Source organism: Schistocerca americana, chromosome 7, assembly GCF_021461395.2.
Source record: "Schistocerca americana isolate TAMUIC-IGC-003095 chromosome 7, iqSchAmer2.1, whole genome shotgun sequence".
Classification (NCBI taxonomy): Eukaryota; Metazoa; Arthropoda; class Insecta; order Orthoptera; family Acrididae; genus Schistocerca; species Schistocerca americana.
In genome coordinates this window covers 270,816,082-270,960,260 of record NC_060125.1, presented here as the reverse complement: position 1 = coordinate 270,960,260, position 144,179 = coordinate 270,816,082, and the positions used below count along the sequence as shown (strand labels likewise).

At 41.3% G+C, this 144,179-nt stretch overlaps 1 protein-coding gene, 1 non-coding gene and 1 pseudogene across 2 annotated transcripts; 1 reads left to right on the top strand and 2 right to left on the bottom strand.

The window, feature by feature from the left end:
- Positions 1–27,943: 27,943 nt before the first annotated feature.
- On the bottom strand, positions 27,944–106,826 carry LOC124622476 (myrosinase 1-like). Its single transcript, XM_047148184.1, has 11 exons — positions 106,682–106,826; positions 105,963–106,093; positions 103,243–103,377; positions 94,256–94,378; positions 93,991–94,171; positions 86,345–86,439; positions 86,042–86,189; positions 66,139–66,254; positions 49,323–49,457; positions 49,128–49,234; positions 27,944–28,188 (listed from the first exon to the last, which is right to left on the bottom strand). The coding sequence occupies exons 1-11, from the start codon at positions 106,815–106,817 to the stop codon at positions 28,062–28,064; spliced, it is 1,434 nt and encodes a 477-aa protein (XP_047004140.1). The 5' UTR covers positions 106,818–106,826; the 3' UTR covers positions 27,944–28,061.
- On the bottom strand, positions 34,980–35,097 carry LOC124623309 (annotated as a pseudogene).
- Positions 106,827–120,313: 13,487 nt separating the features above from the next.
- Positions 120,314–120,397, top strand: Trnas-gga. The gene is given in 2 exon segments: positions 120,314–120,353; positions 120,363–120,397. It is a non-coding gene; the product is annotated as a tRNA-Ser (tRNA).
- Positions 120,398–144,179: the final 23,782 nt, after the last annotated feature.

The following is a 144,179-nucleotide window of genomic DNA, read 5'->3' as shown; positions in this document are numbered from 1 at the left end:
TGGGATGAACTTCAAATTTGGTGGACCTATTATAGTGTTTTGCTTTCTGACACATAGCGCAAGTCCTAACTGTTACCTGAATTTGGTGTTTCATTCGGGGAAAGTGGCAGTATCTCGCCATGATTTCTGCACACTTCCCGATCCCTGCATGGCCCCATGCTAAGTGCGTGTGCCATACTATGACTTTGACGGACTGGTTAGGTATGCATACTGCCCAGCAGTCTTCTTTCGTGCTAAGTTTATGATACTAAATATTGTCCACAATTTTAAAACCTTGCTCATCTCTATTGTTGACACCATTTTCAATATTGTTAATGATTTTTGCCCACATCGGATCTGACCTCTGTAGTTCAGACATATTTTGACATATATATAGAAAATCCTTCCTGTAAGCATTGTCTCGTAGTAAAAGCACTTTATACTCGGCGGATTGCTCTAGCATTTCTGCTAACTCCGGTAATCCTACCGGCAGTCGCGACAAAGCATCCGCTACTATGTTATCTTGTCCTTTTATGTACATAATCTTTATTCGGTATTCTTGTAATGTAAGCATCCATCTCCTCAGTCGGGTATGGAATAGCTTGCATGACATCAAAAAACTTAACGCCTAGTGGTCACTATACACTTTAATCTCCTTCCCATATAGATAGTAATTAAACTTTTTTACAGCCCAAACTACGGCGAGCGCTTCCAGTTCGGTTGCTGAGTAGGCTCTCTCGCAGCTAGTTAAGGTCCTACTGGCAAAGCCGATAATCTTTATTGTTGCCGGGTCGTTGCCTTCCTCCCACTGGAACAGGCACGCTCCCAAGCCATAGGAACATGAGTCCGTCGCAAGACAAAAATTTTTTGATAGGTCCGGGTGCTGCAAAATATTTGCATTCAGCAGGGCGGTTTTAATTGCTTCGAAAGCTTGCTGACATTTGTCAGTCCAAACCCACTGCACATTTTTTCGCAGTAGATTTAACAATGACGCGTCAATTACAACTGATTAGGTACGAACCTTCTAAAAAAAGGCGTAAGTCCAATGAACGCTTTCAATTGTCTCTTAGTTGGGGGCTCGGAAATTCTCGGATCGCCTCTAGTATTTTGTTGTCTGGGCTCATACCAAGCGGCGTGATAAGGTGTCCTAGGAATTTAATTTTATTGCGTCCGAATTTTGACTTTTCTAAATTTGCTGTCACACCAGCTTGCTTGAATGTCTCTAATACTCTATGTAGCAAGTCCATATGTTCGTCCCAAGTAGCAGTCGCGATTACAAGGTCATCAACATATACTGTGATTTTTTCTAACAAGTCAGGACCCAGTACCGTGTCTAGAGCAGTAATAAATACTCCAGCACTTACATTCAATCCGAAGGAAAGTACCTTGAATTGGTAACTTCGCCCTCCGAATATGAAGGCTGTGTACTTCCTTGATTCTGGTGTAAGTGGGATTTGCCAGTATGAACTTTTAAGATCGACCGAGGTCAAGTACTGCACCCCGTGGAATTTTTGTATCTGCTCATCTAAATTTTCTGGGCGAGTCCTGACGGGTATAATAATTTTATTGATATCCCGTGCATCTAACACTAGCCGAATTTTTCCGCTGGTTTTCGCCACTGCTACAAGAGGACTACTGTATGGGGAGAGAGAGGGCTCAATGATATCCCATTCTAACATCTTCCGAATCTCTTTAGCCACTACCTCCCTCCTCGACCAAGGGATGGAGTAAGATGCGCGACAGTATGTTTTATGGGGCATCACCTCTATGTGATAGTGGTACCCTTTGGCTATTCCTGGTCGGTCGGTAAATACCATGTTATATTCTGATAACAGCTGCGTCAACTGTTGCTTTTGTATGTTGCTTAAACTTTCAGATTCCTGTACTTTGGTTTGAAATTCATCAACATTTGGTTCAAAATTTCTATCTCCTATACTCGGATAATAGAGATCCGTCACAGGTGAATAATCCTCGAGGTGTAGTACCCAGGGGCTCCTACATTTGATGTTAATTCGATTGCAACATGGCGCAACTACCTCCTTCGATTTCATCATAGACAACTCAATCCTCCTACCTTTATTAACTATGCTTAGTTTTCCCGACGAGAGGTCGATCACTGCATCCCTCTCACGGAGAAAATCTACTCCCAGAATGCAGGCCACCTTTAACCCTTTAACAATGAGGAACGAGCTCACTATGGCTTCGCCCTCCTTACAAATCTCCACCTGCACCTGGTACTTAACTAACTGGCTCTGTGCACTTATAGCTCCAGACACCTTGCAATTATTAACCGGGAAAGTCGGTATGCTACGTCCCTTCCCTAGCACTTTAAACAACTCTGAGGCACCTGTGTCAATGATTATATTCACTGCAACATCATTGATTTTCGCTTCTATTATGTCCTGCACATTTTCGTTGCTATCTATCTTACATTCATGCGGTTCGGTCAGTAGTTCTTTATCCATACTGATACCGTCGTTGTATCGCAGCATATGTATTCCAGGGATACATTGTCATTCGTGTTGCTCTCACTCCACCCCTCGGCCAGCGATGGAGAGCATATCGAGGCCGATTCTAGTTTGTTGGATGGCTTGCTTGCGAGGTACTTGGACGGCTATTATCCGCGACCTCTACTATGTTTACGCTTTGGTTTGTGGGCCGCCACGACTGCGCAATAGGCGTGTTTTGCAGTGGTGGTCTGTTGTTGTCGTACCGGTCATTACCCTGCCGCTCTGGGCTTGTTCGCTGATTCTGATTCCAATTACGATTACCGTCATTGTAATTGCTATGCCACTGACCTCGCGCATTTTTCCAGCGGTTGGTCCCTGGCAGTCCGGAATCGTACCAGTCGTCAAACCGACGCTTTTTATTATGAGACGGCTGACCATACCCGTTCTGATTTCTACCATTATTACAATTTTTGCGAATGCTCTTGCCGCTTGTTACCACTCCCACCATTTCCATGGTTGTGGTTCTGTGCACTATTATTTCTGTCATGTTTACACCCTGATCCATTATTCCGCGAGTGATCACACGCTGCTTTTGCGTCTTCCTGGATTAAGTCTATTGAATCTAGAACAGACAGGAAATATTCCATGTCGCTTTCTGGTACGTGTATTAATTTCTCTTTGATATGAAGGGGTAAATGTGATTTTAGAAGTCTTATTATGTCTCTTGGTGAGATATTCTCGTCCCAGTAACGCGTTTTGTTTATGTACTTCTCGAAATACCGTCTCAGATTCCCAAGACGGGGTGAGTACGGTTCGGGATTATATACTTCTTTTCTTAGCCGCTCATGTATACAAGACGACCAGTATTTCGACAAAAATGCCCTCTCAAACTGTTCGTATGTCATGCAGCTGTCTGCTACTTCCGTAGCCCACAATGCTGCATCACCCTGAATGTATGACATTACGTATTGAATTTTCTGTGCTTCATTCCACACACTAGGCAAGATATTTTTAAAGCTTTTTATGAATACTACTGGGTGTACTGACTTCCGTTCAGTAGTAAACGTTTGAAATTGCCTATTTTTTATCAAACTTTCTTCAACTAATATTTTTGGACTATACTGGTTTGCTCCTGGGACATAGGCTGTGTGCTCCGAACCGAAGCTACAGCTCTTCGCATTATCGCCTAAAGATTCACCATTGTTGCGTCGCATATAAGTTTGTGCGTAGCCAAAAACATTGGCTGTTGGCGACATAGTTTCATGTTTAAGATGTTTGATACTTTGTGCTAAACCCTTTTCCAAGTTGGATATCCGTTTGTTAATATTCACTTGCCACTGCGGAATATCCTCACTGAGTATTAGTTTGATGGTTTGCACGTCGTTCTGTACCTGACTATTTACTGCGGTACTGAACGATTCGGGATCTCTATCTGCTATGGCTGCTTGTACCTTAGAATTAATGTTTTTGTGGATCTCACTCTCCTATACTATGAGTTGAATTCGGTTTCAATTTTAGTTGCTTGTTCGTTCCACGTCTGCTCTACAAGCTGTGTGGAATCTATTTCTAGCTTTTCTAATCGGTTGGCTAAGACACTTATCTCGTCTACCCTGTTAGTGTTTGCTACTTGCAGGTTGTTGACCTGTACAGTCAACTCCTGCACGGCCTTAGGTATCGGCTCATAATTCTGTTTCATACAGGCAATCTCTTTTTTCATATGTTATAACGATTGCACAAGTTGCTGGTCCCGCTCAGCTTGCTGGCGATCTCGCTCAGCTTGCTGGGCAAGTAAATTTTCTGTTAATTGGCGATCTCGCTCAGCTTGCTGGGCAAGAAACTTTTCCTCTAACTGGCGATCTCGCTCAGCTTGCTGGGCAAGTAAATTTTCTGCTAACTGGCGATCTCGCTCAGCTTGCTGGCGATCTCGCTCGGCTTGCTGTTGCGCAAATTTTGCCTGGTAATCCAGCACGCGCTCTAATATCGCGTGAAGTGAATTCCCACCAGGCAGATTACCACTCTCTGGTTCCTGCTTTTCTGGAGGCGGTGTAATTTCTTTATCTACCTCTCCTTGAGCACTGGTGGGGGGTGGCATCACTTCCTGTGCCCCTGTGCCCCTGCCCCCACATTTTCGCATGGTATCTCCTCAAAGAGAGTACTTGTACTGCTTAATGCACCTGCTTCTACATTTCCTGCACTAACTAATGGCGGTTCCTCAGTATCCATATTGCTCGGACGTTGACTACGCAATTTAACCATATTCATAAATTACCTACTCGAACACAAGATCTGACAGTTTTTTCACTTGCACACAAAATATGTTAATTTATCTACAATACACGGCACACTAAAAATTACTATCTACAATCAACTTTGTCCTGTCATAAACACTAACATCAAACTACACACCACTAGCAATATGAGATCACTTCACTGGGGTTAAGCTTCTACAAACAGGACAACTACACTGTAGTCTTACCTTTAGTTTATCTGATCTCGGGGTTCGGCTGCCCCCGGATTATGTAGTCGTTACAGTTTCTCAGTACTATCAGGATCGTTTCCTCTGACTCGCTTGCGTTGGTGCGTTATTTCATGAAAGAATTTTTGTACATTCATTAATACATGCATTAATCATGATACACATACATACATTTATCACTAAATACATACATATATATAACAATAGACACTGAAAGAAATTACATAAACATTTATTTTCGTGGCCACTGCAAATTCCGGCCCCGCGTTTATGGGCGCCAATTTCGCGTCCGTTTCAATTTTCGTAAAAACTCATTTCTCTTATTTTGCTTTGTTTTATTATTATTATTTGCGTAACAACGCATATACGAAAAGAGCCGCGAAATACCTTTTATTAATGCTGTGCCATGAATTTCTTTATAATCATTAATTTTCAACAAAACAGAATATATTGGGTTCTTATTGTTCTGTAACTGGCTTTCTCTTAAAGGAACATTTTTCGTTACTGTAACTCACTATACAAGTCAACATATCTTCCCTACCTTATAGATATTGAAAATGAAAAATTCTTTTGTTATGAAATATTTATGTTACAGTTCGCAAAGATTGTTCATCATCAAAATAATTTTGCAGTGGATTTTTGTTAAGAGTAAAACACCAATAACTACCACGACTAGCACAAGAACATGAGACTATTGTCGGAGAAAAATACGTTTTCACTATAAGGTTTGCCAGACAAGAACTAAGCACAGCGAAATTCCTATTATGTTACGAAGGTAAATTATCTTTTTTGTACTGTTAGTAATATATTATCAGCAGCCCGCGTCAACCTGCGAAACACATCATAAAATCTGCTGCTCTGCTCTGCAAGTCCGGAAGCTGAAAGAGATGATTTTATTTCACTATTACCTTCCCGCTTCTTTGCGGTATGATCGATTTCTTTTTATGCAGTTTGAATGCGCCGCGGCACACCTTTTACAATGAGTACGTAATGGCGTACATCTATCGACCTTGACAAAAGAAGACTACGTTAGCATATACTACAGCGTCACAGGCTATCTTACTCGTACAACTCCAAAAAGAAGACAGAGAAATTAATGTTCGTTCTGTATTATTTATACTAGTGGTATATTCTTATCTTTGTATCATATTTATCGTCTGTGCGGTTTCAGTACTCGCCGACACAGATATTATCTAAAATAAATAATAATAAAAAAAAACATAATTCCATACAATAACAGAATATGATGCACAATGTTCTCTCTTTACTACAAAATATGTCCTTTGCTAATAGACGTTACAAATTGTATGTAAGATTCTCAAATAAATAGATTTTTACCCTTTAAATTTCGCGGTGAGGGCTTTCTTTTCTGTCTTCTTTCTTTGAGAATAGTATCTGTGCGTAGTGGTGCTTGTAATGTGCTGTTTCGTATATTCAGAGTTGCTAAATTACTCCTTAGCAACTGAGTGAGTTACATTGCCTTGCTGTGTATAGCTGACGAGGATTCAATATAGACTATATAACATAAAAACGCTAGGTATTACTTCTTCGTTAATCGTGCGCTCTCACGGCACAAGAGAAGAAAATTATAAATATTTAAATAGTTATTTTTCTATTTAGAGACACTATCTGAATTTTTAGTCAATAAGTATTAAACTACATGTGAGTGTTGCTTGACCATGTACAAAATATTTTATAAATAAAGAGAAGAGGAGTACCAATATTATTAACTGTGCTGTGCACGTTCAGAACTTTTAGTGAAGATGAATGAAATGTGAAACGGTAGTAGGTGGTGGTGCGAAGTAAACAGTCGCCTACTGGGAAAGGTAGTTGACAATGAAAGTGTGTTGTACTTGTTAGTGCTGGAATACTGCGGAGATGGACTGTGACTGAGGTCAGAAAAGGTATTCGCTTCTTCCTGTGGATAGCACCAAATGTTGCGAAATCGCTGATGACACACAAACTTGTCCGTAACTTTAAGAAAAGCAACACGAACTATGCATGTATCTGCAAGAATGGCAGCTAGGCGCAAGCTGAACTCTTATGCCGTCCAGTGCGATGGTTTAAATTCAGTTGTAGTAGGCATTCTGATGGAAACGTCAATATTCTTGACGTTAAGCGAACAAAAACAGAGAGTTTACAAACTAAGAAAACTTAACACAGTGACACTGCATGCTATGCCAGTGGCTGTTTACCTCTAGATTGACCATTCAGTAATGAAGACATTTTAAAACTGACTACATGTTTACGGTAATTTGGTTATGTTAATGCTGAAGCTGTCATGCTCATCAAGTGATATTCCTGCCTCACGTGAAACTCAGGAGAATTCTTTATGAATTTCGAAGCAAAGTGATGTTCATTAGCAACATTTACAGAAAACAAAGTAACTGTACCTTACAATGAAGTTTTCTTAATCAATCCGAATGTTTCTTGTGTTTGCAGTTTTTCCATTTCACTCCTATGTATTTTTCCATATGATTCGCCAAATGTGTGAAACATAACTTCCTGGAACCCTGTTCTGAGCAGGCTCTAGATACCCTCTCCACTGATCCAGAAAGCTTTACCAGGATTTTCATGGCTCCGGACGATGGGTCCTATGACGTCATGCAAGCGTGCCTACAGTCCTCCATTGTCGGCAATGCAGTCATCACCGTCAGTTCCAGTTGAAACTTCCATTTCAATTGACATAAATGACAGGCCTTATTTATCCAAAACCTTTTTTAAGGAAGAAAGTGTCATAAGGGCCATATAATTTATACCCTTTTGTCATGTAATAAGTGATCATAGAAACTGAACGGCTAACATAACTTTTAGTTGTGGTACCTATGTGACTGAGGCATGTACTGAAAATTTAAGATTTTTGGTGTAAGTTGGATGTTAAATATAGTAAAACTTTATTTTGTCTAAGTATATAGTTATAAAATTAGAGTTTAACAAATGATAAAGCAAAATTCTTAGTTTCAGGCCACAGTGAGTATTTGTATGAATCTAATAATGTCTGAACCTCCTGCTACAGTTTTTACCCTCGGTATTTTTATGCTGGCTTCAGCTGAATGGAGTACAATAATCAATTAAGCCTGTGAATGTAATATGTTGTTATGGACCCGTAGGTGGAGAAATTTAACATTGGTAACGATGAAAATTTTGTAATCCATCTATTCTGCTAAATATTTGTGATCCATGGATACTTTAATTTAGTGAAAGGTATCTACAGTTGATTTCACCAAGTAAATATAATCATTTTCGTGCCTTCGTGCCGCAATGAAAGGGGCTGTGAGGATAGAGTAAATTTTTTTGTGAATTATTTTACATGGACATTTTTAATGGTTTGGTCCATCATTAGGTTTTTTTATTATAAGACGGAGTCTCACATAATACATGAACTTGAAATACTAATCACTCTGAGTTGAAAACTATGAAAAGGAAATATCTCCGCCAAATATATTTTTTTGTCTTTCTTCCTTCTGGTGATAGTGCTTTACTTGTTTTCCTACTAGCCTCTATCTGTGCAGACGTATGCAGATGTGTAAGTCATTCATGGCAATAATAATTACCATCAAATAGAGACATTGAAGTGTACTTTTGACTTTTTCTAACGCTAATACCATCATTTGGAAGTGTCAGTGTACTTTGCTTTATGCTGGCTTGGGCGAGCTCCGTTTAGTCGTCATTAGGTTATATCGTTGAAACAACTACTAATTGTAGTAATCATACAGAGCCTGCTTGCTATATTACTTGTGAAGTCAGATTCGCCAATACACGCTTGACATATTTAAAACTCACGGTCACACAATAATTAACCAAGCCAGTTACTTCCAAATCGCATTATTTCGTGTTCCCAATATATGTACTGAATTACCACTGAATCGTGTGTCATAAAAAACGCGTTTGCATTACATAATTATCGGCGAGCCACCCAAAAAGCGTGTAAAGAACAGTGACAACGGTCTAAAATTGGTCTGCAAGGATTTGGCTTTTACAACTCAAACATGTAGGGACGTAACTGTCACTCATGTTCCTAGAGAATTTCTTGTCATTTGTTTCCCGCTATTCTCAAAGTGCTGTAGCTGAACTGGTTAGTTAAGTCAGGTGAGACTAAGGAAATGTATACGAACACCAAGAACATGTCACTTTTGCCAACTGATGACATGATTGAATGTCACCCATCTGATGTCAGGGAGCGACTATTACAACAGCTGGAAATTTATAAAGTTCGCGATTCCTGGTGGGCATTGAAAGAAATCATGAAATTTTGCTTTGACATTGACGTAAACAGAAAATTTCATGCAGGAGTAGACATAAAACTCCATAAAATAATTACAGATAAAAATGCAGTCATAAACAAGTCAAAGGACAATGGTCCACTGTAGCAGAATTATATCATGTAATTACCAAGGCCCAATTAGAGTCGAAATACCAATCAAATGTAAGGAAATTAAATTTTTCCTACAATTTCAACACCCAGTGAACTGAACCACGTGGTAATACTTGAGGAAAAAGATAGCTGTTGAGTGTAGCATACAGTAAACTGAGCAAGAGTGGATGGTTATAGGAGGAGCAGGAAAAAAAACAAGAAGAAAAAATGTCAGTTGGTTCAATTGCATGTGTCGAGACATTTTAACCATGAGAGGAATGTGAATTTCGTATTGCCGCCTGTTTAAAACTCACAAAATTACAATTTCTGCTACATTAAACACCTTTCGAGACTAGCACGAGGCAACATCATCGCTTGTCATAGCTCCTTGTAGTGGGTGAACACTGTTTGTGGTTCCTCCATTCTAAACAGAAGTTGGCAGCGTGTTTACTTGACTGCTCACTATTCAGAGCTGATGTATGATGCCAAAAGTAGACAAACGTGTCATTAAATTAGAGTGATATAACAAAAAATTCAAAATTACTGATTTTAACTATGCAGACATAGAATGCCTATCGCAGCCAGATGTTGATAACGCAATTCATGATCATAGACAGTATATTATAGCTTTCTAAGTGCACTGCAGTTACATAGTTGAATATTCAGAGTTTCACTTGTACTGAGATGCAGACAGGTTACCAGTCATCTGTATCAGATTGCTGAGCGAAAAAAAAATTACTTGTTGCAGAACAAGCCCATGATTATTAGCACCGAGGAGGAAGAAGCATTTCTAACGGCAGAAATTTGTGACAGGTGAAAAAAACACTTCACGAATACAGATGTGACACTGCCATTTTACAGGCATATTTGGTGGTGCCGCGTATTTTATAGATCTAAGTTTATAGTGACTGTTGTGTTTCACTATATAACAAATCAGAACGCACATTTCATAATCATGAACATCTGCAAACAACTAAAAGAAAAAGGTAAGATGAATTCAGGCCATTTTTCTATGATTGCAGAATGTATCGAAAAAAATCAAAACAATCGCTAAGTCTCTATGAGATAGAGCAGCGACATAAAACTTCACTTTATAGATTTCTTCAACTTCTAGGTCCCTTGGAATAATTCGTCTCAAATTTAATGCCCGAAGAGTTAAAGATAACAAGTGAACGTTTCCCCAACAGCGAGCAGTTCAACTGAATCAACAAGAAAGCTGTCTTTCCCTACGAGCACATAACTGCTTAAAACGTTTCGATGGAGAAACCGAATGAGACCTTCTAAAGCTTGCTGAGCAGTGAGCTATCGATGACTGCAACACCTGTGGAGAATACACACAGATACACTGATGAACCAAAACATAATGAACACTTGCTTAATAGATTCTTTGTCCGTCTTTCGAATGAAATACATCACTTATTCTGCATGCCAAGGATCGAAAAGTTCGTAGGTAAGTTTGTGGAAGTACGTCGCATTAGACGTCTACACATATACCATGTAATTCGCGCAAATAACGGGCCGCTGATTTGCGTACGCGATGATGAGGTAGACAGCGACCCAGGTAGGTTCCACAGGGTTTACATGAGACGAATTTGGTTCCCGAGTCATCAACGTGAGATCACTATACTGCACCTCAAACTACTGTACCAGCATGATTCTGGCTCCGAGACACGGACAATTGTACAGCTGAAAGATGACGTCGTCGTCGGTGAATACATCAAGCAGGAAGGGATGCAGGTAGTTCGCAGCTGTCAGCGTGTCTTCGGTTACTACCACAGGTACCACGCAAGCGCAGGAGAATGTATCCTGTAGCAAACATAATACTGCTCCCATCAGCCTGCGTCCGTGGCGGGCTGTACGTTTCGAGCGGCCGTTCGCCTCGATGATGGCGTTTGTGGAGACGGCCATCGGCTTAATGTCGCAAAAATGTGATTCACCCGAAGAGGCGACACGTTTGTATCGACCCTCGACCCATCGGTTCCGTGCCTTCTGGAATCATAATTGACTATCTCGTTGGGACAACATATGAACATGTAAGGGTGGTCTACTGCGGAGCTCTGTGTTCAAAAATGTACTGCGAACTGAGGCCCTCAGGAACACTTGCGGTGTACCAGCATTGTAGTGTTTCGGCAGAGATGCCAAAGATCAGCACTATCCTACATTACAGAACAGAAAAACCTCCGAACACCATGTGGTGTGAAGACTCGTGGACCTCTAAACTCTTAGCGTCTAGTGTTAGTTCCACTGCCCTACCTCTATCCGTAGATGCTCACCACAGTAGCACGTAAACATTCGACCATCTTCGCCTTTCTGGAGATACTCGTTCACAGGCACTGCATAAGAATAATCTGACCTTGGTCGATTATCTCAAAGGATTTCCCCATTTGCAGCCCATATCGTCTCTAGGATGATACCTAGTCCGTGTCTGCTCCGCTTAGGTAGTTCTGTTACTGCGTCACGTGCCCACAGCGCCATAATGTTGCATCCGCCGTCACGATGTGGAGTGGTCATAACGTTTTGTATCATCGGTATATATTTAAAAAGCGATATTTTGTCTGTAGCTGATGTGTATGAATACATCCGTACACATTATATTAACGAACTAGGTTTTGCCTACTATGTGACCTCATCTGACTGGGCGTGGGACCTGTTGCTGAAAACAACTAAAGAAAATCTGCAACTTATTATACATACTGAGCAACGGTAATACGTTGAGTGGGTCATCGGTGGTGATATTCTTATGCTCCCATAGACATGCAGTTGCGAACAATAGGTACATGGCTAACTATGAACAATATAAAGATGACTCATATATCTTGGTGATAACAGGCTGTGTACTGGGGCCATGATACACCACCTACCTTAATCTGAGTTTTCATAGATGTCTGTTAAGAGTTTTGATGAATGAACGTACTCAATTATTCAATAGCGGACTACATCCTAGAAGTTGATCTATAGTTCCCTGAAAATATACATGGTCTCCCCTATGATCAACCTTTATGTGTGAATAAATCTGTTCCACGTTGCAAACAGCACGTCAGGTATTCCAAAGAAATTCAATACCATCTTATACAATTAAAAAAGATTATGTGATTCAACATAGAAACTTAAAGCAGTACCTTAAGAAAAAAGTTCTTCTCCACTAAATTCACTGTGTATTGTCATTCCGTTAGTTAGACTGAGTGAAACAGTATATAGGTATTAACATCAACGCTGAAACGCATATGAGTGCAAAGATGTCATAAGAAAAAAGTACTTGATGAACAATGGCGTTTTTATCAAACCTGTTAAATATATGTGGAAAACGCAGGACTTGAAAATAGTAATGCGTTGGAAGGGAGACACTGAGTTCTTGCTCTCCTCGCAGACATAATATGTAGTGCAGCATCGTATTCAAAGAAAACGTAGTTGGTATTGAAATAAGCAAATTCAACATTGTTATCTACAAGCATCTAGCCATGGAAATGGCTAGTCTAGATATTTCGAAACCAATACTTGTAGATTTTTTTTATTACTATAAGCTGAAAAAATTTCATCCAAAAAATTGTAATATGGTTCACCCATACAGGTAGCCTAATATATCATGTAAGAGTATCAAATATTTATGATACAACTGTGTGCTCTAGTGATTATATATATCAGTATACCCTTAGAACAACATTTATGGCATCCCCCATGTAAACAAAAAAGAAAGTTGGTATAACGGATGGTGAATTATCAGGAGAGTAATTAATGACTTCATGAGACTGAGAGCAAAAATGTAGGCTGTAGAAGCTAATACATAACGCATAATGTAGAGAATAAGAGTTGTGAAACGTTCATAGGCAAAATGACTTATTGATTACATGATTGTTACTGCGTTTTTCATGAAATGACAATGAAAAATCGACTCTGCTGGGCACAATTTAATCCAAAAATCATCTTGTTTGTACTATTGGGGAACACAAACTTCCTTTTTCCGTACAAGACGATAATTGGTTGATACTTGCTGGCTTATCCAGTATAGTGACCGGGTAATTACCCTATGTGATATAATATTGATTATAAATAAAACAAAAACCTGTAGAAACATAAATGGATGTAAATCGTAATTTTATGTGAGTACACTTTTTTCTGATTGAAACATTTAGTCAACCACTGTAATTCAGTGTCATTGTAAATAATATAAATTTTAGATTGTCATTTGAGGTGGTTAATATCTTTTCTTGACTGCAAAATTTGGTGATCCATAGCAATTTGATTTTATTGTATTGAATGTAAACTGTAGATTGCAACTAGAGGTGTGTACCACCTTTTCCTGATGGAAAATTTAGTTATGTATCTCAACTAGATTTTATATTTAAAAAAGTAAAGACTTGTGAAATATATGTAATTACTTTAAAGAATGTAACACGAATATTTTAAATAACCTGTGAAAAAAGTTTTCTTTTCAAGAAAAAGTTGAGAGGTGTGATGCCATGACTAATAAATACATATACCTTTCTTCCTTTCCTGTACTGCTTTGTACTTCATAGATCTATTTCTGATCACATAGAATATTTTTCATTTGGTTATGAAGTGTAGAATATAAGTGCGTGTGATTATGTTTACTGTGCCATTTTCTATACAAGTTCCTTATGTAAGGACTTGGACTTCATTTATGATTACCTTTCAGATAGTTCTCTTAATTGTATTGTGTGAAATAGAATGCCTTAGGCAGAAGGATTGTCAGAACTGAGGAGCGAGGGAGGTTTGAATAGTTGTCGGGTCTATCAGTGATGCAGACAGTCGCGGATGGCGCATGAGCGTGGTGGTACGAAAGCAAGTACTGTGCGTTTAATGCGAAATTAATACTGGACATTCGTGTGTTAGCCCGGTTTGAAATTGGACTTTATGATAGATATTCTAAACGGAAATTGTATTATGCAAACGCTGTTGGTTTTTGCAGAATGATGCTTGTGGCAGTGACAATGCACTCGTGAACAGACAGTACTGTCGTTGGTTTAGAATTGAGCTGCGTTACATAAACCGTGAATTTAAAATTGCTCACTTTCCTGACGACAATGTATGACGTATGATGAAATACTAACAGCCAATGTGGAAACTGTGAACTGTGTTGCTGCGTAAGTGACTTTTTCCCGGGGTCAGTGTTATCGTGAACTATGAATATTAACTGTAGATGGAGTGTCTAACTTCGTATTGGCAAATTATAGCAAACGGAATGTTAATTTAAACACTTCACCTGGGCTGGGCCAAACTATCGTGTGTGAATGTTGCAGCTGAACTAATACGTCCTTCAGGTGCTGCATAGACAGTTATTTTGTTCCAGCCTATGACAAATAGATGCTACACATCTTATTACCACCGCCAGTGGAAACAGGATGTAAGAAAAAAAAAGAGGATATATTAATGCCAGGGACACGACTGAACAATCTTACAGGATTCATATTAGCAACTTCAAACTGCTTCCACCACCGTCGCCACATCACACCGACCAGAACAGGTAAGACTCAAAACCATTCCTCTCTTCAAGAAGCACTATTGTAACCAATTTAATTTCTTTCTGCTTTGTAATAGACTATCTCTTAATGTTTCTCTCTGTAGATAAAAGTAGTATATTGTAAAGACTGTCCACCTGTTGAGCCCACCACTAACAGTTGTTATTGCCATCATTTTCTTGTATTTGCTTCTCAGTGTATTTGTATTAGTCGTTTCCGGCGTTGTACGGGTCTTTTGGAAGGTGTGCTTTGATGTGTGTATACAGTATTTAGGCAGGAGAATTTATGTGCTGTACTGTGAAACATGGCTGACTGGCTGGCTCTGAGCACTATGGGACTTAACTGCTCAGGTCATCAGTCCCCTAGAACTGAGAACTCCTTAAACCTAACTAACCTATGGACATCACACACATCCATGCCCGAGGCAGGATACGAACCTGCGACCGTAGTGGTCGCGCGGTTCCAGGTAGCGCCTTAGAACCGCTCGGCCACTCCGGCCGGCTGAAACATGGCCAGATGTGTAAGATGAGGCATCCGCCATTGAAGTTATTTACACAGACCAGTTACAAAGAAGTAGCTTATTCGCAATTGGTTAAAGTTAGCGTATTAGAGGTAACTTTGAATCTGACAGCCGTCAAAGTAAGCGATCTTTGTTTGGATGACACTTAACGACGTATTTCCATTCATTCATGTTTAGATGCAAATTTATCTGGGTTTTACAGTTAATTGTAAGCAAAATTACAGTATATTGTGTCATTGCTTATCAAATTAGCTTCAGTGTATTTTACTGTTTTCCACTATCAAAGGATTTTATTACCAGAATTTTTACAGGATTGGTTCAAAATGGCTCTCAGGACTATGGGACTTAAGTTCTGAGGTCATGAGTCCCCTAGAACTTAGAACTACTTAAACCTAACTAACCAAAGGACATCACACAGTTCCATGCCCGAGGCAGGATTCGAACCTGCCACCGTAGCGGTCGCGCGGTTCCAGACTGTAGCACCTAGAACCGTTCGGCCACACTTGCTGGCAACAGGATTGGGAAACTTCTCATATAGAGGTTTGCTTTTGAAGTTTCCTAAAGTTAAATGGGTTCTTGAGGTGTACAATATTGATCTACTTCGTGCAGTTTTTCTTTAAACATTATCTCATTTCAAATTTATGGATCATAGTAAATCTCAAGGATCCTTTCTCTTCACAGAGATTCGATTTAATGACGATTTATAGTTGGAAAGATGGGTACAATCAGATGTGTGAGACGTCGGTGCAGCCTACATTAGTTTCCTACTTTTTATTTCACATCTGGCACTATTTTTAACTCTGATTGCTTGGGAATAGGAGGAGACGTTGTATACAGTACACAATTGGTCTGAACGTAAATATTGTAAATAGTCACCACTTTTCAGTTGGAAATAATGAATATTTTTGACTTTCAAGAAAATAAAGAGACTTTTAAGTTGAGGTTTACTATAAATCTGACACCATTTTTTAATACAACCCTCTCACAGATTGGAAAGAAAGAGGGAACGGAGGTTGTACAAAGCTCGCAATCAATCTGTTTCCATAAGAAAAAATTATGGTATTGTATTTCCGATTGACACTAATGGAGTACATCCGCCATCTTGGATCTTTTACTCTATGATTGGCTAGACGTAAGTAGTACTGCACTGTGACAGTTTGGAGATTGGTGGGGATGGGAAGGTTTTTTTTTTAATCTTTCCACTAATGTAATTGGATTTTCCCCCAACTTAGAATTTTGAATACTGCACTGTGATCTTCTAGCTTCCCACTGATAAGGATGATGATTTCAATGATTACATCTTGAATTCAAGGTAACTGATGATGTCACTGTTGATGTCACATATAAGGACAGTGACATCATTGAGAGGCATGATGACATCACAGATAAGGATGACGAAATTACTGATGATATCATAACATCCCCTAAGGCACGAGTCACATGGATTTGTCGCAGAATCTCTATAGTAAAGTTGCTTATACGTTTAATTACTCTGTGTGCTGCAACAGTACATTAGTCTCGTCTACTTGCTGAAATGCATTAAGGAGGTAGGCACTTGGCTTCCGTCAGTTGGATTCTCTGTGGAGGGCTGGGCAAGTTAAGTGGGCTTCCACTGGCTGCATTTTCAGATGAAAGACCCTGACAATCTCAGAAATCACCACCTTAAAGGATATAATATTGGCGTGATTGAGTTTCTACAAGCAGCAAAAACACCTAACGTTCGTTCCAGTAAGTTGCTAGCAATCGCAACGTAGCGAACGTATTTCAGAAAATCGCATCGCAGCGCCACATAGAGCGACTCATTAATAATTAAAATTAGCTTTCAGGAGAGAGAACTAGAAGCTAAAGATAGGGTCAACGCTGTCTGAGGGACCAACAAAGGAATTAAATGAAGACAGTGTTAAAAAGTAGTGGCGATGCCAGACAGAGTGGGAGATCTTAACCTGTGATTGGATGGCGTTTCTTAAGAATTGTTGACCTAGAGGAACGTCATACCTGCTGGAATTCTCTTTCACTTTCCTGGGTGGCTGATAAATTTCTCAGCTAGTGGAGACTTGGTGGATTTGACTTTTCACGTAGGCTTGGCGGACTGCATAACATGGAGTAGTATACCACTTTGGTGGCTGCTGTGTTGAAACTCGTGTGCCCAGCAGACTTCACGCTTATGTTTCATGTACAACTGTGAACTTAGTGGATAGAATTGCAATGAATCACTGTTAAAGCAACAGCGTATGAGACGTGCTGAGTTTTGCAATGATATGCTTATTCTTCTCTAAAAACATTGTTTATGTAGAATTAATAAATTACATGCATGTGATAACTCTTTTCGTTGGAATACAGTAATGTCCCCACACTTTTTTTACATTTGCTTCAGCCATTACAGGGAGAAACGGATCTACATTTTAGTATATACTTCTATTTTCATAAAAAAACCTGAAAAAATATGTGCAGGCTAAAATGTGTGTGGAGATTGGCCTATTAGTAACCATTCCTACGATTTGTATCATATAGTAATAAATGCACTGTAGATATCAAATACTACGCGTTCTGTAAAGAGAGAGAGAATAAGTGACCAGCACAAGTTCCTCTTAATCGAAATTAATAATGGAACACAGTTTGTAAACATTAAATATGACGGAATATTGTTATTTTAAATACATTGTATCGTGATTTTTTCTGTACTATATCAGTTATAGTGTTCAACAACTGATGTTAATGATTATAGCGATGATCATGATCTTGTAGATCGCATTTCGTAAGCTAGAGAAAATTGGAATGAATTTTTATAAAAATTGTGTATGTATAATTTCAGAATTATCGTGTATCAGCAAAGAATTAAATGTCGAAACGTTGTGGTGTTGATGCAGTAAAATGTATATCTAGAGTATTTTTGTTTGTTTGGTCGGTTTTTACCTTCCTCTCTGTGATATAGAAAGAAAAATTTTACTGCAGATTCCGCAGTTTGACAAAGTTTCGCTCTCGTTGCTGACTTCATTGTAATCAGCATGCATGTTCAGGTACCTGAAGGAGTGTATTGATGGGCACTCAGAACTTGTATGAGGAGCGTAGTTTCGGGAAAGAAATTCACGACTTTCGTCAGGCCGTTTTAGTTGATGTGATTCATATCCAAAGTCCTATAAAGTTTCAACCGCTTCTTAACAGTATTTTACATAGACTCCAAATATCCTTGTGTCATTGCTCTAAAGTCAAAACTGGAACTGGGATCGAAGAAACAGAAAAATATACAGAAGAAAAAGCACCTTCCTGAATTATTAATCACCTGTCTTAGGTAATGAATTTCAAGTCATTCACTTAACCAGCTAATGCGAAGATGTTACCTGTGCATCGTTATCTATTTTTAAAACCTCAGTTGACAGTAATTCAATAAAATTATATTTTTTAACGATTCGCTGAGTAAGGTTCTTCCAGATAGATTGATATGGTGCAAGATCTAAGTGAATACAACCACACGTAATGTAGAATATTTAATAAGAGACTGGTTGATGTCAAATATAATAGATTTATGTCTAAAGTGTGTACTAACATCAAGATTACAGATCTACAAAGGACTAAATTCATAACCAGCAATTTTGATAGAATTAGCAAACACCGTTTTCAAGGAATGTCTCACTGGAACTGATGTATTGAGACAAGCAAAATGCGAGCAGCACTGGAAACATAATCAAGAATGTACTTTCTGGAAAAATTCATATTGTAACCTGTAGCAAGAGCTTTCTTCAGCACAGAACTACGAGAAATTGAACACCCATCCACATAGAATGGGATCGGAAGCAAAGGAATACATGTGAAATTTCCCACAAAAATGAGATAAGTGCATCTAATGCATGTTAAGACGAGTAAAATAGTTCTGACAAAGGGATAAAAGTGATCTCGCACTCTGTACTGCTCTGTGGTGAACGAACAGAAAACCAGTTACCATAAGTCATGAGACAGTTACATTCTGGCAGGTTATATTGATTTTTTATGCTGTATATTACCTACATAGACTTCTTATGATGCATTGGAAGAGAGAAGTGGCACAGGTGGCTCAAAATATTTTCAATATTGGGGTATGTATTAACAGTATTCTTTGTCATTTAGTTGCACTATTGTAAGCCACAATAGCCTTGAGGTTCATGTAGCTCTAAATAGAAACTTTAAGATAAATTAATTGATAAAAACAGTAATAAAGCACTGTACTGAAAACATAAATCACATTCTTCTTGACTTACAGTATTCTGGAAGCAGTATGGTAGAAGTAATACAGACATTTACGAATTCTGATTTAAAACCGATCACTTACATTAAACTTTTAGTCCAATGTGCGAACACAAAACGATAAAAAGTATTTTTATGTCTAACATACACAAATATTTAGAGATTCCAATTTTGAATCTCAAGAGAATTCTGAAACTTTCTGAACCTTGACTTCAGTTTCCTCAAAACTAGAAGAATTCTTATACCCCTTTGCTTCTGATCCCCTCACATCCAACTGCAGTAATCGTGTGAAGAAAAGGAAAAAGGTCATTGTAAAATGACTATGTTTTCGTAAAACACAAAATTGCTAAATTATTTTGTAAAATGTTGCATGTGTAAGGTGTTGGCTGATATATGTATTACATTTCATGCACTAAGTAACATCAAAATAAAGTCTCAATAGTCAAAGGAGCACTACTACAGTTAAGGACATGCCTATTGTAATGGTACAGTGCTCGCCTGTCTAACTATTAACATACGTTACAGAAGTTAGGTAACTAGTTTCTGCGTTCTTTTTCCTAGCTGGGCCAGTACTGTATTTTACAGGTAAAACAAGCTCAAGATAAAGTGGGCGGTCACCATCCAGCATACAGCATTTGACAAAATGTGCATTTCTAAGAAGCTCACGCCGAGGTATCTACATCCACAGTTCAATAAGAAGAATACAAACAGTCAAATGGCAAGATGTAGGAGGAAATGTGAAATAGTTATAATGAAAAATGAGATAAAGTTTCTGTTTGTAAAAAACAAGTGATCAGTGATAGTTTATACAGATTACATTTTGAACTCGCTAGTGTACTTTCACCTGTAACTTTCGATTCAGTGCTACATGGTTTGAGGAACATAGTGGATATATAGTACAGCAAATACATCATAATAAAATTCTGAGTTTAGAAAATAGGGCAACAGCGAGTAATAACGAATATGTGTCAAATTTTAACTTCTTCCCAAGAGTGTTGAATTTAACGAACATTGTTTTAGATCAGAGTGAAACTGACATGCTTAGTAAGGGTATGAAGTATAACATAAATGAGAAAGTGGATCGTAAGGCTATAAAAGACACGCTAGTCCACGCTAAGTATGCGATTGACTTACTGAAATACCAAAACTTGATCAGAATAATATCTGTTTAGCAGTTAACAAGATTATTACTAATGAGGTTAATAAAGCTATCCTCATTCTATAATAGAGAAGAGAGTCGTTGAAAATATCAATTTCAAGGTTTCAGAAAATGACACCATAGTAACTAAGGCAGCTAAAGTGGGAACAATTGTGATCGTTGCTAAAGATGTCTATATTGCCAAAATTTTAAAAATTATTTAAAGGTAATAAGATTAAGAAACTCGATAAGATGTGTATTAGAGATTGCTAGATCAGAAGAAATTCCTAGATCATTTAAAAACTTGCTGTGAGATAATATCACCAAGGGAGGCATCGAGGCTAAAAGTTATGAACACTATAGCACCCATGCTTAGAGCTCAAATAAAGCTATACAAAGTTGTCCAATGCGCCCGGTGGTAGATGGTAGTAGTAGTCCTTTCTATAACGTAGCTGGCTCATTATAAATTCTATAAACAATTTACAAACAAAAACAGTTTCGAACTTACAGATAAAATTAGAAAAACACGAATAATACATGAAATGAAGTTTGTTTCTCTAGATATCGTCAACTTATGCACAAATATACCTATTGACAAAAACGTGCAAATCATTCAGCGTAATTTAATGAAACAAAACAAGCTTTCTGTGAGGGAAGAAGATGAATTCATTTGGCTACTTACCATAATTTTGAAGTTCGGCTACTTTAAATTTAATGGGAGCATTTATTCCCAACAAGATGGTCTTATTATGGGGAGCTCGATATCGGGAATGCTTGCGAACATCTTCATTAATTATCTAGAAAACAGATTCTTCAATGAAAATGCTTTGTTAGCGGACAAAATTGTGTACTGGTTTAGGTACGTCGATGACACACTGCTGCTAATACAGGGTAGCGATTATATCATCAACACCAGAGTAGCCAAATTTTATAATTTGCTTGAGACAATTAAATTTACTTGTGAGACTGAAATAAATAAATCTATTAATTTTCTAGGTCTATCAATTCGAAATGAAAATATCAGGTACACATTTGGTATATTTCGTAAACAGACTTGTACCAATGTCATTGTCGATTTTACTTCAGACCACCCAGTTCAATATAGAAAGGCGTTTTTCAATTTTGGTATCAATCAGATGGTTAAAATTCTGTAGTCAAAAGACGAACACGATGAGGAAATGGCAACAATAAGGCACATTGCAAAAGTAAATAACTATCCACGTGACTTTGTAGGTACTAAATATAAGAACATAGCTAATAAATACAAAAATAGGATGATGCTTTCCAATAATAATACGGCTTCTAAAGAACATATGAAGTTTGTCAGCTTACCTTACTACGGAAAAATGAGCACTAGGATTACAACTATCCTTATAAAGTACAATATGATAGTGTCTTTTGGTACCAAAAATAGCTTAGGATGTATTTTGCAACACTCTGTATACGTAAAAATATATTTCATGTTTCTGGAGTTTACAAAATTGATTGCCCAGACTGTAGTGCCTGTTACGGTGTCCAAACAGGAAGGAGGCTGGAAATCAGGTTTTTGGAACACGTCGCATTGGGAAGAAAAGATACCACAGAGAAATCGAATATGAGTGGCCATTTACCTACAACAAAACATAAGGTGCCGACTTTGCCATCCAATGTGAGGTTGCTGCATAAGATCGAAAAGGGCAGGTTCCTCGACCTCCTAGAAGAGCTTGAGATCTTCTGCCATCACAAAAATACCGAGAGCAACCTCATTATTGATCAGGTTGTTATGAAAAATGCACAGTTCTGGGAATTGTAAGAAGATTTGTTGCTAGGAAAAAGTGTAGGGTTTGACCCAGGGGGAAGGAGGAAACTTTCTGCCATCTTGCCAATATGTAGCAGCCATTTGAACAATACTGTATGAGTACAATGATTATAATTCTGAACTAAAAGTTCTACTTTCATGATACGTTAGGTCAGATGCATATATAGTATTAATAACAGCAATTCAATATATCGGTTGTTTTGCATTTACCCTCTATATCTATAACGGAATAGCCAAATTGCACCAACCATGAATCTGAATGAAATTTGACGCCATATATGAACTATTTAGTAAATATGGTGAACAATATACTTATTATGTTTTAATAAATGGAGATATAATATAAAGATAAATATATTTAAGTCATATCAACTAATAGGTGTATACAGCATGTGTCTTCTTGTGTGTTATAAATTTTTAAAGAATTTAAAAACTTTTACCCATCTGACGCAATTTAGATGTTTTAATAATAATAACGTGCTCACAAGGAGTGAACATGGAAATTCTATTACTTGCTTGCAAATATGAAACATGTCAGACTACAATGTAAAGAATTTTGCGACATGTGGAAGACTTCCCGGATCCTTATGTTTCCCAAGCCTGCTAAACCCCCTTCTGATACCTCCTCCTATCGCCTATTAGTCTCACATCGGTCTTCTACAAGGTCCTGGAGTCCATCCTTACCCGCTGCATTCACCACCACCTCCACCAGCACCACCTTCTTCCATTGACCCAATGTGGTTCCAACTGTCCTTCTCTGCCGATGATTACCTCCACCACCTGACACACCTCCTTTCCACTCACCACAATTCCCATCGGTCTGCCATCTTTGTGTCCCTTGACTTTGAATGCACCGATGACTGTGTATGGCATTCCAGCCTTCTGTTCGAACTCCAGACTTACGCCCTCCCCATCAACTATGTTCGCCTGGTAGCCTCCTTCCTCTCCCACCACCCCTCCTATGTTACCATCCACAACTCCAAGTCCTGCGCCTTCTATCCCTCTGCAGATGTACCCCAAGGCTCTGTCCTTACCCCTCTCCTCTACCTCTTATACACAGCAGACATGCCTTGGCCCCCACATCCTGTCCATCTCCTGCAATATGCTGATGACACCGCCTGCCTTGCTATTGCCCCCTCCCTCCAACGTTCCCAGCTTCTCCTCCAGTCCAACCTTGACCTGTTCACTGCCTGGTGCAAGCAATGGCTCCTTAAGATCAATCCCTCCAAGATCCAGACAATCATCGTAGTCCACAGCACCCCTTCCTTCCGCCTCCTAGATTTCTACCTTACCATCTATGGCTGCCCCATTGCCCTCACTCCCACCCTCAAGTACCTTGACATCACCCTCGACTGCCACCTTTCCTAGACCCCCACAGTCCAAGCCAAGGCACATAACTGTCTCCATCTCCTCAAACTCTTCTCCAGTCGAACATGAGGATTAGACTCTTCCACTATCCTACATACCTATTAGTCCCTCATCAGCCCCATGCTATGTTATGCCTACCCCGCTTGGATCTCCACCCTCCCCACATACTACAAATCCCTCTCAATCCTTGAGCGCCATGCACTCCGTCTTGCTTATCGCATCCATCTCCCAACCCCCACATGGATCCTTTATGATCTGACTCCCTTCCCCCATCTCCTCCTGTTCCTTGAACGGCTACGCATCCTATATGGCTCCTACAAACTGGACCCCCCCATCCTTTGGTTTCCCTCATCCTCTCCCACCCTAGCCCACTGCCACATGTGTACCACAGTGCCCCACCTGGTCTCCATTTCCACACACTCCATACCCTTGCCCGAGGTGGTTTCTGCCAACTCCCCCTCCTGGATGATGATGATGTCCTTATACCTTCCATCTACCCCCCCTACCAAATCTAGTCCCTCCTTTTTCGATCCCCCTTCCTCAGGGCTCCCTGTCTTCCTTCATCTCCCCCTTACCTTCTTCCTCCTTTTTCCCTGCCACATACTTTTTTTCTCCTTTTCACCCCCTGTCACAGAATTCCGGATCCTTTTCTTCTCCCCTCCACTGACCCCCTCCTACACCCTTCCTGGGTTCCCCCTACTGTCTTTCCCCCTTCCTTTTCTTCCCCTCTCCTCCCTTCACCTGGTGGTAGGCCCCCTTCGGTACAGTGATTTTTGATGTTTTTTGTTGTTGTGTCAGGGTTTCTTCAGTGTCGTGTGCAGTGCCACGTTCCACCAACACCAACAGTGTCTCCAGCATCTTTCATTTGTGTTCCCACTACAGGGTTTTCTTTGTTTTCGTGTCGACTCACAGTGTTTATTCTCCGCCTGTGTGTGTGTGTGTGTGTGGCTCTCGTCTAAGTTGTTTTTAAATCTACCATTTACACTCATCTATTTTTGTTCTTGTTTATTCATCACTTTATACCATTCTATGTTATGTGTTTTTTTCTTATTTGACTACGTTTTTTCTGTAACTCTCTTAGCTGAAGGACAGCGTATTGTGCTGCTGCCAGCCAGCCCCATTTGGGGAGTGAAACAACAATAAAGAAAAGTATAATAATTTTACTTATGTTTCATTTTATGTGATTCTCATGTAAATTTGAAGTGGTTGACTTCCCTTGAATTATATGTACACAGTTCATGTAGATGGCGCCATGTAATCAACCGATATGTTCTCCACACAGCCTGCCTCCCGCAAACAGTAGTATTCATTGAACTGTGGGTGAAGCCCAATCAACAGGGACTTAAATGCTTTGAGCGAAAATAATAGTAGTATTTAATATAAAAACCATATGAGTTAAGCCATTTCTATTAACTTGTTATGAAATCATGTGACTATGTACTGCTTGTATTCTTAGCATTGAGAATGGCTAGCTTCTAGCCGAAGTCTAGATCTGCAAAATAAAATTTAAAAAAGGAAGACTGATTGCTGCAATCTATAGTTTACAAGTCAATATAACAGTCGATGAGTGCAACCGCTTTTCGAATGGAAGGTAACCTGATAGTTATTGTTCTTTTTGCTGAGCTAGGCGATGACACCAGCTATCAACAGTGCCACATTCAGATCAAAGGTACCGTACATTCTTAGAAATGGTCGTTCTAAAAGCCATCATTTCGATGCAGGTAGGTTTCCGAGTGCAGCAAGGACACCTATCAATCCTTCCAGTAGTAAGCTTGCAGTCGCTACGTACCAAATACTGTCTCACAAAATCAGATGACAGACCTAATCAGGGTAGTTCACTAATAGTTAAAATTAACAGAAGAGAGAAATAGTAGCTGATTAGAGTCACGAGTCTGGCTCAGCAGAGAAACCAGAAGTTAATATAAGCATTTTTAAAAAGCAGTCTCAAAAGTTTCGAGACTGTGTTACTGCCCATGTGACTGATTGGCGCTCTTAACCTCCACCTAGCAGAATGTAGCATCTGTCCATGAATCTTTCTCACTTCTGTGATAGACGTGGTAAAGTTAACAGCTAGTTGAGACTTGGTGGCCTATGCTTTTCATGTAAGCGGGTTGAGATGTAGATGGCGAATTGGTACGCCTTCTTGGTAGTTGGTGTTCTGAAACCTGTTTCTGCCCAATAAACACAAGACACCCATATGTTCCTTTTAGAACTGTGAGATTTTTGTGGACAGAGGTATTACGCGTCAAGTGTCAAAATCAGCAGCGTATTAGATGTGCTAATATTTGTAACAATATAGTAAAATTTTCCTACAATAGTTGGTAATGTTAATGTAATAAACTTAGGTCTATTTAATCACATGTTTTAATGGAATGTGTTCTGGACATAAAACGAATTTTTCTGTAATCATCATATTTTCAGCCACTTACCTCTCGTTACCTGTCGGACATTTCCTACACGAGCCAATCCAAACAGAATAGAAATATATTTAAAAAAAAAAAAAACACATTACTATGGTCAATACGTTCTCGGAATGGATGAAAATAGGTACTGTATGATTTTCAAGGGTATTTTATACCATTCGTCCTGCAACATAGTGGCCAGATCAGGTAATGATGATGGAAGCGGATAATGATCACCCATCCTTCTCACGAAAGTAGACCTACAGATTCAATATTATTGAGAATTTGTGACTGTCGTACCTAGGGGAGATGCGACAATTCATTGTCTTTCTCACAAAGCCAATGGTGGATGATGAAAGCTGTGTGGAAAAGAGCCCTGTTGTCTCGGAACCATCAGCGATTGGGAACTAGCAGTGTACTGTGGAATTAACCGAATCAGTTAAAATGGTAACGTAATCCTTGTCACTGACGTAACCTTGGTAACTACGCACGGATCCCATGGAACACGATGATATGTCTGCTGAAATCCTCACGAACACATCCTATGTTTCACTTTTGGCACGTAATCTCGGTTAGAGTTTGGAAACAGTGTCAGACAAGACTCATCCGACCAAATGACTTTCTTCTATTTCTCCACAGTCCCCGTTTTATTTCTTCGGCACCACATTTTCCTCTTATGGGCACTTGTATAAGTGATGAATGGTTTTGGAATTCCAGCACGCCCTGGAATTCCTTGCTTATGGAGTGCCCTTCGTGTTGTTTTGGTGCTTTCTAGGTTCGCGTGTGCGACATTCAGTTGTGCCGTGTCTTACACAGCTGTCATCTCTGATTTTTCTTCACAATCCTCTTCACCAACTGCCTATCACGATCACTCAACATACATTTTCGATCGCGTTGTGATATAGCGGACGACGTTTTCCTGGGCCTCTTGTATGCGAAATAAATCTTCAGTCTACCTTGCTTACGGAAACACCTACCACACGAGCACAGATAGTTTGTCCACGTCCGGATTCAGTTTGCTGCAACATAATGCAGTCGCAGCACTATACAAAACACTGGTTGGACCCCGACAGACACATGCAACGTATCGAAGACGTTGCATAGCTGCCGTTCGTGGTCATATAGAACAGGAAAACCGGCAGGCCTGGCTAACATCTGCATTTATACTCAAGTATGCGTTCTTCGCCGTGTTCCCATATTTTTTTATAGATCACGATTTTTGTAAGAGTGTGAAAAAATAAGGGCAAATGAAACTGTGTGTACACATTTTCTGCATGTAACCACTCTGCGACTGGTTAAACATTTTTCTCTTTTCCCCAATTTTATACTTCAAGTGGGGTGCAGCTTTTGTCAGCTCTTGATGCTCCACGCCGCACCTAGCAAAGTGGAAGGAAGAAAGAGATCAAAGTACAGCTCAACGGAGAAATAACACAGCCAACAGGCTGCAAATAATTTTTAATGCATTAACGTAGGTTTCGTCACCTCGAACGATGTCTTCATCTGAATGAAATTTTAACAACTGTGAAGTTAGATTGCGAGTGGGCATGCATGCATGCTCCAGTCAAAAATTAAAAATTAAAAGTGTTCCAGCGTTTGGTATGTATACCTTCTAATGAAGAACTTCAGACGGTTGACTGTGTTATTTCTCCGTTAAAACGTAGATATGGTTGCTGAGAGACAGCCATGTCCGAAACTGCAAGGTACAACTGCTCATTTGGAGAAATTTATTTACATAGACAGTGCTTGGAAATATATATGTTCAATAGTTGCTGACATTTCATTTATTACTTCATATAACAGTACTGTATTTGACAAGAGATCATATTAAACAGTCCGTTGATATGATGGCTTATCAGTCTCGCTTTTCGAGCGCGGAAACTCCTACAGGTTGTACGGGTCGGGCAGCTGCTTGGTGCTAAAGACTTCTGCCATGAATAAGGCCGATGCCTTGGGCGTCCTTGTCCGGTTTGGACTGCTGAAATCCACCTCGTACAGCCCAGTCTTACGTCTGCATAGTAAACAAGAAAGTGTTCACCTAAACAAATGTCACGATCCATAGATGCATGCCTAATATATGCTATCACAAACATCGCATGAGAGTATGAGTACAATTACACAGACCAGAAGCTATCAAAACTAAGTATGTTTTACTGATTGAAACTATCTAGGAATAGTGTAGGGATCGTTATCAACCTCGGGTTAGTATTTCGTATTTCACATATTCAGACACTAGGCACATCCAAACACTAAACTAATAACGAGTGCTCAAACTTCAGTCTAGTAACAAGTAGAGTTTAAAATTTCTTACGGTACTAGTGCCAATATCTTGTTGAATAGTTTTACACGAGTGTATATAGTTTCACACTGAATCCCACTCTGTCATGCAGACTGCAAACAGAAATTTTTCTGAATGTAATATCTAGGTTGCGTGCATCAGAGTTTAAGTGGTAACATTTATTACTAGGTGTTTCGCAGTATGAATTTGTTATCGTGCCTAAATCCTTGAACAGTTAAATGTCATGTTCATTTTAGTAGGGATACTGCAGTATGCCAAGAGACAGAACCATCAGACAGGTAGTACATGCGTAAAGAATAAGTTAGAAGAACTGGTTGAGTTAAGAACCACATCTGAAACGACTAGTTAATTATAGATAGACAGCAAGATGAGACTGTACAAGAATGTGACAGGCACCCAGCTTGTACTTACTTCCAGCAGCACTGCAACAATAACTTTGATCATATTACACACACTGTGAAATGGCGAAATAAAATTATGCCCCATCCCTCCGATACTCCACGTGGTGTATGTCAGCCACAATGCTTCAGAGCTAGGGGAATATGCTGGAGACACGTCAGTAGTAATTAACAAGGTGAGTAAAAAACGTAGGAAGCAAGTTGAGATACAAAATTTACTCCTTGTTTAACACTAAACTCATTTTCCGTTAGCGTACATCAAGATGCCATGGTATTCACGGGAAATTTATTCAGATTTCGAGCTTTCCTTATTAACCAAAGGCAGGTAAAAGAAAGGGATAACTCACAAGAGAACGACAGGAGTGGGGGGAACTGCGTGAACCGTCGCAAGGCGCGTAGACCGCACGGCTACACCGCGTGGCACAAGAGAATGTTTTGTGGTATTGCATGCCTTATGTTTGGTTCAATTCCAAGACATAAATATCAATACGCCGAGACAGATGGTTCAAAATGGTTCAAATGGTTCTGAGCACTATGCGACTTAACTTCTGAGGTCATCAGTCGCCTAGAACTTAGAACTAATTAAACCTAACTAACCTAAGGACATCATACACATCCATGCCCGAGGCAGGATTCGAACCTGCGACTGTACCGGTCGCTCGGCTGCAGACTGTAGCGCCTAGAACCGCACGGCCACTCCGGCCGCCGAGACAGAACAGTTTATAAAATTGCATAGTTTTTACAGCTGAATAAAATACCGTTTCCTAGCTGCATATACAAGACTACTTGTTACCGGCTTTTGGTGCATTCTAAAACACAATAGGTAAAGTTATCAGTATAATTCTGTGTAAATTATGACTTATGACTTCCTTCAGGCGACCCATTCATTTACTCAATGTGCTATTTGAATTAATATTTTCCTTTTCTTCAGTAAATTAATACTTTCTCTTGGGAGTGAGTTGACTCGTTTTAATTTCTTTTTCCTGTCTAATAAGACGGAGTTATTGTCTTTGATAAGTTTGCTTGTATGGTAATGGGGCACTTCGGAAAAAATATAAATGGAGGAACGCTCGTTTGTTATCGCTGTAGCTCAGTTTTGGTTTATTCTTACGGTGACTTATTCTAATAAGATTTGCCATTTACTGTTATGGAGGTACAACTCAACTCGTGGACACACTATGCTTTTAGTGGCGTGACTGGTTTCGAAATGCTCTTCTTGTGGACCGTCTGCAGTTAACGTACTATCAGAACTTAACACAGTCAATCATTTCTCAAACAATGACCTGGTATAGGTGTACCGTCTTCACTTGTAACCTAATTACCCTTGATCTTGGATTAGAATCCAGGCAAAGTTTAATTTTGATTAAAACCGCCAGAAATGGCATCCAAAGACTCCTCATATAAGGATATACTCACATTCATTGTCAGACAAGGTAGAAGGGCGCACAGAGTTTCAGGGCAATCTCTTGTCCTCATGAGGAAGCAAAAGGCAATGCAAACCACTGCTTTAAAGACACTATTTTTATATCCACAAGACACGTGGCTTGTGTTTGAAAAACTATTGTGATCTTTCCATAAAATTTCTGGCGTGCAGCCGCATCAATTCAGCTTCTTCTTTCAATATTTCGGCTGAATACTGTCTAGCCTTATTCGGAATGAAGTTAGGTGACTAAAGCTCCAGAACTTGCTCTGTCCTTACAAACCCACAGACCGCACCACTGCGCATGCAGCCAAAGATACACAAGGCGCTAGAGACGTTGATAGGCGGCAACGAGGTGTAACATAAGCATGCGCAGTCGATCCACGCGGTGATATCGATGTGTCGCGGAGAGCTGCACCGTCGCGACGTCTTTGTGATTTAAATGCAGAAATTGCCGTGTTCCATGATTTGTCCAAGCTGAGGCCGCTATCTCTATTAATTAAATTAGTCGCCAACAGAATTTCAATTGCTTCTTTCACTACTGAGTCTCAGGAAGATGAAGTCGAGTCTAAAATTTCGATATTACCGTGCACCATAGAGTGCGCAGTGTCAATTCAGTGCTCCACCAGCGCAGAATTATTTGGTAGTATGAGACGAGTGTAGCTGCGGTGCCCTGTGCATCTCTCCTGGACTGTACGTGTCGTCTGTCCGATGTATGAACGGCCGCACTCACAGGGGATCTTATAAACCCCAGGCTTTCGAAACACCAAACCATCTTTAATGGAACCCAGCAGAGCTGCAGTCTTTGGTGGAGGGCGAAAAATCACTTTCACTTTGTGTTTCCTGAGCATCCGTCCTATATTTGAGGAAAGGCTTCCCACATATGGCAGAAAGGCCATGGATTTAAAACTTTCAGTGTCTTCTTCCGCTTTTCTTGTGCCCACTGTTGATTTCATTTGTACTTACTTGCTTATCTGCTGTGGTCAGTACCCGTTGCCTTCAAAAACTCTTCTTAGGTGTAGAAGCTCGCCCTCCAGACGGATCTCGGCAGCAATGACGTGTGCTCCGTGTACTGGGGTTCTGAGTGTACTCATCGTCTGCGGAAGACGGTGGCAGCTATTTGCACGTGAATATAAATCCGTATGGGTCCGTTTTCGGTACGCTGCATATCCTAAAGTGTCGTCATCCTTGCGCCGTACCAACACGTCCAAAAATGGAATGCATCCTCCTTTTTCGATTTCCATCGTAAACTGAATTTGTCTACGGATAGAATTCAGATGATTTATAAATTCTTTTAGCTTTTCTTCACCCTGGGGCCGCACTACAAACGTGTCATGAACATACCTCCCAAACACTGTGGGTTTCAAGATAGCAGATTCCAGCGCTTTCTTCTTGACGTGTTCCATAAAAACGTTGGCCACCAAGGGCGACAAAGGACTACCCATGGCGACAACGTCAGTCTGTTCATAAAATTTGTTATTGAATAACAAATATGTCGAGATCAAAACCTGTTTAAATAAAGCTGAAATATTTTTATCGAGAGTATTTCCACTGAGAGACAATGATTCCGGAAGAGGAACCTTTGTGAACAACGACACTACATCGAAATCGACTAACATATCAAATTTGATCAGTTTGAGTGATTTCAGTTTGTCAGTGAAGTCCACAGAGTTATTTACGTGTTGAGGGCATTTTCCCACCAGAGGCCTTAATAACGACGTTAAGTGTTTGGCACAGTCATAGGTTGAAGATCTGATGTTACTCACTATCGGACATAGAGGACCACCAGTCTTGTGGATCTTTGGAAATCCATAAAGCCTTGAGGAACGGCACCATTTGGTTGCAATCTTCGTACAACTTCTGGTGGAAAGGGAGAGGCGTGCAGAAGGAAAGCAGTCTTCCTTACCACCTGGTTGGAGTCTTTACTGATCTTCTGGTATGAAATGTCACTCAGCATAATTTTCATTTTTGGCCACATACGCAGTGGTTCGGTCCTCGAGATCAAAAGGACGGAACATGTGCTGGAGCGTTAGTCACCTCGGCTCACTCTGAAGATGGCTGGACGGTATTCAGCGGAAATATTAGAAGAAGAAGCTAAATTTACGCGACTTCACTCTCGAAATTTTATGGAACAGTCTTTACGCTGCGAAAACAATGAAGATGCACAATTATCGTGATGATATCTCCATTGGCGAAAGATTCCGTAGTCCTCCATTCGTATCTCCGGAAGACGACTGACCAGTGGGAGGTGTACCTGAGAAATGGATAAGTTTCTAAAGGCGGGACTTGGAAGTCTGAACGTGGTAGGGTATCTAGGACGTCTGGAAAGACAAATCCAAAGACCCTATTTAGATAAAGTGGGGATTAGTGAAGTGATGAGAGGATAAGCATTTCCGGTAGGACGAATACAGGGTAACATCAAAAGCAGCAGAGGCAATACTTTGAAATTTATATGACGTACTGAAGTCTATGGTTAATTAGTCATGTAAATAATTTAAGATTCTAAGTAAATGCAGTCAAATATATGGCCATATATGCCGCGTTGCTTTATACCCACAAAGTCACTTGCAAAACCTATCGATCTACATGTCAGTCCTGATGGTCTAGGAGTGAAGCGTGTGGCAGGAAAACGAGGGGTCGCGGGACCTGGTCGTGGTAGGACTACGAATTTTTCCATCTCAACGACGTGAGGAGTCACCACAAACAACACGTGGTTCAGATTCGATATTGCACTACAAGTCGCCTTACCTTAGCTAGATAACTGCGGTAGGTTAATAACATCCAAGTCGCCAAAGGGGAGCCCAATAGAAAGACTCGCACCAAGCAATTGAGCCACAAGAAGTTGTTATTATTATTACTCATAACTGAGTATGAAACCCTCAGACCATACGTCCTGTCCACAGTTCCGCAGTTTTTTGTTCTTAACCTTTAGTAGGCGAAAATAAAATCTAATAAGAAGCAATCCTAGCCCGCCAATATGATTGACTATAATTTTTTAGGCCAGAACATGATGCATTACCTTCTTCCCCCCTAAATTCATGCTTGGTGACGTGATGCATTATCTAAAATCTTAGAAAAAGTCAGGTGTTCATAGTCTGGTCTTTATAGCATGTGTAATATTGTCTCAAGTTGCTTACGATCGAAATGCCAATATTCACCACATCGTCAAAAGTGCAATATTTTTAAACGATGTGTTGTGCTGAAGTTCCGAAAAACGTGTTGTAGGTTTGTTGAATACCAGTGGAACATCAATGCATGTAGATTTAAAATTGTTCAAATGGCTCTGAGCACTATGGGACTCAACTGCTGAGGTCATTAGTCCCCTAGAACTTAGAACTAGTTAAACCTAACTAACCTAAGGACATCACAAAAATCCATTCCCGAGGCAGGATTCGAACCTGCGACCGTAGCGGTCTTGCGGTTCCAGACTGCAGCGCCTTGAACCGCACGGGCACTTCGGCCGGCATGTAGATTTAAGATCCATTTATATTTCTCTAGTGTAGAACATGACGCATTACCTTCTTACCTCTGAAATGGTGCATATTCAGGCACTCTCATTCAGGCCTGGGATGAAATGTTACCTAGTTACTTAGCTTGCTTGATGTGTACGGTTATAGAACAATTCAGACAGGAATTGGCATTGTGGAAATTAATATTAGATTACAAAATCATGCCATAAGTTATACATTAATTACATTCTACCAGGAGCTGACGGTAATCCGGAATGTCTTATCGTATGTCAGCTATAACTGTGCCCATCATTTAACCAACAAGCAGTTACAGGCCTTATAGCAATTTACGCATGGAAATACCATTGAGGCATTTAATATAAGAGTTCACAGTCATATTTCAAATATCAATCTTGACAGTTAAGTGTGTGTGGGGAAGTAGCATTGTGATATTTGGTAAGCGTAAGATGTTTCATTCAGTAGCTGAGATGTTGAAATATGTAATTTGAACGTCCATTGTGTCTTACTTCAATCGCGGTACGAACACTGGAGCGTAGATGTTAACAAGAGCTGCATGAGAAAGAGTCTTTTTTTTTTTTTTTGGGGGGGGGGGGGGGGGCTGAAGGGATTGATGTAGGAAGGGAGAGAAAGCGGGGAAGTTAGAGTTAAAGCTTATGTATTTCGGAAATACTACTATATAGGCAAATACCACGCACTGCGCTGCCCCTCCCGCCGGAGGTTCGAGTCGTCCATCGAGCATGAGTGTGTGTGTTGTTCTTAGCATATGTTAGTTTAAGTAGTGTATAAGTTTAGGGAGCGATGACCTCAGCAGTTTGGTTCCTTAGGAATTCACACACACATGAACATTTGAACAATACAACAAGTTTCTTTTTTTAAAATATGGTGTCATTTTTCACAACAGTTCAGGTATCTTGTTCTTTAAAAAAATCATACTATTTATTCAGACTGAACATGGCGGGTACATTGCGATTGGCTGTTTCATCCACATTTGTATTTCCCACCAACATAAAAGAAACTCCGTCATCAGGCCACAAGTGACCCATCGGGACCGTCTAACCGCCGTGTCATCCTCAGCTGAGGATGCGGATAGGTAGGGCGTGTGGTCAGCACACTGCTCTCCCGGTTGGTACGATGGTTTTCTTTGGCCGTAGCCGCTACTATTCGGTCGAGTAGCTCCTCAATCTGAATCACGAGGCTGAGTGCACCCCCCAAAAATGGCAACAGCGCTTGGCGGCCCGGGTGGTCACCCTTCCAAGTACTGGCCATGCCCATCAGCGCTTAACTGCGGTGATCTGACGGGAACTGGTGTATCCACTGCGGCTAGGCCGTTGCCCCCCTCCAACATAATATACAAAAAATGGTGTGGTTTATGACCCTGGTTATGTGGCACAGTTCAAAATAGCTTTTAAGTCATAGTGGCTAATGAATTGTGATGTCAGTGGTACTGCAAAGTTCAGTTCCATGTTTAAGTGTATTTTCATAGATAAATCGAAAATCCGAGTAACGTTTGCCGTTATTCTGATATATTTGGTATATCTTCTATTAATATTGGCTTTCAAGGTTTCAGTTATTTTGAAAGTATCTCTTAGATAGATGCCTGTGTTAACTACATCAGCAACGATTCCACGAATATTTATTCGAGACTGATTGTCCATTTACACAAATGTTAGTTGCAAATAACTTCAGGATGTGTGGTTCAAACTTATGGGTAAACATCGCCCCTTCATTTACAAGCTGCAGCTGAGGAAGGCTAGAGGTCCGTCAGGTTACCACTCTGTCGGACGACGGGGGTAGGTTGGAAGGTGGAAAGGAAATAGTTCTACAATTGGTGGGGAATATACGGAAGCAACTGAAATCTGTTGCTACAGCAAATTAATTCACTGGTGAAAGCTCGAAAATGACTGCCATCTATTTTGACGTTTGGAAAAATGAGCAGAAATAATTATTATGTCATTGAAGTAAGTCGTACAAGCAAATTTATAGGTAGATGATGGTACTCACAAACTCCTTTGAGGTATATCCAAATATTTGCTTCTTGACGGGTTTGTGATGGTTGTTAATGAGTAGTGGATTGCACTCCTTAAATTTCCACTGTTTCTACAGGTAGCTACGTAATTAGCAATGGCAGTCCTATCAAAACTAACAAACAGTGTATACAGTTTGCTCACATGAAGAACCGAAGTGTGAGTTACACAACGTCCCAAATTATCACATAGATGCAAACTCCAAATCATATAGTCAAGCGAGCACTTTTAATACAAGTCCAAATTAGGAGAGTTAAATGATCGTTTAACTGCCAATTCTCAACTAACAGGAGTAAATAATTATGTAGAATGCAAAGTCCAAATAAAGTAACTTAAATGACCACTCGGGAGGAAAGTCTAAACTATGAAAATTAAATGATCAGTTGGGCCCCAGTCCAACATAAATATTTCAGAGAGATTAAGATGTTCGGTAAATGGCTTCCTGGTGACCATAGCTTGGTGACTGTGCGGCGTCAGTAGCAGCCGTTCGGAAGGTTGGAGACCTCGCTCATTTACGGACACGTGACCTGCGTAGGAATATAGTGCATCGTCAAACATGGTGTTCTTTTCAGAATGAGATTTTCACTCTGTAGCGGAGTGTGCGCTGATATGAAACTTCCTGGCAGATTAAAACTGTGTGCCAGACCGAGACTCGAACTCGGGAGCTTTGCCTTTCGCTTGCAAGTGCTCTACCAACTTGCCCGCCAAAGGCAAATGTCCCGAGCTCGAATCTCCATCCGGCTCACAGTTTTAATTTGCCAGGAAGTTTCATGGTGTTCGTTTCCTACTATCGTCTGCCAGGCTAGGCAATAGTCAGCCCTGCCTATATTGCAATACGGCCTGAGCACTAGGATATAGTAATCGTAGTACTTTTGAGATAGACTGTTTAATGTTTTACTGACGCATGTTCTCCTGAAAATGTGATTTGATATCACGAATCTGGTCATACTCCAGTAAACATAAAACATCATATACAGCTGAAAGAGGTTTATCTCTGAACCATGGATTACTTCAGCTGCCGTAGAACTCAACAGACAACTATTTGCAACTTCAATGAGTTACTGCACCCTCTTCTTCCCATTTGACACTCTCAGTATTGTCAGTGGATGCACAATCGTGTTTAGTATTGTAGGGGTGTGTGCACCGTTGACGACGTTCATAATCTGTGTCTCCACTGTGTTGTTTAGTTTTCGATTATGTGAACAACCGGGTGACTAATCGAAACACAATTCGACGGTAAATTTCTATGATGCAGTTCGCATAAGAAAATGACACAAGATAACCTAATGTGACACAAATGCCGATAAATGAGTCATAGTACTGTTACAAACAAGTTATACCTAATGATTTAACATATTGAGTTCAAATAAGTTCTGTATTATTCTGTCGTCATTTAAACAAACCTAAGTTCAAACAGTCGTTTTGATGGATTGAGTAGTCATCTGGTGGTTTTCTTTACTTTTGTATACCCTGTTGATCCGGGTTGTAGACTCCATAGTAAAGGGCCATCATGAGAAACAGATATAGAGTTACGTGCTTTGTAGGAGAAGGTGGATCAGATGGGCGTGTCATGTGGTTGAGATGTTGTCAGGACTGGAAACAGACGAGAGAAGATTGGACAAGAAGCTAGATATCATCGGTTTGATAATATCTAATTAATGGGAACGTGACGCACGGAACTCTTCATCTCGTAAGAGTTGGCCGTCTCTAGCTTTTCAAGTGCCACAGTGTCAAGGGCAAACCGTGAACAGCTCGATAAGAGGAGGAAGCAGCGCCTCCAGAGTGGACTGTGTGTGGTAGGCAACGACGTGTTGATAGGATAGTTGTACGCCGACTACTGCAGACTGTAACAGACAACACGTGGAACATCTAGTCATCACATGCAGAACCACACCCTCAATATTGCGTGAAGCTGTTATCGCCCACACACGCGACAAGCCACAGAGATTTTCGGGAACGAATGAATCCTATGAAGAACGTTCGAAGAGTGGAAAATATCTCTTTTACGGATGCGTGTTATAGGGGCGTTACACAATACGCGTAAAGGGCCTAGCGAATAAGGTCGGAAGCTCCCAGAGGCTGATTGGCGACGTAGCTGCTGTCTGTAGATTCGTTGCAATACCAGAAAACTGTAGCGAAATGCAAAATGACTTCCGGAGCACTGACCATTGAAGCAACTACTCATAGTTCCCCTGAATTTGAATAAATTTAACGTACTGCGCACAAATAGGTATAGAGGTTCTTCACTATTAGATTATGCCACTGAAGATAAATTACTGAGCACAGCAAGAAAAGTGGAAGACAATGTAAAACTACTTGTAGGAAAACCAGAGGGCATGCTGGAATTAATTGGACGCATCATAGGGAAATGTGTTGCACCAGGAAAGAAGCCGCTTGCATAGCAGTTGTTCCATCGGTTGTAGAGTACTGCTCGTACGTCTGCGATCCTCAAGATGGATTAATAGAATATATATTGGAGATGCAACAAATAGCAACACTTTATGTCACGTGAACGTCTCACGTCTGTAAACCGTAGTATCAGACGCTTCAATAGAGGTGTAGTCTATCATGGAGGGCTACATTCTGAAAATCTAAGAGCGAACGATTCTAGAGGAATGGGACAAGGGTATTAATTCCTCCCAAGTGCATCGCGCGTAATGACCACGACGAGAAAATCATATAATTTATATCTCATATGGCAGTTTATCAACAACCGTTATTTGGACGTATCATTCATGAAGGGAACGTATACGATGCTGCACCGAGTGTGCAAAAGAACTTGCCCCTCTTCTAACAGCAGTGTACAGTAGGTCTTTGTAGGAACGGAGTGTTCCTGATGGTTGGAAGAAACCACAGGTCCAAGACGGGTCGTCGTACACACAAAACTACAAGCATGTAGTGTTCTCATGCTCACGTACTGTGACATTTCTAAACTTCGTCCGAATAGGCCTCGTAAGGCCCAAAAGTCGTCACCGATCGCCGTTTCACCCACAGCCGAAGACGTCACTGGATGCGGCTATGTAGCCAGCACACCGCTCTCCGAGTCGTTGTCTGCTTTTGTGACCGGAGCCGCTACTTCTCAGTCTAGTAGCTCTTCAATTGGCCTCATAAGGGATGAGTGCACCCCTCTTGCCTCCAGCGCTCGGCGGACGTGAACGGTCACCCATCCAAGTGCTACCCAAGCCTAACACTGCGTAACTTCTGTGACCTGACAGGAACCGGTGTTGATACTGCGGCAAGACCGTTGGCACTGTGACATTTCTGGAGGCCAGAAATCTCGTCTATAGGTACCATCATGGTTTCTGGAAACAACTTTCGCGTAAACCCCAGTTAACTCTGTCAGTTCACGAGACCCAGAAAGCTGTAGCTACAGCGCCCAGGTGGTAAACTTATTCCTTGACTCCAAGAATCCTTTGGATACGTTTCCATACCGCCACCTAGTGAGCAAAATACGGGCGTGCGGAATAGCGGACCAACTGTATGATTGGCTTGAAGTGTTTCCAGCAAAAAGAGCACAAAATGTTGTTCCGAACGGACAGAAGGCTTCAGACATAAAAGTAACTGCTAGGAAGCTCCAGGAAACTGATATAGGACCATTACCTTTCGCAATGTATGTAAATCACATCACAGATAACGTCGAAAATTGTATGAGACGCGCACGAATGATCACTAGAAGTTGGACGAGGGAATACTGTAAATAGGCAGTTTAGGTTCTTATGTTGGTAACGCCACGTAGTGCTCTGTATGAACATTACTGACTGTGCTGTGTGCAGTCTGTGGCTGTTTGGACTCATTGTTGGAATATTCGCTTGTGTAGTGTTGGGCAATTCGATGTGAACAGCGTGTAGCATTGTGCACTTGGAGGTGAACCACCAGCAGTGGTGGACGTGGAGAGAAGGATGCCAGAGGTTTGAGAGGTTGCTATAAGCGGACGATCTGGATGTGTGCCCGCCAGAAAAAGGAAATTTGTAAAGATGGATGTCATGAATTGATAGATATGTATATATGATGACTTTTGAACATTATTAAGGTAAATTCATTGTTTGTTCCTGATCAAAATTTTTCATTTGCTAACCATGCCTATCCGTATGTAGTGTCTTCAGTAGTTTGAACCTTTTATTTAGCTGGCAGTATTGGCGCTCGCTGTATTGCAGTAATTCGAGTAACGAAGATTTTTGTGTTGTAGGCCTAAGTGATTCATGAAAGGTATAGGTTATTGTTAGTCAGGGCCATTCTTTTGTAGGGATTTTTGAAAGTCAGATTGCGTTGCGCTCAAGATATTGTGTATCAGTTTAGTGATGATCAGAACGAGGAAAGAGAGAACTGTCTGAGTACGTTCACTTTTACTCAGCTGTCTTTGTATCAAATAACGTAGAAGTTTACTAGGACGGTCATTCTTAATTTTTCTAAGGGGACGTTTCATATTTCAAAATTCTTCTAAGGGCATGTTTCAATACAACCCACACGTAAACTAGGCGCCTTTCAGGTAGGTGGCGGAGGTCTTGTTATGTGAAAATATTTGAGCACAAAGAATTAAATATACCGCCCGACCGACCAGCTGTGCTGGAGAATAAGATAGGATTCTAATAGTTTAGTTAGTTCATGCACTCAGTATCATCAGATTTTTGAAGCATGTAAAGGAAATAAAAAGTGCGATCTTTCGTAACTAATCTCAAACACACATATCACAAACCTAGTAGTTTATACGGTATCAACTATAGTAGCAGAGTAGTCAGTAAATTTCTTATTCTGTGCAGAGTGCGGAATGTATATAAATTATGTAAATAAAATCACGATCACCAAGGAATTAAACAGTCTCTGATCACTCTGGAGGAGGGATATTTCACATAATGACCCATAAATAAAAATAAACGTGCTCAGTGACATAAAATGCAACAAGAAAGGGGTAATTTTGCACTATTTCGTAGCTTACCATAAAAAACAGTAACAATAAATAACAAAAATAAAATTCTTAGGAAAAAAATATTTTATAAAACTAAAGACGACGATGATGCCCGTAGTCTAGGGGTAGGTTCTTTGATTCATAATCAAAACGTTCTCAGTCCCGGTTCCCAAATCCGCCACCGCTTAATTTTTCCTTCATAATCAGCATCCACTGAAGGATAAAGTTCTACGAGTCGGCGTGTGGAATGTCAGAAACTTGAATTTGGTAGGGAAGCTAGAAAATCTGGAAGATAAATGAAAAGCCTCAGTCTAGTTATAGTAAAAGTCAGTGAAGCGAAATGGGAAGAAGACAAGGATCTGTGGTCAGATCAGTATACGGAGATAAAAACAGTAGCAAAAAAAGGTATAATGGGTCTAGGATTCGTCATGAATAGAAAGCTAGGGAAGAGAGTTTGTTACTGTGAAAAGTTCAGGGATAGGTTTGTTCTTGTTAGAATCGACAGCAACCCAACACCAACAACGATAGTTCAGGTATACATGCCGACGTCGCAAGATGAAGATGAAAAAATAGAGAACGAACATAAGGGTACTGAAAGGGTAATACAGTACTCAAAGAGAAATGAAATTGTAATAGTCATGGGGGACTGGAATGCAGTTGTAGGGAAAGGAGTAGAAGAAAAGCTGACAGGAGAATATGGGCTTGGGACAAGGAATTGGAGAGTACAAAGACTAATTGAGTTCTGTTATAATTTAGGGGATCGCCAGGCATCTTGTGCCACATACTAAGGCCTTGTCGAAGTCATACAACACAAAATCACTGCTCTGTTGTTTTCCAAAGTTGAAATAATTTGCTAGGAAGCAGGTGGTCGTAATGCTTTGACTCACCAGTGTATATATGAGACTGTTATGATTAGAGGATACGAGAAATGTTACAGAACATAACTAAGTAAATAGAGACATCCGAAGTATGTTTAAAAAAATGTATAAGCAATAAAGAAATGTTACAGGCCATCAGGTATAATACACAGGTTGATTCCTCGAAGATGTTACATACTTTCATGGAAGAGGGGTGAATGTACCAACGAGAGGTAACGCACTCCAGCCTGGAAAGACCGACTAGACAAGTACACTCCTGGAAATGGAAAAAAGAACACATTGACACCGGTGTGTCAGACCCACCATACTTGCTCTGGACACTGCGAGAGGGCTGTACAAGCAATGATCACACGCACGGCACAGCGGACACACCAGGAACCGCGGTGTTGGCCGTCGAATGGCGCTAGCTGCGCAGCATTTGTGCACCGCCGCCGTCAGTGTCAGCCAGTTTGCCGTGGCATACGGAGCTCCATCGCAGTCTTTAACACTGGTAGCATGCCGCGACAGCGTGGACGTGAACCGTATGTGCAGTTGACGGACTTTGAGCGAGGGCGTATAGAGGGCATGCGGGAGGCCGGGTGGACGTACCGCCGAATTGCTCAACACGTGGGGCGTGAGGTCTCCACAGTACATCGATGTTGTCGCCAGTGGTCGGCGGAAGGTGCACGTGCCCGTCGACCTGGGACCGGACCGCAGCAACGCACGGATGCACGCCAAGACCGTAGGATCCTACGCAGTGCCGTAGGGGACCGCACCGTCACTTCCCAGCAAATTAGGGACACTGTTGCTCCTGGGGTATCGGCGAGGACCATTCGCAACCGTCTCCATGAAGCTGGGCTACGGTCCCGCACACCGTTAGGCCGTCTTCCGCTCACGCCCCAACATCGTGCAGCCCGCCTCCAGTGGTGTCGCGACAGGCGTGAATGGAGTGGCGAATGGAGACGTGTCGTCTTCAGCGATGAGAGTCGCTTCTGCCTTGGTGCCAATGATGGTCGTATGCGTGTTTGGCGCCGTGCAGGTGAGCGCCACAATCAGGACTGCATACGACCGAGGCACACAGGGCCAACACCCGGCATCATGGTGTGGGGAGCGATCTCCTACCCTGGCCGTACACCACTGGTGATCGTCGAGGGGACACTGAATTGTGCACGGTACATCCAAACCGTCATCGAACCCATCGTTCTACCATTCCTAGACCGGCAAGGGAACTTGCTGTTCCAACAGGACAATGCACGTCTGCATGTATCCCGTGCCACCCAACGTGCTCTAGAAGGTGTAAGTCAACTACCCTGGCCAGCAAGATCTCCGGATCTGTCCCCCATTGAGCATGTTTGGGACTGGATGAAGCGTCGTCTCACGCGGTCTGCACATCCAGCACGAACGCTGGTCCAACTGAGGCGCCAGGTGGAAATGGCATGGCAAGCCGTTCCACAGGACTACATCCAGCATCTCTACGATCGTCTCCATGGGAGAATAGCAGCCTGCATTGCTGCGAAAGGTGGATATACACTGTACTAGTGCCGACATTGTGCATGCTCTGTTGCCTGTGTCTAAGTGCCTGTGGTTCTGTCAGTGTGATCATGTGATGTATCTGACCCCAGGAATGTGTCAATAAAGTTTCCCCTTCCTGGGACAATGAATTCACGGTGTTCTTATCTCAATCTCCAGGAGTGTATTTGCGAAAATCTACTCAGGTTCCCCCTTAAAGCTGCGTAGCGCACAAACTAAAGGCCTAGCTTTACGTTCCCTTGTCATGACATACAGAATATCTGAGCAGAAATCACCAGTACCCGCAGTTAACATTCCGTGTTGGACTAGTAACAGCATACGTCAATTTATGTCGGAGGTACTGAAAATCATTTACCTGTACAAGTTTCAAAAGCTGCTAGATTTATAAAAGGTGTTCCCGCAGCGTCAGTGTAATCATGGAAACGATGCGCAGGTTGTGTTGTACCACTTCTAATATCCCCTATGTAGTGTTAATAGCGTCAAAGGAAGCGAGAATTCTTGGTAGGAGATGCTTCTTAGTCACTATAGGCCTCTCGTACTCAAGACTTTCCACATTGATCCATAAGAATAAATCTATTTCATTGAGGTTAACGTGCTGGCCACGAAACAGGACCTCTTCTGCCTCTCCACTTTCCAGGGAATGTCGGACAAAGGTGTTCTTCAGTCCAAAGTGAAGTGGGGCTCTATCATATGGGGACCACATCCATTGAACAATAGCAAATAGGATATGTTCCTGCAATCTCGATGGTATGACACTGATAAACACTCTATTTACTGGAGCATTTCAGCGGGGAGGAAGGGGAAACGTTTCTATTATGTAATCATTGACAACGCCTGCACACACGTTGGATGATGATCCCTGTTAATGTAGGAGGAGGAGGAAGAGGACATTAGAAAAATGGTTCAAATGGTTCTGAGTACTATGGGACTTAACTTCTGAGGTCATCAGTCCCATAGAACTTAGAACTACTTAAACCTGACCAACCTAAGGACAGCACACACATTCATGCCAGAGGCAAAATTCGAACCTGCAACCGCAACGGTTGCGCGGTTACAGACTTTTGCGCCTAGAACCGCTCGGCCACCCCGGCCGGCAACGATTTAGGGAAATCATAGAAAACGTAAATCAGGATGGCCGGACGCGCATTTGAATCGTCGTGCTCCCGAATGCGAGTCTAGTGTCCTAACCACTGCGCTACCCCGCTCGGTCTCTGTTGGCTCTTCCCAACTCTAGCGCGGGGATCCTTATCGATTCAGATATGACTAATGCCTTTTGGATTCTATCTCCGATAAAATAGGCTTCATCAATGAAGAATACATACGCTGTAAAGCAGCGCGTGAGCTATCGGCTAAACACGACACGACGTCCGAAGCTGCAAGGAGTCAAAGTACGCACTTTCTGTGGATGCTGGGATATAGCTGCATTTCCGGTAATACTCACCTCACACTTCTCTTCAGTCATTTCACGTGCAACTAGCGAAATTACGTTGGAGGAGCCTCATCCACTCGAACAGGCACTGCATTTTCTAACTCCGTGTTGTTCGTCGTCTTTCGTGGTCGTTGGACAGTGGTGCCAACTGATGGGAACAGTACTACAAATATGGTACGAGCGGGATGTCTTCTAAGCGCTTGGTTGGTCCTGCACATTTCCGATTTCCTGATGCTTCCGTTTGATAGCCATATACAAATATAATTTTTCCAAAATTCGTCATTTTGTACAACTCCACATGGTTAGAGTTAATAGACATTAGTACAACTTTCATACACAGACTGCAGACACTGTATAGCTTACAGACAAGTATAGCAGAACTGCTCATGTCGGTACACAACACGCCATCTGCATTCGATTAGTCGAGTTATTATCCCAACATCTAAGTGCTCAAGGAGTTGCCTGCCTCACAGTTTTAGCAATAACAGTACCTGCATATATTTTCCACTGTCAGATATATCAAAACTATTTTTGCTTATTACTTTTGATTTGGTCCTTTACAGACCACAGGCCCTTACCTGAGACAGACACGTTTACGGTTCGCCAACATCCCTAAGAGTTTCGAACGTCATCTCGGAATCACCCTGCATGTCACAGCTAGTCCAAATATCGACTTTGTTTCTGCAATCAGGTACACTTACGCGTCTGGTGTCAGTTCGAATAAAACCCTTTTGGCTGTTCGGCCGACAAGTTTTCAAAAATTAGATCATTCATACAACGAAAGTCTCGGCCTTTTTGGTAGGAGCCCCCGTCCGGGAGAAAATCTTCTCCAACAGAGGATGATCTCTGTTCACATGGTCGAAATGTCGGTTTCATAGTCGTTTTATTGTGTTACTATAACCCGTCCTAACTCCCTAATGGCTTTCACATAATCCACGGAAGATATTTTATTCACATTGTAGTGGCTTAACGTTATGATATTGGATGCTAAATTAGTTAATACACCAACACATGCCAATACAATCAGTCATGTAGAGCACGTCACTCTTTTTCACTTCGTGTGATTCTGTTCCCAATCTTCTATCATCTCGCACTAACGAAGTGACCTTTTTAATAAGAAATGGTGGAATAATCGACTTTACACTGTGTTGTACTGAGCTCACAGGAAGCCCCAGTACTTTATTGATAAGTAAATATGCTTCAATTTTTCTGTTTTACTTTGTTTTGGATCATGACTTCTGACTGGTTCAATGTGGCCCGAAACGAATTCATCTCCTATGCACTTCAAACCTATGTCCTCAATTTGATGGATGTATTCCAATCTATATCATTCTCTACGGTTTTACTCCTCTACAGCCCCGCTACTACCACGGAAGTCATTCCCTGAGGACTTAACATATGTCCTATCATCCTGTCCCTTCTTCTTGTCCGTCGCCGGCCGGGGTCGCCGAGCGGTTCTAGGCGCTACAGTCTGGAACCGCTCGACCGCTACGATCCTGTCTCGCGCATGGATGTGTGTGATGTCCTTAGGTTTATGTAGTTCTAAGTTCTAGGGGACTGATGACCTCAGAAGTTAAGTCCCATAGTGCTCAGAGCCATTTGAACCATTTTTCTTTTTGTCCGTGTTTTCCACATGTTGCATATCTCTCCTATTCTGCGCAGAACCACCTTATTCCTTACCCTATCAGTACACTTAATCTTCAACATTCGTCAAGACCACCACATCTCAAATCCTTAGATTCTCTTCTGTTCCAATTTTCCCACAGACCATGTTTCGCTACCATACAATGCTGTGCTCCAGACATATCAAAATAAGGCCTATATTTGATACTAGTAGAATTATCTTGACCAGAAGGTCGTTTTTACCAATGCAAGTCTGTTTTTGATGTCCCTGCTCCGTCCACCACTGGCTATTTTGCTGGCTGGGTATCAGAAATCCTTTACTTCATCTACTTATTGACCAGCAATGCTGAAATTACGTTTCTTGCTGTTATCATTTCTGCTGCTTTTTATTACTTTCCTCAACTTATTCGCAATCCGTATTCTGTATTCACTAGACTGGTCTATCCATTCAGCAGATCATGTAATCTTTCTTCACTTGCACTCAGGATAGAAATGTCATAAGGGAATCGTATCACTGATATCCTTTCACCCTGCATTTTAATCCCACTCCTGCTTGTTTTTTTTTTATTTCCACAATTGCGTCTTTCATATACAGATTGAACAGCAGGTGTGAAAGACTACATCCTCGTCTTACACCATTTTAATCGAAGAAAATCGTTATTGATCGTCCACTCTTATTAATCCCTCTTGCCTCTTGCCTATATTGTATATTACCCGTATCTGCCTATAGCTTACCCCTAGTTTTCGTAGAATTTCGAACATTTGCACCATTTTTCATTGTTGAACGCATTTTACACGTCGAAAAAACCTATCACTGTACCTGGATTATTCTTTTGTCTTACATCCATTGTCAACCGCTGAACTGCTGCGTTTACCTTTCCTAAAGCCAAACTGATCGTCATCTAACACATCCTCGATTTTCTTTTCCATTCTTCTGTATATTATTCTTGTCATCAACTTTGATGCATGAATTGTGAAGCTGATTGTACGATAATTCTCGCTCTTGTCAGCTCTTGCATTCATCGGAATTGTGTGGATAATATTTTTTCAAAAGTCAGGTGGTATGTCGTCAGACTCATACATTATACAGACCAACTTGAATAGTCGTTTTGTTGCCACCTCCCCCAATGATTTTAGAAATTCTGATGGAATGTTATCTTCTCCTTCTGTGTCGTTTGATCTTAAGCCCTCCAAAGCTCTGTTAAATTCTTCTTCTATCACATCAGATAAAGGACCGTCCGGCTGGCCGCGCGGTCTAAAGCGCTGCTTGCCCGTGGAGAAGGTGTGCCGGTCTCCGGCATGAATCCGTCCAGCGGGTTAGTGTCGAGATCCGGTGTATCGGACAGCCTGTGGATGGTTTTTAAGTCGGTTTTCCATCTACCTCGGCGAATGCGGGCTGGTTCCCCTTATTCCACCTCAGCTACACTGTGTCAGCGATTGCTGCGCAAACACCGATTCCGCGTACGCATAAGGGGTGAAGAAGGGGGGGGGGGGGGGGGGGGCGCAGTCCACTGGGGCCAAACCGCACAATAACTCTGGATACGGTGTAGAGCGACGGTGGAGTAGGTGGACTGCTATGCCCTGTTGTGGGGTTGTGATCCATGGAGAGCTACGTCTTTTCTACGTCCCTGCTTTAATACAATACAATAAAATACATCTGACAATCCTCCCCCTCGTATAGGCCTTTAATGTACGCTTTCCGCATATCCGCACTCTCCTCTGCATTTAACAGTGTAATTCCCATTGCACTCTTAATGTTATCATCCTTGCTGTTTATAATTTAACCGAAGGTTGATTTGGCTTTCCTATATGCTGAGTACATGCTTCCCACTATCATTTTTTTCGATGTATTCCATTTTTCATGCAGCGATTTCGTCTTAGCTTCCCTGCACTTCCTATTTATTTCATTCCTCAGCGGCTTGTATTTCTGTATTCCTGAATTTCCGAGAACATTTTTTTTGTACTTCCTTCTTTCGTCGATCAACTGAAGTATTTATTCTGTTACCCAAGGTTTCTTTGCAGTTAACTTCTTTGTTCGTACGTTTTTCTTTCCAACTTCTGTGGCTGCCTATATTAGAGATGTTCACTCTTCTTCAACTGTAGAGCGTACTGAGCTATTTTCTCTACTCTCCTACCTACTCATATCGAATCCTACTCCCGTTATACCATTTTCTGTTACTGTTGATATTACCCCACAATCGTCTTACCATAAATCCTTGTCTTTCCATTTTACTTCATTGACCCCTACTGCATCGAGATGGAGCCTCTGCATTCCTCTTATCAGATTTTCTGTCAGCTATCGCACATTGAGATGCATCTGTAGATCTAGCCACGATTTCATTACACTTAGCAGGTGTCTCATCAATTCCGGGTGCAGTAAACTTTATTACAACAGCAATTAATATAAGATTAGAAAGTATTACCTTAGACCAAACACAGTTCCCTGTCACGTTAAAGCATCTGACATCCATTCCTGACTAGTAAAACATTAGCCTTCGTTGGTTTTTCGATCTTTTTGTCATGGTCACCTTTTCTTTGCCAGTGTCCTCCGAAAGATCCGAATGGGGAACTATTCCGGAATCTTTCGCCAATGGAGAGTTCGTCATGATACATTTTCAGTTACAGGCCACATGCCCTGTGGATTCACGTTATGTGTCTTTAATAAAGTGGTTTCCATTGCCCTCTGCATCCTCATGCCGTTGATCTTTGATGATTTTTCCGCTTTTAGGGGTAGTTTCCCACCCCAAGGACAAGAGCGTGCTCTGAACCTCTGTCCGCTCTTCCGCCCTCTTTGATAAGGCCGTGCGCCGAATGAGGATGGCTTCTTATGCCGGAAAGCTTCAGCCACCAACGCTGATCATTAATCAGTACTGAAGCATTGACGAATTTCGAACCAGGGCACGAAAACATTTTGATTACTTAACACAAACCTAACTCACAGACCACGTATAGTTTATGTTCTTTCTTTTAGCATATAAAAATATTGTAATTGCTCACGTGAATCCCATGTTAAATTCCAGGTTGTCCATGAGACCATAAGCTGTGTATCCGATAATCGGAACAACGTCAATGTGTATCGCCTCCAGTACAGCTCCAAGGTATGCCTAGAAATAATGCAGCACATTATAGGTAGAGAAATGAATCTCTGAAGACGAAAATGGCTGCTTTATTACTGTAGCAATTTCTACTTACATGAAAGTATGCGATGCGATCAGTGTCGTTCCTTCCCCCGTTATTGTAGAGCCCGTTCTCTGTTATCATGATTTGATATCCTGGGTATTCGTTGGCAATCCAGTTTAGTTGACTCCGAAATCCCCAAGGTAATCGCTGAAAGGAGAGAGACATTATTTCTGTCACCACCTGCTTCTTCAAAATGGACGCGCAGATATAATATTAAGCTTGTTGTAAGCTCCATCTCCTGATTAGTTACAACCTGACATTGGCTAGTTACTTACATACAATAATTCCTGTATTTTCTTTGAAAGTACAAGGTCCAGTCGCACTATTGTGACAACTGCATATGCTCGACATCAAAGTGCAATAACGATTCCTAGAAGACAAATGGCAGCACTAGGTTATATAAAGCGCGTCGGGAGAGGCGGAAAACAGTGCAATCGTTGCTGTAATGTGGAAAGTAAGCCATTATTATCCGAAGTCCGAGTGGGTGTGATAAATGACCTTCAAGGCAAGGTTGCAAGCGTTCCCAAAACGGCTAAGTCCATAAACTGTTCACATCCCACTGTGGTATAGGTACATCATGCATGGCAAAAGGACGCTGTCCAAAACCAGCACAGCGGCAAATGTGGTGCACCATGGACCATAGATGACATGGGTTAACTGTGGTGCGGAAATATGTGTGGGTGAATAGAGGTGCAACTGTTGAGCAACTGACCGCCCAGATGAACTATGGGGATACCAACAGTGTTGCCACGTATGTGCCTTTGTAACAGGCGCCCGGTTCACGCACCCACCCTGACTGACACACGTGATCGGTCCCTGCCCTGGTCGTCAGAATATAGTTTCTGTCTCTATAAACTGTCGCCAAATCCGAGAAACAACAGAACGATCCATATTAAGCCACTGGGCCAAATCAGTTGGCCGGCTGCTGTGGAAGAGCGGTTCTAGGGGCTTCAGTCCGGAACCGCTCTGCTGCTACGATCGCAGGTTCGAATTCTGCCGCGGGCATGGATGTTTGTGCTGTCCTTAGGTTAGTCAGGTTTAAGTAGTTCTAAGTGTAGGGGACTGATGACCGCAGATGCTAAGTCCCATGGTGCTTAGAGCCGATTGAACCAAATCAGTTTGCTATTGCTCTGCTTCCATTCTCCCTATGGCTCTCAACTGCAGAGAGTCTGGTAAGTATATTCTATGTGCCATACTGTATCGTCTGTGCCTGTGTACACAGAGATTATGGATGTGGAGCTACCCAGAAAAAACTACCTCGTTTCATAGGAGTCCTGACGTCATCGTTGTCATGGTTATCCGTTGACTTGAATGCCATCTTCCATGCAGAATGCGATTGTACAGACATCTGGTAGACAGTTTGTATGGTTATATCGTGATTTAGACACAGGACGGGGAAACAGGGGTTTTTGCTTTAATTCTGCATAACAGTCAGTTTTTGTATATTCCAATTTTTTCCATCCCCATTACTCCCCATTCTGATTGGAGCACATAACAAAATCTGTAAGATATTGGTTTTTGCAAATCTGAACGTAATTGTGGCTATCATTTTTGAGGAAACACATCTGTCCATCTCTTGTGCTCCACCAATAACATGAATGACTTCTTTTCTTTCCTCGTTAATTTTTTTTTAATTCTTATATCTGTAATCTTCACATTACTATGTAAGACATAAATATTCCTAGCCTTCATGCAAAAATTTTTGCTGAGTCTGTTATTATACATCTATCTTATGTACAAAGGCAACATTTAGAAATTTTATACAGTTCATTGGTTACATTTATTAGTGTCTTCATGTTACTTTTATATGATACTGGCTGTGTTATATCTCCTACATTAGTCTCTGTTTTCTCTGTGAAACTGTTCATCCTGGTACTTAAGGCACACTGCACACAATATTTGAAAGTTGTAGTTGTTAGTTTCACTGAGTACATAGCGTAATCTTTTGATGAAAAGTCATTTAAATTAATCCATAAATTGATGTTGTTGTTAAATGACATGTTACAATTATTACGAGAGTTAGGTAATTCTTTTATGTACTTTATTTTGTGCAATGGATATTACGATGTTGTGACGAATTTATGTTATATACTTGTTTGTTTCGAAGCTCGTAACTTAGAGTATAAAATTATTTCGTATTTACAAGGCAATAAAAGCCAACAAAAATAATTAATATTCAAGGGCAAATACTGAAGTTTTCCATACCAGTTACTTATATTACCCATTTAAAACTTGCCATCAGGAGGGTTTCGGTTTTTTAAATCACTTCTTCTACTAATTCGTCAGTAATTCACCTTTTGTAAAACTTGCACAGATTTTCAAACATTTCTTCAATTGACTATGGACACCACTATTGCATTCATGGTAATGAAGTAAATTCGAGTAATTCATTATTAGTTAACCAGTCAGAGACAAGGAATAGGTTTATTTGCGAAAATAGCCAAATTTTACAAGTCCCAAAATATAACTATCTTAATATACATTTCGCTTATATAATAGCACTATCCAGAAAATTTCGGACACTATTCCGTAATATGATTTGTGCAGCTCCTGAATTTCCTCTATCTATGTTATTAATCCATATTATATTTTGGGCAGTCTTTGTTTTTTATTGCATATTCGTTAAATATGCAATGATCTTAGATCACTGCTAATTATGGGAAAATCAAAAGGCTACAGGGATATGGAATATTAACATTCACGGTGGCTATGGAATTAAATGAGCGTTAAATACAACTTTAAAGCATCAGAGACACACAAATCGATCTACGTTGCCAATGCATGGTCATATATTATAATATAAAAGGATGAAGAGATTGAATCAGTGATCAGTGGGCCTAAATATATGTGTACATCATCTAGAAGATGGGTGAATTTATTCTTAGATTAACCTGTTTATAAGATATACTTATTATAAGAGGATCATATAGACAAAATTAAACAGTTTGTCAGCTGTCTTACCCCAGCTGTTTTACCCCAACAGATATATAATTGCAAGTTTAAATTCTGTTTCTTACCTACAATAGTGAATTCGCAAAGTAGTAAAAATGCGAATATAAATATTAAAAACGGAATTCTATTAATCATATTTTATTTGCATATCCAATGAAAAAACTACTTGCATATTTTCTATGTGTTTGAAAATGCATATAGCTTTCATTATGTATTATTTTTATAAGTCTTCTAAAAAAACTGCTGATGATGAACATACACTCGATATCATCCTGGTAAATTAAAAAAATATAAACCACCCAGCCTTGTCATTATATAAAGTACATATATGAAAGTCTTCAATGAAGTATATAAAGAGTGCAAGATACTTTGAATATAAAACAGAGTTGTTAGAGAATCCACCAATTCCAACACCAAGCACATTCTTCCTCTGACATACAAGGAAGTCAAAGAGATGGTAAATCCCCTCAGAAACAAGAACAAAGTTTCTGTACAAAGTATGGACAGTGGCAGAAATGTGGAAACAAGGTGGAGAAAACAGACATAGTGGCATAAGCACACAGTAACAATGGACGTAAAGTGTAGTGAGAAGATGACTGATGACTGTACCTCAGCTGCTATCCAGCAAATTCTCAAAAAATTGGCCAAGTGCGACTATGTCTCTCGCATTTAGGGTTCTATACTAACTACGTTATGTGTGTAGATAGTTCAGGCATCCTGGGAATCGAGACTGTCGGGGTTTATGTCTGTTATCGATGTCGATTCCACGGAGATATCGATCCCGGTTATTCCAAGACTTTCGGGAATGTTTTAATTATTAGGGTGCTTAACAAATAAAAAAAAACAATTTTTTTCGCTTGATATCATCACAAAAACATTTTCGAAATTTTTCATTTACTTATACTGTGATACCCAGCTTTTTGTCAAATATTTTAGGTCAACGTGTAGTACCCAGCAGTTTTTGATGAGATAATTAGGGAGTATGAAAATATTTGCCATAAATGGCCATAGTTATTGATTGCATTGATTTAGAAGCTTTATTTTTGTACAGCAACAACAGACGGTAGAGTTTAATATGTAGTATAAATTTCAACTTATTGCGTCTACCTATTCCTACGAAAATGGGTTCTCAACAGTCGGACATATGGACAGAAAAATGATCAACAAAGTCATCCTAAAAGGTTTCTGTTTTTACTGACTGAGGTACTTAATCCTAAAATGGAAGGAAACAGACTCCGGTAACTGGAGTGAAATGTTGCTCCTTGCAGTTATAAAATATTTTCCAACACTCTGGAACGAAACGAAACAAGACAGGAAGACAATGAGTTAAGGGAACATCAAGGATGTTTCAGAGCATCGTGGTGCCTCACTGAACAAAAACAAGACCTCAAGTTTATGCATCAATACAGCAACAAATAAGCTGTTCGAATACACGAATAGAACCACTCCCTTGCCAATATTAACAGAGTAGGACGCAGTAAACAATTTTCGTCTGAAGTGCTAGGCGAGTTCATTCCTTTGTTGAGAAGGTGAGGCCGAAATAGTTTGCCAGCTTTCGGTTGGTCTGCGGCATGTTGAGATGACAGAATCGAGACGCATGCCTTGTAGTCTTTCTCATGCGATTTTACAGAAACTATTCTTTAAAAAAAATCATGTTCGTATTGCTTTTAACTTTGTATATCAGTTTCATGATGATGTGTCCATCATTTCGTTAATAGTCACAGTTATTGTAATATTTACGCTGAACCTATGACACTACGCAAAATTCGAAAAGATTTGCAAGGAAAAATAGGACTCCCTATGTTTTTGCATTTTGCATTTGGTGCATATTACATAAAATATTGCTGCGTATGAAATTTAGCTAACAGATTGTATTTTTCTTCAGTGTTGGTTGGAGACCTGTAACTGCCGCCAATCTTGAGAAACTTAATTTAATGCAGCACACTCATTCGCGATCGCGAATTTCAGAGTTAAAACCAGAATGAAATATCTACAACATTCCCCACATTTCAAAAACGATTTGTGAGATCGAAATGAGGTTTTGACAAGTGATAGCATGCAAAGAGGAGAATATTTTGCCGCGTGGTCACGCAAAACATCATTATCTAACATGTTATTACATTAACCACAGACTTCTTCGATAAAAGAATGTAATCTTTAAGGGCCATCGATTGCTGGTGAAACGAGAGATGGTGTTGGTTTTGGAACAACGTAAATGAAGTCATTATGCGTTTATTTTTATATCGAGGACGGTCCTTTTATAAGCTATTCACCTTACTCTTCCTACGTTCCTCACTTAATAAAATCAATAAATCACTGCACAACATGTTAGTAAGCTGACATTGTGTAAAATGCACTGTGTTTCGCTAAAAGAAGCAAATTTTAATATCTAAGAATGAGAAATGCAGGTTGTACTCAAAATTCGCTACTCAAAATGTTGCTCTGTAAATTACAAATGGCTAACAAACCTTGCGAAATTAAATTCCTGTCTTTGTTGCATTTTTAGTGAAATTATTTGTGGATACTAATGAAAGCAGAGGTGACAGTAGATATTTTTTAATGGTCATCACGCAAGTGCGGGCATCGAGGGTTCCACTTAATATATATTACAAAAATGTACTTTGTATTCTTCAATTTAGAATGGGACTTCCCGTCGAGCGCTCGTCATTTCCCCCCAGCACTACTGCCCTCCCCAGACGTACCCTGCCAACTGTCTATTTGCCAGCCGCGTTATTCTGTGTGAACTCTTCCTCTGGTTTAGCTCGGTGCAGCGTTTTAGAGTAACCATCGCCCGCTGGCAGTACGTTCTGATATTGTCACTGTTGTTGCTTTGGGTGCGCTCGAGGTACTGCTGAGTCTCAGTTCAATACTCAACGTGTGTGTGAGTCGTCACTGGTCGAATGCGCTTGCTAAAGGCGCTCGCGTCAGACGAGCGTTTTTAGAATGACAGCTTCAGTACAATTATCCACGCCGGCTTGTGACGATCTTTAGCTTTCAGTTTGAAGCGATTAATGTCGCATGGTGGCACGCGGAATGTTACTCGAACTGAATATGGTTAAATCACTTGAAATGAGTTATGATTTCGGTAACAGTCTGTGCAATCCGTGATTCGCTAATATCTGTTCTGACTCCAACCCGTCAATGTTAGCTTCCTAGAAGCTACCAGCAAAAGTGAATACATCATTAGCTTCTTGGAATAGAGAGATTGAGCTTTAACGTTGACTGTAGCATCACTGCCGGTCGTGTTATAAACGGACCAGATTTCTAACAGCAAACACTGAGTCAGCCATGAGGATCCAATTCCTATCTCTTGCTGATGACCTGCCCTTACTGCTAAATGACATGCAAAGATCTGCCATGCACAGCCATTCACAGCAGAGAAAACAGGTCTGTTGATTAACGTCAGAAAAACCAAATTCGTTGTCAGTATAAAAGTGTTACTAGATGCACATCAAGGGACTAAGAGCGTCAGTTATCTTGGCGAATGGATCTCAGTAAATTGGTACATCTCAATCAAAGGAATGTTCAAAGTAGACAGTTATTTTTCTTTTTTTTGCCCTCAGTCTTCTGACTGGTTTGTTGCGGCCCGCCACGAATTCAACTATACTGCCTGCTGAGCTTTTCCTCATCGCTGCATATAAAGCCTTAGAAAACTTCAAGTGTGTCTCGTCATTCCTTAGTAACTCCGTATCGCACTTCTTTGCTTGTTGATTCTTCCTGACTGATATCTTAAACTTCAGCCTTCTCTTCATCACTACTAAATTGTGACCTAACTCTGCATCTGTTCCTGGGTAAGCCTTACAATCCAGTATCTGATTTCGGAGTCTCTGTCTGACCTTGATGTATTTGTAATCTAACTGAAATATTCCTGTATCACCGGGCCTTTTCCAAGTATGCCTCTACCTCTTGTGATTCTTGAACAGAGTTTTCGCTTTTACTAGCCTAGTGGAAACTTGTTACAGAGCTCAGTTATTCTCTCTCCTGTCTTATTCCTTGTCCCATGTCCATATTCTCCTGTAAAATTTTCTTCTACTACTTCCCCTACAGCTGCATTCCAGCCTTCCATAACTATTAGACTTTGGTCTCCCTTTGCGTTCCGTATTACCCTTTCAATATCCTCATATTTTCTCTACCTCTTCATCTTCAGCTTGCGATGTCGGCATATACAGGGTGTTAGAAAAAGGTACTGCCAAACTTTCAGGAAACATTCCTCACACACAAATAAAAAAAAATGTTATGTGGACATGTGTCCGGAAACGCTTACTTTCCATGTTAGAGCTCACTTTATTACTTCTCTTCAAATTACATTAATCATGGAACGGAAACACACAGCAACAGAACGTACCAGCGTGACTTCAAACGCTTTGTTACAGGAAATGTTCAAAATGTCCTCCGTTAGCGAGGATACAGGCATCCATCCTCCGTCGCATGGAATCCCTGATGCGCTGATGCAGTTTGGAGAATGGCGTATTGTATCACAGCCGTCCACAACACGAGCACAAAGAGTCTCTACATTTGGTACCGGGGTTGCGTAGACAAGAGCTTTCAAATGCCCCCATAAATGAAGTCAAAAGGGTTGAAGTCAGGAGAGCGTGGAGGCCATGGAATTGGTCCGCCTTTACCAATCCATCGGTCACCGAATCTGTTGTTGAGAAGCGTACGAACACTTCGACTGAAATGTGCAGGAGCACCATCGTGCATGAACCACATGCTGTGTCGTACTTGTAAAGGGACATGTTCTAGCAGCACAGGTAGAGTATCGCGTATGAAATCATGATAACGTGCTCCATTGAGCGTAGGTGGAAGAACATGGGGCCCAATCAAGACATCACCAACAATGCCTGCCCAAACGTTCACAGAAAATCTGTGTTGATGACGTGATTGCACAATTGCGTGCGGATTCTTGTCAGGCCACACATGTTGATTGTGAAAATTTACAATTTGATCACGTTGGAATGAAGCCTCATCCGTAAAGAGAACATTTGCACTGAAATGAGAATTGACACATTGTTGGATGAACCATTCGCACAAGTGTACCCGTGGAGGCCAATCAGCTGCTGATAGTGCCTGCATACGCTGTACATGGCACGGAAACAACTGGTTCTCCCGTAGCACTCTCCATACAGTGACGTGGTCAACGTTACCTTGTACAGCAGCAACTTCTCTGACGCTGACATTAGGGTTATCGTCAACTGCACGAAGAATTGCCTCGTCCATTGCAGGTGTCCTCGTCGTTCTAGGTCTTCCCCAGTCGCGAGTCATAGACTGGAATGTTCCGTGCTCCCTAAGACGCCGATCAATTGTTTCGAACGTCTTCCTGTTGGGACACCTACGTTCTGGAAATTTGTCTCGATACAAACGTGCCGCGCCACGACTATTACCCTGTGCTAATCCATACATCAAATGGGCATCTGCGAACTCCGCATTTGTAAACATTGCACTGACTGCAAAACCACTCTCGTGATGAACATTAACCTGTTGATGCTGCGTACTGATGTGCTTGATGCTAGAACTGTAGAACAATGAGTCGCATGTCAACACCAGCACCGAAGTCAACATTACCTTCCTTCAATTGGGCCAACTGGCGGTGAATCGAGGAAGGGCAGTACATACTGACGAAACTAAAATGAGCTCTAACATGGGAATTAAGCGTTTCCGGACACATGTCCACGTAACATGTTTTCTTTATTTGTGTGTGAGGATTGTTTCCTGAAAGTTTGGTCGTACCTCTTTTAACACGCTGTATACCTGAGCTATCGTTGTCGGTCTTGGTTTGATGTCGAATCTGATAAGAACAACTCTATCACTGAACTGTTTATAATAACATACTCTCTGTCCTACCGTCCTATTCATAACGAATACTACTCCCGTTATACCACTTTCTGCTGCTGTTGATATTACTCTATACTCATACGACCAGAGACCCTGTCTTCTTGCCATTTCACTTCACTGACCCCTACTATAACTAGATTCAGCCCTTCCATTTCCCTTTTCAGATTTTATAGTTTCCCTACTACGTTGAAGCTTTTGCCATTGCACCCCTATCGATAGAACATTATCCCTTCGCTGATTATTCAATCTTTTTCTCACGGTCAGCCCCCCCCCCCCCCCCTCCCTTGGCACTCCCCTCCCGGAGATCCGAATCGTGGACTTTTCCGGAATCATTTGCCAGTGGAGGGATCATCATGACACATCTTCAATTACAGACCACATCTCCTGTCGGTACACGTTACGTGTCTTTAATGCAGTGGTTTCCATTGCCTTCTGCATCCTCATGCCGTTGATAACTGTAGAGTCTTCCGCCTCTAGGGGCAGTTTCCCACCCCTAGGGCAAGGGAGTGCCCTGAACCTCTGTCCGCTCCTTCGCCCTTTTTGACAAGGTCATTGGCAGAACGAGGGTGACTTCTAATACCAGAAGTCTTTGGCCGCCAATGCTGATTATTAATCCAAATTAAATACATGGTGGGATCCGAACCCGGGACTGAGGACGTTTTGATCATTAATCAGTGACGCTACCCATAGACCACTGGTGCAAATCTACAGGGCTTAATGTGATATATACCAAAAAAACATCTACCAATGAATATCGAGGTAAGACAGAATATCACAGTAGTCAGACCCATCTTCTATGCAGGAGAGTGCCTGTCCTTAACCAGGAACACTTCACCAAGAATCCTAGAGTTACAAGAAAGAAAACATTTTCGAAAGATAGTGCGACGTAGGATCCTATCAGACGGGAGACAAATATATAAACCTAATTGTGAACTCTATGGGCACCAAGAAAAGAAAAGTCACCGACGCCGTCAAAAGAAGACGTATAGCTTTCTATGGACATCTGTGGAGAATGGACAATCATAGACTGTCCTACAATATCTTCAAAGTAGTCGACAACGTAAAGTCACTGGATCCTTCTGGATCACACCAACAGAGAAAGTTATAACAATGCAGAGACTCGTGGCAGTAAAACTGAAAAAAATGGTTCTTGTGTTTCCAGTAGCGCCAAGTGATTAAAATTGCACGGTGTTTTGGCAAAGTACTCCTCGACATGACTGTCAGGTGGCTGCTGGCACACCCTTACATACTCCAAATTCCGGCTTTGACGTCACTGGTGTTCGCGGCATCACCTTATATGTGTACACGTTGACTCGACGTTAGATGCGCCCGTTTTGACCACGCGATTTCTGGATCACACACCGCGCAGAGCTGTGGGCCACGGTCTCTATTTTGGGTGCTATCGGAGATTTTTATTTCGACGGCTTCTTTAATTACACAGAACGAGACGTTGCTAGTGCGAGCCGCGATAGGATATTCGTGAAATATTTCGTGAATTTTGCAAACATTGGTGCGTTATGTAAAAATTGTATCAGAGGCTGATAACCTGCCCCACAGGCTGAGCAACCTACCCAAGGTCTTGAGCAAATACTCCTGTAACTCTCAACAAGTAAACGAAGTTACTTCAAGCAAGAACCTGAATGAGACAACAAGGAAAACATGAAAAGAAACTGGTTTTTTGCCTGTCTCTGACTACGTATCGGGCAAGATAAGCAGCTGTTGAGATGACACAAGATCAAATGGATCTTCAGGCCGCTGGAAAAAACCCGTCAGTTACTGAGACCAGTTAAAGAAACAGCAGGTCTCACAGCACCTGGGGTCTACAGCACAGGAAGGAGCAAGAGAGTTTGTTTCGCTTATGCGACCTCGAGAAATCCGCTTTAGTTGAGCACGATTTAGAAAACCGCCACTGGGTAAAATCTGTCGAAACCTTGCGCACCTGGGTCCCTGTACTTGAAGAAGTCATCGAAATAAAAATCACTCAAAACACCCTAAATAGAGACGTTGGCCAGCAGATCAGTGCGACTTGAGATCCAGCGATAGCACGGTCAAAACGGGCACATCGAATGCTGAGCCAGCGTTATCCTATATATGGCGATGCTGCAGGCACCAGACGGCAGTTAGTGTATGTAAGGGCGTAACAGGAACACAATAGCAGTCATATCACTTGACAATGCGCAAAGCGTGATTCTTTGAAAGCTGGTGTAATTCACTTGATGCAGCTGGAAATTTCAGAACTTTTTGTGCAATAGGGAGAGGTGTTGCAGAATTTTTTAATAGGCAAGATATAATAAACAACAGATGGGACTACGACTTAACTGTACATACCAGACCATTTGTATTATTTCATACAAAAGATAACCACAGTAAGATCAAGAAGTGCACCGAAGAATGCAAAACAGAACTGAGCAGGAAAATTAAGCAATACTGGGCTAACAGAAAAGTTTAAGGTAATAACTAGGAAATAGTTACTAAACTTCACAACAAAAAAGTGTGAGAAGACAACAGAAAAGGTAAAACACGAGCACTAGGCTATACGTGTGGATGGAACGATTTAAAATAATTAAATGTACTTCTACATTTTTAATTAGGTACACTGTAGCTGACTGAGGGCAGTTTATTGTTACGTAGACGTCCACGAAATCCAGTGATGAAAGGCTCCAACCAAAGTTGAGACAATTGCCTATCGAAAAATGATAACTTTCTTAATTACATAGAATGAAATGACAATATGTCATCATAATCATATGCTTCAGGGATTGAGACCAGTTCTATTCTAGTTCATAACCCATGTCTTTCTCTGCCGTCCTACAATGTTTCAGCGCAACAACCTCTTTTTGTATTTCAAAACTTGTTAACAAGAGAGTATGCCAACAGATGAAAGTAAGAAAGAGAATGGTACATCTGAAGACGGCTGAAGCCGTGATTAATAGCAAATGTGCTATCATAATTTTCTTGTTTCTTTGAACGTGAAAACCAAAACAGTCTTTGTTCACAAATTAGTTTATTCCGACCTATAACCGGTTCCCGTCATTACGATCATCCTCGGAGTGGTATAAAAGGAATGGATGTGCACATTTATGAGTAAGAGTATTGCGAGTAAGAGAAAAATATGAACAGAAACACTAATTAATATTACTATCGACTGCAAACTCTTAAGACAATGATTGTTTATGTGGCCTTCAGCCGATTGTTAAATTCACGGAATGGACACTGAAGCATTTCATACCTCAAAATGTTCTGATCGCATTTGGTTGGGGAGGAGTGAAATATGATATTTTTTATTATGTTACGCTTAGGTTGTAAATCAAGTATGCATACTAGCAGTGCGCCATTTTACTAAACGGAGTAACATTGTTTGTTCGGTAGCAATCTGTTGCACTCTGCGAATTTGATTTCCATACTGTGTCCTATAGTTTCTATTCTTTATCGACAATAATCTCGTAATAACACTATCATTTATTCTGATTTTGTAGAAGAGACACAAATGTAACTGGATTTAACGTTATCGATGCCATTGTCATTGTAGGAAATTTTTTAATATTATGGCGGAAGATTGATTAACAAATTTCTCTCCGAACACATGGTGAGGCTAAACGAGATTCCTCGAGCCTCTTTATTATTTCTCAGATCTTCGTTTAAGATTTCAGAAAAATATTTTGTTGTGGAGAAATTGGGAGTCTGGTAAGCCTGCGAGCAATCTTGCGAACAGCCATTAATTAATTTTACAAACCTTGCATCAAAGTGGTCGAACTCTGCAATGAGCGAGCATTACACCGAGCCCAGCCGTGTACCAGTCAATACTTTCCTTACAGGAATCTTAATTTTTACTCCTTATATTTTATTGGAATTTGTGGACGGTTCCATATCTAATTGGAATTCAAAACTGCAAAGATAATTACAAACCTAAATAAAGATATGAGTTCAGACTTGCAGGCTTCAAAGCTAGGTCAATAATTCATGAGACTAAACAGGCAAGTATTGGAAATAAAGTTTTGTCAACAAAATTTATGTTAAGAACTTTCAGCATTGCAGCGCGTCAGCAATCGTAAGTATCGAAATAATTATGAAGAATCCGCCTCGATTGCACAAACTACCTGGTGTTTACCTGGGTTTCAGCGTGGGTATCAACACCTTCTTCAGAACAAATATAAAACAGTTTCCCAAAATAGGCATAGTCAAAGGCTAAAGTCAACACCTACAGTGGCAAGACCCCACGGAAATTTTTACAATTAAAATTCATGTTGGTTGAAGTTCCTATTGTCCAAAAATTTTGAAAATGTCTAACTTTTTTATAGTTGTTTCGAGAAAACTCAGACCCATGAGCACCTAGGGCTTCAGCGCCTAATTCCTTTTTAAAAGTGTACAAAATTCTAAACAAATTTGATTGCTACAACGGTTTCTCTACATCCAATACCAATGGCTTTACAGTTCGTCACAAAATTATAATTTTTAAAATTTTGTGCAGAATCGTAAAAATACCAAGTTTATAGCACTTTTATTTCACTTTATGTTTATATAGTGAAGTATGTTGTGCGCTGTGTTGTACACTACAACTGGACTTTTGTGCGCGGACAGTATATATAGCATCGCGCAGATTACTGTCAGTGCCTGCACAGTAATACAGTCAGGTAGGGATTGCGTGAATTCCTTTTTTTTTCTTGTTTGCATATAAGAGTGCTTACGGGTGTCATAAATGACCTACCAAACAATGACGTTAATGATCAGTAATAACACAAAGTGTGTAGGAACTTTTATTTAGCGGACAACATTGCATTATTCCTTGGCGCGCCTAGCGCAATTTTCTCTAATTTTTACATCACACTCAGAGCTATTGGCACAAAATAATAAGGTACGTGGATTAATGTAATTGATTACATTCGGTATATTTAAAATATGATGAGTGACGAATCTGTTATGATAAAGAAAGGACTAAGAACACTAATGGATAATAGTGTTAAACGCAGCAAGGAATTTGCTTACACATGCTATTGAAAAGGATTAGTAAAGTGACAAAGCATGAATTATGCTATAAAAAGTACGTTCATGGGGGAATTATAGCAACTAGCATTCGGCATCCTAAGGAACCAACAGGCGTGTCACATCGGTGGCAGGGAAAACAGAAGTTCAAAGACCAGTGCATCTTATTTGCAAAAGAAAAGCCTGATGACTTTTTAACCAAGTAATTTAAATTGCCGCATGCCAAGTGAAATTTTGTTAAGAAAGGAATGACATTGCAGCTTCAATCTACAATACCAAAATAAGCTAAACGACTTGGTGATGAACTTCGCAACAACAGGTGGATTAAATTCAAAACATGAATGACTTGGTAGCTGCAGGTGGGTAGTAACACATATTTTGCTACAGAAGTGTACTTCAACGTAGTTCAACTACTTGAGAGAAAGAAGGGAAGGGCACCCATACTCATGGGGTTAGGGGGCGGCGGTGTCAACGGAGGCGGGGGGTTGGGGGTTGCGGTGCGGTTTGGGGGTAGAGGCGTCCCTAGCTTTCAGGGAAAGAAAAATATGTGTAGTCAAGTACTTTTCTGTCACGAAAATGATTTAAAAGTCACAATTAATCTGGTTAGTGGATCGGAACTAGAATTTTTATGGCTACTTAAAAGTCGCCATTCGTCTTCCAAAATATTAAAAATACTCCATACCCCAAGGTCTAGCGCTCTCTCCCAACCCTACAAACTACCGTATTGAGGTCACTCAACTAGGGTACCTACCTGCAACAGAAATAGATGAAGGAATGGAGGCAATATTTACCTACTTGTAGACCAATTCGGAAGAACAGATTTTGTCCAATCATGCTGTTAGTGGATGTATAGAACATCCTCTGCTTTCGTTTAGGAAAAAGTGAAGTTTTGGAATATTATGGAGGAAAATAACACCTAAACTCAGCACATGGCACGTTGAAGAAAGCAGACTCTACGAGCGAAGAATTAATAACAGCTGGAGGACAATTTTTTATCCCATTGTAAAGTGGAGCTGTCAGCAGTTCCCACATACTTGACGTCTTGCAGTAACAGCTATTGGCTAAGTTTGCCACAAAGAGCGAACTGAATCTTCGCACCCACACAAGATGTTGAGAGATATAATTCTTTACGGAATTACCAGCAATTCAAAAATTGGATAGGAAACTGGAAACCTCTTGATGGTCCGAGCGTCATAACGCGGCAACACTCAGCACCTGAGTGAGTTCTTCACGTTGTTGCGTGCTCATGTAAGTTGAGATGAGGCGGAGCGTGGTCCTGCAGAAAAGCAGATTTGAAATTTGCGTCCATTGGCAATAACTACAGTCTAGTTTACCGCGAAAACGTACCAGAGTATTTTAAATGACGAAAGTGAAGTATATTTTATGGAAATTATTGATGAAATGGTTGGCGATGTTACAAACTGGAAGAAGCTGTCTCACCGTTCCTAGGATTCACCCCGTTGCAGATGAAGTAATTGTAATCAGAAACTGAAATGTTCATTTCCAATCTGAAACGTAGTATGTAATACATTTCTACTTTATAAACAGAAACGGAAATAGGAGTACTCAGAAACTACGTATTTCGCCATTTTTCACAAAATTTGAAGAACTGTAGCGCCGTTGGTGTTGGGTGCAGATAAAAGTTCTAGTAATGGAATCTGTGGAGAATCTTGCGCTCTTTTTTCAAAAGTACATAGCTCTTTTTTCAAAAGGACATAGCTCTCAAAGCTCTCGGAGCACGAGACACTGAGATTCTGAGAAAAAAGTTGGAAGAAGTCTGACATTATTAATGTTTCTTGCATTCAGAAAGTTTAGGCAACATAAGACTTTTTGGCAGATCTTGGTTTTTTTCTTTTTCCCAACTACATGAACGAATTAAAAAAACCTTTCACTCCATCTTTATAAAGATATATTTACTATTTGAGTGGGCTAAGTTTCAGAACATTAGGAGTTGCAAGAACTGCAGTAGCCTGTCCTGAAGTGACAAACAGCGTCCGGTGACTATTCGATTTGTTAATTTAGAATTTTAGTACGGTGTCGCCTTTAGTAGCTGTAGACCTTTAGTTCTTCCAGAGTGTTCCATAGGCCCCCCTTTGCCGGAGTATGTAAAACACTCATATTGATATCTATGTCCAGATGCAGTTCTGCGGATGTCCATTTCCCCTAACTCTGATATTGAAAAACCTAACTGTCTTTCTAATACAAAATTAGATTTGTTACCCATCTTGTACCTAAGCAGAATTGTTAGAGTATTATTTATTTGAAAGGCGCATCTGATGGTTCTGTTTTGAAGCTGTTTCTCCAGCTGTTGAAACGCTTTTTTCCATGGTATCTCATCGGGGCAAATTTTTGTTGCTTTTAATGCTTCTTGTGCTCTTAAATGGTTATGCTCCTATTCTTTATCTTATTGTACGGTTTCAAGACCAAGATGAATGTGTACTCGTTTTCCACGGCTATATCTTTTGGTGTATCATAGAGGCAAAAAGTTCTCCTATATGACGCAGTGAGCGATAGGACTTGGCATGAATAATATTACAAGTGCACTTACGTCTCTCTATAAGTTCTGACTTACGTGTATTGTTAGATTAAGAGATCGTCAGGTCCAAATAGTTAATAGAGTTATTTTCCTTTGTTTCAGTGGTACGATAAATTTTTGGTGTTTATACAACACAGCTGTCGTGCAAAGGCATCGATATAGTTTGCGCTACCTTTTGACATAACCAACATACCACCTACATAACTTTTATAGTAAATTACGTGATGTTTACGGTTTGAGAATTTATTTTAAAAAAATTTTTGCACGTCATTAATAAATATATTAGGCTACGTTCCAGCTAACCCATTTCCTATTGGAAGACCTTGTTTTCGGCAACATATTGTGTTATTAAAAGTGAAGAGTTATAGGACAGCACGAGTTCAAGCTCGATGATTTCAGCTATGACAATTTTCCAGTGAAATATCTGATTATCAAACATTCGATCTATTTTACCTTCGAGGTGAACATGTCACTCCTCACCAATTTATGAATACTTGCCTGCCTCAAACGTTTTTCCACTAAACTTACCTGACCCTCTGATCTATTTACAGCCATGTCACGCAGTTTGGAAGGTGAATCGCCCGTGAGTCCTGGCGTCACGAAAGTCGTGTTGTAGTGGTTTATTGAAAAGAAGTCCGCTGAACCTGTAAGAAGGTATAATTTGTCTATTTCAGTTTCCTGATAAACTGAGACGACAGCTCTAACATTAACAACAAAGTTCTGCAGTTTTGTCTGACTTTCCCTCATGTAACGCATTCTTCCATGCCTCAGCAACGGCGCTGTGGATACCGAATATGAATAATAATTTACGTGTATTATAAAGACAGGTACATTGCGAAGGAACCAATGACGTGTTAAAGATTATAGTAGGTGCTTGAGGTCGAAGCGGAGATCGTATCTTGTAGTTCACTACGCGCTAAATTAACACCAAATGGAAGTGGATGAAATTACTCTTTCTCTTAACGCTTTGTACGGGTAAAGAACATGCACAGAGTGCTACAGAACACAACTATTGCAATGGTTGATAGTTACGTGCTATACCAAGATTAAGGAATGTGAAGTGCAGATCAGATTTCTAATAGACTCCTGGAAATGGAAAAAAGAACACATTGAGAACGGTGTGTCAGACCCACCATACTTGCTCCGGACACTGCGAGAGGGCTGTACAAGCAATGATCACACGCACGGCACAGCGGACACACCAGGAACCGCGGTGTTGGCCGTCGAATGGCGCTAGCTGCGCAGCATTTGTACACCGCCGCCGTCAGTGTCAGCCAGTTTGCCGTGGCATACGGAACTCCATCGCAGTCTTTAACACTGGTAGCATGCCGCGACAGCGTGGACGTGAACCGTATGTGCAGTTGACGGACTTTGAGCGAGGGCGTATAGTGGGCATGCGGGAGGCCGGGTGGACGTACCGCCGAATTGCTCAACACGTGGGGCGTGAGGTCTCCACAGTACATCGATGTTGTCGCCAGTGGTCGGCGGAAGGTGCACGTGCCCGTCGACCTGGGACCGGACCGCAGCGACGCACGGATGCACGCCAAGACCGTAGGATCCTACGCAGTGCCGTAGGGGACCGCACCGCCACTTCCCAGCAAATTAGGGACACTGTTGCTCCTGGGGTATCGGCGAGGACCATTCGCAACCGTCTCCATGAAGCTGGGCTACGGTCCCGCACACCGTTAGGCCGTCTTCCGCTCACGCCCCAACATCGTGCAGCCCGCCTCCAGTGGTGTCGCGACTGGCGCGAATGGAGGGACGAATGGAGACGTGTCGTCTTCAGCGATGAGAGTCGCTTCTGCCTTGGTGCCAATGATGGTCGTATGCGTGTTTGGCGCCGTGCAGGTAAGCGCCACAATCAGGACTGCATACGACCGAGGCACACAGGGCCAACACCCGGCGTCATGGTGTGGGGAGCGATCTCCTACACTGGCCGTACACCACTGGTGATCGTCAAGGGGACACTGAATAGTGCACGGTACATCCAAACCGTCATCGAACCCATCGTTCTACCATTCCTAGACCGGCAAGGGAACTTGCTGTTCCAACAGCACAATGCACGTCCGCATGTATCCCGTGCCACCCAACGTGCTCTAGAAGGTGTAAGTCAACTACCCTGGCCAGCAAGATCTCCGGATGTGTCCCCCATTGAGCATGTTTGGGACTGGATGAAGCGTCGTCTCACGCGGTCTGCACGTCCAGCACGAACGCTGGTCCAATTGAGGCGCCAGGTGGAAATGGCATGGCAAGTCGTTCCACAGGACTACATCCAGCATCTCTGCGATCGTCTCCATGGGAGAATAGCAGCCTGCATTGCTGCGAAAGGTGGATATACACTGTATTAGTGCCGACATTGTGCACGCTCTGTAGCCTGTGTCTATGTGCCTGTGGTTCTGTCAGTGTGATCATGTGATGTATCTGACCCCAGGAATGTGTCAATAAAGTTTCCCCTTCCTGGGACAATGAATTGACGGTGTTCTTATTTCAATTTCCAGGAGTGTAGTTTGTATTATCAGATTTCTTAAAATTTTTTATTATTTTTTTTTTTTTTTTTAATCGCATCACTTCAATTTCTGGACGGCCATTGTTCTTACTTCCAAATAGAAGTCATGTTTAAAGCAGCGTGTGTGTCTACAACGCTGCTGTAACAATGTTTAACATCGGAGAAAGACCTTCTACTTACAGGATGACAACTGTTGAACTATATGAATTACAATCGCCATAACTTCTGAACGGTTTGCGTTAGGACATTCAAACTGCACCGAGGGAGGGAATGATTGGAATTAATATGCATGCATGGTCTGGTTTATCGAACAAGCCCACTTTCATTTACATGCGTTCATCAATAAGCAAAAGTGGCCCATTTTGGGGACTGAGAATCCGGTTTTCGTGATCGAGAAGTCTCTTCACCATCAACGGGTGACTGTGTGGTGAGTAATGTCCAGTCGCGGAATAATCGGTGCGATATTCCTTGATGGCACCGTGACTACCGAACGGTACGTGAAGGTTTTGGAAGACGCTTTCATACCCCTTATCCAAAGTGACACTGTCGCAAGATGTGGTTCGTGCAAGATGGAGCTAGACCCCATCGATGCAGGAGAGTGTTTGAAGTCCTGATATAGCACTTTGGGGACCGCATTCTGGCTCTGGGGTAACCAGAGACATTGGCCTCTATTGGCCACCATATTCTTCAGATCTCAAAAAATGCGACTCCTTTTAGTGAGTCTATGTCAAATCCGAGGTGTACAGCAATAACCCCAATATCATCTCTGAGCTGAAACCAGCAATTCAGGAGGTCATCGACAGCATCGATATTCTGACGCTTTAGCGGGTCATGCAGAATTTCCCTATTCGTGTGCACCACATCATCGCCAATGACGGCAGGCATATAGAACATTTCGTAACTTAAATCCGAATACCTGTAGTGACGTTTACACGTTGATTAAAGTATGTCTACGCCGCAGTTTGTAAATAATTTACGTTATTTTACATATAGTTCAATAATTGTTACCGTGTGGATGTAAAGCACTGTTTGTTGAGTTTGTTTATGTTCTTAATGATGAAAGGTGGAAAGTTGTTGTGTTGATTTGGGCGAATATATGCGCAGCGCAACCGACTCCAAAGCAATCTTAGTCAAGATTTTGAGAAATCTTCTCTATGTAATTTGCTTGATTGTCTCGATAATATTAAATCTGTTCGTTTCCAACTGTTACCACTTCTGCAAACATGCACTTTTTAAATTGTTTCTTTGTAAACATTTGTTGAATTTTTCCTTGACAACTGGTGGTCAGAGAAAATACAAGGCAACGTCATTGTCGCCACCCACACTCTCTTGTAACTGACACGTGACGTACCGAAACTTACCGTCCTCTCAAAACAGTTTTTTATTCCTGCCTTCACAGAGGTGTGATAATGTCTCGTAGTAATAGTAGTTTTATTCATCCATAGATCTCGTTTTCTAGCATATTGTAAATGTCTTGTTACTGCAATTTAAGAACAACAAAAAATAAAGTTATGCATACTTACAGACTGGTCTGACAAGGTAGTCGATCGTTCCCTTATAGGAGATGCCGCCCTGGCATTTTTCTTAAGTAATTTTAGCAAATCACAGAAAACCTGAACCAGAATGGCGGGATGCATGTCGGAGCCTGCAACCTCCCGAATACAAGCACAGTCTGTTTACAACACCGCTACCTCAGTCTGTGTATCCCTTGTGTACAATGTTGTTTTACAATGGAGTTATTTAATAATGTAAAATGCTTGTACCACACTATTCATTCATTTTTCATTCCCACCCACTCCTCTCACACATGGCTTTATAATGTAGAACTACACACACTACCAACTGATGTCATTACCATAGCATCGATGTTTTGTTACATATTTCCCACACAACAACTTCCCATTTCCTAGCGTCCAAAATCGAGTCAGCATCCCTCTATAACAAGTGAGATGTTGAACACAGAAAGAGAAGAAAGTGTTAGCATTTTACATTGCATAGCTTTTGGGGTAACTTTCTTCTCAGAAAAAAATACATTGAGGATGGAGGAATTCAAGTAACTGTAGACTTCCTTTTTAGACTGTGTGGTTGTTTTTCTACCTTTCGTTTCTTTTCCGTTTAGGGTTACTTAGCGCATGCGGTGGTAGTAGTAAGAAAAATGTCTGTCGATCCAAGAGTGACAACGCAAGAGACGATTCAGCGCATTCCGGGTGAGGTAGCGAAAGCTCAATCTTGTTATGTATCATTGCGTGGGGAAATACATGGTTTAAAGGGTGAAAGAGAATAAGGGTCTACTTCTACCGCGTCTGCCCCCGTCTTGAGGATAGTACGACTAATTGGCTGCCCCATTTACTTTTAAACCAGGGAAATACGTCTTAGTCTTCTCTGATGTTTTGCATACAGCCGCAAGCTTAGAGAACTGGAGTAGCAAACAGTTGTTAAAAGTGTAGCTCGCTTGAATTCCGCAGAAGGTACGTGACCATATGTAATGTGCAATGATAATTTGCAGGATGATCATTCCTTCATCGACATTCAGAAAGGCTTAGTTCATCGTTAAAGAAAAGTGGATCCCCCTGGATGTTACGGTGAACAACTTAGTGGTATATTTCAGAAGCACTCTGAAGTAAGTAAGGCCGAACTCTTCAAAAAGATAGCAGCACACTTCCTGTTGTCAGCACCAAAACCTGTTGTTATTTGCACCAGCTGCAAGAAAAGTTATTTATACGGCATATAGCGAACAGAGCTGCAGGGATAAGGGCTGCTGACAAACTGGTACATGTGACACTTCAGGATCTTCTTTCCGGTTAGCTGTCACTGTCACTGGAACCACAGCCCTAAACATCAACTACTCTCTAATCTACCTGCCAGACCCACCCTTCGAGATCATAACGAAACAAAAATTAACTTCCACCCTCTACTCCACATTTCTTGCTTCACTGGATCAGATGATAGCTGTACTAAATGGTCATGTGACGCCGCAACACCTGCTCGACCATGTTAAAAAATATTGGACGGGAGATCGCCACCATAGGAACATCCACGTCTGCTGCCTGTGTCATATTGAAGTAATGATGCGCTACCACCTCAAACGAAGAGTTGCCCGTATCCCACATTTACGTTCCTTCAACCAACAAGTCCGCGGTACTTGTGTCGGCAACAACGAAAAAGTCATTCAGTCTCAGTCAGTGACGTAGAGTTGTGCGAAAAGGAAGGAACTCCGTGCTTGAGCATTGTAAGAGTGAAACAGTGTCCATAATATAATATAAGAATGGTAGGAAGACATGAAGAGGAAATGTTAGACGAGAACTGTTTACTGGGAATTTATGCAGGTGAATGTAAAAATGTTGTAACTGTTGTAGCTAGATGCTTACACTACAGTCCAACGGGCAGGAAACATAACGATATGTTACTCCATCACATTCAAAAAGCATAACCAGCAGCAGCAACCGGACTCCTGTCGAAACAACAACCCCTCACTGTTGGCTCAGTGTCAAGTCGACCTCTTTCTAAATGACGACACATCAGTGGCCTGTCGATGATGACGATGGCAATGAAAAATTCTTGTGGGCACACGACAGCATGGTCTTAAGCGCGAGGGCTTTTGAAACGACGCAGAGGTATTGAAATCCCCCAGGAAAGCACATCGAAGAGTTATATAGTAATATGACGTCGTGTATGTGCCAGCCAGCGTTATACTAATGACGCAGACACCACGGCTGTTTCCAGAACGTGAACTTCGTGACTGCCTGGAATCCCGGCAGCAAGCCGCTTTGCCACGGCCACGGCATCAGTGAGGTCCAGCCAATTCGGCAGAGCCGCTTCCCGAAGTGTGAGACCTATGTTCAACACCCGGAGCAGTCCTGCTTGTCCAAGCCTTCCTATCTTTCAGTACCCGTCGCTGGTCTGCCGTCCCGATGTAGCCAGCATCGACAGCCACAGAGCAGTGGGAGCATAAAGCCGTTCGCTTCCCGCTTCGAAAAACGCCTGTGTCGGCGCGTCCGCGGAGCGCGCCTGGGTCCGAGGGTCACTGCCCACGACCTGCTGTCTGCCTGTTGCGAACACACTGCTCTAAATTTGTTTACAATTGTTGATAAAAGGTTTCAACATGAAGTTGCCTGTCTTCATCGTTTACATATCCACCCACCTCCGGCACGGATCCACATACCCACACCATCCTATCAACGCCCCTTAATTCCTTCTAACTTCTATAGTAGAATCCTATGGTCACCAGTATAAAATGCCTCTGAAACATCTAAAACTGTGCCTGCGACGAACTCATCTTTGTCAGCAGGATGAAATACCACTTTTATGAATGCTATTACTGCTGATTGAGTACTTCTACGATTTTCGAAACCATTACATTTAAGAGCTTGTATTTGTTCAAGTAATTCATTGCTCTGTTTTTCGTAACTGAGGTTATCATTTTTGAACAGTACCTACGTCTTCTGCGTTATCTATCTGTAGCAGAGGTAAAAGCCTTGCCTATTTTAAATATTCTGGAAATTTTGCTGATATGACTAATTCATTTATTACGACTGTTAAGGATGTTTGTGTATGTATTACTTCAGCATATGCAATAGTATCTCATCTAAGCCCCGCCCCTCGTAAAGGTATCCTCATCTGTGAACAGGATGAATGACAGAAATCCCCGCACCGTTCTGGTCTGTGCGACGAACCAGCGACAAAACATCACCATAAAGGCAAGCCTCTGGGTAAAATGGCCTACACGCGCTGTAAGTGATAAGGATAGTGGCAGTCGACGAGGATAATTTCCGCAAAGCCATCTGCTTAACGCCACGCTTGTTATGACTGCCCGTCGTCTCGCAACGCAGCACTATACGACACACGTTCACGCCAGAGTGAATTAGCAACAGATGCCCCTTAGTGCTCATCTGTTAGCGCGTCGCCATCATGGAGAATATCACTGCTCTACTGAACTTGGGGCGAAAACACTAGTTGAGACGAAGTATTCCCACATGCCTGGCGCCTTCTCATGTGTGTTATCAATCATGGAAATCTACACTGTCAAAAAACTCCATCTTCAAGTGTACGTACCTCCATTCTAATGCACTCGCGGTCATACATTCATGTGACCTTTTATACTTTTATCGTTTATGGACCGCTACCAACAGTTTACACCCATTTAGCAAAATTGTCCTGTATACAAAACTTTTCTCTCTATATATTAGTCAAATAATGGCAGAGAGTCACCGATTGCCTCTTATTTCTAAACTATTTGATTTGCAACCCTAATAATCGAAAAATATTATCTATGATCAGTTACACAGTTACATTTTCTTCAGAGAGCCTATCCTTATACTGACATATATCCCTCCTTCTCAGGACGACATATTTTATCACGTACCGGCGGTCTTGAAAATCCAGCTCCTGTAGAAATTCACTCTCCGTACATAAGCATATTATACATCCATACTTCCTGGTTACCGTGAGGAGTGCCACACGGATCCGTGATAGAATCTTTATTATTTTCTATATCCGCCCCCAGTTGCTGAGTGGTCAGCGCGACGGTATATCGTACCAGCAGGTCCGGGTTCCAGAAGCATACCCCGTAGTCTTTCTCATACGATTTTACAGAAACTATTCGGTAAAATAAATTATTTTTGTATTGCTTTATACTTTGTATGTCAGCTTCATGACGATGCGCCCATCATTTTGTTAATAGTCATAATTATTGTAATATTTACACTTATGTATGACACTGCGCAAAATTCGTAAAGGTTTGGAAAGAAGAATAGGACTCGCTATGATTTTGCATTTAGTGCGTATTACGTAAAATGGTGCTGTATATGAAATTTAGCTAACAGATTGAATTTTTCTTTAGTCTTGGGTGGAGATCTCTATCTGCCACCAATCTTGAGAAACTTAATGTGAAGCAGTACACTCATTCGCGATCGCGCGTGCCAGAGATAAAGCCAGAATGAAATATCTACGTTTATTTGTTAATAAAAGGTTTCAACATAAAGTTGCCTGTCTTCATCGTTTACATATTCACCCACCTACGGCACGGATCCACATACCCACGCCATCCTATCAACGCCCCTTAATTCCTTCTAACTTCTATAGTAGAATCATATGGTCAACAGCATCAAATGCCTTTGAAACATCTAAAACTGTGCTGCGACCAACTCATCTTTGTCAGGAGGATGAAATACCACACTAGTTGAGACGAAGTTGGTGCGTTCTCATGTGTGTTTTCAATCATGGAAACTTACACTGTGAAAAAACTTCATCTTCAAGTGCACGAACCTCCATTCAAAAGCACTCGCGGCCATACATTCATGTGATCTATTATACTTCTTAACGTTTATGGACTGTTCCCAACAGCTTATACCTATTTAGCAAAATTGTCCTGTATACAAAATTTTCGTCTCTGTATGTTAGTCAAATAATGGCAGAGCGTCACCAATTGCCTCTTATTTCTAAACTATTTGATTTGCAATCCTAATAATCGAAAAATTCATCTATGATCAGTTCCTCAGTTAAATTTTCTTCATAGAACCTATCCTTATACTGACATACAGTCCCCGTCTCGGGGCGACATATTTTATGACGTACCGGCGGTCTTGAAAATCCAGCTCCTGTAGAAACTCACCCTCCGTACACAAGCATATTATACATCCAGAATTGCTGGTTATCGGCAGGAGTGCCCCACGGAACTGTGATAGATTCTCTATTATTTTCTACGTCCGCCCCCGGTTGAAGAGTGGTCAGCGCGACGGCGTATCGTACCAGCGGGCCCGGGTTCGATTCCCGGCTGGGTCGGAGATTTTCTCTGCTCAGGGACTGGGTGTTGTGTTGTCATCATCATCATAATCATCTCATCCACTTCGACACATAAGTCGCCGAAGTGGCGTCAACTCGAAAGACTTGCACCAGGCGATCCGTGTACCCGACGGGAGGCCCTAGGCACACGGCATTTCCATATTATTTTCTATATACGTAAAAGTTCTGGCGGACACGGTGGGCAACAATCTTCTGTTATCTGCTGATGATTCTGTGGTGTTCGGGAAGGATTGGAAGTTCAGTGACTGTAGGATTGTGTAAGATGGCTTAGACAAAATTTGTAGTTCGTGTAATGAATGGCAGCTAGCTCTAAAATGTGGAAAAATCTGAGTTGATGAGGATGAGTAGGAAAAATTAAATCGTAATTTTCGGACACAAGTCATTTCGTTAAATTATGGGGTCGTATCGCTGCAAAGCGATATGGAATGGAACACAAATGCGAATGGTCGGGTTTGGTTTATTGGAATACTTTTGGGAAACTATGGTTCATTATAAAGGAGACCGCGTACAGGACGCTAGTCCGATCTATTCTTGAGTATTGTTCGAATGTTTTGGACCCGTACCTGCTCGGACTAACCAAAGACATCGAAGCAGCTCGGGGGCGGGCTGCTAGATTTATTACTGGTAGGTTCGAACAACACATGGGAATCTCTGGAGGGACGACGAGTTCTTTTCGAGGAGACGTGTTGAAAAAATTTAGACAACCGGCGTTCCAAGCTGGCTACAGAACTATTCCAGCTAAATACATTTCGCGTAAGGACCCCGAAGATAAGCTACCAGAAATTAGGGCTCATACAGAGGCACACAGAGAGTCGTTTTTCCTTCCTTCTATTTGCGAGTGGCACAGGAAAGGAAATAATTAGCAGTGGAACAGGGTACCCACCGCCACACAACGTACGGTAGCTTGCGGCGTGTGTACGTAAATGTAGGTGTAGAGTTTACCTTCCTCAATGCGGCTAACTGCTACTAAAGTTATTTTGCACAATGACTGAAATTAGAAAAAAATATGTATGGGATACATACCTAATATCCCAAGAAGAACGATAATGTTGGAAATATGAGGCCTTTATTACCATTATGGTGACAGACTCCAAAAAATTTTATATCATCCTGGAAGTTGATAGACTGCAAGAACATAATGCTCAAATTTTTTAAAGTGGAAGTTGAATTTCTTCCCTGTCATTTTCAAGGCACAGATGGAACAAGAGAGAGTTGGAAAAGGAATTTTGAAACCACGGTATGTGGGGACACTAACGCCACCACACAACCGAAGATGACACACGTCGGATGTTATCAACAGTCGCTATTAGTCCCCAACGGGTGTGCAAGTAGCATTCATATCTGTCCCCCTGTTGCTTCTGCAACAGAAGACGTAATCGAGTATTATAAGTGTGTGTGGCACTTATGTTCAATACACCATTCTTACATTGTCCTGAAGGTCTGACCAGTGCACGACATAAACTGCAACGGATGTGGTAGATGCCCGCCTTATGCAAAGTAAGATCACGAGATCATAAAAGGTCCTTAAACTTAGATGGTGGTCAAAACACAATTAACATCATGTGGCAGCAGAATATGGCCAGTCCTGTAGGAAAGTCTGTGCGTGAAGCAAAAATGGTTCAAAAATGGCTCTGAGCACTACGGGACTTAACATCTATGGAAATCAGTCCCCTAGAACTTACAACTACTTAAACCTAACTAACCTAAGGACGGCACACAACAGAACCAAAAGTGCCTCCGATCTGTTGTCTCCTCGTTATTGTTTTCGTTCTGCCAATTCACGATTGGCCGATAGTACAAAGTGCTCCTGATCTGTCACTATAACCATTATGGTGAAAGGTGACTTAGAGATAGTGTATCTCATATGGCTTTTGGAAACTGGGATGAAGAGGGCCGTGTGGATCAAGGTACCAAGTACCCTCTTACGCTGAAGCAGCTGGTGACAACACCCAGCCTGAAGATAAAAAAGTGTGAGTTGGCTTCCTGTGTACAGCACGACCCAAGATAACGTCAGCATTCCTCATTACAAAGACATCCATCTCCATCGCGAAGTGAATTTCGTGTGGATTAAATTCAGATGCTCCCAAAGGTAGTGTAAAATCGCAGTTCCATGATACCAAACAACTAAAATATTGCCGACGTATTTTAGAAAACACACATGTGTTAGTGCTGCCGGCTTAAGAGCACGTTCCTCGATTTTCTTAGATTGGCAATAATAGGAGACAAAGTGCTCCCCATTGCATCTCTAATTGTCTGTTCATAGCACTGGTCAATGAACAAAAATTGGGCAAGTGCACTGAGAGTTCCGTACAAACTTAATTATTTGTAGAGGCAGTTTATCCATTCTGAGAATTCAGAATATTCATGATATGATACTGGCAAGATAGCGGTCCCACGGATACATAGACTTCTGAGAAAATTGCAATTTCCGGTCTGAAGTCGAATAACAAATGACAACAAAAATGTTTTTTTTCGTGTGATATAATTAAAAATTAACAATTTTGGAGCCTTTCTTGACTTTTACTGCGAAATCTTGCTTCTTGCCAAATTTCTTAATTCTAGATCAACGGAAAGTACCATACGGGCTTTGATGAGTGAGTTTTCGACTATCAAAATACATGGCATAAAGGGATGTATCATTTGACTGAACTGATTTAGAAGTTTACAATTATCACAGCGCGAAGAGGCCAAGACCTTAACATGAGACATAAATATGAACTTGATACGCCAATCTGTTCTAGAGTAAAATGGTCTTAACTGGCGAAAAAACAAACACACATAAACCATGACAAAATTTTTTTTCGTGTTATGTGATTAGAAATTAACAATTTCGGATTTTTTCCTATACTTGTAATGTGGATCCCAGCTTCATGTGTAATTTTATGATTCTAGGTCAACAAGAAATACGCAACAGATTTTGATGAGTAAGTTTTCGAGTATTAAAAAATTATTTTGATTGCACTGACTTAGAAGCATACAATTTTTAAATCACCAAGGGACCATTAACCTTAGTAACTGACGCAAACCTGAGCTTGACACACAAAATTGTTCCAGATAAAGAAGGGTCCCAACAGACGGACAAACAAACACAGACGGATTAAAAAACCGACAAAAATATTTTGTCTGTTATATACTTATAAATTAACAATTATGTGATTTTTCATTTTTTGTACTGTGGAGCATTGCTTCTCCCAAAATTTCATAATTATAGGTCAACGGGAAGTACCCTATAGAGTTTGATGGGTGAGTTATCGAGTATCAAATTTTGTGACATAAATGGCCGTATGTTTTGATTGACTTAAATGCTTAAATTTTTTCCTCCGCCAGGGGGCCATCGATCTTAATGTGGGACATAAATGTGAACTTGATGCGGCTGCTCGTTCCTGAGAAAAAAGGGATTTTAGAGTCGGACAGACAAGACGACAGACAGACTCATAACAAAGCGATGCTTAAAGGGTTGCGTTTTTGTAAACTGAGGCACCAAACCCCTAAAGGTAAGTGGAAGCCAACACGTGTCGATGTAGGATCGTTAATTCAACACCAAACGTAACCTCAGTTAGCTGTCAGCCCCTGGCAGCTGAGTGGCCAGTGTGACGGAATGTCATACCTAACGGCCCGGTCTCGATTCCCGGCTGGGTCGAAGATTTCCTCCGCTCAGGGACTGGGTATTGTGTTGTCCTTATCTTCATCATTTCATCCCCATCGACACGCAAGTCACTGAAGTGGTGTCAACTCGAAAGACTTGCACCAGGCGAACTGTGTACCCAACGGGAGGCCCTAGCCACACAGCATTTTACCTCAGTTAGCTGTAACGAATCAAACAGAGGAACCGGAGTGAAAAGAGATCCACATCGAAACATATGAAAATATCAGCTTCATTCATAATCAATTCGTCTAATCGACCAAAGAAATCCGCCGAGTTCTTGATGTGATGCACTACTAAGAGAACTCAACAGATTAACAAGGTGTTTTGCAACACGGTATATTGCAGTACCAGTGTAACTGAGAATAGAGCTAAAAATAACCAGTTGCTCCTTGATCTTCACGCGGGTGCATGGTCTGGCGGGGAAAAGCACAATAACAGTGAAGACTTCGGATAGTGTCTCGCGACAAGGATCTTTTCTTCAGGAGGCTGTTAGTCTTCCTCCTTTTTTGTTGGGTCTGCACAAGCCGGCGATTCACTGGATTAGAGAGTAAAGACTGCGTCACCTGACCGTAACCCTTCTTGTTCAGTGCCACTGTAGAATAGCTCTCGTTCGAGGGCAAGATAATATCAGGACCACCGTCAGTGATGAAAAGGAAGCACTCTCAGGTGTTGCTATAATACTCATGGACGAACGCGCTCTTATCAACAAATGACATACTTCTCTTTTACCCTCCGTTGGAGCCTGAGGAGATTGTTTAAAAAGCGTCTGGTAAACGATTAGCTACCGTTGCAAATTTTTACACCTCTCCCTGGTACGGATAAAGATGACTCGTCCAAAGCGTTCTCTGTGAGGCTGATTACAGTACGTCAAGATGTATTAAACTCCGAGACATGGAAACGTTCAAACGTAGACCAATGCCAGGCACTTACAGAACGGAATTCCCAGTCACACTAGGACCAAGAAACAAAGTCCAGATAGTCCATGGAAAATGCCGCAGTTTTCTCACCGAAGTAGTTCCTTTTTCTTACAGCAACTACTTCGGTGAGACAGAGAGAGAGAGACTCTCGGCCAGCATAATGGATCCTATTACGAACAAGACCTGACCGAACGCGTTGCTTGATGCTATTAACGCCGGGATGATTAATGTTATGCACAACTTTGGAACAACATTGAGGTCGCGATAAGGTAACATATCTGAAGAACACCTTGCAATATCAGTCTAGTACAGCCAATTCTTCCTCAAGCGACAATACATTTCCTCCTTGTAGAGGATTCTTCCGGCGTGAGAAATATTCGGACAACTTACTGGAACGCTCACCGGCGTCATAATCGAAAAACGCCGACATTTCGTCGGATGCACACACTCTCCTTTTCAAGGCACAAATGCAATAAGAGAGTGTGGAAATTTTGAACTTCAGCATCACATTTGTCACCACCCTGATCATCGTGATGTGAAACTTTGTCTCTTGGGTCATAAGGCCGACATTCTGAAGAAGAGAAATTTGTTAACATCGAGTATAGATTTAAGTGTCAGGAAGTCTTTTCTTAAAGTATTTGTATGGAGTGCAGCCATGTATGGATGTGAAACAGGGACGATAAATAGTTTAGGCAAGAAGAGAATGGAAGCTTTAGAAATGTGGTGCTACAGAAGAATGCTGAATATTAGATGGGTAGAACACATAAGTAATGAGGAGGTACTGAATAGAAATGGGGAGATGAGGAATTTGTGGCACAACTTGACTAGAAGAAGGGATTGGTTGTTAGGACATGTTCTGAGGCATCAAGTGATCACCAAGTTAGTATTGCAGGGCAGCGTGGAGGGTAAAAATCGTACAGGGAGACCAAGAGATGAATACACTGAGCAGTACTTACTTGGAGATGAAGAAACTTGCCGGGATAGATTAGCTTGGAGAGCTGCATCAAACCAGTCTCTAGACTGAAGACCACTAAAGCAACAAGACCGACATTGTCTCAGACGCTGAGAGTTTGTCTGTTGAATTATCTCATCTAGAAGTCACCTTTCGCCAGAACGGTCGTAGACTGCTCTCACAGCCAACAGTCAGTCGAGTGGATGACGAAATGAACGAGGTGGCAGCAAAACCTATGGCAATTTTGTCTTACGTAGCAACTATTCCCAACAGTATTGGTAATATTCTGCAGAAACATAGTGTGGATTGTGTTTTTCGACCACCACCCATCATTAGGGCCCATTTTAAAATCTCTAAGCGACGATCTTGGTTTGCGTAATGTGGGTGTTACAGTACCCCTTGCAGTTGTGGTACGTCATATATTGGTCGGACCATCAGGATATCGGAGGGCTGGAGTGCTTAGCATGTGTGTCACATGCGCTAACAACAGCCGAAAAATATGTCCTGTTGATGAATATTTCCTTGACACTGGTATTCCTATGGAATACAACAGTACAGAGATTGTAAAATGCAGTTCCAGCTACTGGCATAGAATTATTAAGGAAACCGTTGAGACTGAATTATCAATATCCTTGTTTTTGTGTCATCGGTCTTCTGGCTGGTTTGACGCCACCCGCCAAGATTCCTCTTGTGTGCCAACTTCTTCACTTCTTCGTTTCAGGGTAGCACTTGCAATCTACGCCTTTGCTGTTTATATTCTAATCTCTGTCTTCCTTTACGCCTTTTACCCTCCACATCACCCACCAGTACCACGACAGTTTACCCTGATGTCTGAACAGGTAATCTGTCATCCCGCCCCTTGTTTCTGTAAGTGTTTTCCATAATTTCCTTTCCTCGCCGACTCTGCGAAGAACGTCCTCAAGCCTTACCTTATCAGTTACCGAATTTTCAACATTCGTTTACAACAGCGCATCTTAGATACTTCGACTCTCTCCTGCTCCGGTTTTCCCGCAATCCATGTGTAACGACCATAAAATGCTGTACTCGAAACGTACATTCTCAGAAACCCTCAAATTAAGGCCTATGTGTGATACTAATAGAATTCTCATCATAAGGAATACCTTTTTTTCCAGTGCTAGTCAACGTTTTATGTCCTCCTTGCTCCGTCCATCATGGGTTACTTTGCTGCCTATCACAAGAACTCCTTTACCCAACTCTAATCTTACGTTTCTCACTGTTCTCATTTCTGCTTCCTCTCATTATCTTCGCCTTTCTTCGATTTACTCTCAATACTCTGTACTTATTAGACGGTTCGTTCCATTGAATAGATCATGGCATTTTTTTCACTTTCACTCATAATTCATCAGCGAATCGTATTACTGAAATCCTCTAAATTTTAACACACTCTTGAAAATTAAGACAACATCCCTGCCATGCGCCGTTTTTAATCCGAGCACTTCGTTGTTGGTTTTTCAGTGTTATTGCTCCTTCTTGGTTCTTGAACGTATTTTACACTATTTGGTTTCCCTATAGCTTATCTGCATTTTTTTCCAGAATTTCGAACATCTTGAAGCATTTTACACTGTAGAACGATTTTCCTAGAAGGACAAATCCTATGAAAGGTCTTGATTTTCCTTCAGTCTGTCTTCCATTACAGCTGCAACGTCAGAACTGCCTTTGAGGTGCTTTTTCCTTTCGGATTTTGCTGTATATTATTCATGCCAGTAAATTAAATACATGAGCTGTTAAGCTGACTGTGCCATAATTCACGCATTTGTCGGTTCTTGCTGTCTACGGAATTGTGTGGATGATGCTTTTCCGAAGGTCTTGTGGTATATCACCAGTCTCGTACAGTCTACACGTCAACGTGAATAGTCGTTTTGTTGCCACTTGCCCAAATGATTTTACAAATTGAGATGGACTGTTATGTATCCCGTTTTCCTTATTTAATCTTAAGTCGTCCAAAGTTCTTTTAAACTCTGATTATAGTACTGGATCTTCGATCTCATCCCTATCGACTACTGCTTCTTCGTCTATTACCATATAAGATAAGTCCTACCCCTCATAGAGGGCTTCAATCTAGTCCTTCCAACTATCCGTTTCCTCCCCCCCCCCCCCACCCCCTCCATTTTGCATTCAAGCGGAATTCCCTTGGCGCTCTTAATGTTGCCATCTTTGCTTTTAATTTCAGCAAATGTTGTTCTGACTTTTCTATATGCCAGTCAGTTTTTCCGACCATCACTTCTTTCTCTTCACATTTTTCAGGCAGCCATTCCACCTTAACGCTTCTGCACTTCCTAATTAGTTCGTCAATAAGTGACTTACATTTCCTTATTCCTGGATTTCCCTATAGATTTCCGTACTTCTTTCTTTCGTCGATCAGCTGAAGTATTTCTTTTGGTTTACATGCTTCTTCGCTGTTGCCTTCCTTATACCTGTGTTCTTCCTTCCAACTCTTATGATTGCCTTTTTCAGGGATATCCATTCCTCTTCAACTGAACTGCCTACTGTGCTTTTCCTTATCCCAGTATCTAAAGCCTTAGAGAAACTCAAGGGTATCTCTCCGTTCCTTACTACTTCTTTATCTCTGTTGTTTACAGGTAAATTCTTCCTGACTAATCTCTTAAACTTCAGTCTACCCATCATCATTACTAAATTGAGATCTGAGTCATTATCTGCTCTGTGACATCTTACTGTCCAGTATCTGTTTCAATAATCACTGTCTGACTACGACGTAATCTAATTTAAATATTGCCATAACTCCCGGCCTTTTCCAAGTCTACCTCCTCCACTTGTGATTCTTGAACAGTGTTCGCTATTACTCACTGATATTTATTGAAGAAGTCAGTCTTTTATACTATTAGAAACCAAGATCGCTTGATCTCAAAAGTTTATTTCATGACTAGTTTTGATAGTAACTAGCTGCCGTCATCGGATCGATATTGTAAGGATAGAATATCGTTCATATAGTAATCTGCATGATCGTACAACAATTATATACAAGAAGCAGTATTATCTGAATAATAAAAATTACCCACTTCCCAAAAATATAATAACACACCAGTTTCATCGACATACTGTTAACCTGTTCCAATCATAATAATGCGTCTCCACACTGTGAAGCGATAGTGTGAGTACTCTTCCTGAATAACACAGCTAAAGGACATTTAGGAGGTAACTAAATATTTTTATTTCAAGTGCGTTTCAATGTGTCACATTTCCTCGTCTTCCTGTATCTTTCCAGTACGTATGAGGGCATGCTGTGTGAATGTGTTGGGCTTAGGAAGGTGAAGGGATGTTTAAAAGGATTGTCAGCAGATGCAGAACGCTTCTCAAAAGAGAAACTAAGGAAGTTAAACACAGGGATTGCTTGAGGCACTTCGGAAAGATCAAATGGGTCAAATGGCTCTGAGCACTATGGGACTCAACATCTTGGGTCATAAGTCCCCTAGAACTTAGAACTACTTAAACCTAACTAACCTAAGGACATCACACACACCCATGCCCGAGGCAGGATTCGAACCTGCGACCGTAGCAGTCCCGCGGTTCCGGACTGCAGCGCCAGAACCGCTAGACCACCGCGGCCGGCTCGGAAAGATCGATTCTGAGGAGTGCAGAGGGCGGAGGCTGGCGTTCACCCAATAGGAACGTGGCAGTTCGAACAACGATCAGTATGGTCGGCCGGTAGCGTGTTGGGTAGAAAGTAGCTGGGACGTGCTGAGGACAGGACGCAGTGCGTAGACGCTCCGTCTGGAAGGTGGTAACGTGTGAAATGCTGTATATCGTACTAGATACAGTTCGCGAACCAAACTTCACCTCTTTCGCTCGTCTCACGAGCGTACTTGAAAATTACGTGCTCAAGCAACTCTATGGTTAGCTTCACAGCTCTGTGCCGTCGCGCTTGTGCATTAATTTGTGTAGCAGCGTCATTTCGCGTTGTGCATCGCGGTGTACTTCAGCGTGGCGATGAATGGAAGGGTTGTGCCCTGGTCTGTCATAATGAATTCCCTTCAGCCTCCCTATAGTGTGAAACCTGATCGGCTGATAATACGAGAGCAATTAGCTGCTTCAATACTTGTCAGTATCGATAATAGTATGGACCAGTGATACCAGATGATGTTCAATAATAAGATCAAAATTTGTAGTAAAATTTCAGTCACACAATTACCTGTCGTCTCAAAAGCTCAGATCCATAATTGTAAGAGTAAGAACCCCCTTATTATCTTAGTAAGTAATGACAAATCAAATAGCTTCCATTCTTTTGATAACTCATTAGGGATATGGTCGCAGGTCTGAAAGAAAGCTAGCAGTTACTGAGTGTGTTGGTGCTGAGTGTGTATCTTGTCATCTGTTGCGTGCGCTAGTGTTCCATCAACAAATAAAAATCAGGGTCGTAATCACACGAAATGTTATCACGCACATTCAACCACGTCATTCAGTAGGGAAGATAAGAATACTGTGTCGATAAATGTTATCCCGCACTGTCCAGAAATGAGCACCAAGAACCAAGCAGGCCAGCAGGACAGGGCAAAGACGCAAACAAGAAAGACGGTTATCACACAACTCGTCTGTCAAATATATATAAAACGTGCAAAATAAAAAATCCATAGCACCAATAAGGAGCAGATACAAGTCGATCAATAAAGAAGATGCGTCAACGACAACTCAGGACGGCTGAGCCGGTTCGCTTTAGCGCCCATGTAGGGTGATTTCAGTCTTGGTCATCAGGCGGCGCCACTGCACAAAGGCAACGATGTGTACGTGATTCTTTAGAAGACTATACTAAATACTAACCAACTATTCACAAAAAAAAGGTTTTACGCAACAAAACTTTAGACAGAAACGTTATTCCAACTGGACAATAAACAGTGACACGTCTCACAGCACAAAACGAGAGGCACAGAGTCGATAGAGATAGAATTTAATAGACATGGGCGATTCCGTTATCATTCTGCTGGGAATCCTGCTACTTGCTCTCCCGCTGTTAAGAAATATTCAATATCGATAGCTTCACTGTAGTGGCGCTAGTGTTTACCGTTCCTGTTTGTTGTATTACTGCATACGCCCCGCATACCGATGACTTTAACTTCGCTGCTCAGCTCCCTCTATTAGTATTTGTGCCCTGAGGATCACGAGGTCTTCACCTGTCAAAATATCGGCACTTATTGATGGTGTCGAACACTTACTTTCCCGAAAGCTATTTGGAGACATTTTAAAAGTCCTTCTCTTTACTTTTACTTGACACTTCAAATTTATTAAGAATACTTTCTCATCATACAGCTTCAAACTGTGAAACAAATTCCTTTAATTGATTATTGTTCGAAGTTTTAACGAATAATCTATTGTTATTCTCTTCGGGCGTGGTTCTACTCAGTATATTGGTATCAAAGATGCCTATGAGTTCTGAGAAGTTCCAGAGTTTCGGAAAGCAGTAGCTGTTACCGTACATTTTCGGATGTGACATTATTCACTCAGAAAATGTCGCTGGTACTAATGATCTAAGATGAAGAACATGTGAGAACAATTTATTGGAGAATCATTTCTGGACAGTGCGGGATAACGTTTATCGATCTCGATTCTCATCAAGTGCTATGTATTTCGATACTCACCCCTAATGTACTCCACCTCTTCCTGTGTGAAGGTTGGCAGCCTTGATCGGGGACGTCCTTCAGCCTCACTGTTGCCATCCACTTGCTGTCGCACCACTGCCGGATAATCACCACTCTGAGTGTAGATAGGGTGTCCGTAGAGACCCAGCTGCAGAACAAATTACACATTAACTTTCCTAACAGACATCATTATTTTATTTATAGGCCATGTATGTGAAGTGATTAGTATCTTTTGCAACCTCTAAGCGGCTAGCAACACACTGAAAAGTCGCAAATGCTTGACGGCAGAGTTGCAGTACCCACCTGAAACTGTCGTGCTCTTTCACTAGCTTCTACATCCTCTGTCGAGTTTGTCATTGGCTCAAGCCCATCCATATTAAGCGTAATTCCCACGCTACCTGTAAAACATATCGAGACAATGACTTATATAGCTATCAGATTATATTACTATAGACCATAATGTATAGTCATTGACATGATGCACAAAATAGTACAGCTAGTCTATCAAATATAACTTTTATGTATTCAGAGTTCTCGAATATGACACCGTGTGTGTTCCTTGGCATGATTACAATATATATATATATATATATATATATATATATATATATATTGCTGTGTATAAGTATTATGGGGTAATTCAAAAAAGTGACTTAACAAATAATTTACTCAGAACATTTATGCTTCATTTGTAAGCTCAAGAGAGATTACTTACTTCCTATCGGTTCATACTTTAGAAGAAGACATTATTCTATGATTGACATTTCTGCTCATTACTATATAATGCAAGATGTTTCGTAAAAATTTATATTTTACACCGAAAGGAACTTAAAATGTTCTGTTTACTTAAAACTCTAAGTACATACTAACATTTCACTTTTTCTAGAATTCATTGACTGAAACTGATCCAACATGTTCTATTCCAAATAATCAACTACTTACTATAGTACTAGTTAAATTATTTGCGGTGCGACTGTCATCTATGAGAACGAAACTTGTTTCATGTACAAAAGGAAAAAAGTAGATGTAATCATGAGCCTGAAATTCCAGTGAGGTTCAGAGCTCTTCCACTTTTATTGAGCACTACCTTCTGTTTCCAGATAGCTAGATATCTGATGAACCACTGGGGGACCTTTCCCTGGTTCTAAAGTATCCAACATACGCATAAGATAAGATGAACATTTTAACCCTGCTGTTCTTTTACTACACAAAGATACTTTTCAGATCAGTACGACACGACATAATAAAATGGTGAAAAAAATCCTACTCATGCTTATTTTTAGAACATTTGTGAGCCATAATCAACATGTATTTTGCATAATGTTTATTACCATTTCCATACAACATGTTCATTTTATGGTCACTGCCTGAAGGACAGAACATACAGCGTGCACTTTTAGTAGAGTTTCTTGTTGATATTTATTCAGCCACACATGCCACTCCTTCAGGATCTTGGATGCTTCTGACCATTCTCAACGGGTCAATCGAAGTCCACAAGAGATATGCTTTACAAGCAGTAACAGCAAGAATATTGTAGAAAACTGTCATAGACCATCCATTATATTTTCTTTTACATATATATGTACCTGTTAGCTGATCGAGCTTGTCTACAGCCCCTTTTGTTGAATTATAGTCTAAAATCATTCTTGGCTTCTTATCAGCCCTGCGCTTATTTCCCCAATACGGTGGAGAGTGTTCAGTAGCACGGCATTCTTATTTCTCTTAAGGATATAACTGACCATCGTAGCGTCATTTGCGAATTAAAATGAGAAGATATGAACCTCCTTGTCGGTCATATTTTGAGGAGTCCCTGGCTTGCTTTTACGTATGGTTTATAAAATTGTCAGTTTCCTTTTCGGGAGCAGCTGTCCCAAATTGTACAACGTAAAAATATTGTCACGTGTTACATTCTGACCTCGCGAATCACAGGTAAGATCAGCAACTTCTTTCATTCCCTGATTTTTTTCTGGTGGCACTCCACTCTCCTTTGGGCTTTTAGTATATGTGAAGATTTGTCGCTACACAGAGTTCACATCTTGACCCCATATTTTGCCGGTTTACATGGGATGTACTGCTAGAATGGACAGCGGCTTCTAAATGCTACAAGCTGGTCGTCGACGCTGTCATTTTCCCCTGGATTATACTGTGTAGGAAGAACTTCTAACCAATTCTTCCAGATGCTTCAAATTGCGGTGAGTTTATCAGTATGTCGTCTTTCCTCTCTCGTGGATTTCCTATCAATTCGCAAGGCGAACGATATCTTACAGAATGTTCCTAGGGACACTGTTGCTCGACATATATTCCACCCAGTATTCTTATTTCACAAACTTTTTGTAGATTCCTCATGTGAGGGATACAGATCAGCAAGGAACAGGAGCTAAGTATGCGTGAAAAAGATAATCATCAATGTTTGTCCATTGTTCACAATAACTCGTTGCTGCTTAGTATTTGACATCTCTATTATTACATTGTGATGTGCTGTAGAAAACAATACTCCAAATTAACTTCTTACGTCACTTATTCTGCTGCTGACATACTTGATAACTCCCGGGGTACTCCCGACGAAGTTCGAAGCAAGCAGACGGCTGTATTGTGCTGGTGGTTGCAACTGCCATTACGGGTTCCAGTTTTTAAAAACAGAAGTCTGTACACTACTTTGAACAAGCTGAGGCCTGTCGTCAATGTCATCGGAACAAGCACTTTGTGATGCATTGCTGACATAATCTTCGAACTCGGAAAGTTGTCTTTCGTCTGTTGAGATATTTATCGATTTTTCCAACTCAGCGTCAGTAACTGATGTAATCGCTATTATGTCACAATTCGGACTCATTGCAAATTATGGAGAACATGTCTTTCGTCTGTTGAGATATTTATCGATTCTTCCAACTCAGCGCCAGTAACTGATGTAATCGCTATTATGTCACAATTCAGACTCATTGCAAATTATGGAGAATACAAACTGAGTAGAGAAAACGGATAATTCGAACAGTTGACAAGTCGTAATGACACTTCCATTGTTGTAAACGCAGTGCCTTTGTTGACTTGTTGAATGTTGAGAGTTTGTATGAACAATGAAAGTCATTACTACTATAAAATAAGAGACAACCAGAAAGTATTTGAATTTAGAGTAATCACATTAACGTCGAGTCACATTGACCCGAACAGTTTGAGTGCAACTCTCGAGGTTTATGACCAGATGGCTTAAAATGCTTTAAAACTTTTTTAACCACATACTGCCATTGCATTTTCAGAAAAAGTTACAAAATTTCACAAGGTTATTTGGATATTTAAATAATAATAAGAAGCGAAAATTATAACCATTTCGGGTCATATAGATCCGAACGGAATAGCTGGGTTAAATCAAATAAGGTACTTACTGGCCTCTGCTTATTGTTTAGCCCAGCAAGCAGTTCAAACTGGAGAGGATGATTACTTTACGAATACAGCCTGGATATCTTACACAAATTATAAGCTTGAAGATTACCCAGTGAAACTTTTAAATAACCCAGGTTCAATAAAAATTGTCTTGTAATTGTCTCTTCTATTATCATTTTCACGAACTATTATTTTGCGTACAAGTGTTCGAATACACTAGAATATGATGCGACAGTGTTCCCAAGTCACTTGATATTTCATTATATCTTTGAGAATGACTCCATACTCGATATTCCACTCAGGAGCCAAAGAAACTGGTACTGGTACAGGGCCCTCGTGGGCAAGCAGAGGTAGCGCTACACGACTTGGCATGGACCCGACTAATGTCTGAAGTAGTGCTGAGGGAACTGACAACATGAATCCTGCAGGGCTGTCGATAAATTCTTAAGAGTACGAGGGGGCATCGCAGATATGCTCAATAATGTACATATCACAGGAGTCTGATAGACAGCGAAAGTGTTTAAAACCGGAAGCCTGTTCCTGGAAAAACTCTGTAGCAATTCTGGATATGTTGGTGGTCGCATTGTCCTGCTGGAATACCCCAGGTCCCTCGGAATGCACAAAGGACATGAATGGATGCAGGTGATCAGACAGGATGCTTACGTACGTGTCACCAGTATCACGGGTCCCGTATCACTCCAACTGCACACGTTCTACATCAATATAGAGCCTCCACGAACTTGAACAGTACCCTGCTGACAAGCAAGGTCCAAGGATTCATGAGGTTGTCTCCATACCCGTGCACGTCCATCCGCTTGATACAATTTGAAACGAGACTCGTGCGACCATGTAACAGGTTTCCAGTCATCAACAGTCCGTTGTCGGTGTTGACGGGCCCAGGCAAGGCGTAAAGCTTTGTGTTGTGCAGTCACCAAAGGTACGCGAGTGGGCCTTCATCTCCGAAAGCCCATATCGATGTTTCTTTGAATATTCGCGCACTGACACGAGCTGATGGAGCGGCATTGAAATCTGCAGCAATTTACGGAAGGGTTGCACTTCTGTCAAGTTGAACGATTCTCTACAGTCGTCGTTGGTCCCGTTCTTGCAGGATCTTTTTTCGGCCGCAGCGATGTTGGAGATTTGATGTTTAACCGGATTCCTGATCTTCACGGTACGCTCGTGAAATGGTCGTGCGGGAAAAACCCTACTTCATCGCTACCTCAGAAATGTACTTCATCGTTACACCGGAGTTGCTGTGTCCCACCGTTCGTGCATCGACTATAACACCATGTTCAAACTCACTTAAATCTTGATAACTTGTCACTGTACCAGGAGTAACCGATCTAACAACAGCGCCAGACACTTGTTGTCTTGCCGACCGCAGCGCCGTATTCCGGGTACTTACATAACTCTGTATTTGTATACGCATGCCTATACCAATTTCTTTGGCGCTTCAGTATAGAAAGAAACTTGTAAAGTACACAGATGGAGGAATGGGAGCACACTAAGGTAACTACGAGCATAAAAAGTACCAAGCCCATGCATGTTATTCTCCGTGGAGCATATGCCTAACTGACCTGAACTTTATTCACGGAGAAATGATATTCATCGCCATTTTTTTTCTTTAAATGTAGATTTCACTTTCTTTAATCCATTGCAAAAAATCCTGGCCTTTTGCATTAATTATAACACCTTCTTGCTATTCGTTTGATATTTACACTTACTAAAAATTAGATAGAGATATTTTCTCGTTTGTAAAAAGATGTCTCCTTTGCCACGACAGTTGGAATATGTTAGCATGACGTCGACAGCGTGATACTTCGTACACTCCTATGTCGTCTTAGTGGCGCGCAGAATGTGCCACATGCCGACATCAGTGAAATTTACGAGCGCCATTCCGTGGTTGTCCGATCTTCGAGACTGGGCGGTTAGTATCTGTTCCACGTCTTACTTTGTCTAGCAGATACTGTCAGTGCCTTAATTCGAAGCAAATTGCTATCAGATGTTGATTTCTGAGGCCACGAAGTTGTTGATGACATGCGTCGTCATTGTTTCTAGCGAACTGAAACACCGTACAGACGGCTTCAAGTGCTGCAACATACTCTAAGATTTAGTGATGGAAACCAGCAGTTGGTGGGTAGCCGTACTGTCCCAACATACTTTCTGTCTGATGGATGCTTGACAGTAAAAGCAAATGCCACCGTTGTTTATACTCAGTGGTGACTGTAGTGATGAGTTGCACTACACGTTTGCTACAAGACAACTTTATGATATGGGTTCGTCTAGCTAAAGTAGGGCAATAAATGCCAAACTCACATCGTTCTGGCAGCTAACTGAGTCACCGTATTCGCCTGGTAGGAATGTTAACGTACCGTAAATATTGGTCCATATACGTTTCTTCACCGTGTCAAGTGGATGCTCCATCCCCTCATACAAGATTTTAGTTATAATTCTGTGAGGAAAGCTACACAAACACTAGATTGCTACAATAGGACTAAAAGAACTAATAATTAACTCTTCACACCACAGAAATTGGTTCCTCCAATCATTGCTCACAGTGGGGTGTCAATTCACCCCTTGTCATCGAGTAGTGCAGTTTACACACGCCATCGACTAAAAGTACTGTCCGGCAACCCATTTAAATGTGAGCAGGTCAGATGGCAAAACAGCATGCTGGCTACCATCTCCATCTTAAATGAGACTTCACTGAGGCATGACTGACATATGTGGAAAGATTGTAATGATACAAGTAGTTTTACCTTCAGTGCAGTAGGGGCTTCTATAGAGACGCATTCGAGCAAGATGTCTGTGCCACTGACCAGGCCCCGACAGATCTCCTCGACATAAGGGGAACGATCGAACAATAATGGAACAATATGGCTACCCATCACTTAACATTTTCGCGAGCAGGCCATGTGCCACGATGCCACTGTAGTCAGCACGAAACACTTCAGTATAAACGACTCTAATTTTACCGGCGACGGAGCACGTGAGTATTCTTTAACAACAATCAAGCAGGGTACATTCTCGTATGACTCTTCCTTGCATGATTTGCACTGCCCTGACGAGGCTATACATTATAACCATCTGCTTAATAGCGTGTCTATTTAAGTTTGGAACGCAACAGAGCACCGTTTCTACATATCATGGATTCGGATAAAGAGAAGTTGCAGGTAATCGTCAAGAACGTTCACGTAGTCCACTAGTATCACTGTAACGTAATTTACTGTCATGTACTGGATGGAAACCCAGCCTCCCCCCCCCTCCCCCCATAATAATAGGAAACTATGACTCTGAGCACTATGGGACTCAACATCTGAGGTCATCAGTCCCCTAGACTTAGAACTACTTAAACCTAAGGACATCACACACATCCATGCCCAGCCGGCCGGAGTGGCCGAGCGGTTCTAGGCGCTACAGTCTGGAACGACGCGACCGCTACGGTCGCAGGTTCGAATCCTGCCTCGGGCATGGATGTGTGTGATCTCCTTAGGTTAGTTGGGTTTAAGTAGTTCTAAGATCTAGGGGACTGATGACCTCAGAAGTTAAGTCCCATAGTGCTCAGAGCCATTTGAACCATTTTTGAAATCAGGGGATGCTAAACGATGGCCCCCTGGCCCGTTTATCAGCCAAGTCGGAGATTTTCTCTGATCGGACACTGGTTGTTCTATTGTCCTTATGTTCGTATCGCTGACCAGAACTTGGTTTCCAATACGCTGTCGTACCGTCTTTCTGATTCTGAAATGGCTCAACGGGCACGAACGGAATGCAAATAAATTGAAATAAAAAAGAAAAGAAATCAGCGGATGTAATCGCTCCAGACTGCTACCATCAGTCAATCTAGGACCACGACTGCAGAGAGAGTTAAAAAGCGTGGACTTCAATGGCAAAGTAGCTCCTAATAATCCACAATTTTTTGTGAAAGCAAGTGATTTGCAGTGATGAATCGCTGTAAGCAGCGGCAATCTGATGGAAGAGTTTGGGTTTGGTGAATACCTGGGGAAACTTAAATATAAATATGTGTGGTTCTAAAAGTGAACTATGGAGGGGATATTGTTAGCGTACAGGAATATTTTTTGTGGTTTTGGTGCAGTCCAATTAATATCACTTAATAAAATGACAACCGCGGAGAGATATGAACAAATTTTACTGTACTGTGTTCTGCATGCAGTAGAGAAATAGTTCAGAGACGATGAGTGTATCAGCTTGACAGTGCACCATGTCATAACGCAGCATCTCTGTGGGAATGGTTTATGGCCGATAACATTCGTGCAATGGATTAGCCCGCCAACAGTTTTGTTCTCAACTCTTTTGGATGAGTCAGAATGTGGGCTTCACTTCATAACCTAATGTCCACCACCACTACCTTCTCAGGTTTTGTCTATTGGGATATGTTACTGTAATATCATAGACACTCACAGATCTCATTGAAAGTGACCATAGCAAAGTTGAAGCCCTCATAAAGATGAAGAGTTGACCCACTTATATTTATGTCTACTAATAGGCTGCTTTTGATGAGATAATGTAATGTTTAAGAGCCTCAAGCGATATTACAATTGTCTTCAGGTACTGACCATTCTGCGAAGCTCTAAACTGCTCATCATACAGGTGCCAGACGCGAGCGTGGGCTTTGATGATGGTGTGTGCCGCCAGGTAGTCGCCAATTCCTTTGGCGGGCTGAGAAGGGGCCATCCTCAAAGCTGTGTAGCCGTGCACAAAGGTAGCTGGCTCGTTGAACGTGACCCACCATTTCACCTAAGGAACCGTACACTACCATTATGCTCCTAGGCGAAGTAAATGTGAGACTAGCACATAAACGTTTTGAAACATTTTACTTACCCTGTCTCCGAAGTTTTCAAACAGTACCCTGGCGTATTCAACGAAGTAGTCTACCAGCAACTCGTTAGGCCAGCCTCCAATGTACTGCAGCGGTTGAGGAAGATCCCAATGGTACATAGTCACCTGTAGATGGCATACTGCAGTGTGAAATTTGTGAAATGCTGTATGGTAAGTAATGATGGAAACCTTTAGGGTAAAATATTCCGAAGGTAAAATAGTAACCTCATTCACATCTCGGGTCGGTTATTACTCAGGAGAATGACGTCATTAGGAAAAGGAATGAGGAAGATTTTAGGAGTAGATCGCGGAAATTACGAGCAGACGCTGAGCACAACTGGGGAGAAATTTGTACCAGTACCAGTTGTTTGGGGAAGGAGACCAGACAGCGAGGTCATCGGTCTCATCGGAGTAGGGAAGGATGGGGAAGGAAGTCGGCCGTGCTCTTTCAAAGGAACCATCCCGTCATTTGCCTGGAGCGATTTAGGGAAATCACGGAAAACCTAAATCAGGATGGCCGGACGCGGGATTGAACCGTCGCCCTCCCGAATGCGAGTCCAGTGTCTAACCACTGCGCCAACTCGCTCGGTGGAGAAATTTGTAACGTAACTTGAGTAACAGAAGGCATCGATTGATATGATAGATTCTGAGACATTAAGGATGGATTTGTCAGTTTACTACAGGAGGGCAGTGTGAAGGCTTGAAACTGCAGAGGGAGGCCGAAAGATGAGTACAATAAGCAGGTTCAAACAGATGTGGGTCGAAGTAAATATTCGGAAATGATGAGGCTTGCATGGGGTGGACTAGAATTCATCAGACCAGATTTCGTGCGGATGACCACAACAAAAATAATAACAACAACAGCAGCAGCAATAAGAATCATGTAATTATGCCTGAAGTGTTGGGGATTCTGGAGAAGTGACTAAGTCTGGTACTTTGTTGGTGAATTTTATGTCTTTTTCTTCGTAAGTTGTGTTTCAGAGATTTGGGATGATTCTTAACGGATGTTATAATAACAACGAGGATACTGACTTCGATAAGGAGGGGCATATAATGATTTGAAACATGAGGCTAGTAATGGCAGTTAAGGGGATTTTTCTAAATATGAATTCGTAGTCGTTGCAGAACGTAGTCTTGTGTGCAAAGATGACAGGTAACCAGAACGATCAATGGAGTTTAACAGCGCAATGAATGGTGGACAAATATTGTGCGGACACATTTCACTGTGTAGCTTTCATCATCCATTATGTTCTTGTGCACAAATAGATCTACGAAACAGCTCCGTCTTGATCCCATTTATATAACTGTATTTAATTCAGAGGGTGTAGCTCTTCTCGATGGAAAAAGTCTGCTCACCTATAAACTGCTCACAGTCTGCGTAAATGTGCGTAAATGAACACTAAATCTCGTCGATCATTCTGTAATGCATCCACATAGTCGGTTACGTTCCCGATGCCTACACAGATGGGCGTGGTATCATTAAAAAATTTCACAGCTCAAGTTATTATCAGCCTGGAATGTTTCTACGAGAAAAAGATTTTACCATAGCACGTATATTTACCTACTCAATAATAAAATCTTGTGCTAGACTGGAAATCATCTTAGATCTTTACTTTTCCCAGATGTACCTCCCTTTATGGACCAGAATCTTGTTTGACAGGTGTGGTGTCGTCTGAAGAGCGGTGTGCTAAAGCAAGGTTGGCAACCACAGAAATGTATAATTGCTACATGCCGCATGACGCATGAGAAATACAGTCGGACGTACGTCTGTTAGGGCTTCGCTAGGCCGACGTAATCGATGGTCTACTTATGGCTCGGCCAAGTTAGCAGTCAACGATCAAGACGACAGCGTCGTCTTAGACATGCCATCTGTGTATTAAATGTCTCAGGACGAATTTTGCGTAATCATTAGGTCGTTCATTCTTCCAGTGAAGAGACTTGTAAAAGTGAGCGTATCAAGAGATTCTTTACAGTTCAGAGACAATTGTAAATAGTCAGAACGCTCCCTTGAAATGAATTATACATGTTAGGTAGATCTTCACATCTATATTGTAATTAAGTGAACTAAAATTTTACAGTTCCACTTCATGTCCTCCTAGAGCAAACCAAAGTAACCACCGTTGTCCCAGTGAGTGTACTTTCGGTAGGGTACGATGTAAGAATGTCATTTTAGTGCGTAATATGTTTCAGGGTCAGTGCTTAACATTACGGGGTATATCCTAGATCTGTAACCTTGGCTCATTTTCTGATACTTTTAGTGTACTTGTTGCCCAAGTTTCCAAAACTGGGAAGAGAGGGTAACAAGTGTTGAGAAAACCTGGTAAAGAAATAGGTTGTCGCCCCTTTAACAGAGTCGGACTGGGGTATCTGTTCAAATTTAGCCTGTCAAGAAAATTACTGCCACAAATAGTTCACTTGAACAGGAGAAGAATTGTTGGTGTACAGGTCCTGTTGACCAGATTATGTGCTACTTTTTGGTTCAATCTCCTCTCTACAATGGGGTATGTACATAGCGCAGAGCTGAGATGATCCGTTGATTGGAAAGCAACGTTAGGCTCCTGCTGTGCAGAACGCTTTGTCTTAGAGCTATATTTTATCCGCGCTATTGTCTGACTCCCCCCCCCCCCCTCCCCCCACCAAGAACCATGAACCTTGCCGTTGGTGGGGAGGCTTGCGTGCCTCAGCGATACAGATAGCCGTACTGTAGGTGCAACCACAACGGAGGGGTATCTGTTGAGAGGCCAGACAAACGTGTGGTTCCTGAAGAGGGGGAGCAGCCTTTTCAGTAGTTGCAGCGGCAACAGTCTGGATGATTGACTGATCTGGCCTTGTAACACTAACCAAAACGGCCTTACTTTGCTGGTACTGCGAACGGCTGAGAGGAAGGGGAAACTACAGCCGTAATTTTTCCCGAGGGCATGCAGCTTTACTGTATGGTTAAATGATGATGGCGTCCTCTTGGGTAAAATATTCCAGAGGTAAAATAGTCCCCCATTCGGATCCCCGGGCGGGGACTACTCAGAAGGACGTCGTTATCAGGAGAAAGAAAACTGGCGTTCTACGGATCGGAGCGTGGAATATCAGATCCCTTAATCGAGCAGGTAGGTTAGAAAATTTTAAACGGGAAATGGGTAGGTTAAAGTTAGATGTAGTAGGAATTAGTGAAGTTCGCTGGCAGGAGGAACAAGACTTTTGGTCAGGTGAATACAGGGTTATAAATACAAAATCAAACAGGGGTAATGCAGGAGTCGGTTTAATACTGAATAAAAAAATAGGAGTGCGGGTAAGCTACTACAAACAGCATAGTGAACGCATTATTGTGGCCAAGATAGACACGAAGCCCACGCCTACTACAGTAGTACAAGTTTATATGCCAACTAGCTCTGCAGATAACGAAGAACTTGAAGAAATGTATGATGAAATAAAATAAATTATTCAGATAATGAAGGGAGACAAAAATTTAATAGTCATGGGTGACTGGAATTCGGTAGTAGGAAAAGGGAGAGAAGGAAACGTAGTAAGTGAATATGGATTGGAGTTAAGAAATGAAAGAGGAAGCCGCCTGAGAGAATTTTGCACAGAGCACAACTTAATCAACACTTGGTTCAAGAATCATAAAAGAAGGTTGTATACATGGAAGAAGCCTGGAGATACTGACAGGTTTCAGATAGATTATATAATGGTAAGACAGAGATTTAGGAACCAGGTTTTAAATTGTAAGACATTTACAGGGGCAGATGTGGACGCTGACCACAATCTATTGGTTATGAACTGTAGATTAAAACTGAAGAAATTGCAAAAAGGTGGGTATTTAAGGAGATGGGACCTGGATAAAGTGAAAGAACCAGAGGTTGTACAGAGTTTCAGGGAGATCATAAGCGAACAATTGACAGGAATGGGGGAAAGAGATACAGTAGAAGAAGAATGGGTAGCTTTGAGAGATGAAGTAGTGAAGGCAGCAGAGGATCTAGTAGGTAAAAAGACGAGGGCTAGTAGAAATCCTTGGGTAACAGAAGAAATATAATTGCTGAGAGGAGTAAATATAAAAATGCAGTAAGTGAAGCAGGCAAAAAGGAATACAAACGTCTCAAAAGTGGCTAGGCAAGGATGGCTAGAGGACAAATGTAAGAATGTAGAGGCTTATCACACTAGGGGTAAGGTAGATACTGCCTACAGGAAAATTAAAGTGACCTTTGGAGAAAAGAGAACCATTGTATGAATACCAAGAGCTCAGGTGGAAACCCAGTTCTAAGAAAAGAAGGGAAAGCAGAAAGGTGGAAGGAGTATATAGAGAGTCTATACAAGGGCAATGTACTTGAGGACAATATTATGGAAATGGAAGAGGATGTAGATGAAGATGAAATGGGAGATACAATACTGTGTGAAGAGTTTGACAGAGCACTGAAAGACCTGAGTCGAAACAAGGCCCGGGGAGTAGACAACATTCCATTACAACTACTGACAGCCTAGGGAGAGCCAGTACTGACAAAACTCTACCATCTGGTGAGCAAGATGTATGAGACAGGCGAAATACCCTCAGACTTCAAGAAGAATATAATAATTCCTATCCCAAAGAAAGCAGGTGCTGAAAGACGTGAAAATTACCGAACTATCAGTTTAATAAGTCACGGATGCAAAATACTAACGCGAATTATTTACAGACGAATGGAAAAACTAGTAGATGCCGACCTCGGGGAAGATTAGTTTGGATTCCGTAGAAATGTTGAAACACGTGAGGCAATACTGACCCTACGACTTATCTTAGAAGCTAAATTAAGGAAAGTCAAACCTACGTTTCTAGCATTTGTAGACTTAGAGAAAGCTTTTGACAATGTTGACTGGAATACTCTCTTTCAAATTCTGAAGGTGGCAGGGGTAAAATACAGGGAGCGAATGGCTATTTGCAATTTGTACAGAAACCAGATGGCAGGTATAAGAGTCGAGGGACATGAAAGGGATGCAGTGGTTGTGAAGGGAGTGAGACAGGGTTGTAGCTTATCCTCGATGTTATTCAATCTGTATATTGAGCAAGCAGTGAAGGAAACAAAAGAAAAATTCGGAGCAGGTGTTAAAATCCATGGAGAAGAAATAAAAACTTTGAGGTTCGCCAATGATATTGAAATTCTGTCAGACAGCAAAGGCCTTGGAAGAGCTGTTGAACGGAATAGATAGTGTCTTGAAAGGAGGGTAAAAGGTGAACATCAACAAAAGCAAAACGAGGATAATGGAATGTAGTCGAATTAAGTCGGGTGATTCTGCGGGAATTAGATTAGGAAATGGGGCACTTAAAGTAGTAAAGGAGTTTTGCTATTTAGGGACCAAAATAACTGATGATGGTCGAAGTAGAGAGGATATAAAACGTAGACTGGCAATGGCAAGGAAAGCGTTTCTGATGAAGAGAAATTTGTTAACATCGAGTATAGATTTAAGTGTCAGGAAGTCGTTTCTGAAAGTATTTGTATGGAGCGTAGCCATGTATGGAAGTGAAACATGGACGATAACTAGTTTGGACAGGAAGAGAATAGAAGCTTTCGAAATGTGGTGCTACAGAAGAATGCTGAAGATTAGATGGGTAGATCATATAACTAATGAGGAGGTGTTGAATAGGTATGGGGAGAACAGAAGTTTGTGGCACAGCTTGATTAGAAGAAGGGATCGGTTGGTAGGACATGTTCTGAGGCATCAAGGGATCACCAATTTAGGATCGTAGAGGGAGACCAAGAGATGAATACACTAAACAGATTCAGAAGGATGTAGGTTGCAGTAGGTACTGGGAGATGAAGAATCTTGCACAGGATAGAGTAGCATGGAGAGCTGCATCAAACCAGTCTCAGGACTGAAGACCACAACAACAACAAACATTCTCTGACTGACTTCTGCAACACAAAGCCTTCATTAAGCAAACACGTTTTCGTCAAAACACCTCATCTGAAACAGTCACTGACGATACATTACATGAAAGTACCATAGTCAAAATATGAACTAAAATCACGTGAAACCGTTTTCTCTTCTTCTGAGGATGTCCATACACTAGATTCGTAAATTACGCAAAATTAAAATAGCTCTCACAGTTATGGGGAATATGAAATGTTGTGTTACTTATCTATACTTATACATCTGCCCATTTCTTATTCGTATAAGATTGTATAAGGCTAATTAATCCCATCATTTTCCGCACAGTAATTATTACTCCTTGTTAGACCCGACAATTAAGAAATCTGTTTGCTGCTGTTACAAGACTACTACGGACCTCTTGTCCCACTACCTAACTATTAACACTACAATGACACTCGTCATGGGCGAAGGATCATTGATTAAGATATTGGATTCAGGATTAGGATAGACTTCGTTAAATTTCCCAGCGTTTCCGTAAATCTACTGCAGCGATTATTTCAATCGTTCCCAATGCCTCTGTATTTCATTTTGGTGTCATATCTGTACACGGCTCGTCGACGACTATGCTTAATCTATCATTTTCCTTCAATTTTACTCCATCTCATTTGTTTGTTAATTGTGCCATCCGTTTGATAGTGGAACTAATGCGTACACATTTTTCTTTGCTGTTTTCTATACTCTAGAACAGTTTTGAGAATAATCCCTTCAGCTATTGAATACGGTTCGATTCATCGAGCACAGTATTGGAAGTCAGTGTCATTCAACTTTACCCCACGAAATAACAGAAACTACATTTCTGATATCACTCTCACTAATGCGATGGACTATCCAGTACCGTTTTCTTCTATGGTTGCCAAGATTGATTACTTTCTGTTCACATTGGTATATTGTTGACTTGCTTAGAAGGTAACATACATCCACATGGTTTGAAACGCTTGTGATTTTCCAGGTACTGTCACAGACGCGGAGAAGTAATTTGTTTCTGAGAGTATTTTTGGGAACAGTCGCCCCTAATTTTGACCATGACCCTGTGAACTCTTGTGGGATGTGCTGTTCTAGACGTGTGGTCCGAAGCGTCTTAAGTGTCACAATCATATCCATAGTTTGTCAGTCTTTTATTTAAAAGAAATGAGTTACATATGTGTTATGCCCAAATGTCCGCCGCTCGTAGTCTCGCGGTAGCGTTCTCACTTTCCGAGTACGGGGTACCGGGTTTGATTGCCGGCGGGGTCAGGGATTTTCACCTACCCCGAGGTAAATGGGTGTTGTTGCGTCGTCTTCATCGTCATCATTCATCCCCTTTACGGTCGGAGGAAGGCAATGGCAAACCTCTCCAATAGGACGTTGCCTAGTACGGCGGTGCTGGTCTCCCGCATCGTCCCCCTACGCTCTGTCAAGAAGCATGGGGCTTCATTTCCACTATGTCCAATTAGATAGTGAACTAGATAATCTGACAGAATGACGAATTTTAGCCTTAATACCTGTCTGAGCGAAGGGAAAATTCAGCTGTCGGCAATGGGTTATAGATTTTGTGATACACTACCGGCCATTAAAATTGCTGCACAACGAAGATGACGTGCCACAGGCGCGAAATTTAACCAGCAGGAAGAAGATGTCGCAATATGCAAATGATTGGCTTTTCAGAGCATATATGCAAGGTTGGCGGCGGTGGCGACTCCTACAATGTGCTGACATGAGGAAAGTTTCCAACCGATTTCTCACACACAAACAGCAGTTGACCGGGGTTACCTAGTGAAACGTTGTTGTGATGCCTCGTGTAAGAAGGCGAAATGCGTACCATCACTTTTCCGACTTCGATAAAGGTCGGATCGTAGCCTATCGCGATTTCGGTTTATCGTATTGCGACACTGCTGCTCGCGTTGGTCGAGAACCAATGACTGTTAGCAGAACATGAAATCGGTGGGTTCAGGAGGGTAATACGGAACTCCGTTCTGGATCCCAACGGCCTCGTATCACTGGGAGTCGAGATGACAGGCTGACAGGCATCTTATCCGCATGGCTGTAACGGATTGTGCAGCCACGTCTCGATCCCTGAGACAAAAGATGGGAACGTCTTCAGGACAACAACCATCTGCACGAACAGTTCGACGACGTGTGCAGCAGCAAGGACTATCTGCCCGGAAACCATGGGTGCGGTTACCCTTGACGCTGCATGACAAACAGGAGCGCCTGCGATGGTGTACTCAACGACGAACCTGGGTGCAGGAATGGGAAAACGTCATTTTTTCGGATGAATCCAGGTTCTGTTTACAGCATCATGATGGTGGCATCAATGTTTAGCGACATCGCGGTGAACGCACATTGGAAGCGTGTATTCGTCATCGCCATACTGGCGTATCACCCGGCGTGATGGTATGGGGTGCCATTGGTTACACGTCTCGGTCACCTCTTGTTCCCATTGACGGAACATTGAACAGTGGACGTTACATTTCAGATGTGTTACGACTCGTGGCTCTACCCTTCATTCGATCCCTGCGAAACCCTACATTTCAGCAGGATAATGCACGACCGCATGTTGCAGGTGCTGTACGGGCCTTTATGGATACAGAAAATGTTCGACTGCTGTCCTGGCGAGCACATTCTCCAGATCTCTCACCAATTGAAAACGTCTGGTCAATGGTGGCCGAGCAACTGGCTCGTCACAATACGCCAGTCACTACTCTTGATGAACTGTGGTATCATGTTGAAGCTGCTTGGGCAGCTGTACCTTTATACCCCATCCAAGCTGTGTTTGACTCAATGCCCAGGCGTATCAAGGCCATTATTACGGCCAGAGGTGGTTGTTCTGGGTACTGATTTCTCAGGATCTATGCACCGAAACTGCGTGCAAATGTAATCAAATGTCAGTTCTAGTATAATATATTTGTCCAATGAATACCCGTTTATCATCTGCATTTCTTCTTGGTGTAGCAATTTTAGTGACCAGTAGTGTAACTCTTTAAAAACTGTCACTTTATTCATAGTTTCATCGATTCCAAGTACCTATTATATTATAGTATTTGGAAGTGTTTGCATGCACAACAGAGGTTTATTCTACGACATTAACTTTGTGTAAAGTATTATTTATTACGTACCATTGGCTGAATTCCGTTGGCAAGCAGCTCGTTGATGAGGTTGTTGTAGTAGTCGATACCAGGCTGGTTGATAACGTCAACGTCCCCGGTAGGCAACACTCGTGACCAGGAAATCGAAAAGCGGTATACGTTCGCCTGTTCAATCACAATGTATTATCAGCTTCAAAGAAAGGTTATCTATTAATAGCTAATATTTGATCGTTAGTTTATATATGAATGTTAAACTACGGAATGAGAATAATTTAAGATTGTAACAGTTTAACCAGTGTTGGAGAAACAGGTTCATAGTACAATAAACTGTATTCACAGAACTTGGTCAGGCGTGAAAAATATTTTAACATTTTCTCTTAGAAACGCAAAAAAATCCAGAACATTTAAGATAAATCCAGCTTTTATTTTTGTATATCTGGTAATATGCAATGAAATGACCTCACAAATACACGGCGATAAAAACGAAAAATGTGAGAGGTTGAGCTGTGTAACATACAAGAAGGGTACCTTGTAAATATCAAATTGGTTAGTGGATACGGAAGTGAACATTACAAAATTAATAACGAAGCACGCAGCTTAGGTGACACTGTATGCGTAATAAGTTATCACTCGGTACATGTTCAGGGGGAACTTTTGCAGAGAACTAGGTACCTTTTTGACTAACGCAACCAAATGCATCGCTGTTAGCGAATGATAACTAAGGAAGAAGAAAGGCTATTATGCAATTGAACAAAGTAATGACTATGCCTGTCGTGCTGTGTGGAAGTCATGTTTTGGCTCTAAGAAACGACAAAGGAAGGCGTGACAGGTGGAAGAAACATACAAAGACAGGAATAGTTAGTTAGATGCATGTCCCGTGATAACTCGTAATGATTTGGAACGACTCATTTTAGAGTCACAGTGTTATTTGCAAATATGGCTGTACGACGAACATTTATGACACTTCTTTTTCTTCTTTTTTTTAATATACGGACGTGGATTGGTAATTAATACCCACAATCTTTTACAATTACAACAGCAGTTCTTCTGCAGAATGAAAGAAGCTGTCGATGAGGAGCAATTTATGTGGAATACATTACAATCACGACCTGAAAAAAGAAATATATCTATCCTTAATGTGAATGAAGGTCAATAGAACGGACGAAGTTAAAAACACTTACAGCACAATAGGAATTTCAGGTTGTGTGGAGCTTCATAAAATAATGTGGAAGAATGAAACGGAGAGAAGAAAATGTTGAAGGCAACCACACTATTTGGTAGGTAATGGATGTAAGTTACATTTCCAGTTTGCCGACCCACTAAACAAATGTGGAAATAATGGTGAATAACGCTAATTGTAATTCCATTGTGTTTTCATCTGGGAACGACATTCAGTAGAAGACATAGGCTTCGATGGCAGCTTCAAAATGATATTGGATTTGTTACTGTAAGAATGAAATGAATCACAGAAAATCAGATATGCAGTTCGAATTTCCGCTGCTGTCATTTCTATGTCTGCACATGGGCATTTTACGTTGTTCCCGATAAATAACAGTTCTCATTTTTTAAGCCCTATTCACAAGAATCGTTGAGATTTGGTTGAGTATAAGATAATCTCTTCGCGAAAACCGTTTACTTTGTTATTTTGAAGATTATTTTCTCTCCCCCCCCCCCCCCCCTCCCCTAAATACTCCAGCGACAATATGTGCTCGAAATTCTTCCTAATTTCAATTGTTCACTGCAATTCGTTTCGTGTTTAAGCATTCTTTTTAACTTTTCAAGTATCTGCCATTTGAACGTTCACGGTCGACGACATTCTCGCGGAGACGTTGAAACTCCTAGTCTCCCTCGGGAATATGGGATAGGAATAGGCTGTGAGATAGTATTTGATCTACTCGATTATCATTTCTTCATTATCATAATCGACCGTAGTAACAGGAAAAACCAAGACAATTTACAAGCCCTCATCACTGTCACTTATAGGGCAGAAACACACACTCGACACAGTGAGGAATGTAGAAGCACTGTACTTCCATTTTTGTAGACTTAATGCGACCACCTATGAAGATGAGTACGAAGTTCCGGAAGAAAGGGATTGTGACACACTGTCTGAAGCTCTGACTCGTATGTACAAGTAACGGGATTCAAATACCCTTTTCTGCGGAACTACGTTTTCCATGTTTCCCCAAATCGATCAATTAGTGATTAACAATGGTTTCTTTAGAAAGAACACGGTAGTTTTGCTTCAGCATCCTTCACCGTTTCTGAATTTACCCCGAAGTATAATGAACTCGTCGCTAACGGGACATATCATAAACCTCCGTCCTTTCGTTTTTGTATTACCGATTTTTTTACTTTGTTGTTCATTGTCTAGTTTATAAAATTGGAAACTGCTGCTGGAAAGTTGCTTGTATTTAATTTTATTCGTCTAACCCCTGGATAATATTATCCAGGGGTCTTTCTCATGTAGCTCTAGAGAACACACATCACTCCTCAACTGTAGTCCCTCTTGATATTAGACTTTCTTAGATTCAACTAGTTTCCACATAACTGAGGTTAAGCACTTATTTCGCTGTTAGATGTTTACTCAAAGGAACTTTACCTGAAAATTAACTGACATCCGTTTTCCAGAAAAACTGCCCTGTTATACAGCTACAGAACACTTTCTGCGGCACATAAGGAGAGTGAATAAATCACCAGTTTTTCGTAATCCAGAAGATAGTTTTCTTTGTTTTGGAAAGTATACTTACATTGATGGCCTTCAGCATCTGCACGTCCTCCTTGTACTTGTGGTAAGAATCGCAAGCGACGTCCCCTGTGTCTCCTGTTGTATATTCTGGGTGATTGTGGAAAAGGTAGTCTTGAATGTTCTCTCCCTTCCCTGAACAGATATGCCAGAACAGTACAGTATATAACACAACACGATGACTTGTTTAACTGAACTTTTACATGGTAAAAATCATTTTATGCATTCAGCGTAGGCTGCCAAATTCTTTACACAAGGTAACCTTTGTTGCATCGTGTATTACTTTCATTCGCTGGTCACTTCCGGCGTGTGACCACTTTCAAAGGCACTTGCGTCCGTGATACTCGCATATGTTTCAAGTTTCAAAACTATTTTTTTCTACATGAGAAGAGAAGCTTGTTCTTGCCCCCTCCTTCAGACACACACACACTAACACACACACACAGACGCGTACTAGTGTCGCACTAGACAGGACCTGCATTTCAAAATAGGTTCGGGCCAAAATTGGCTAATGATGTAATGTAATATACGATACAATAAATGTCATACAGTATAAGGAAATTTGGAGCCTTTGGTAGATGCTTAAAATTGTTTTAACATTCAACAATTGCGTCGAGGCTGTGAATCCACAACAGGAAAATAATAATGGAACGTGTTGTAACACACAGTTTCTTTGTTCTTCGTTACTTTGCTGAGGAATACTGTTAGTCGTTCTGAACTCACCATCTTCATTCCAGGCTCCTTCGATTTGATAAGCGGCTGTCGCAGCTCCGAACATGAAGTCATCTGGGAATCTGTCAGCTGCTGTCTGTGCCGAAGCAACGACTAGCACAGCCGCAAAGGCGATCAGCAACCTCATGATTGGCAATGTCCAATGCCTCTATGTGACCTGTTCCAGACTTACATCTATATATAATGTAGCTACGCTGTAGTTTCATAAGATGTTTACAAAACCTCAAAAAAATTAAGTTAGATTATCTTCTGTTATCATCAGTTAATCAATAGATTTCATTAGGGATAGCCTCTGTTCTATCGTACAAGTGCTACTCAACGATATTATCGGAGATTGAAGGAGGCAAACTTCGTGAGTATGTGCGTTTTATACAATGGTATCAGTATAGACTTTCTTATCCATTGCGTTTCGATACTCTCGCCTGTTCCACTCGAAAACTGCTGTAAACGCTTGAGTCGGATGTTTAGCAACGTTGGTTCTGATGAAAAGGATAGTTGTCAACGACTGCAACACTATATGTTACTCATCGCTTAGCTAAATACTCCAAATTACAAAGAGAATAATGCTAAAAGAATGATTGATATAGGCTTACAAATCAATATAATTCCATGGACAGCCAGTTCTCATTTTTTAAAAAATCATTACTTTAATTAAACTGGCTCTATTAGATAGTAGTATTTTTGCAGCAGTTTTCTCGTCCAAGGAATATTTGTTGTAAAGTACAGACAGTGAGAGTAACAAAATTGCTGTAGTAATGCATTTCCTCCAACCAATAACAACCGAAATAGATGCAGTGTTGTGCTAATTCGAAGGCAGTGCATGACATTTCTCATAGTACCAGCATTCTGTATAGTTATCTTTAGCCTTTTTGCAGATTTTACACATGAAATACCGCAGTTGCTAAGAGATCGCTACGCACAGTCGAATTAGAATTTCTATTCGGATGAATGTTTCAGAATACAACGGTATGTGGTGCGGGTGAATCTGTTTCAAAAGGGTGTACAAAGCACTCGAGGAATAACTGGGCAAAGAGACAGATGAGCCAAGACAGCAAATTTCTTTCAAGGAGACCACAGAGCATCAGAAATACAGCAAAGGCACGTTAATCGTCTGACCCAAATTTTGCCACTTTAGTACAAGTACTAAATGACTCGATGCTTTGTGCTTTTGAGGTGGGTATACGACTCTCGCCTACTAGATGTGCTCTATTCAGAGCTATGTTTACTATTGGGGCACAATATACATTACAAAAGAAATGTATATATTATTATATCAAGGCGTGGTGTCTGTTGTTTCTGACATTCCCAGGTTCGAGTCCGGGCCAGCAAACATTTTCACTCGTCGCCACTGATTCCTCATCATTTGTTCCTTTCCTTTTCTTTCATTTCTCCGCCCTCCGCCTTCAATTTACACAGTATGTATCATAACTGAGGATTTCACGTGGTATCTGTTCTTTCAGATATGTCGGGAAGAACAGACGCCACATTTTGGTATAACTGATTCATCTCGATGGGCAATGACAGCGCAAACTTCAGTGGAGATGCATATTGACGTTCGACCTCCAACGGAAATCTAAAATTAGCAAACATGCAGAATGTCCAATGGAACTAAAGATCGGTGGAGCTTGGTGGGTACGTGAGGTTGTCGGGGAGTGTGCCGAGATAGTCGGCACATTTTTGACGGGTGGTTCAGTGATTAACGCAAATGCCCAGTAAGCAGGAGATTCCTGGTTCGAGACTCGGGCCGGCAGAAACTTTTCACTCGTTGCTGCTTATTCCGCATGAAGCCCCTATCCAGCTGATTCACTTCGTTCCCTCTCCTTTGTATCCCCTTCCACCTTCAATTTAAATAACAGTAAGTTTATCTCAGCGTTCACTGTTTCGATCGCGTAGACTGTATGGTCTGCCCAGATATTTTTGTTTCTCTTTAATTGAATTTGTATGTTGTTACAACCATTGCTCAGATCTGCACATTATAAAAGAGTCACGTACCCTTTCCATCGCTACTATTCGTTCCACAGTTTAAGTGCTCCAGTAGGATTAATTTAATTTCATATTGCGTGTTAAGAGACAAATTGCATAAGACGTTCTGTAGTTACAAGAACCAGTCTTACACCCGGCGATGATATCTCTCACCTCAAACGGATATTGGTGTACGTGTAATAGTATTTAATCGTTGTATCCATTTTGTCATCGGTAGCGGTTAGTTAGCACGACAATAACGACAAAAATAATTTTACGGACTTATGCAGGGTTATTTGCTACAGAAGAATGCTGAAGATTAGATGGGTAGATCACATAACTAATGAGGAGGTATTGAACAGAATTGGGGAGAAGAGGAATTTGTGCCACAACTTGACTAGAAGAACGGATCGCTTGGCAGGACATATTCTGAGGCATCAAGGGATCACCAATTTATTATTGGAGGACAGCGTGGAGGGTAAAAATCGTTGAAGGAGAGACCAAGAGATGAATACACTAAGCAGATTCAGATGGATGTAGGTTGCAGTAGGTACTGGGAGATGAAGAAGCTTGCACAGGATAGAGTAGCATGGAGAGCTGCATCAAACCAGTCTCTGGACTGAAGATCACAACAACAACAACAACAGGGTTATTCATGAAGATATTCAGATATTTTAATATGTTATTCTACAAGCTAAACTAAAGAGAAAGTTCCCATAAACATAGGTCTGCAAAGTTTTAGTTACAGAGTTACGGCTAATAAAATGTTTTACCTGAAACTTAGCAACTTCACTAATATGAAGCCATCGCAAAACTGTAGGAAGTCAAAAGTAAAGCACGATTTCCATTATTTAGTTGTTATTAGTCTGGTGAATCTAATAAAACATGTCCCAGTCGTCTATCTGCAGTAGTTTTCCAGAACATCCAGAGAAGCAAAGATTATTATGCAGGTAAAATTTGTTTACTTTCCGTTAAGAATGTAGAAACGTTCATGTCATTGTTGGCAACCAATAGTGAATTGTTTCAGTCGTTTCCGAATCACGAAACGAATTAGTGTTCTGTATTGTTCAGTGAAAGAACATAATAACAACGATGTATTTAAGTGAAAGCACATAGTTACTTTTGTAGTTGTACATTATTTATGAAATGGGAATGACTTTCAAATTTACGACAGAGGAATAAGCCGATATGGTGTTTATTTATGGCAAATGTGGTGATAATACTACGGCTGTAGTTAACGACTATCGCGTACGTTATACAACTCGGAGGATTCCGAATGCACGAACCATTAGTTGAGTATTTCGAATGTTATGGGAGACAGGTTCTCTACCTAGCGTTCATAATCAATACTAACGCTCGTTACGTGAAGACTGTTGTGGGTTGGCAGGAGAGCCAACACCGTGTTACAAGAGGAAGCCAAAAGGCACGCGTTTTAGCTCACGCAGGCTGGCGTGAGGTCTGGAACAGGACAAGGAAATTAGAATTTAGAAAAAACGGACATAGCTGGTGGAATACTTAACTTTAATCCATAAATGGTGAACGTCGCTCTAGACGGTACATTATTCATAATATCAATAGTAACTGGTAATGGCGCCTTGCTAGGTCGTAGCAAATGACGTAGCTGAAGGCTATGCTGACTATCGTCTCGGCAAATGAGAGCGTATTTTGTCAGTGAACCATTGCTAGCAAAGTCGGTTGTACAACTGGGGCGAGTGCTAGGATGTCTCTCTAGACCTGCTGTGTGGCGGCGCTCGGTCTGCAATCACTGATAGTGGTGACACGCGGGTCCGACGTATATTAACGGACCGCGGCTGATTTAAAGGCTACCACCTAGCAAGTGTGGTGTCTGGCGGTGACACCACAAAGACGATATTGTGGACGTTGTTTAACGTAGCCCGGGTACCAGTACAAGATGTATCAACGATTGGGCATTTCACAATCTAAGGTATGGCGTACACTGAAGTACATTAATCTGTATCCTTAGCATAAACAAAATGTGCATTATTTACATCCATCAGATTCTGCCCATCGCTTGGAAATGTGCAACTGGTTAAATACTAATCGACAGTTACACAAATACATTTTACTTACTGATGAGGCACAGTTTACTCGAGAGACATAAACAATTTACATAACGAGCACATATGGTGTGAAGCAAAACCACATGGCAACAATGCAACGCAATTTTCAGCAGCGATTTAACATAAATGTGTGGAGTGGTGTAATTAGCACACACTTTATTGGACCATTTATTTTCCCAGGACGTCTATCTGGCGAGAGGTACTTACGATTCTTTCAAGAAGAAATGACCCACTTGCTCGAAGATGTTCCACTCGCTACGTGATGGCAAAAGTATTTTCAACATGACGGTGCTCCTCTACATTTCACCAACGCCGTTACTACACATTTAATTACTTTTCCCCCATTGGTCATGGTGCTACACGCCTGTGGCTACACACCAATGGATTTTTCTGTATGGGGATGGATGAATGATATAGTTTATGAGAATGAAGTCAATACACGTGAGGCATTACTTGCTGGCATTATGAATGTAGCATACGAAATTAAGAAAACCCTGTGAAATTGAAACGAGCATCTAAATCTGTTCATACACATGTAACTAAATGCACTGACTCGGTGGAACCATTTTTGAACAATTACTGTGAATGTATTTTCACAATGATCTGCCCTAATAATGTTGTTGATGAAATGGTCCCTGTGCGTTTATCATTTTCGTAGCAACCTGATCCTGAAACGAAAATTTCTTATCTCGTAATTTAATCACTTGGAAACGCGATGCTTGCTGATTTCTGTGCCTCAGATGCAAATTTTTAACTACAGCTGCTGAGAGCTTAGTGCAACGCTCTAGAAAACAACCATTTTATGCATGCCACTAAGAAAGAGAGTAATTTAATCACTTGGAAACGCGATGTTTGCTGCTCTCTGTGCGTCAGATGCAAATTTTTAACTACAGTTGCTGAGAGCTTAGTGCAATGCTCTAGGAAACAACTATTTTATACATACCACCAAGAAAGAGAGTTTTTAAATAAAAATTACTGGGATCGAGGATGTAGGCGACGCTAGGGGTAAAATATTTATTTAACAAACTGCTATTAAGTTATCTGATATATTATTACTAGTCTGAAATTCATGTTGCAGCACTCATTATCACTGACAAAGGGCAACATTGATCAAACTCTTTGTCTCACAAATGTTAGACAAATAATTAATAAACATGAGAAATACCTTACAGTGAAAATTGCGCAATTCTGAACGAAAAATCTGAAGGTCCCTGATATGGATCTCTCAGTCAACGACGATTCCCAACTACGTGCGACTGAGATGCAACTAAATAAAAAAATATTCCCTTCATTCCTCTTCACATGCTTTTCTAATCTCATTACGTCTGATTTCATTCTAAAGCACTAATCGAATCTTTCTCCTCTGTTTCACAATATTAAGACATAGATCTTTTAACTTAAACACAGATGTGTTATGTTAACGTCTACATTGCAACGAGTCCTCTGCTCGGCGCATATCTTACTACTCCTCTAACGACAGAACTCCCACGCTCCTCGCTACCGAACAGCGATGACAAAAGAAGCGCATCTTCCAGTGACGTAGCTACTCTGACCATAGACTGCGCGAATAATAAGCAACTCAACAATTTCGTGTAGCGTTTAAGATTTCGAAGGCATGCACAGATTACAGAAATGCAAGTAACAAACTCCCAATAGACCTGTTTCGCTATCCGACGGCCTCTCTGGCCATAATTTTGCAGGATGAATTTTGCATATGGCAAAGATTATGTAGTGCCCTATTTCTGACAATCGATCCCTACAAGTGTACAGTGCTTCATAAATATTCCGTGAAGTGTAAATTACGTGCAGTGATATAGTTACTTTTGACTTAGCTTTTGTTAGTTATTCCGTGCTGTTCATGTCTGCACAATTCATTCATATGTCTAGTGTTAAGTTATTGCTAAATATATCTGGGAATAAAGGAATTGTTTTCTCCAACAGCTACAATTATACTGAAAAATTCAACTACATAATATTACACAAAAGTAGTACCGGTAGTAATCTAGGAAGTATTACAATACATCGTAGATAAACATGAGAAGATTAGGGAATATACTATATTGGTATGTGTGTGTGTGTGTGTGTGTGTGTGTGTGCGTGCGTGCGTGTTTGTGTGACATGCATCGACGCACTGTAAAGAAGTCATGAAAAATGCTTTTGTTTTGTAAGTAGTGGTGCTCAGTCGCACATCAATTGTTATGCAAAAAGCTTTGTACATTTCGTGTTCAGCTGCACTCCAAGGAAAGTTGCAAATGTTGTTTACATTGGTAACCAGGCGCATTCGAAGTGATCACTTGCGGAAAAATGATATTTTAGGGTTGTTATTTCTGTAGTTATTCGCACAAAAGTTTGTGACACTGGCTGTGATTACATTGTCTTTTAGTCGTAGCAAATGTGTATGGAAACATTGTCTTTTCGTGGATCTCGTACACGAAGCTGTACCTAGCACGTGTTGAAGTGTCTTTTAGCACTTTATCATAGGTTATCAAGTGAAAGCCTTGAATCATGACAGTTTGTGAGGCTACCAAGAGCAGACTCAGTGGATGCAGTGCTTGTCCATAATAAACTGAGACCCAGCCCACCCACAAAAGACAATGTATTGTCATTACCACCAAATATCTGTCAAGGAATCTAAAATAATGATAACAGATGTGGTATGTCGTGGTAATTAAAACATTCATAACACGTCGGACTTTCTCACAGTGCAGAGAGTAACTCTAAGTGAATCCATAAATGTGTTGTTCTTGCAGAACACACATGTTCTGTTACAGTACAGTGAAAGAAAATGAAGCTGAGAGATTTATCTAAAATTACGTATGGGAAACTATCAAATCACGTGACAAAGAATAACAAACATTTCTTAAGAACATCGACATAACATTTTATACAGATGTGTCGGTAGTGACATCTAAAAGAAAATAATCACAATCGAAATCTCTTTTAACGTGTGAGAGGATAGAAACATTAAAATATAGTAACCAGTACATGTACAACGCATTGTGAAGATATTAATAGGCAGACAATGTCACAAGTCTTCTTACTTAATAGCAATTTCTACCCAATTTTTTTTTTTTTGTATAAAAAGTCGCTGGTACATGAGACTAAGCGTGTACAGTCCTTCATGTAGCTATTTACAGAGAAAAAATGTATATTTTTGAAACAAAGTATTTATCTTCCTGTAAATTCATAGACTTGTATTATCGTTTTATGACACCTTGTCGCAAACCATTAGAAATACTACCCATCAGGGAAACACACCAAACCACAATCAATAAAGGCATTACCTGAAGGTAAAATCATTACATAATCCCTAACAATGCCTGACTTCAATATTCCATACTTCATATTACAAATCAATAGTGTCTGGATGACGATCATAAAAAGTTAGCTGTCCTCTGTTCTTATGGTCTCAAGATAACCTCGTAATAAAAATCCATAAATCACCGCTTCACATACTTCAAGCATAATAAATCCTAAAGTCTTCACTTCAGATACAACACCTATAACAAATTTTTACTGTCAATGAAGAAACCATGATCAGAGCTCAATTTTAGAATATCTCAGTATGAGATGATGAAATTAAAAATCTATTCCGAATACTCACAGTACATGTTAGTAGTAGGGAGATGGGGGTAGCAGCGCAATTTTGATATCAGACTGATATACAAATTAATTAAATTGATCAGTCAGTAACCTTCATCCACTCCCACCCACCCCCGCCGGCCCCCGCACCAAACCAAGAACTTCCTTACTCCCCTATGACGTCATGTGTTTTTCTTAGCCTGCACTTGGGCTCCAGACACCTCTTTCCCCTCTCCACCCTCCCCATCTGCTAACCTATGCTATAGGGGGAAATTTTGAATCGGGAATTGGCGGAAAATTAAAATTGGTGGTTCCCTTTCTGGGAATGGAACCCCAGTCCTACTAAATGGAAAGTCCAAGTGCACCCCCTTAACACAATTAAACCGTCAGAGGCGCTTGGAATTAATGGGAAGTTAAATATGGAAGTGCCATTTCTGGGACTCGAACCCTTGTCCTTCTGGACGGAAAGTCCAAGTGCACACCCAACATATGGAAACTGTCCAGATCCAGGAGAGGAAGGTTAGGTTAGTGTACTTTATTGAAGCAAAGATCGAGCCTAATTACGTAATTAATCATAAATAACGGGTCTAATTACACAACTACGTGATAGGGCTACACAATTACGGCAGAAAATCGCAATAAAACTCAAAAACTGACGATGCAATAGAACTGGTATTATCATGAAGGGAAAAAATCTTACCACACCACACGAAACTAGTGACAGACACACTCACACTTTACCCTACACCCACAAGCTGTCAGAATAAAGGTAGTGATGTAAGATACTACCTTTATTATTAATGGTGGGAAATACGTTCAACTGATGAGATGCTGGCGTTGTACAGAGAAAAACTATTACCTGTAAGCATACAGTATCTACTGCTGTTGAACATCAGAGTTCCCTATAGATGTCTGCTCAAAAGCCACACTGTAGCCCACGCAATGGAAGCCAATACACACTACCACAACTGATGGACAAAAAGGGTAACCGTTCTAATAACACTTCGGAATTGTCATGGAAAACCCAGCACTCGTAATGAACGGGCCATAATGCAGCATATGTACTGGGGAAAATCTACGTCCTAAAAGACTGCAGAGGGAGCGGAGGTTGGACGTCTGTTCTCCTCAATCTACAATCACAAACTTCCGAAAACCAAGGCCCTCTCACTTCCCTTCACGCCTCCCCGCCCCACTGCCACCCTCCATCCATCCATCTGCAGGGAAGACACATTCGTCTTTAAACGGCCAACTGTTCCGCCGAACGCCTCGCGGCACGGTCATGCCACCGTCCGCCCCCTGCTGTTTTTCTGCCAACTCCTCTACGGCTGCAGACCTCACCAGGTCCTCCGCGGTCACTCTCGACATGTGGCATGCCTTGAGATGGCATTCCTTAGCACAAAAGGGAAATTGACCGGCATGAGCCTGCTCATATGGTGAATGGTCAAGCAACAATCGGGTTTCCACCATCTGGCCGCCGCCTAAAGGCGTCACACCTACGCCAACGGAACAGCATGTATAGTCAACTAAGCAATAGGAGATAAAGGGATGGCCACCTAAAGTGCAACTTCTCTCTCTACATTGTGGTGACACGGCCGCCCCTAATGGTTAGGGAGCGCAGCTGTGGTAGCGACTACGCAGGCCCCAAATGCCTCCAATAGGCTTCTCGTTCTGCGATGGAAAACACTGTCTGCCTGCCCCGAGCGGTTCTAGGCGGTACAGCTGGAACCGCGGGACCGCTACGGCCGCAGGTTCGAATCCTGCCTCGGGCATGGATGTGTGTGATGTCCTTAGGGTAGTTAGGTTTATGTAGTTCTATGTCTAGGGGACTGATGACCTCAGAAGTTAAGTTCCATAGTGCTCAGAGCCATTTGAACCATTTTTTGAAAACACTTTTATTTCACGTTGATGTATCTATAATAATGCATGTATTGAAAAAAGGTAAATACATTTACGACGATAATAAATGTACAGTTTCCATGAAAGTCCATTTTCTTTTAGCTTTATGAACAAAGTTGGTATAGTTTTTACGTTCGACTGCAGGACACTATTTGCATCTCATTATTTTTTGACGTCCAACGAAGTGCACCACCGCCGATCACAAACGATCAGCGGAGACATTTCCAACATGTGTATAATCAGGATAAAAAACTTCGACAATTTTGCCGCGAAAATTACCGACCACCGCAGAATGTTTTCGTTATCTCGAAATCATCATTGGAGTAAAGTAAAAGCGAGAATATAATCTCCAAAAAAAAAAAAAAAAAAAAAAAATCTATGTTGAGCACTATCTTTCAGCTTGAACAAATTACATGACCTGAGAGCGTCTCTCACTTTAAGTGTCTGTAAATAACCTGCCATGCACGTGTGTATTACAAACATTTCCGACAAACTTTCGCACCATTGGCTCACATGTCGGGAAAAAGTGGTTCAAATGGCTCTGAGCACTATGGGACTTAGCATCTGAGGTCAATAGTCCCCTTGAACTTAGAACTACTTAAACCTAGCTAACCTAAGAACGTCACACATGCCCGAAGCCGTAGCGGTCGCTCGGTTCCAGACTGAAGCGCCTAGAACCGCTCGGCCACATTGGCCGTCAAAAATACACATTAATTTTAAGTTTTATAACATCAAGCAGTAATTCAAGGGAACATAGCAGATTTATACACTATGACAGGTTCCCTTTTACCTGTGAGATGCTGTATCATACTAGCATTTATGAAACAAATCGTGAGAGCCTGTCTCACCCTGTGTAGATTGCAGATTGAAATTTCGTTGTAAGATATCATCGCAACTAAAAAAAAAAAAAAAAAGAAACGCCTTTCAGGAATCATTCCTTCGAGCGACAGCCATCTTCTCCACACCTGAGCCGTCTAAGGAGCTGCAGTCATGGACTGTGCGGCTGGTTCCGGCGGAGGTTCGAGTCCTCCCTCGGGCATGGTTGTGTGTGTTTGTCCTTAATATAATTTAGGTTAAGTAGTATGTAACCTAAGGAATTGATGACCTTAGCAGTTAAGTCCCATAAGATTTCACACAGATCTGAACATTTTTTTTCTCCACGCGCCAGGTGGTAAGTCATTGATATCAATTTGATGCGCAAAGTGATTAAATTGATCATGAAAGGCATTTTGCATGCCGAATTATATTTTTCTTTTTTCTGCAGCAATCGGATTACAATCACTTGGTAGGTCAAATGGGAATCCGTGGAGGGAAGACGATGTTACTTTTGAGGAACACTACTGAAAACCGACATTGCTGACCGCAGAGGGATTCTACAGCCCACACGATCCATTTCGCGTAAGAACTGCGCTATTAAAAACACGATCGTAGCTACTTTTTTTACCGTCACCCTGCATAAATAGCGGTCTTGAGTCTACAGGCACACACAAGAGTCGCTGATAGTTTTACGCTTTTGGGTAGAAATGCTGTCTGCGATTTGGAATCCAATCTATCCATTCTACCACATACTTGCGGTTAATAATGTAGAAACACCTTTTAATAATTACAGCCATTGGTGAATCCCATTCGTGCCACTCTCAACGAGTCACGATTACGAACCTATCTGCTAGGGTTCCCATACAGCAAAAACTCCAGTGCTATTTTTCTGGAAAGTCCTTCTGCTCCATCTTGGTTGTGATCGAACTCATTTCCACAGACCAGTGTTGTTTCCTCACCTGTACTGTAGGATGACCTACCATGATCCGTGTCAGCTGCTGATACACTGACTTTAACAGTTTTCGATCATCTGGCTCTCACACAAATCTTAACATTGCATGGCTTAAACTGTGTAGCTACCATGATACAGGCTGGTAGAACTAAAACACACAGGCGATGATTCTCATTGAAAAAATTATGGAAGACATAGCAACATTTGAATACTGGAATAGTTTGTGGTACTGTAGAGCGCTCGAGGATGATGATCTGTACAGTTAATCTCATCTTCCCCATCGACAAGGTAGCGGATGTCTAGGTGGTCCATTTCGAAAAGCACTATCCCTTCATTTGTTAGTCATGTACATGATTACTGTTCCTTTGTTGACCATCACCAGAAGGGTGCTGTTCACATCACGCATGAGGTAGTACAAGTAAAGAATTGCTGTCACCTTATTGGTGGAAAAAAAATAGAAACATGTGGAGGGCATCGCAGCATATGGAAATAGGACCAGTCTGTAGCATTGAGGAACGCTACCAAACAACAGTATGCAGGTTCTGACCTCTACATTTGATCCCGTGCTCCACAGCGACAAGTATTAGATACCCGGTGTTCCACCAAGGCTCCCACCATCTCAGCCTAGTGGTGTCAGCCAATCATATGTGGTAATATTAGTGTATCCAGTGGCCAGTCGAGATGAGTAAGAGACCGTTGATAAGAATGATGAACTGTAATACACACTGCAGTTGATAGCGTGATCAATTTTACCCAGAAGTCGGAGAGAGCTGTATCTACCACATTCTGCAACATGTGTAGAAACAGAGTGAGGTGGAAATGGGAACATGTTGTGATAGGTCCGCCACCCTTGTACGATGTGCAAGCTCAGCGCCAAACGAAACCAGCTCCTGCAACACGACATAGTATAAAATACAGTATGTGCAGTTACGTTGGTGTTTCTTATCGGGAAAATTACATACAGTTACCGCAGTCTGTAGCGGATCCGTGTCCCTCAGGGTACATTCACGTCTATCACCCAAACATTCTGTCATCGTTGTTCTTTATCATCCAACAGAGAAAACTTACGAAATTTAAGGGCTCCGCCAACTCCATCTGATAGATTTTTACCGCATCTGTCTCTTCCGATACATCAAAAACGAATACCATCTATGTGCCAGCATCGAGTATATGTGGCGATCCTATTAAATATACAGGTATTTGTCCATTGGGGCAGGTGGCCAGTGATCGACGTCGCTTGCAAAATAAAGACGCACAAAAAGCAGAGCAAATGTGCTGTAATTGTAGAATATGCTGTTGGAGATGACTGGTTGCGTTTGAGTACAGTGCTATACTACGCCCCCGGCCAAAGAAATAGTACATTTGCGCTAGGTGTTCGCGGCTGTACTATATTTACAAGCAATTTTAGAACAGAGAACGAGAAATGATGTCATGATCGCATGGATAGAAGTGATATAAAATCTATAAAATGACGGAAAATACGTATAAATTGCGGGAAAATACTCCGAAATGTGGGGAAATTCAGGGAGTACTTCAAAGTCTTCTGATTGGTGCAGAACAATTCTTGTACATTGGAACGTGTATACGACAACGAGAGGAAAACGTTGAGATGGGAACAATGTGAACCAGGGAAACAATCACATATTTTTTGTCTACTGTAAGTCTATTGGTGTAATAGTGACACGCACGAGCTGAGTTACGGCAAGATGTTCCCATTTTCACCGAGTGATCAGAACACAGTCCTACAGCGTTAACTCAGCTCATTTCGTTTCTACACAGGTTTCAGAATGTGGTAAATATAGCTCTCTACGTCTTCTGGGTAAAATTGATCTCGCTATCAACTGCGGTGTGTATTACAGTACATCGTTCCTTATCAGAGGTGGCTTTCCCATCTCTACTAGCTGATGATTACCGCATGATGACTGACTGACACCATTCGGCTGAGATGGAGGGAGCCTTGGTGGAACGCCGGATATATGATACTTGTCACTGTGGGGCATGAGATCAAATGTAGAGGTCAGCACCTGCAAACTGTTGTTTGGTAGCGTTCCTCAATGCTACAGACTGGTCCTATTTTCATATGCTGCGATGCACCCCGTATGTTTTTATTTTTCCACCACTAATGTGATAGTACCTCTTTGCTTGTAGTACCCCATGCGTGTTGTGAACAGCACCTTCTATAATCGTGTCTATGACTGCCAATTGAAGGAACAATGCTTTTCGAAATGTAACTCCTAGACATCCGCTAACCTGTCGATGGTGAAGATGACATTATCTGTGCAGGTCATCATCTTCAAATAGCTGTTGGACGCGCTCTTGAGCACCGCAGAGCCGGCCCGGGTGGCCGAGCGGTTCTAGGCGCTACAGTCTGGAGCAGCGTGACCGCTGCGGTCGCAGGTTCGAATCCTGCCTCGGGCATGGATGTGTGTGATGTCCTTAGGTTAGTTACGTTTAAGTAGTTCTAAGTTCTAGGGGACTGATGACCTCAGGTGTTGAGTCCCATAGTGCTCAGATCCATTTGAACCATTTGAATACCGCAGACTCTTCCAGTTTCTATGTGTTGCCATGTCTTCCACATTTTTAGCAATGAGAATAATCGTCCATGTGCTTTACTTCTGCCAGCCTGTGCTGTGCTAGATGCACAATTTATGCCATGCGATGTTCAGCTTTCTGTGAGAGCCAGAGGATCCAAAAGTGTTAATGTCGGTTTAGGAGCAGCTGACACGGATCTCTAAGTCATGATAGGTCATGCTACAGTACAGGTGATGACACTTTATACTGGTCTGTGGAAACGAGTTTCATCACGACCAAGACTCAGAGGGACTGTCTAAAAATAGCGCTGGAGTTTTTGCTGAATGCGATCCTTAGCAGATAGGTTCGAAAAAGAGAATCGTTGCGAGATATGAGAGTGGCACGAATATTATTCACCAGTGGCTGTAATAATTAAAAGATGTCTCTGCCAGATACAATGCAAATGCATGGAAGGATGGATAGGCTTCATTTCAAATTACAGACAGCATTTATACACAAAAGCGTAGTACTATCAGCGACTGTTGTGTGTGCCTGTAGAGTCAAGACTACTTTTTATGCAGGGAGACTGTAACGTAGTCACTGCGATCGAGGTTTTAATAGTTCAGTTCTTATGCTAAATGTATGGTGTGGGATGTAGAATCCCTCTGTGGTCAGCAGCAAATGTTGGTTCTCAATAGTGTTCCTCGAAAGGGACATCGTCTTCCTTCCATGGATTCCCATTTGACGTGCCTGGTGAGTGTAACCCGACTACCGCAAAAAATAAAAGAAAAAAATTACTGCCCATGCAAATTGACTCTCATTATCAATTTAAGTACTTAGCCAATCATATGAGGTGCTGCCTGGTGTGTGGAGTAGATGGCTAGGGGGCCACAGGATGATTCTTGAGAGGCGTTTCTTTTTTTTTCCGCTGCAGCGATATTAGCGAAATTTGAATCTGTCATCTACAAAGGGCGAGACAGGGTCTCACGATTTGTTTCATAAATTCCAGATACAGAATCGCATTGGTAAAAGGAGACCTGTCACAGTGTACAAAACAGCTTCATTCCTTGGAATTATAACTCATTGTTGTCAAACGTAAAAAGAATATTTTTCTCCGACATGTGAGCCAATGGCGCGAAAGATTGTCTGAAATGTTTGTAATACGCACGTGCATGATAGTTCATTTACAGACAAGCAAAGTAGGAACTAATCTAGCTTCAAAAAAAAAAAAAAAAAAAAAAAAGAAAGAAGACTTAATCTAGCAAATGAACAATGGAGCATAATTATTAAAATTAAAACCATAAAAACAAAAAAAATTAGAATGATAAGAATTTAAATACGTTGAACCTCTGAAAGTGAGAGACGCTCTCAGGTCATGTAATACGTTCAACAAGCTGAATTAAATTGCTTAATATATATTAATTTCTTTGGGGTTTATATTCTCGCTTTTCTTTACTCCAATGACGGTTTCGAGATAAAGAAAACATTCTGCGGTGATTGGTAATTTTCGCAGCAAAATAGTCAGTTTTTCTCCTGATTTTACACATGTTGGAAATATCTCTGCTGATCACTTGTGATCGGTAGTGGTGCACTTCGTTGGACGTCAAAAAATAATGAATGCAAATGGTATCCTTCAGACGAACGTAAAAACTATACCAGTTTTGCTCATAAAACTACAAGAAAATATACTTTCATGGAAACTGTACATTTATTATCATAATAAATGTGTTTACCTTTTTTAAATACGTGCTTGATTATGCATACGTTGACGCCGAATGAAAGTTATTTCCTTAGCAGAGTGAGAGGCTTATTGGAGGCGTCGGGGGCCTGCTTAGTCCGTGACAGTTCGCCGTCACAGGTGCGTTCCCTAACCGTTAGGGGCATCTGTGTCACTATACTTTAGACGAACCAGTTGGACCTCAGGCGGCCGTCCCTTTGTCTCCTATTGTTTAGCTGACCATACACACTATGACGTATGTGTGTCGCCTGAAGGCAGCGGCCAGATGGTGGGAAGCCGAGTGCTGTGAACCATCTGGACCGTTCTTCGGATAGCTGGAATTATGTCCGTAAATTTCCCTTTTGTGCTAATGAGCGCCGCCTCAAGGCATGCCGTGTGTGTCTCATTAAGTTGTGTTCAGAGTCCTTGGGTATACGCACACATCAGTTAGAGCCATTTGGACGTGGACGATACAATAAAATATCTTGATGTGTCTATAACGGCTAGATAGTGGATGATTATGTCGATTATTCAGCAAGGTCCATGACTTTTGTAAATTTGCCGTGGTTTTACACAAATCAGTGTAGTATTGGTAATATTGTTTATCCTACCTAGTATTCTATACTAGTTCTAATTTTCTAGATCAGTTTTGCTGTCATTCAAACCTTGTGGAAGTCGAGACAAAGAGTCAGCAATGATGTCGTCCTTTCCCTTAATATGAACAAACTCAAACGAGTAATTCTACAACGACAAAGCCCACCATTATAATCTGGGATAAACCAACTTACAGGTTAATAAAAATGTCAGGGCTTGGTGATCAGTATAGATTTTTACGTATTTGCCGTATACATATTGATTTAAGTTTTTAAAAGCCGAGACAATTGAAATGGTTTCTAAATCAGATCTTAAATATGTTCATTCAGATTCGCATAAGGTTCGGCTTGCGATTATAATGATCCTTACCTTTTCCTGTTCCCCGTCCTTAACTACCTGAAATAGGCAAGATCCTATGCCACTGCATGACGCATCACATGTCATATAAAAATCTAGACTTAAATCTGGATGGTTCAAAATGTTTAAAATTACTAATGAATGTTTTATGTTTTGAAAATCTTGCTGGCACTCCTGTGTCCAGATCCATACATGATTTTTCTTAAGTAAGGCTAGAAGATACTAAGTATTTAGTATTTGTTGTGGAAGGAAACGTTGGAAGAAAAAACAGAGTCCTACAAACAACGCCGGTTGTTTTTTAATACTTGGACTATGACAATTTTTAATAGCATCTAACTTACGTGGATCAGGACGTATGGCTTGAGCATTAATTATGTGCCCTAGATACCGTATCTCACTACACGAAAATTTAGGTTTTTTAAGGTTTGCTGTTACAACAGGTTGTGCATATTTGTACAGAAGTGTTTCAAGTATTTAGTGATGTTCTTACCAGCTCTTTGTCGCGATCACAATGTCATCTACCTAATGATTCACACTTTCTACTAATTCATCTCCAAGCACTGATCCAAAGCATTTATGAATACACCAGAACTGACGTTCATTCCGAAAGGTAGAACGCAAGATTGATATATTTGTCCCCCCCCCCCCTTCCCCACCCTAATATAGAAGCTATACATTTCTTGGAATCAGGAATGATTGCCACTTGCCAAAACGCTGGAATAGTACTTAGCATCTAAAAGCTTTTGCAATTTTTCCTTAAAGTTTGTGCGCTTGTAATACAATCTCATTTATAGCTCCGGCCTTTGACACCAGTGTAATGTTTCCGTCAGACTTCGATGCAACAAGAAACGTAGTACAGAAACGAGATGTAGAACATTCTACACTGAAGAGCCAAAGAAACTCGTACATCTACCCAATATCGTGTAGGACCCCGCGAGCACACGGAAGTGCCGCAACACGACGTGGTCTGAACTAGACTAACGTCTGAAGTAGTGTTGGAGGGATTTAACATCATGAATCTTGCAAGGCAGTCCATAAATCCGTAGGAGTACGTGGGGGTGGAGATCTATTATGGACAACTCGTTGTATGGCATCCCAAATGCTCAATAATGTTCATGTCTGGGAAGTTTGGTGGCCAGTGGAAGTGTTTAAACTCAGAAGAGTGTTCTGTAACAATCCTGGACGTGTTGGGTGCCGCACTGTCCTGCTGGAATTGACAAAGTATGTCGGAATGTACAATGGAAATGAATGGATGCAGGTAATCAGACAGGATGCTTACATACGTGTCACCTGTCAAGAGTCGTATATAGACGTATCAGGAGCCCCATATCACTCCAACTGTACACGCCCCACACTATTACAGAGCCCCCAATAGTTTGAACAGTCCCTGCTGACGTGCAGCGTCCAGAAATTAATGAGGTTGTCTCCATAGCCGTACACATCCATCTGCTGGATAGAACGTGAAGCGAGACTCGTCCGAGCAAGTAACATGCTTCCTGTCATCGACAGTCCAATGTCGCTTTCGACAGGCCCAGGCGAGGTGTAAGTAAAGCTTTGTGTCGTGCAGTCTTCAAGGGTACACGTGTGGGACTTCGATGATGTTTTGTTGAATGATTCGCATGCTGACAGTTGTTGTTAGCCCAGTATTGGAATCTGCAGAAATTTGCTGAAGGTTTGCATTTCTGTCACGTTGAACGATTCTCTTAAGTCGTCGTTGGTCCCGTTCTTGCAGAATCTTTTTCCGGCCGCAGAGATGTCGGAAATTTGATGTTTCTCCGGATTCCTGATATTCACGATACACTCGTGAAATGATGATACGGGAAAATCCGCACTTCATCGGAGATGCTGTCCCATCGCTCGTGCGCCAACTATAACACCACGTTCAAACTCACTTAGAACGTGATAACCTGCCACTGTAGCAGCAATAACAGATCTAACAGCTGCGCCAGACAATTGCCGTCTATACTGCGGCTGCCGATGGCTACACCGTATTCTGTCTGTTTACATATCTCTGTATTTGAATATGCTTGCCTGTAATGGTGTGGAGCGTGTACAGTTGGAGTGATATGGGGCTCCTGATACGTCTAGGTGGGACTCTTGACAGGTGACACGTACGTAAGCATCCTGTCTGATTACCTGCATCCATTCATTTCCACTGTGCATTCCGACATACTTTGTCAATTCCAGCAGGACAGTGCGTGCCTGTATCAGTTTCTTTGAGGTGTAATCTTCCATTGGAACATGTGTTTGATATCACGCCAAATCGTCGGTCACTGAGAGAAAGGTACATTGTAAGATTTATTAAAGAAAACCATCAGATGATTGACTTCAGTTTTGTAAATATATGTCTTAATGACACCCAGCCGTTTTCTGAAAATCTGCACATACTTAGATAGTAGTTCAAAGAGCTCATTACGTTCACTGTCGGTAAGGGCCATTGTTTCTTCTAACTTATGACTAATCAATGTTCTTAAATATTTGCACCCTTCATCTCATACTAGTGTCTCTGTGTTTGTTTCGTCGCCTTCTTGTATTTGTTGGATTTTGTATCCACCGCAATACTGTCTTTCTCACATAACATGTCTAAATCTACAAAACTATTAGCAACTAGATTTTGGACCACGAGGAATGGTCGTTATACTATTCCGTTACCTTACTTAATGGTAACGAAAACTTGTTTCGTAACTTTAATTGACTCATTTCTTATGGCAGTCGAAATTTGATATTTCAGTACAGGAAATTCAGGCTCTGATTCAAATTCTGTCTTTTCTTATAAAAGTTGAGCGATACAACACTCTCAGCAGCTCCTGCAACTAAGACAATACTGGTTGGAATACCACCTACTATGCCAGCAGCTGTAGCTCAAACTATTTCATTGGCCAATGAACGACATTGGATAAATTATCATTGTGATTGTAGCGTATGAAAAATAGTGGTTGTTGCTTAAAATTATTTACAATATCGTTTCTGTGTTCTTCCTTTGCGGGCGTATTAAACAATGATTCAATACCGATTCGCCCCCATACTTTCATCAGCCATGACCCAGGGCTCACTAGAGCTCAGTGGTGACTGTCATTGATTTACCGACGTTGTACTCTGTGCAGGTGAAGGTGGTGTTTCAACCTAAACTAACTTACGCTAAAGACGACACACTCACACACACATGCCCGAGGGAGGAGTCGAACCTCAGACGGGGGGAGCCGCGCAGACCGTGACAAGACGCCTGAGATCGCGCGGCTACTCTGCGCGGCGTTGTTGTTGTTGTTGATGTTGTTGCACTGTGATGGTGGACTGGTGTTTTGGTACACATTTTTATAATTAGTATCCGAGTTTTTCTATTGGCTGTGCCTAGGCTGATAGTTGTTTTTGTTCACATTTCAGTTCCAATTGTCTCCGTTCCTATTGTTACCATTACTGTTTCAGCGCCTCTTGTTTGGTTTACCGCCTATCGTGTATGTGATATTGTGATTATCGTTCACGTTACAATGTGTCTGCTCATTTTGGTAAGTAAACTGGTTTGCAGAAGCAGTCTGTGGATTCTGCTCCACTACGTGACCGAACGCTGCTGGCGAGCCAGCATACTTGTGTGCCCTGCATCCCACTCATGTAAACATCGCGGTTGCTGTTCTGCCGCCATCACCGTTGATCTTCATATACCACATCAACTAAAACCAGCACTGTCAAACAATATTCGGGAATGTGCAGTAGTTTCTCTTTGATATAGAATGGAATGGTAGTCTAGCTTTTAGTGCGTGGAGTATACCAGGAGTCGCAACGGGTTCGTTTAGAAATGTGTCATATTGAGGTATTTCTGCATCTGCATGGATACTCTGCAAATCACATCTAAGTGCCTGGTAGAGTCTTCATCGAACCACGTTCACAATAATTCTCTATTATTTCAATCTCGTACAGCGCGCGGAAAAAACGAACACTTATATCGTTCCGGCGAGCTTTGATTTCTCTTATTTTATTATGATGATTGTTTCTCCCTATGTAGGTCGCAAACATTAAAATAGTTTCGAATTCAGAGGAGAAAATTGGTGATTGAAACTTCGTGAGAAGGTGCTGGCGCATCGAGGAAAGCTTTTTCTTTCTTTTTTTATAATGATGGCCACCCTAAATCCTGTATCATTTCAGTTACACTCTCTCCCCTATTTCGCGATGGTACAAAATGTGCTGCCTTTCTTTGAACTTTCTCGATGTAGTCCGTCAAACGTATCTGGCTCCCACATCGCGCAGCAGTATTCTAAAAGAGGACTGACAAGTGTAGAGTAGGCAGTCTCATATTAGATCTGTTAGATTTTCTAAGTGTACTGCCAATAAAACGTAGTCTTTGCTTGGCCTTCCCCACAACATTTTCTATGTGTTCCTTCCAATTTAAATTGTTCGCATCTGTAATTCATAGATATTTAGTTGAATTTACGGCCTTTATATTTTACTGATTTATCGTGTAACCTAAGTTTAACGGATTTTTTTAGGCCTCCTGTGGATGACCTCACACTTTTCATCATTTAGGGTCAATTGCCAATTTTTGCATCATACAAACATTTTTTCTAAATCGTTTTGCAATTTGTTTTGATCTTCTAATGACTTAACTAGTCCATAAACGGCTGCATCATCTACATTCAACCTAAGACGGCTGCTCAGATTGTCTCCTAAATCGCTTATATGGATAAGAAACAGCAAAGGGCCTGAACACGATATTGGGGAACGCCAGAAATCACATTTGCTTTACTCGATGACTTACTGTCAATTACTACAAACTGTGCTCGCTCTGACAGGAAATCACGAGTCCAGTCTCATAACTGAGACGATATTCTATAACGACGAAATTTCGCTCCCTTGTGTGGTACAGTGTCAAAAGCCTTTTGTAAGTCTAGAAATACAGCATCAATTGGAAATCCCTTGTCAATAGCACTCAACACTCCGTGTGAGTAAAGAGCTAGCTGAATTCGCAAGAACGATGTTTCCTCAATCCGTCTTGACCGTTTTCTTCGAGGTAACTCATAATGTTTCAAAATCCTGCTACATATCGACGTTAATGATACGGGCCTCTAATTTAGTCGATTATTCCTACTATCTTTCTTGAATATTGGTGTGGCCTGGGCAACTTTCCAGTCTTTGCATACAGATTATTCGCGAGCGAACGGTTGTTTATGATTGTTAAGTATGGAGCTATTGTATCAGCATACTCTGAAACGAGCTTAACTGGTATACAGTCTGGACCGGAAGCCTTGCTTTTATTAAGTCATTTAAGTTGCTTCACTGGCCCGGGATATCTACTTCGACGTTACTCATTCTGTCAACTGTTCTTCGTTCGAATTCTGGAATATTTAGTTCGTCTTCCTTGGTGAAGGAATTTCGGAAGCCTATCTCTGCTTTGGCGGCACTGTCGTCTGTGGTATTTCTATTGCTATCGCGCGGAGAAGGCACTGATTGTGTCTTGCCGCTAGCATACTTCACATACGACCAGAATCTCTGTGGATTTTCTACCAGGTTTCGAGACAAAGTTTCGTTGTGGAATCTATTATAAGCATTTGTATTGAAGTCCGGGCTGAATTTCGAGCTTCTGTAAAACATCGCACAATCTTGGAGATTTTGTGTCTGTTTAAATTTGGCATCTTCTTTTCGTTGTTTCTGCAACAGTGTTCTGACCCGTTTCATGTACCAAGGATGATCAGCTCCGTCACTTGTTAATTTGTTAGGTATAAATCTCTCAATTGCAGCCGATACTATTTCTTTGAATTCAAGCCACATCTGGTCTACACTTACACCGTTAATTTGAAAGCAGTGGAGATGGTCTTTCAGGAAGAGCTCAAGCGAATTTTTATGTGCTTTCTTGAGTAGGTATATTTTTGGTTTATTTTTTGAGGATTTGGGGGTTACAATATTCAACCTCGCTTCGAAAACCCTGTGTTCACTAATCACTGCATCCGTTTTGATGCTAGTTATTAGCTCAGCACTATTTGTTGCTAAGAGATCAAGTGTGCTTTCAGATCCGTTTACTATTCGCTTTGGCTCTTGAACTATCTGCCTGAACCAATTTTCAGAGAAAGAATTTAACAGAATTTCGGATGATGTTTTATGCGTACTTCCGAATTTAAAATTGTAGTTTCACCAACATGTCGAGAGTAAATTAAAGTCACCGCCAATTGTCACCATATTGTATGAGTCGGGTACGTGTTTGAAACGAAACTCAACTTTTTCTTGAACGTTCCATCAATTGTATCATCTGAATTGGGAGATCGGTTAAAGGATCCGATTATCATTTTATTCTGGTTGCCAAGAATGACTGCGCATACTAACTACTTCTATTTCGCGACGAGATAAACTACTTCTAACAACAACAAACAGAACAGGCCACCGCCGACTGTGTTTAGCCTATCCTTTCGGGACACTGTTAGTTTTACGCAAAAGTTTCGACTGAACTTATCTCCGGATTTAGCCAGCTTTCAGTGAGTTTAACGATTTGAGTATCAGTGCTTTCTATTAGCGCTTGGAGTTCTGGTACTTTCCGAACACAGCTGCTACAGTTTACATCTGTTATACCGAAGGTTCCTGTGTCTAGGTTCTTCCTGTGTTCGGCCTGCACCCTTTGAGACTAAGGCACTTTTTGTTTTTTCACGAGATCAAAAAGGTTCAAACGGCATTAACCACTATGGGGCCTAACATCTGAGGTCATCAGTCCACTAGACTTAGAACTACTTAAACCTAAATAACCTAAGGACATCACACATATCCATCCCCAAGGCATGATTCGAATTTGACCGCTCTACTTATAGAGAGAGTGTTAACTGCAAATTCTTAGTTACTGTTTGAATTGGTTCGATCTCAAAAGTTTTCCTTTTTGAGATTTATAAAAAGCCTATGAAAGCGTGCAATATACTGAATGCAACTGATTTTTATTTGTTCCAAAATAAATGTTTCCCACGTTGCGCCACATTTCACACAGTTGTCATTGCTTATCTCAAGTATTTCATAATGATGTGTTTATTTTTAATTGTCAATACTGTTATAAGCATTACAGTGAGAATGGACGATGTCAGACTGATGGTCTGTCTCCTCTTAAACTGAACTGTAGAGGATGTAAAGGGAAAAGGAAACTGCAGATGAAATAGAGTAAATAAACTTAGTGTATTATGTGTTCCTCTTCTTCTTTTGATTATAGAAAAAACGCACTGCTGTCAATGGTACATATATAGTCTAAAGATTCTACATGACACCAGTTCCCATCACGTGACCATGACATCACTTCTGCTTAAGCGCTGCTAAATTTGATTGTAAGCTAATACAGCTGTAAACTCCACCCTTCTTGCACTGCCCCAGTGGCAATGGCGATCCTGGCAGTCCCTAGCAATTCCAGTCCCCAAGGAATCCCACGATTGTTGTCGCTAATAAATAAAATCCCCATTTGGCGTTGCTATTCCCCCATCGGACGACAGAAGCTCACTAGATATAGTGAGTACCGAGGAAATGAAATACTCGAGTAGGACCAAAACTAGCATCATACTAGCCAGGAGCAGGCCAAGAGCCGTAGAGGAGGCAACGCCTCTAGGAGTGGCATCCGAACAAAATGCCCTGTTCCTTCAGGTTGGCGGTTGTGCAGAGGGTTACCTCCCTACTCACAAAAATATTATCTGGGTCAGGACGCTCTACATAAGCCTCGAAATCAGTAATGTTTCAACTGGAATCGAAAACGGCAACGGACAACGGATTCCTCTTTTGGAACATGGAATGTCAGGAGCCTGTAAACACCAGGAAGTGTGCAGAATTTGACCAAAGAAGTAAAGAAATACCAGCTAAAAGTAGTAGCCCTCCAGGAGATTAGATGGAAGGGTACAGGATAAATCAAGATGAATGCAGGAAGTATTCCGTATGGAGACTGTGGCGAGCACCATGAATTAGGTACTGGTTTCTATTTACATGACTCAATAATGAAAGCAGTGAACGAATTTAAATCTATTAACAACAGAATCTCCTACATAACAATCGCAGAGTAAAGTAGTCATATATCCTTTATTAATGCACATGCGCCTTGCAGGGACAAGGATGACTACATTAAGAAGGAATTTTACACAGAATTAGACAATGTATGTAACTCACTGCCAAATCACAATGTCACAATAATATTGGGCGATTTTAATGCTAAATTGGGTCAAGAAAACATCTATAAACCGGTGATAGATAATGCAAGAATGCATCAGGAAACCAGTAACAATGGCATCGACTTCATCAGTTTAGCAATTGACAGCAATCTATGCATCGTGAGTACAAGGTTCCATATTAAGGACATTCATAAAGGAACATGGATGGCACCAGGTGGGCATAAAGTAAACAAGATAGGCCATGTATGCATTCAGAAGCGTTATGCAAACAGTATCAAACATACGCGAACCTATAGAGGAGCAGACTGTGACTCTGATCACTTCCTGGTTGTAAGTAAAATGAACATTAAATATAAGAAAGTGTGCAAAATATCTAAGAAGACTGTACCTTATAACACAAATAGGTTAAAAGAAGCAGAGATAAGAAGAAACTATGAGTCAACAGTAACAGAAAGTATAACGAGTTGTGATGAGTTGGAAAGTGCCAGAGATGTGGACAATGACTAGTCTCAGATTAAGGAGACAGTAAACAGCGCAGCCTCTAAGATACTGAGTAAACGGAAAAAGTCCGACAAAGTGTGGTTCAACCAACTGTGCCAGCAAAAAACTGAAGGCTAGGAAGATGTGGTTAGAAAATCCAAGACATCACGATCTCAGAGACAAGTGCACCAGAATAAGAAAGGAAACAGCCACTACATTTAGGCAGGAAAACCGGAAGGACTACAAGGAACTAATAAAAGAGGCAGAAGAGGATTTTATTTATCACAGGACAAGACAGATATACCAAAAAGTAAAGAAAATAACACAAAAATATAAATAGAGAGAAACATTTATTAAAGACATCCAGGGAAAAATCTCACAAGTGATGCTGAAGTAGAACAGCGCTCGGCAGACTACTCCGCTAATTTACTAAACTGCGAAGACCCCACCGAACCTCTTTTATGTGATGTGCCAGACACAGTATACATCAAAGTAGAGCCACCCAGTGAAGAAGAAATGAAGGAAATACTTAAAAATTTTAAAACTAATAACCCTTCAGGTTAAGATAAAATTGTGGGTAAACTAATAAAGAATGGAGAGTCAGAATTTGTAAAAAGGATTGCGGAATTGGTAAGGAAAGTGTGGGAATATGAGAAAATGCTGACGACTGGTAAACGGCCATAATCTGCCCTATATTAAAAAAGAATGACCTTATGGATTGTGATAATTATACAGGAATTTCACTCCTTAATGTATCCTACAAAATCCTATCACAGTGTCTACTCAAGAGAGAAATTATGGGCGACTATCAGTGCGGTTTTAGGAGACACAGGTCAACTAGTGGTCACCTCTTTACACTCCGACAGATAACTGAGAATGCATGGGATCATAGCGTTGACATCCACATGGTATTTGTTGATTTCAAAAAGCTTACCACAGCATACACAGGAGCATAATAACCACTGTTCTCAAAGAGTTTCAGTTTCCTGGAAAGTTAATATGCCTAGTACATATGCGCTTGGAAGAAACCCGTTGCAAAGTAAAGACTAACACAGAAGTGTCAAAGGAGTTTGAAGTCAGAACAGGCCTTACACAAGGAGATGCTTTATCTCCAATACTTTTCAATCTGGTTTTGGAAAAGATACATAGAGGACACCAAATTAAAACCCAGTTGGAGTAAAGATGGGTAGGAAGAAAACAAATCGTCTTGCTTATGCTTACGATATTGTCCTAATAAGTGGAAACAAAGAAGAACTAAAAGTAATGACAAGCTCCTACAGAAACATTGCAAGGAAAGCAGGATTTCACTTTTAAATAGTAGACACCTTCAAATATTTGGGAAGCATCGTCAATGAACAGAATAAAATGGAAACTGAAATGAAAGCGAGGATAGCAGCAGCGAATAAAGCTTATTTTGGCCTGCGAGATGTGTTATTCAGTAAAGTTGTTTCGAGAAGCTTCAAACTTAGGCTACATCAGACTGTAATTCTGCCAGCAGCTCTATATGAGTCAGAAAGCTTCACATTTAGAAAAACAGATGAACTAAAATTATTTGTTTTTGAAAGGAAAATATTAAGGCAAATTTTTGAACTCCAAGAGAGACCCAGAAACACAGGAGTGGAGAATACGTAGAAACCAGGAACTGAAGGAGCTATATCAACATGCTGATATTAGGCAAAGTATGAAGAGGAGGAGACTGATGTGGGACGGACATCTAATTAGGCTGGCGGAGGAATAACTACCTAAAGTAGCATTCTTTGGATCCATAGGGGGCAGAAGGAAGTGAGGAGGGCCGCAGACAAGATGGAAGGATGCGATCGACAAGGACGCGGTGATAATGGGCCTGAGTAATGGACTACAAAAGCAAGGAACAGAGAGCACCGGAAGAGGAATGTAGAGAACGCGTATGGTTTCTGTTGTGTCTAGACAAGACAGCCTAGACACAATGAGAGGAAGCCGAAAGGCACGCGCTACGCTCACGCAGATGGGCGTGAGGTCTGAAACAGGATACGTAATGAATGCTATAAAGAAAAGTACGTAGCTTCTGGAATACTTAACTTTAATCCATCCTTGTTGTATACATCGCTATTGACGATATAAGTGAGACTCCATAGATACATGCAACGTTACTAATGGCGCCTTGCTAGGTCGTAGCCATTGACTTAGCTGAAGGCTATTCTATCTGCTCGGCAAAGGAGCGAGGCGTCGTCAGTGTAGTCGCTAGCTACGTCGTCCGTACAACTTTTTTTTTTTTTTTTTTAAAAAAATCTCATTTTGTTCGCTTTTGTTCGTTGCATCTGCTCGGGGCGGACGTCGTAAGACGTCCATTGAAGTTCGTTGTTGATCGATTAACTCAGTTTTTTATTACAGAGGGCAGCTAACCCTCTGGCCGAACACGCTGAGCTACCGTGCCGGCGTAAATGTAACGTGCCTGTTTAATTTTATTTTTGTTAAAATGCAACCCGAAACGTTTTGTTGCCTGCCCGAGGCAGGATTCGAACCTGCGACCGTAGCAGTCGGAATACAACTGGGGCGAGTGCTCGTCCGTATCTCGAGACCTGCCTTGTGGTGGCGCTCGGTCTGCGATCACACAGTGGCGACACGCGGGTCCGACATGTACTAATGGACCGCGGCCGATTTAAAGCTACCACCTAGCAAGTGTGGTGTCTGGCGGTGACACCACAGTTTCCAAGGCCCAAGCAACAACTAAGAATAAGAAGAGAGAATAAATAAAACCATTCTAATAGAATCAGTGGCAATGGCTCCTCTGGGATGGATGAAATTGTTTAAACAAAATATGTTACTGGGCTATACGGTTTTAAACTTTCGCCAGTTGGGCTTCGGAGGGGGGGGGGAGGAAACTATTTTTAATTTCTTATTATTTTACACTCAGGACAAGTGGTGTCAATTTCACTGGCACCAATGCAAGTACTGCTGTGACATCAGGGAAATTCCTGTATTTTAAAATTTCGTGCCATTTTAAACAGAGTGAGAGCTTACTTCCACCACTGTCGATTGTCCTATAAGAGGGTTGACAGAGGCGTTGAAGTCAAATCTGACAACATTGCTTGTTATCACAGGAGATAGTATGTCATAGGAAATTTGACAACAATCCATGTCTATGGACTGTTGATAATCCTGCTCATGTGGTATATGAAGCGGAGTGTGCGTCTCTTCATCTCCACCTAGCGTACATTACTTTGGTGGAGATATCGAGACACCAAAAAAGGGCCTTAGACTCTTTGTAATGTGAAACAACGTTAGAAACGCCCGCTGAAAATAGACATTCATAGTGAAGAGTTGCGTACTAAAACTGGTCGGTGAACAGTACCTAACGTACGAATTTGCACTAATGTGGTTTTAGATATTGGTAAATATCATTTGTGTCATAGATTTCTGAAAACCGAGTGTAGCCCTGAGAAAGAGGTCGTGGTGTCAGTTTTAAATCTGTTCTTCATGAACTTTTCTAGCTCCTTCACTTTAACTGTGGCATAAAACTGCAAGCACTGTTAACAGAAAGGACAGGTGCCATATTATTGTCCACACTATCTTTTCCACTATCTTGTATCGTTTGTAAAGCCTGCAGAGATGTTTCCGCCCATGCATTGGCAGTTGCTATAATGTCGGGCAATGTGAAAATGTTGGACCGTGCGTTTGTTCTGCAGCAGTGTTTAGCTCAATTCACCATCTAGTAAGGGATCGCTCAGAATAAGGCACTGGCTTTCTTCTATCTTATTCCTATGCAGATCGACTGAGTATAATAGTTAATGACCTGAGTTGAACTATACCTACCTCTTTCTCTGACTGAGAAGTCTCTTTGTTGCGGCCTGCAAACTACAAAAGAGATTATTACCACTGATGATAAATACCAAATGCCAATAAACAGTGTAAGTACAACAATACCAAGTATCCTGTATCGCATTGCTAATTTTTTATGAGAATTTTATGTTATATGTCATATAAATGTTTGTTATAATGTTCTGTACGATTCCCACGTAATTTGTGTAATACAAAATGCTCTGGTCAAAATGGAGAAATGTTCTCTTCGTAAATTTTTTATTAAGACGGAAGCAACAATTGAAAATGACTTAGTTGACGATGTAATGTATTATTCCATAGACATGTCAGACTTTTAGTGCAAAATAAGTTTTATTTAGTATAAGAAAGATGATTTGTGGGTGATAAGAAAGGGAGTTCATGTCAGGAAGAGACCTTGAAGCATTCACAAGCAGACATTTGATACTGGGTGTCTGTAATGTAATGATGGCCAGAGGGGGGGATCACTCATAGTCGAAATGAGCGATACTTTTGTAGAACGAAGGCAGTTTAATTTGTGGTTGAAGTAGTGTAGAAGCCAATTATAGTACTGAGTTGGAGAAAGCAATTTAATTGTGCTGAAAGCAGTGTACAACTCCCTCCTTGCATTACAAGAGAAGACCCCGCCATTGTTTGTAACACAGCAACTGTGAACGTGATGTTATCTTTGGAGATGCGTAAATCCGTCTAACTTCGCAGTTTTTGTGAAAGCCACGAAACTCTCCTCCGCAGATATGTCCCTATCGCTGGAGTTTTCGAGTTTGGCCGTGGGCTCATACAGATGTGGTGTATCTTTCGCTGTAATGCTGATAACTCGAGGAAATCCTTAACGACTTGACTTCCAGTAAAGAGTACACTGATTAACTTTTTCTGTGGGTATAAGTTATTGATTCTTGTGTTTTTAATCACACCACAACTTTCCGTACATGTTATATGTTGCACAGTACATTTGGTATTCACACAAATCTGCAGTTGTGTGCATATTATACTTGAATAAATTCCAACTCATGTATGTGAGCACACTATAGAATGACCCACAATTATTAATCATAAACAACATTTTACTTGCTAATTCTGATCAATTGTCATGGGTTTCCACTCATACAGAATCCATCGTGGTCTCTGCCACGTGACTCTCCATTACCCTCGTGAAACAAGTGCCTGCCTGAACAGGAGAGTTTCCACATCGCACATTTCAGCCAATCCCAGGCACAGAAATTTTGTATTAGTATGTACACTGGAACTGTGCTCAGTCAATAAAAAGATGTTGATGGGGGTGATGTCGTAATGCCAGGACACATCAGCAAGGTGTTGCGCTGCATCTTCCACTGCCATTCTGCCATCTCATCCTCCGTATATGCAGTCAGTAAGCTTTGCCCAGTGATGCTGCAACATCTTATGAGGTCTTAGATACTTGTGATATACACTACTGGCCATTAAAATTGCTACACCGTGAAGGTGGCGTGCTACAGACGCGAATTTGAACCGTAGGAAGAAGAAGCTGTGATATGCAAACGATTAGCTTTTCAGACCATTCACTCAAGGTTGGCTCCGATGGCGACAACTACAACGTGCTGACATGAAGAGAGTTTCCAACCGATTTCTCGTACACAAACAGCAGTTGACCGGCGTTGCCTGGTGAAACGTTGTTGTGATGCCTCGTGTAAGGAGGAGAAATGCGTATCATCACGTTTCCGACTTTGATAAAGGTCGGATTGTAGCCTATCGGGATTGCGGTTTATCATATAGCGACATTTCTGCTCGCGTTAGTCGAGATCAAATGACTGTTAGCAGAGTATGGAAACGGTGGGTTCAGGAGGGTAATACGGAACGCCGTGCTGGATTCCAACGGCCTCGTATCACTAGCAGTCGAGATGACAGCCATCATATCCGCATGGCTGTAACGGATCGTGCAGCCACGTCTCGATCCCTGAGTCAGCAGATGGGGACGTTTGCAAGACAACAACCATCTGCACGAACACTTCGACGACGTTTGCAGTAGCATGGACTATCAGCTCGGAGACCACGGCTGCGGTTACCATTGACGCTGCATCACAGACAGGAGCGCCACCGATGGTGTAAACGACGAACCTGGGTGCACCAATGGCAAACCGTCATTTTTTCGGATGAATCCAGGTTCTGTTTACAGCATCATGATGGTCGCATCCGTGTTTGACGACATCAATGTGAACGCACATTAAAAGCGTGTATTCGTCATCGTCATACTGGCGTAACACCCGGCGTGATGGTATGGGATGCCATTGGTTACATGTATCGGTCACCTCTTGTTCGCACTGACGGCACTTTGAACAGTGGACGTTACATATCAGATGTGTTACGACCCGTGGCTACCCTTCATTCGATCCCTGCGAAACCCTACATTTCCGCAGGACAATGCACGACCGCATGTTGCAGGTCCTGTACGGGCCTTTCTGGATCTGCTGCCCTCGCTAGCACATTCTCCAGATCTCTCACAAACTGAAAACGTCTGGTCAATGGTGGCCGAGCAACTGGCTCGTCACAATACGCCAGTCACCGCTCTTGATGAAATGTGGTATCGTGTTGAAGCTGCATGGGCAGCTGTACCTGTACACACTCTGTTTGTCTCAATGCCCAGGCGTATCAAGGCCGTTATTACGGCCAGATTTGGTTGTCATGGGCACCGATTTCTGAGGATCTATGCACCCAAATTGCGTGCAAGTGTAATCACATGTCAGTTCTATTATAATATATTTGTCCAATGAATACTCATTTATCATCTGCATTACTTCTTGGTGTAGCAATTTTAATGGCCAGTAGTGTAACTTGAATGTTGTAGATCCAGAAATTTGTCAGGGAAAATGAGAGGGTGTAAACCGCAAGAATGAAGAAAGAAAATCTATTACTTATTTGTCTACCTCTCAGTTTGGAGCTTTCTTAAACCATAATAATAGTTTTTTAGAAACAGTGCTGAGTCAGTGTTTAGACTATATTTCTTGATGTTTCTTTAATTTCTAGGTATACTTTTCTTTACAGTTTGTGTTAAATTTTTAGTAATTTGTATTCTAATACTTGAAATATTCTTTCTTAAATTCACTGCATAATATTGAATGTCCATTACTCAGCACATTGCTTTCTCTGTTAACAACATTTAGCAGTACCAGCATTTCTCCATCAATAAATACTAATTTCTTTTAATTTAACATATTTCAACGTTGCATTCATATTTTGGCACTTTTCTTCCTTTTCATTCCAGTAAACAGTGCTAACGGAAGGCAGAAGATGGTTACTTGCTGTCGTGGCATACTGATCTTAAGATTTTTCGCTCAATCGTTGTCTTATTGCAGTAAAGCACCTTTTTTGCGTTCTCTACATTCTCCCATTCTGCATATCAATTAGGTAACTACGTGTCGCAGAAGATATGAAGAGTTGTTGGATGTAAGAAATTTTATCCTAATCCTGCAAGAGAAATATATATTCGTGAAAGCTTCAGATTGAGGTCCATTAGTATCATTAAACGCGAAAACATAGATTGGTACATTTATGTGTCATTAACCTCCAGTATCTTGTCTTTCTCCAGCAGTTATAGCACCCATGTAATTTTTTGTGCATATCGCCTGGCGAGTTCGCCTATATGGCGTCTGGACTAGGACAACTGCTATGAAACCCCTTACTTGAAGTCACTTTGCCCGTGTCCCACCAAAACCCATTATCTGACCTTACATCCATCTGTCCAATATAGCAATTGCTAACACTGCCAGTTTACTTTTGCATGTTCACCTAAAATATTAGGTGTCCTTCATCACACTCACTGTAACATAACGTGTGCACTGCATTAATCTTAGTTCAGTTAGAAGGAAGTCAACTTTTTAGCCAAGACTGCGTTTGTAAAATTTTTATTGACAATGGCCAGATTCTGCAAAACAAAGTTACCGTCATCTGATCTGTGAATAGTCCACATAGAGTGGAAAATTTTGAATGATGAAAAACAGTAATGTCACCATACAGTACATAGAGTGATTTCTAATTAAATACACCTCAGTAATGGTTAAGGTATGAAGCCAGTTAGAGCTATAAATGTATCTACACCATAATTAGCTGGATAGTAGACACAATCTACATTGTCATGTTAAAGTTAGGACCAGTTACTCTACATTTGATTTGGAATGCAAGGCTTCTGTCTCATATCGGAAAAAAAATTCTTTTTAATGTCCTATGGTATTAAGTGATATTCGCTAAGTAGCCTTTTATTACTGTATTCAAAGACTGAAAGACTCTTCTCTCTTTGTTTTTAATATATAATTGAGAACTTGCTGATAGGGGACGTTCCTCTGGTCCTCTCATCATGAAAGTGACAATCAGCTTTCATGCTGTGTTGGTTAGGTTTTGTTAGGTACTTGCATCTGCTTCTTCATGTCTACACAGTCTTCATGTTATTACGCTGATTCGTCGTGGTTATGTTTCTCGAAGTATCTTTCAGTACACCTGCCTTGAAAAGTTTAATATTACGTTCCTACCTCAGTACTTACCAGCCCACTTTTTGCGTATTTACTAAGGCAGATTACTGCAGCAACTCAGCTACTTACTGAAATAAGTGTGGCCTGTTGTCAGCTGTCTACATTATTCAGTCACCTCTACCTTAATAATCTGTGGCCCATTACACGTTACCTACAGTATTTGATTTTCTCTTACTTTTACCATACCTGATTATTGTGGGTTATCTACTCCGGTTGGTTTCGTGTCAGAACTTACCTTTCCTTGAATTATTAATGCAAGTATCAACTTACATTCAGAATTTTAATCACTTACCTGTTCTTTTTACTTATAACTTTTATCGTGAAGCCTCACTTTTTTTATTCGTTCAAGCAACGTTTAGTGATGTCTGCATAGCATAAAAATGAATTTGTAGTAGTTGTGTTGTCGACAATGTGAAGATTACTTTGTTTGAATCTTTGATGCACCCTGCTGAGACATATTACTTTAGAATTACACATTCCTGCACGTAAAATTTAGTATTGTGTTTTATAACTGTTGTGTACATATTTCCGCGTAGTCAGCGCGTACACAACTTTCCCAATAGAGCCGCCCCGCTAAGCACAACAGCGCAGGCGCAGCGCTCGTCCGTCTCCGCACTACGAGATGGCGCTGTCATAGAGACGGACCAAATTCTGCTTCCGCCGATCCGCGTATTAATATGTCACGCAGCCAATGAGATTGCTGCTAACGTAGGACCTTTTCTCCTCGCGGATCACACTCGCGCAGTGATACCTGAACGCTCGAGGTATTATAACGAGTGTACAGACCTCCGATTAGTCAGTCTGCATTAGTCTGCATCAGTCTGCATTAGTCTGCACCAGTCTATAGTCAAGTTTCAGTCTGCGCCTAATAAGATTATCATATTCCTGTACATAGCCATGAAGAGAAATGTATAGACACTTTGTCAAGTATCAGAGATATGTGAGAATAAGATTAGCCTACCAAGACCAAAGGAACTTCAGATTGTCAATTGTAAACAGCATCCAGAATCAAGTTACGTAATATCTATGAATTTTATTACTTTAATAAATGCGTGTGAAAATTAATCAAGTTCTGTTTAAAGTTGGTCACCGTCAATTTGCTACTCTAAGCGTGCAAGTGGCATTTCTATCGTCTGACCTAACGGCAGAACATAAACACGCCACAATAAGACCACGAGACATATTGCTGACACTCGCCTACTTCGTTAGGGCGACAAGTCAAATAATCTGATGGTGTGTGTACCGAAGGTCTTACAGTACGCACACCACAATAACCTCTTCCATGTTGGTAATTTCCAAATTTCTAAATGTTTTACATCATTGCTGTAAGAGACAGTTCACGAAAGATTCTGCTTTTCATAAAATTCGTAGACCCAATGTTTTGTGGTAGAGTAATTATGGTGTACGTATACTTGGAGACAGTGTTTGCACAGCAATCGCCGACATAGTGTAACTGAAGTGGAACAAAGGGGACCAGCCTGCATTCGCCGAGGAAGACGGAAAACCGCGTTAAAAACCATCCACAGACTGGCCGGCACACCGGACTTCGGCACTAATCCGCCGGGTGGATTCCTGCCGGGGACAGGCACGCCTTCCCATTCGGGAAGCAGTGCGTTAGAACGCGCTGCTAGCCGGGCATGCAGGTTTCCATTGTACAAGCTCAATATTCAGATTGAATAACGTCAGGGATACGCTAAAACCCTGTTTCATTCCCTTCTCAAGCACAGTTCTCATTTCGTGCCCGTAGAATCTTACAACTCATATCAGGTTTCTATAAAAATTGTAAGCAGCCTTTCGCTCCCTTCGTTGCCTCCTACCTTCATAAATTCAAAGAGTGTATTCCAGTAGTCAACGTTTTCAAAATCTTTCTTAAAGACGGCAAAAGCCATAAAAGTAGGTTTACCTTTGCTTAACCTATCTTGTAATAGCAGTCATAGGTTGTTTCTGCATTTCTCTGGAATCTAAAGTGATTTCCCCCTGGTCGGCTTCTAACACTTCCTTTCATTGTTCTATATAGAATTCGTGTAGGTATTTTGCAATTACGATTTGTTAAACTGATAGTTCTGAAATAGTCACACCTGACAGGAACTTCTGTCTTTGGTATTGTAATTATTACATTATTCTCGAAGTATGACGATACGTAGCCTGTTAAGTACATACTGCACAGCAGATGGGATAATTCAGCCATCGCTGGCTCTTCCAAGAGTATCAGAAATTCTGACGGAATGTCGGCTACTCCAGCGGTCTGGTTTCCGTTTAAGTATTTCAGTGCTTTTGAAATGCTGCTCGCAGTATCATATCTCTCATCTCATCTTCACCTTCGTCCTGTTCCCTTTCTACGATACTGCCTTGAAGTTAATTTCCGTTATACAGACCCTGTATATACTCCTTCAACTTTTCAACTTTCTCATCATTTCGTAGCATTGGTTTTCCATCTAAGACATTCCTGCTTAGCCATTTTGCGCTTCCTGTCAATCTCATTGTTTAGACGCTTATATTCTCTTTCGCATGCTTCATTTGCTGCATTTCTATCTCTTCTCCTTTCATCAACTACATTCAATCTCACGTGTGGTATCTAGGGATTTATGCTACTCCTTGTCTCTTTACGTATATGATCCTTTGCTGCAATCACTATTTCATTTTATAAATGCCACTGAAAGCTACCCAAAGCTACCTAAGTAAGATCTGTATGACGTTTAAATGTCCTAAGCAGCAATATTAAGCCTAGAGACGTGTATGATACGGATAATGGTTGTGTCTATTGTATGACGATGGAATATCCACGCCCATCTATTGAGATACATTAATGTAGGCAGGCACTTGACTTGTAAGTGCGTTAGTTTTTCTGGTCTGGATTGAACGAGTACGACGAGCGACCAGCGGTGCCACTTTCAGATCAAAGACACGAGAGATGTGAGAAATGACCACCCTGAAGTCCATAACTATGGTGCAGATGGGTTTCTGCGGACAGCAATGACAGCAGGGTGGCTAGCAATCGCTGCTCGCCAAATGTTGTCACAGCAAATCACAGGGCAGAGTTAACTGGAGTAACACACTAATAATTAAAATTAACTTTTAGTTAATTTTAGTTGATTAGTAATTTCGTATAGAGACAAATCTGACTTAGACAAGAAAACCTGAATTTAATATATCTAAAAGTAATAGCGAACGTAGATAGTGTTGGGGTTTATGCACGCCTTGTGATTGGCTTGTGCTTCATAAGAAGTGCTGACCAAACAGAACATGCTATCTGCCCAGGATTCACTCTGACTTACCTGGGAGTCGCGATAAAGTTCACTGCTAGCAGAGGCCAGGTATGCTGTGACCTTCTCATGTTAATTTGGTGGAGTGAAGAAGACGGAATGGTAAAGCGGTGTTACAGTTCGTTATTGCCTGCTAAACTTGAGAGACATTTGAGTTCTTTTTAAAGTTGCGACATTGTTTGTGAATAGAATTAGTATGTACTCTTGTTTGCAACGCTTTGCTAGTGTCTTCCCAAAGGCGTTGAAAATGTAGATGTAATTAACTTCACTGTACGGAAACATATGTACTACTAGATTGCGGCCTGGTAATAACAAGAATTTTAATGTAGGTGTCATATTTCCGCTGTTGGCCCTACACGTCTCGGGTGTTGTGCACTGGGGCCAGCCTTGATACACAGTCCAGTCACATTAATGTCGAGAGGGATAAGCACTCACAGACGGCTGGTGGAAGACGTATCATTGGAGAGTATATAAAGTACATCGGCGGGACACGGAAAACAGTGCAGTCGATGTCATGATGTGGAAATAGACCGATTTATTTCATTTCCAGAAAGGCTTGATCGTTGACTTCGCGTCAAGGTTGGAATCATTTCCGAAGCGGCTATATTTGTAAACTGTGTGTAGCAAAACGGTGCTAACCAAAACCGATGCCGACGCAAACGGTCTGAACTGCGGCCACAGACGACAGAAGACAAGGAGACTACTAGGGAGATGTTTATGGGTAAATAGAAGTGCAACAGTTGGGCAAGTGACCCCCAGATGAATCAAGGGACCACCAAGAGCGTCTCCTCTGCTACAGTTCAGTGGTTTCAGCAGCAGGCACCTGATTCATGCACCCAGACTGACGGCTGCTCATCGGCG

Bases quoted from the DNA above. Each gene is read 5' to 3' on its own strand.
- LOC124622476 (XM_047148184.1), bottom strand. From the start codon at position 106,817: ATGAGGTTGCTGATCGCCTTTGCGGCTGTGCTAGTCGTTGCTTCGGCA. The intron at 94,379-103,242 runs GTACGTAATAAA...TGCCATCTACAG, and splicing joins CCAACGGAATTCAGCCAATG to GTGACTATGTACCATTGGGA. The intron at 66,255-86,041 runs GTGAGTATCGAA...ACCTTCTTACAG, and splicing joins AGAGGTGGAGTACATTAGGG to GTTCAGCGGACTTCTTTTCA.